The following is a 114,383-nucleotide window of genomic DNA, read 5'->3' as shown; positions in this document are numbered from 1 at the left end:
GCTGCAACTCGAGAATCAAGTATTTTCTGATTTATATTTTTAGCAGCTTCAGAGCATAAGATTTTTTTTTTTGACAATAAAAATTGGTGGTTTAAAAAATAGGCCCCAACGAATTGTAATGAATACATATTCATGAGGATAATTTGGAAGTGAAATACTTTGCACACTGTATAGATGTTTGAGATTCACTTGCTACATAATGAAAAAAAAGATACTGCAAATACATTTTCACAGTGAGATTTGCATGTTTTTTTCCTCAAAAATATTGCCACATTTGAGCAAATTTTCAGCTCCACCTAGAATTCATTAATCTAAGTCAATGTGTTTCTATAGCTGGAATAACATCACTATGTGTTGTCCTTACTATAATAAACCATATGCAGTGTGTGCTAATTAACATGCACTTTTATTTGTTGCCGCCTCAGAATACTACTAAAAACACACTAGTAATCTTAAAAACATCTAAACTAGTGTAGTAATAATTCAAGAAGGCCCGGCACTGCCTGAAGTCAAATGCAGTTTACTGCTACACCAATACATTTGGGAACATATTTATTATGTGGTGTAAAAACACCACATCACCATTTTTTGCCGTAAAAAAAATGGCGTTAATTTTTTCATTCATTTTTTTTTTTTTTTATAAGAGTAACTTCTGCTGGAAGTAGTGTACAGTAACTGTGGTAAATCTAGCAGTCACATGGCATAAACTAAAACAAACCTTAATAAATTTGCCATTTTCTTGTACACAGCTTTTTACACCATTTTTTTGGCAAATTTTATTTTACAAAATTCTGTGTACCTGCATTGGTTTTTTTGGGGGGACACTATAAGCTTAAGTCTCAAGAAGATTCACTTGTTCTGCTGTATCTTTTTCTCAGTTGCTTGTCGCTTTATCTCAAAAAACATCACTGTATAAAACCCAAGCTTTTGTTATGCAGAAAGAGAAGACAAAAAAAGGCTTTTCGTGGAGTCTACTGAATCGCCATCATATGGTGACAAAGAAAGCTGTGTTGCATTGAAGTTCTCAGTCGCATAATATTACTGGAAACACCTGCATCCATTAATGCTGTTCAGTCAGACAGCAAGAACAACAGTGGATAGAAGAGTCTGGTTTTAATTTGACTGCTGGACCATGCAGGAACAATATAATAACACAAGGATTCAAGACGGATTATTTTAAAAAAGGAGTTTATTAAAGATCCCTCAATGATCTTGGCCTTTTACAAAAAGTAAAATGAATTTAAAGGGATACTATAATGTCCTTTAAACTTAATTTAGTTAAAGTGGTTGTTTACCTTTCAAAACTTTTTTTCAGTTCAGTTGTTTTCAGACATAACTTCAATTGCTTTCCATGTTTTATTATTGACCGTTTTTCCAAAAGGGTGGTTCACCTTTAAGTTATAGAATGGCTATAAGCAATTTTTTATTATTATTTGCTTACCTATTGTTAATGCTACTTTTTATTACTCCTCTTTCTATTCAGGCCGCTCCTACTCATATTCCAATCTCTTATCCAAATCAATTTCTTACATTAGTTGATACATTTCTCAGTAGCATCTGTGGAATATTAGCAACTAGTGTATCAATTGCCTTTAATGAAACTCAGGGATTCTGCGCAGCAGAAATAAATCAATTTAGAACAGTTTACAGAGTTTGTGACTCCCACAGAGAGTCTTCAGATTATTCAATATTGGATATACAGGCAGTGTACAAATAGAAAGTATTTTTATAAATTCTTTATTTCTGGTGAAATATCTGAAAACAACTCAACTGAAAATGTGTTGTAAAGTGAACTACCACTTTAAACCAGAAAACACGGAAAATTTGCATTTCTCTTACTTATCCAGCAGGACTGATCTATGGCTTATCAGGTCTGTAGCTATGAAAATGAAAACATAAAAGTGATTTGCAAAAATGTTTTTTCAAATGTAGAATATGGTCTGAGGTGAACATCCCCTTTAATAATGTCTACTTGTCTTGAAATCAGATTGTTTACAATATTTCTACAGACATTTTGATTGTCACTACAAATTAATTTGTGTGTAACATCCCTGAGAGCCCTACATGATACAGCAGTATAGCAATGGTTTTCAAGTACTAGCTACTACCAATCCGTCTGAATTCTCTGCTATATGAATAACTCAGTGATTTCCAACCAGTGACTCAGGAGCAACATGCTGCTCACCAACTGATTGGATGTTGCTCCCTGTGGCCTCAAAGCAGGTGCTTATTTTTTAAATTCTGTCTTGGAGGCAAGTTTTGGTTGCATAAAAACCGGAATACTGCCAAATAGGACCTGTCCACATAAGGGTTACCAAATAGCCAATCACAGCCCTTATTTGGCACCCCCAGGAATGTTTTGGATGATTGTGTGGCTCACCGGTAGGAAAAAAAAAAAAGGTTGGGGACACCTAGGCTCAGTCATAAAGAACAAAAACAAAGTGCACACTGCTGCTATTTGAAAGAAAGTAAATGGGGCCATTGTCCTATATTGCAATGCTATAGCTTCAAAGCAACCCTGTTTCTCCCCGTACTAATTTCACCATTTCTTTACAGAGAATATACGTAAGGTAACAATCCATTGTGGTAATACCAGTGTTTTGGAGATTTATAAATACATAAATAAATGATATGTCTTCATTCTTATTCTTTCATTTTCATTCTTGAGACTCACCCAGTTTGACAGCATGTGCTGATCTATGTTATCTATGAGGTTAAACTGTCACAGGTGGGGTTGTTTACTCTTAAAAAAGATGCTTGAGAGGGGATGTAAGAAGACATTATAGGCAAATAGCAGGAGACCCTTTTACCCTTAAAGGAAAGTCATTCTGCACTTGGGGGTGCCAAATGTTAGGCACGCCAAGTGATTGTATTGATTTACCTTCAAACCCCGGGCTGGTGCTCCTATCAGCAGAAAACTGCACCAGCCTGAGGTTATACCAGTGAGCTCCACAGAGTGATCTTCTTCCGTCCTCGTTCTTCGTGCGGCTGCGCAGTAGAACGAAAAAGTCGGCTATTTTGTTCAACTGCGCATGCGTTTGACCCAGGAAATTTGAAAAAAGAAGAAGCCGGAAGAAGATCACTCCGTGGTGCTCACTGGTATAACTCCGAGCCGGTGCAGTTTTCTGCTGATAGGAGCACCGGCCCCGGGTTTCCGGTAAATTAATACAATCACTTGGGGGTGCCTAACATTTGGCACCCCCAAGTGCAGGATGACTTTCCTTCTCCTTTTAAGAGGATCACTGCACCAGTGGCCACCCCTTCAGAGTAGAGGAAAATAATTTTCATTGAAGCAACGTATGTGGTTCTTCACAGAGAGGACAGTGAGGTTGTGTAATGCACTGCCGGATGTTGTTGTTGTGACTGATTCTGTTAATGCTTTTAAGAGGGGCTTGGATGATTTCTTGGATAACCATAATATCCAAGGCTGCAATGAAACTAAAATCTATAGATAGTATAGTATATCGTTTATGAGAGTGTATGGAGGGATCAGAGTATATGTGTGTACGGATGCTGGGTTTCATTTGGAGGGGTTGAACTTGATGGACTTTTCAACACAATTTAACTGTGTAACTATTGTCAGGAACATTGGTATATAAATGACATCTAATTATTCTTGGCTTTCAGTGTACTGAGCTAATAAAAAATGCTCCACTTTGGTGTGACACATTTTTATCAAATTGTGATGTTATTTTGACTTCGGCAGGTCTCTAGAAAATCAACCAGGGCTATGAAGTATTACTGCATTATGTTTAGAAAATGGTAAGGCTTTTTATAGGTTTTAATGAAGGCTTGTTTACAATATGAATACAATACAGCATAATTTGAGCAGTCACAACTTATATAATAATCTCCACAAGAACAAAACTGTCACCATTAAAGGGGTTGTTCGCCTTCCAAACACTTTTTTTCAGTTCAATTGTTTTCAGATTGTTCACCAGAAAGAAAGACTTTTTGCGAATGTTATTTCTGGTGAACTATCAGAAACCAACTGAACTGAAATAGTGTTGGAAGGTGAACAACCCCTTTAAGGGTAAGGCCACACGAGGAGATAGTCTTTTGAGCGACTATGTCCCCGAACTGCCTCAGTGTTTTTCCCCATAGGCTACAATGCAAAGTTGCCTGCGCTAATGCACACGCGGCGATGCGTTTTCTATAGTCGCCCGAAGTTGCCTCAGTGAGTATTTTTTTTTAGTAGTTTTAAGGCATGAAGATCCAATTTACAGAAAGATCTCTTATCTGTAAAACCCCATGTCCCAAGCATTCTGGATAACTGGTCCCATACCTGTAATACTAGAGTCAGTTTGCTTAGAAATGGAATTTAGATTTTCAGCTGCACCAAAAACCTGAAACATAAGCTCATATAACCCTGAAGCAGCTCAAGAACAAATGTCCTGCAATGACCCAGTCAAACTGTGTGTGTGTGTGTGTATGTGTGTATATATATTTATTTATAAATAAATCATCCACAACAGTGTGCAAAGCTGGTAGATGCTAACTCCAATACTAAAAAAAATCAGTTTAGGATTTACTAGTCAGTAATTACATTTTCTGGAAAAATATCTGACTTGTATTTTTATGTTTTTTTCTCTATTTGGTATCAAGCAACATTTTTACCAGCCAGGCCGGTAAAATACATACCAGGTGGCAAACCAAAAATGAAGACCTAACACACAGTTTAACACAGATTTTATTCACAGGTTTAGGCTTACCAAAGCACATGAGCTAACTGCTTTAATTTTATTTTGCATGGTTATACCCATGATCCCTCAGTTGTGGACAGTTTTAGGACAGTTGTGATCCTCTGAATTTTTTCAACATAATACATTCGTACAGACTACAATAGACTTGAAAATATCAACTGAATCCATAAAATGCTTTTCACTTGATTAAAAAAAACAGAAATGTGTTTTGACACATTTAGCATGCATTTTAATAATGCACGTGTGTAAGGGCAGTGAAAAAAAGACAAGGTGGGAAGTACATGACTCACTTTGCACACTGTGCTCAGCACGCCCGATTTTGCACCATTGAGATCACATATAAGTGCACAGTTTATGTCTTAAGCTACCCCCACTTAGAGTGGATACAAACCTAACCAAAACTAAATGTGCAAAATGTGTGGCAAAGAAGGGCAAGAATTCTCATGAGAATGTGATGATAAGCCTTAGGGGAGTATGAGGCCTTCTAGATAAGGGCCACAGGTGCTTTAGCAGCACAGCAAATAGTTGACTTGTTGCATTTATAAAATGTGCACCTCCCCTTGGCAAGACTAACTGAGAATAACAGAAATTCATTGTTTCTACAAGGTCAGCTTACAAAGCTCGTGAGAGCTGGAAAAATTATTTGTGCTTTTGGTTCTTAAAGGCACAGTGAGATTATATATCAAATGGATTGTATATGTACGAATACACAAACAAGGGTGGGACAGTTATATGCCCTGATTGTGCCTATCAATGTGGGAAGAAGGAATTATTATTATTATTATTATTAATAAGAATGTATAAAGTCCTACACTTCTTTATTCCCTAGTTAATGGGTCGAAGGGAATGTATCTAGTTTGGCTTAACAGCATAATTTGTAAAGTGTATCATTCGCCCGGAGGCTGATGACCACTTCTTGCCACACTTCAGTATAGTGTTGGGCAGAGTGTGGATCTTCCTTTTGTCTTCTACTTCAGTAGAGAAAGGATGTTGCAGGGAACCTGGTACATAGGCCCCAGTAAAGGAAAGGCCCCAAGGGTGGTGGGCCCTAGGTGAAATAAGGGTCTACAGGGACCCCATGAATGAGGAGTAGTAGGAAAGGGTAGTTCTCTTTAACAGCACTTTCTAGGAAAGTGAAGCAGTGTTAGGGACTGCCTTAAAAACATACAGGGGTTAATTACCTGTGGGTTGGGCAGCCAATCCTATTCCACGGGAGGATTTTTAGGGTCCATGATCACCTGACCATTCAGCCTGAGCAATGAGTTCTAGCCAGGAGTCAGACGTAGTAGTCCATGTTCTGTGAGATAAGAAGTTAAATGTTGTTTGCATGAAGCCAAGCGGCTAAAATCTTTAAGTTCTGTATTTGAGCCAGTGAGTTGCTGCCTTTAAATTGTCTGATTAGAGACTGAGTTGCCTAGCCAGTGGAAACCTTTTTGTAAAATAGCAGGGGCCCGGTCAGATACGTTGGTGCAAGCCTGGTAATTGCAGATAGATGGCTCAGCTGGATACATTGTTGCGAGTTTACTACTTGCAGAGAGTAGCCAGCAGTTTGCTTCCTTCGCTCAGAAATAGCAGCTGCTCAAAGGGAAACTGGGAAATTTGCCGGGTTGCATTGTGGTTTCCAGCACTCGCGTGTTGTTACCCTGGTTCCGGTTCAGTCCAGTGTAGCTCTTCCCCGCAGTGCTCCCTGCCAACAGGTCCACAGGGGTAACTGTCTGAGTCCTTGTAACAGGCAGATAGAACTAGTGAGCAAGAGCAGCCAGTTTTCCAACTAGGAGGAATAGCAAGGGGGTAGCTTTCCCTTCAGGCAAGACTGGGTTATGTTACATCACTGATCCAATGTTTATGAAGATTCTCATATTTCCAGGTCAAGTAAGTTTTTCTTGAAACATACTCATGAAAAATAGGTATAAATGTCCAGTTGTCTTTGAATTAATTCTTCTAGATTCCCTGATCCAATGGCTGGAGATCCTGAGGTGCATCTATCCATGTGGTACTCTATCTCCACAGGGATGTCACAATGTGCTGGCTCTGAATTTGCTGTGATGTCATCTGACATGTATGTGAATACCTCATGGACTGTGAGCATGGAAACCCTGATTTGAGCTTTAAGAGAATAAAGATTGTTACTTTTTGTTTTCAAGAACCTTCTGGGGTTCAATGCTTTTGTTTAGTCACACAGCACAAGTGAGGTGTAGTTGCACGAACCTCCCCTACACCCTTTCACGTAGAAAAGTCCTATCCTGTGGCTATTTTGTCAACAGTAACCGGTGCCTTGCCTGTTTCCTAGCCTGAAATAGTCTAGCCTAGCCTAGCTAGGGGTCAGGGCCGGAACTAGGGGTAGGCAGAGTAGACACATGCCTAGGGTGCAAAGCTGAGGAGTGCGCACTGAGCCGGCGCCATGACCCGCCAGGTTGCCTAGGGCGCCTGGCCGGGTTGGCCCGGCTCTGCTGGGGGTTACACTACCAAAGTATATGTTTCACACAAAATTCTTTCTACATATTGCCCTCAAAATGTTTCCAGCAGTTTAGAGGGAAGAACAAGTTTAGTTGCATTAAATTCAGCATCACTTTGTGGCAGAGTCAGATTAGGCCAGTTTGTTAGGAGTTTGTTATTCCTGCCACTGGCCTCCCTCTCCAGCTTGGTTGTGGCAAAAAATACGGGTGTGTCAGCACTGTGCTGAAAGTGGGTTGTAGATGGGATCCCTGAGACAGCAGCCCCAGTGGCCCAGACTACTATAGTTGTGAAGAGACACAGCTGGAGAAGCCAGGCAGGAAAGGAGACCACAAACAGGGTGTAGCTATAGGAGGGGTCTGGCTCAAGGGATTAAACTACCTGCCTATTGCAGACTGTAGCTATTGTGCCGGCCTGGCACATGTGGCAGTCGCTGTACCCTGCCCCGGGCTAGAGCTCAGCTAAAGCTTCTACAATAACCGTTATGAGCGCTATTCAACTGCTAGATACGAGAGAAACAAACAATAATCCTATGTCTAGCGCCGCCCATGGGCGTGTCCCAAGGAAGTGGCTGAAAGAAGCGGCATGAGCAGACAAACAAACGCAAGTGCGGATTCATCTAGTTTCCTCGGGACTCGCACTCGCACATGTATAGCACGGTCTTCAGACTGGAAATCCCTGCGCCAAGTCCCCCGCTGCTCCATGGTGCGGCCGCCGCACACCTCCTGAAGAGCCCTCCGCGGCATGAGGAAGCGCTACGTGCTCTTGTTGCTGCTCTACTCGGCGCTGGTGCTGCTGCTCTTCTCGCTGCTCCTACATGATGGGGGAGTCGGCAGACGATGGATGGGGAGCGGAGGGAGCCGGACTGAGCCGCGGCGATGCCCATCTCTAAACCCGTCGCTGTGGGAGACGGAGGAGGAAGTTGAAGCCCAGGGATCTCCGCAGCCCCGCACGCACGTGTATATCCACGCTACCTGGCGCAGCGGCTCGTCCTTCCTAGGGGAGATCTTCAACCAACACCCGCACGTCTTCTATCTGTACGAGCCGGCCTGGCACATGTGGCAGTCGCTGTACCCGGGGGACGCGGAGAGTTTACAAGGGGCGCTGCGGGACCTACTCGGTTCTCTCTTTCGCTGCGACTTCTCGGCGCTCTCACTTTACGCCGGGGGCAACATTAGCACCGCGGGGCTGTTCGGCTGGAAGAGCAACAAAGTGATCTGCAGCGCCCCGTTATGTCCGAGTCCAGGACAAACCTCTAGCGCCGGGGCTGCGCGGGAAAAGGTGGGGCTGGTGGAGCCCAGCGAGTGTGAGAAGCGCTGCCCCGGCCGCCCCCTGCGGGAGCTGGAGAGAGAGTGTCGCCGATACCCGGTGGTGGTGATCAAGGACGTGCGGCTGATGGAACTCTCTGCGCTGCTGCCTCTGCTCCAGGATCCCGGGCTCAATGTGCGGGTGGTACAGCTGTTCCGGGACCCGCGGGCCGTACACAACTCCCGTTTACGTTCCAAGCGCTCTCTATTGCGCGAGAGTCTGCAGGTACTGCGGAGCCAGTTGCGCGGGGCTGATGCAGCCAGCAGAGCCCGACAGCAGCAGCAGCTGCACAGGGGAGGGACTGATTACCTGTTGAACGGGGCCCTGGAGGTCATATGTCAGGCTTGGCTCCGGGATTTGCTGCTGGTCCGGGAACCCGCTCCTGCTTGGCTGCGCCGGAGATACATGAGACTGCGCTATGAGGACTTGATACAACAGCCCGAGGAGCAACTCGACCGCTTGTTGCGCTTTGCGGGACTCAGTGTTATTCCTGAGCTGCACGACTTTGTACTGAACATGACCAGGGGCCCCAGCTACTCCTCAGACCAGCCCTTTGTGGTGTCCGCTCGGGATGCCCGGGCTCTGGTGGCCGCCTGGAGAGAGAGGCTGAGCACCGAGCAGATCCGCCGAGTGGAGGAGGCCTGTGGAGAAGTCATGACTGTCTTGTCCTACACGGATGAGGGGAAGGAGACACATCACTGACCCCCAATGCATTGACTTTACAGCAAAGAGTAGAGCATACCATTGGTATTATTTATTACAGACTCACTTAGTGTAAAAACCAGATACAGGTATAGGATATATTGTCCAAAATGTTCCAGACTTGAGGTTTCCCAGATATGGGATCATTCTGTCATTTGAGTCTGCTAAAAGCATTTTAAGGGGTGGTTCACCTTTGAGATAACTTTTAGTATTATGTACAGAGGAATATTCTGAGACAATATGCAATTGGTTTTCATTTTTTTAAATTTATTTAAGGTTTTTGAGTTATTTATCTTTTTATTCAGCAGCTCTTACTGCATCTCCCAGGCATGGTCCATTGACCAATGGTGGTTGTGGTTCAATAGAACAGGGCTGCCCAAAATGTATATTGGGATCTACCAGTAGACCTTTAGCTGGTGATCAGTAGATCTCAAGTCATTGTCCACAAACAGCTTGTCTAAATCTATTCTTTTTATTCAGAAATTTATACTGTTAAAAGGTACATAAGAAATAGTTGTTTTTTTTTTTAAATATAGTAATATAAATTCTCCAATAAATCAATATAATATTTGAGTAATATCTTCCATGGAACAGAATGCTAACAGTGATATTATGGATGTAGATCATAATGGGACAACATTACTAAAAGTAGTCCTCGCATTAGTAAAGTGTGGGCACTCCTCCAATAGAACATTGCAGAGGGTCGGAAGATATTAGTGTGGGTGTATTAGTAGTTACATGTATGTCTGTGCAGGACTGAAAAGGATCCTTTCTGTTTCTGATCACTGCTGCATGCTCCACATGTACCAACAGTCACAATACTGGTTTGTCATAGCTTGTTTCATTTTGCAGGTGTTGGTTGATTATGAGACGTATAACTTATAGATGTGTGCCTTAAAGGTAGCAATAGACATTAGTTACGATTTTTCCTGTGAAGATCGTTAGTTTTCATTACTAATTGTTAGAGCCGAATTGTTGGATATACAGGTAGAAACAATGGAATTCTACCTGTATCTGACAATTCAGCACTAACTGTGGCCAATGTTCTCGTGCCTTCAAAGGCACCCAATCAAAATTTTCTGGCCAGCCCAGTCGACAAGCCAATATCCAGGATAGCTTGTCTCCCACCATACGCGCACTGAATACCGGACTAAACGCCGCTTTGTACAATATTATTGGTGCGTCTATGACCACCTTTATAGGCCTCCTACAGTTAATGTGCTCCTACTGAAAGCTGCTTTTGATGTACATCACTTGCAGTTTTAGACTATTCTAAAATTGACCGACTAATCAAAAAATTTTTTTTGCATATGTTCAAAAGGGTTTCCATTAGTGGTTGGAGTCCCTTCTAAGTAACCTTAGCAGCTTTCATTTTTACTTGTATATCTCCTCTATTTTGATTAAATTGGAATTCTATGTGGGTAGCCGTTTTATGCACTTTTATAGTCACGGGCATGCCCAATCATCATTACTTCCACTTGTGCCTTTGGCATATACTGTGTCTGATGATCACAGGGTACAACTACTTCGCTGCTGATGCAGAGAGGGCAGGACTAGTCTCTGGAAAGTTGGAACCTGCTGAGTAATGTTGAGGGTTTGCACAGTTCTAGTCAGTAGATATACTGAGTTCAGCCATTTAGTTGAAGTCACAAGGCCACATGTGGCTCTCCAAGGCATTTCTATATATTAATAATTCCTTTTTAAGTCTATCTAAATAAACCCTATTGTAAAGTAAGTATAACTTAAAGGGGTGGTTCACCTTTGAGGTAATTTTTACTATGTTATATAATGGCCAATTCTAAGCAACTTTTCAATTGGTTTTCATTTTTTTTATAGTTATTTGCCTTTTTCTTCTCTTTGCAGCTTTCAAATGGCTGACCCCTTCTAAAAAGCAGATGCTCTGTAAGGCTACAAATGTATTGTTATTGCTAATTTTTATTACTCCTCTTTCATTCAGGTCCACACCAATTCATATGCCAGTCTTTTATTCAAATCAATGCATGGTTGCTAGGGTAAATTGGACCCTAGCTACCAGATAGCTTAAAATGCAAATTGAAGAGCTGCTGAATAAAAAGCTAAATAACTCAAAAATCTTAAATAAAAAAAATGAAAAAACCAAATGCAAATTGTCATAGAATATCACTCTCTACTTAATACTATACTAAAAGTTAATTTAAAGGTGAGCAACCCCTTTAACTGTCATTTGGCCATAACCCGGTCCATCATGCTAGAAGATACTATTTTAAAGTGAGTTGTTGGTTTTTTGTTTTTTTTTTAAAAAAATGCTGTTTCTTACCAAGTCTTTAAGGTGCTACATGAATACATCATTGTTAGGTAAATGTAAGAAAGTTTTGTACCAGTTTTCATAGTCATTTGGCCAAGCAAGAAGATCACTGTTTCACTTAGAACAGGAGTCCCCCAACTGTTTTGTATTTGTTTTTTCTTTTAACCATGAACCACATTCACTTGTAAAAAGAGTTGCGGAGCAACATAAATATGAAAAAGTCCATAGGGGTGCCAAATAAGGGCTTTAATTGGCCATATGGTAGCCCCATATATACTGGCTCTGTTTGACTGTACGCTTAGATTTTATGCAACTAAAACTTTCCTTCAAGCCAGGAATTCAAAAATAAGCACTTGCTTTGAGACTACTGAAACCAACATCCAAGGGGTTACATAGTTAAATCGGGTTGAAAAAAGACAAAGTCCATCAAGTCCAACCCCTCCAAATGAAAACCCAGCATCCATACATACACCCCTCCCTACTTTTAATTAAATTCTATATACCCATACCTATACTAACTATAGAGTTTAGTATCACAATAGCCTTTGATATTATGTCTGTCCAAAAAATCAGCCATTCTTAAAGGCATTAACTAAATCAGCCATCACAACATCACCCGGCAGTGCATTCCACAACCTCACTGTCCTGACTGTGAAGAACCCCCTACGTTGCTTCAAATGAAAGTTCTTTTCTTCTAGTCTAAAGGGGTGACCTCTGGTACGGTGATCCTCTTTATGGGTAAAAAGGTCCCCTGCTATTTGTCTATAATGTCCTCTAATGTACTTGTAAAGTGTAATCATGTCCCCACGCAAGCGCCTTTTTTCCAGAGAAAACAACCCCAACCTTGACAGTCTCCCCTCATAATTTAAGTCTTCCGTCCCTCTAACCAATTTAGTTGCACGTCTCTGCACTCTCTCCAGCTCATTTATATCCCTCTTAAGGACTGGAGTCCAAAACTGAACTGCATACTCCAGATGAGGCCTTACCAGGGACCTATAAAGAGGCATAATTATGTTTTCATCCCTTTCGTTAATGCCCTTTTTTATGCAAGACAGAACTTTATTTGCTTTAGTAGCCACAGAATGACACTGCCCAGAATTAGACAACGTGTTATCTACAAAGACACCTAGATCCTTCTCATTTAAGGAAACTCCCAACAAACTGCCATTTAGTATATAACTTGCATTTATATTATTTTTGCCAAGTTTTGCTGCCCAGTTTCCCACCTTAGACAAATCACTCTGCAAAGTGGCAGCATCCTGCATGGAACCTATAGTTCTGCACAATTTAGTATCATCTGCAAAAATAGAAACAGTACTTTCAATGCCCACCTCCAGGTCATTAATAAACAAGTTGAAAAGCAAGGGACCTAGTACAGAGCCCTGCGGTACTCCACTAACAACACTGGTCCAATTAGAAAATATTCCATTTACCACCACTCTTTGTAGTCTATCTTTTAGCCAGTTCTCTATCCAGGTACAAATACTATGTTCCAGGCCAATGTTCCTTAATTTAACCAGTAACCTTTTGTGTGTGGCACTGTATCAAATGCTTTAGCAAAGTCTAAGTAAATCACATCCACTGCCATCCCAGAATCGAGGTCTCCACTTACCTTCTCATAAAAAGAAATTAAGTTAGTCTGGCAAGATCTATTACACTGGCAGCAAGGTTGGTCACCTTCCAAACATTGTTTTTCTTTTGTTTTAAGAATTTTCACCTTTCACAGTTGTCACTTGTTTTCCCATGTTTTATTTTTGACAGATTTCCCAAAGGTTTAAGTTTTAATGTTTGACTGGCAGCTCTGTAATGCAGGAGCAGATTCTAAACTCTTACCATTTGCTATACTAGTCGATACATTTTTTAGCAACATCTGTGGAATATTGGCGACTATTGTATCAAATCTAACAGGGCCAAACATAATAAATGTATCCACATATGAATGAATGTGGTACAGTTTAAACGTCAATATTTAATGTTATAAAATGGGTTTATTTCTGGTGAACTACCTGAAAACAACTGAACTGAAAAAAGTGTTGCAAGGTGAACAACCCCATTAACTTAAATCACATTCAACTACATACATATGCATATTAATAAGGCTCATTTGGCACATTAACCCATGCTAATATGTTTTACAGAAGATATAATTGAAAAGTAAGTTGTTTCTAATACCTAATTGGTAATTGGCTGTAAAAGGTAGCCAGAAAGCAGATTTCCACCCACAACTTTTTGTTTAATCAAAGGAAACATAATTAGAAACAACTGACCAATAAACATTAATTGCAGATTTTCAATTCAATATTTATTGCAAGAAGCTGAATTTTGCTTATTTTTGTTTTTTTTGGCTCTGATGTTTCAAACTGTGGAGCAGAAATTAATCATTTTCTCATTATGCAAAACTGCAGTATTTGTGTTATAATATTTGAGTTTTGCAGGCACTAAGCTGATTTCTTGTAGGGTAGGGAAAATAGCAACACTGTAACCATAGTGTAAAATAGCAAATGAATATGGCATGGTCTCCTAAGTATAGTGGTATAGCACTAACCAAGGGGTCAGCAACCTTTACTATCATAAGAGCCATTTTGCCCCCTCTTCCACTAAAGAAAAATAGTCTGGAGCCACAAAACATAAAACAGATTATAAACTTTTAAAAGTTTTAACCTTTTTCCAATTTTAACAACAAAATACAACAAACAGAAGTGTGTATGTGTAGGCCTACTTTGAAATAGATTAAACACTGAATAGCCTTATTAAATGCTAGTGTTCTCATCTGTGTAATGTAAATTCTGTTTCTGAAGTTCAATGCTGATCTTCCCTCTATTGTGTCGAGTGTGTGACTGCGGTAAGGACCATGATGAATCATCTTGCTGTGGCTCGGGTTTGCCTGTCCCTTCTGGGACGTCTATACAGCTCTCTCACCTGCTGGTGGCTTCCTGAGTGTGTGACTGCGGTAAGCTAACCATTAACTTACCCCGGTCACACCCTCAATTAGCCCCAGCAGGTGCAAGGGCTGTATAGCCGACCTGATAGGCAAAGCCACAAGACCGAGCCGCAGCAAGCAGGATGAAGAGCCGCATGAGGCTCCGGAGCCTCAGGTTGCCTACCCCTGCACTAACCTTTTCTTGATCTTTCTATATGAATCATCCATGTCATTTCTGTGGATTTACCAAATCTGAATTACTTGTACAATAAAAAGTCTGTTTAAAGAACATTGCTCCATACTGAACCGGTTTTAATGTGCATTCACCCCTTCTTGCCAAGTGCATATTCCTACACACTGGCAGCAAGGTGCTCCTATTGACACCCTATGAATTACATTCTTGTGGTTGGGATCTGCATCCCTTTTAGGTAAAACACAGCACACTTTCAGGTCCCCCATTTACATTCGTAATCCTGGACAGCAGGAAGACCAGTCTGATTGCTTTGCAGCTGTTAATTTTGCAACCAATCAGTGCTCAATGTGACTTGACTTTTAGCAAACATATTTATTTGAACCTACCTAAAAAGTCATAAAATGACCAACTACAGAGGAAGCAGACCCTGTTGCTTTAAGGGGGCCAATGAAATATAGGAGATCCCATGAGGCTCTAATTAATGAGCAATTTCAATATATATTGGTAAAACAGCATAACCCGTATATGCTACAGGCCTTAAAATTAATTTGCCATGAGGCCCAGTAACATTTAGTTACACCACTGACAGGAAATCTTATAATCAGGCTTATAGTAACTAAATAAAATCCCAAACTATTTGCATCTGTTGGAGAAAAATGTGGTCCGTTAGCTGCAAGTGTTTGTTACATTACCTGGAACTTAAGGCACATCCTTCATTCCTGCCAGTAACTTGGTTTAAGAAGGCTTTGTTCTAGTGATGTGTGTGCCAGGCCAAACCCATCGGTCAGACAGGTTTAGGCCTCTAAAGCCATCTGCCAGTATATACGAATAAATGATTTGTTGAGCTCTAGCGCTGGACTCGTGCCCTTGTCTTTACAGGAGAGAGTCTAGACTGAAACCATTTTAATTCGTTAGGTCTTTAAAAACTGGTGAGAAAAGGCCACTATGTTTGATCTCCTAGTCACCATTCTGGGTTGGACCATTTTGCCATAATGTGGTTTTTTTTTTTTTTTGTCCGAAAAAAACTCTGACAGGAAGGCTCATAACATCTTCAAATTGGTCACTGGACCTCTCGCATTGACTTATACATGTACCGGGCAGGTTTAAGTTGGCGAATAGTCAAATTTGAATTATTCCCAGGGTATAAGTTGATAAATTTTGAAATTTTAATTGAAATTCAAATCGAGTTTGGATAATTCACAATTTGAATTTCATAGTTTTGACCTAAAAAAAAAGAAAAATTTTATTTGAATTTCCAATTCGACCCTTAATGAAACAAAGCCATGTGTTGTTTGTAAGTGTGTGGGGGTTAAGTATGCAGGCTAAGGCAGTGTCATTACTATGCATGAATAGTAGGCAATGCAATGGCTAAATGAATACCTACAGCTACAGTTCACTGGTACTTCCACCAGGAAAAGGTCTGAAAAGCTTCCAAACATGTGACATGTTTATACTTGGTCTTGTGTATCAGTGAATAAAGTCTAAGTGGCAATCTACACTTTACCTGAAAGTAATACTTGCTCCTGTAAATGCTTATTATATATAACAGACCCAATTTCAAATGGATTCGTATAGGGTGACCCAGGTCCGGACTGAGAATTAAAATAGCCCCTGGCATTTTAGGTACACAGAGGCCCAATCAGCCCACATAGAGGCCCAAACAGCCCCACCAGCCCACTAAATACTGACTTTCTATGGGACCTTATAGCAACCCTTCTGGTATTTGCCAGAACCCACAGATTGCCAGTCCGGGCCTGGGGTGACTCCCTAACAATGCTATAAGTACCGGTAATGTTCATTTTAAAAGGCACAATTGTTAGTTGCATTAATGAGCCTTGGGGTCTCTTCCCTTTAAACCTAAAGAGACTGAAGTGTCCAATAACAGATCTTCCTTCCTCCGGCAGTCTGTCTATCCTGTTATTAGGCTTATTTTTTTTTCCTTTTAGAAATTAAAGGCATCTCTCCCTTGTTTCAAATCAGCTAATTCATCTAAGGCTGAAGCCCTAGTGAAAAGTCTTTCCTGTAGGAAATCCTTTAATACACAGATGTTGGGTAAGGTTTTATGCACAAGTGTATTTGCTTTCTCAATAGCTGTGATTGGCAATTAGTTTGTCAACTGTTAACGAGCTTTGTGTGGCTAAATGATTCCCAGGGTGGAGTTGGTTACAGTGTTTTTTGTTTTCTTGTTAGAGGAAACATGGTGATGCAGCAGTTAGCATTGCTATCACGAGGACCTAGGGTTTTGGTTATGATTTCAATTATCTTTTTGTAATTGGCTTTCTACTTGAACAGGTTTCCTACGGATATTTGTTTTATTACGGAAGACACTGCTCGCCTTTTTTAAGGCTAGGGCCAGACAGGGCCAAAATCAGCCTCCTGAAATCTGCAGCCCCTACCGCGTGCAATTTTCTCCTTCTTCTTTCACATACGGAACTCTTGTGTTGGCTCCAGCTGAACACACTGGGATTTCAACTCAGAACATCTCACATTTGTTTACTGAATTCCACAGATTGAGTCATGCTGAAGAGAAGAGAAGCAGTGGGGCAGTGGATACTCTGCCTGCAGAGACTCCCTATCTTGTAACTCTAGTCATAAATGTTATAAAACTGTCACAGATATTATTCCCCTGGTAGACTTTTGGCATGCTGAAGCACTCTCCCATCTGAGGCCTCTGCATAAGACCCTTATGCAGCCCTAGCCAAAAATACCGAACAATTCTGTAAGTCTCTGTGCCTGACAATATACATTCCTTCAGCTGACTATCATATAGGGGGTCTGTTTTGCCTTATATTAGCAAAATCTTGTGAGGCAGTAGCATGAAAATGAGCTTGCTGCATTCACTTAAATCCTTGCTTACCAGATGGAGAATCAGTGCTACTATAAATGGCGTTGTTTCATATGTTCTAAGCAGCTTTATCAAGGAGATTGAGGAGGAGGGTGGAGGAAAGTAGGATTTATAGATGACTCAGAGATCTGCCAAGGGTGGGCGAAGGTTTTGACATGAAGGATGAACTATAGTTTTTGGGCAAATCATCACTGAGATCAGCAGGGCCCAATGGGATACAAATCGAATTCTTATGTATGGGTCATTTGTGTTCCATTCAATAGTCACATAAGCAGCCTAAAGCCTGGACAGAACATTTTTGTATATTTGCATTTTTCTGATTTTCTGTTTTATTGCTTATTTTACTACTGTACAAATAATTTCACTGGCACTCAGGTCAAAGTCCAAGCAGGGACAAACCCTTGCTGTGTTTATTTGCGAAAGTGCAAAGTTTTGGAGGTAAACCCCTTTATCAAACATAAAAACCGGTGTGTACATAGGCTATTTAACTCCACCCCTTGTGAGACTGATTAACATAATGGATTTTAACTGTTCAAAGTTGAATGACAAAATTTATTGCAATTGGTCTTATTGATAATGTTCAAAAATCTAATAAGCTTGAAGAAAAAACGAAAGTGCAACAAAACCATATTAAATATGTTGACTCCACATTTGTTATCTCTTTACAGTAATCCAACTGACATAAATAATTTATTAAAGAGATACTGACACCTGAAATTAAACTTTTTTTTACATCTATTATAATATTGGCTTTGCAAGCTACTTCTAACTTTGCCATAAAGTATTTGCATGATGCTTTTACATTACTTGTCTGATCCCCCATGTTCCTGTATGAGGGGGCTGCCATATTTGTGCAGCAGGAGTCTGTTAGCATTAGAAACTGTAACTGACAGGCTGAGATGGGACAGTCAGGTTGGCAAAGTCAGAGTGTCAGAGAGTCAGGCTTAGGAACTTCAACTAACAATTATATACAAAAACAAACCTCTCAGCAAAAAATGATCAACATGACCTATAGGTAACATCTAATGTACATTCATATGCTAAAATTCATTTTTTAGTTTCAGTATCACTTTAAGAACCACAAGTTTTCACCCTCAGGGCTTCTTTAAGGGACTGCCTAAAAAACAACTCATGAGAGTTAAACGCATTACCTCCACTGGCAATCTCTATGCACAAGAATCATTACAGATGATGAAAAAATTTACTGAAAAAGGCTACAATGCTTCCAATTTAATGACTATCCGTGACAAAGAGGGAATACCTTGGTTAGAAAGGCAAGGGGCAATAGAACAAATCGGCATATCCCGTTCATTACATCTTTTGACACTAATGCCAAACCCTGTAGGAATATTATTCTTAAACATTGGGGAATCTTACAGTCTGATGTAAAATATGGGCACTTGTTTAAACAGCCACCAGTTCCTACAGGAGATGCAAGACCATAAGTGATCTGATTAAAAATAAGGAAACAACTACACTGGGACTGTTAACACCCTTTCGTACAAAACTACGGGCACATTCCCTTGTAGGAACTGTGGACACTGTATCTGGGATTTCAGTGACCCATCCACAATCTGGTATTGAAATTGATCTGAAAGGTTTTTACGCCTGTGATAGCAAGGATGTTATTTACTGTGTTTAAATGCCCTTGTGGACTGGCATATGTGGGACAAACCAGCAGATCCATCAAAGTAAGGCTCAATGAGCATAAGTCCACTATACGAAATTATTGCCCTCCCAACCGCAGTAACACAAACCAATCCAAAACATAAGAAAAGGAAACCGTGAAATATTGGAAAGAAACGTTATTGCCGACACATTTCTTTAATCATGGTCATCAGTTTCGTTGATTCGGTGGCAGATTTTAGAAAAGATCACAACAAAGCAAGGTTTTGACAAAAACAAAACTTTACTACAGAGGGAATGCTTCTGGATCTGGAAATTACAGTCCAAACACCCAAAAGGGTTAAACCAAGAATTTAACATGTCTTGTTTTTTGTAACAACTTTTATATATATATTTCTTACAGATAGCCAAGCAACTTGAATATGCTACAGGGACAGATACTGGTCCTATCTTCCTCTCCCCCCTCGTGTAGGGTAAGATTTCTTTATTTAAATAATTTTATGACACTTGTAACATTTGTGATTATTTCCTCTGGTTATATTGTATCGGTTTATATCTGTTAACCAGGCACTTTTTTTGGCTAATTCCGATTGACACTACAGAACATTCAGCAATGCTGGACACATTTTGGACTATTTCTGGTTAACATGGTTTTTATACTTTGGTAACCTAATGGACTCTGTTTGGACATTTTATCTATTTTTTGGAGACTTTGGGGTTTTGTTTCATTGTACTTTAGTTTTTTCTTCAATCTTACAAGATTTTTGAACATTAACAATTAGACCAATTGCAATAAATTTTGTCATTGGACTTTAATTAGCCTCCCAAGGGGTGGAGTTAAATAGCCTATGCACGCACACCGGTTTGTATGCTTGATAAAGTGGTTTACCCCGAAATGTTGCACTTTCGCAAATAAACACAGCAAGGGTTTGTCCCTGCTTGGACTTTGACCTGAGTGTCAGTGAAATTATTTGTACTCATGAATTTGGAGGTTTCCGAAGCTTCTTCACCAGGCACCGGGCATTCATGTTACCGAGAACCAGGGTGTGCAAGCTGGTAATATTATATTATTTTACTAGAGGTCAATTTAAAGTGATACTAAACTAAAAACTACTTTTTAAAATATGAATGTACATTAAAAGTTACTTATAGGTCATGTTGATTTGTGCTGAGAGTTTCGTTTTTGTAATTGTAATTGTTAGTTGAAGTTTCTAAACCTGACTGTTTTGCCAACCTGTCCCATCTCAGCCTGTCAGTTAAAGTTTCTAATACTAACGGACTCCTGCTGCACAAATATGGCAGCCCCCTCATACAGGAACATGGGGCATCAGACAGGTAATGTAAAAGCATTGTGCAAATACTTTATGGCAAAGTTATAAGTAGCTTTCAAAGGCAATATTATGATGGATGTCAAAAAAGAGTTTAATTTCTGGTGTCAGTATCTCTTTAAGGGCATGTTCACCTTTATATTATCTTTTAGTGTATTATAAACAAGACCAATTGAAAAATTGCTAGTGAATTGGTCTAATTTTATTATCAGTGACCATTCTTCTTTTTGCCAGCCTGACCTGAAAATGGTATTGGGTTTGTTATGGGTTTTTAACCTAGACAACCAAAAAGCATTGACTGAGGTTTCCGTTTTATTGCTGATCATTCTTTTTATACCCTCTCCTATTGATCTTTCATTCTGACTTTTAGGCTAATTAAGCCTTAGTAACAATATAGCAGCTTGACTTTTTACCCTGAGAATTGTGTACAAAAAACGTGAACAGTAAAACATGAAATATGACTAATTGCATATTTCCCATCCCTATAAGCCTGTATAAAAGAACCACCCCCAGCTGCTATAAATAGACAAAGCTTAACCGTACATATGTACTGCATCTCTGCTAAGGAATGCATGTTCATTTAGAAAGGCAGTATACAAAGAAAAGGATATTGCTTGTAGTTACTAAATAAACTTGTATTTACCATCTATTTAAGGGTAAATACATGATGAAAGCTAAAGTACACAAACATGCAAAATGAATCTCAAATTGTTTAGACAGTAGAGTCTCACCAGAATAAACGTTACAGTTGGGTGCCAAGCCCCAAACTGTCAGCCAAGGGAAGCAAAACACCATAATAGCAAATGGCCTTGCACTCAACAAAAGACAGCTGTCTTGTGCATGTTATTTCAAAACTTTTCTTTTTGTACTCCTCTACTTCTGGATGTTTGGAGATTTTTGTTGAGTGCAAACCTATTTGTAGTAGACTACATTCACTTCAATCTAACCTAGTGAAAATATTATGCTGCACTAGTACAACTGGTGTGTCTGCTTCAGAAACACTAAAATATAAATATAAACAAGCTGCTGAGTATCCATGGGGGCAGCCATCAAGCACATGACACAGTAGATAACAGATATGTTGTGAAGAATCCCATTGAATAAAATCACGCTCTGGTGAATGGACGTAACTCCGCAAATTCACTAAGATGTGGATTTTACTGAACGTTACCTCTTGCGCCAGACTTGCCTTCACCACCAGGCATAGTGCAGAAGAGTAGATACGGCTTCCTCCAAAAATAGTTGAAAATGTTTCTAAGTCCCATAAAACGCTAGCATTTTTTCCTTTTTCAGGGTGATAGACTGAAAAATAGTGTAAATTTTTTTGGGGGTAACCGGCTTCCCCCCTACATTTTCTAACATATGACACATAAACTATACACTGGGCTCATGTGTAGGGCAATATAACAACTTTATTTTATTAAGGTTCCCTGGCCTTGTGTAGTGTAATGTATTTGCTGCAACATATACGTCCATTGAACTTTAACTTCCCGCCATATGCAAATTAGGCAACGCTAGCGCAACTTCGCTTCACTTAGCGCAGTAACGCTAGCGCAACTTTGCCAGCGTTCGGCGCCCTGGATGCAACTTCGGATTTTAGTGAATTAGAGTTGTCCTGGCAAATCTACGCCTGGCGAAGTGTTGCGCTGTGAGTGAAGCAGTCGCTGGCGAATTGTCAGAGGTTAGTGAATTTGCCCCATTATCTCATGCTACTCATCAATGCTACCAAATTTTGGTACTTTTGGAACTTGAACGTTCCAACTGACCGCATATTATTTTAGATGGAGTACCTGGATATGTTTGCCTAAAAATGTGTTTGGACGCTTTTGGCCAAAAAATGTGTATTTTATATGGAGCTGTTCATCTTAAAAATAATTATTATCAGGATGTTTTATTTGTCTGACCCTAGCAACCAGATTTATCCTGAGATTACATTTTTACTGTTCTGGTACAATTAACTTGTACTCATTGTCACCGCTAATGCAGTTTTACTGGCAGTAAAAATATTTCATCTATCATTAAATGTAGCGCTCAGGAAAAAACATATTTTATCTTGCATGACTCATTTGTAAGTCATAAGAGCAGAATTTCTTCATTCTTTGGAAGAATTTTAGAGACTGCCTTGAGGGGATACATTTCTACATCTGGAAAGACGAATGTTGCCTGCTGGGACACATCTTTCTAATAAAGTTCAGCATCAAAATCATTTAACATGATTATTTGCATTGTTTGAATGTTTTTAAAATGACAACATATAGGATGAAAATGTAAAACAATGGAACATGACCTGGAGACTGAAACAAGAAAGGCAGCAGAAAAAGATGCATAAAATAATGCAAAATAATGCAAAAGATGCATTAAAATAATGATTATTTATAAGTATTAAATTTAGTAATTATAATAAAGTTCAGTCAGAAATCTCTGCACAGATGAAGGTTAGCTTCTCTAAAGAAAGAAAAGAGAAAAGAAAGAGGCAGAGAGATTGGCAGAATGTCCAATGGAAAGTTGGGAGGGAATTCCAGAAAAAAGGTGCAAACTTAGCACAGCCTAGTCAGGAATTGAACAGTAGAAGTCTGCAACAAGTGATCTGAGTATTTGGAGAAAAGTTCAGCGATGTAGAATTGGCTGGCTTTGAAAGCTGTAAGCCATACAAGAGATGTATCACCCTTGTTGCACAATTTATCAAATGAGTTCACTGATGTGCGGTTTACTGAATATGAAATCAGAACAACCTGAGTGTGGATACCACAAGCTGCGTATGCTGAAACACCTTAGAGAAAAATACTGGCTCCCATACAGTATATGGTACAGGTATGGGACCTGTTATCCAGAATGCTCGGGACCTGGTGCTTTCTGGATAACGGATCTTTCTGTAATTTTGATCTTCATAACTTAAATCTACTAGAAAATCATGTAAAGGTTAAATAAATCCAATAAACTGGTTTTGCTTCTAATAAGGATTAATTATATCTTAGTTTGGATCAAGTACAAGCTATTGTTTTATTATTACAGCGAAAAATGAAATCATTTTTAGAAATTTGGATTATTTGGATAAAATGGAGTCTATGGGAGACGGGCATTCCATAATTCTGAGCTTTCCGGATAACCGGTTTCCGGATAACGGATCCGATACCTGTACAGGTATTTCTAATACCTGCACACAAATATTTTTGCTGTGGAGTCCAGTAACGTTTAGTTATGCCACTACAGATGTAGGAAGAGATCAAGTCTGAAGAATCCCTTTTGTATATATCCAAGGGAAGATCCCCAGGAGACTACCTCCAAATCTAATAATCCTTTTTGGAATGAAGGGGACAACCACTGGTACTGTGCCAAACTGGGGCTGTAGTTATCCAGGTGAAAACTCAGTTTTGCTGCATGGCCTGCAGGGAAATCTGATTGCAGAAGCCATAGGCAAATGTCTCAAAGGTAAGTGTTGGGGGAAGTGGTGTGGCTTGGAAGAGATACGGCAGGGGGATTCATTTCAATGTTGGGGGCTCTGTAGCTGGGATAGAAGGCGTTCAAGGTGGCAGCCCCATACACCCCAGTCAGACAATGCTCTAGTACTTGTGTTTTTGCAAGCCATTTCTGTTTTCCCCAAATTGTATTAATGTATCAGATAGTGGACAGAATGCACTTTTAATCAGTAATGCTTCTCTTTACTCTTTATCAGATGCCTAACATGCCTTTATCATTGGACGTATACAAATTAGTATGTGTGCCCCTGAATGCTTTTTCCATAGCCAGCAATTGAGACAATATGTAGCAAAAATAAAATACATTCTCACTCTGAAAAGATGCAAACCAACATCCACTTAGATAAAAAAGCGAAAAAGGACCGCACATGCTCACCGCTCTCCCCTCAGGTCAGGTGCTCAGTCAGACAGTCTCCCCACTGTAAACACGACAAAGACTCGAAAGGCAGACGGCACTTCTGACTAAGGGATAACTCCCGAAACGCATTAGGTTCTTCCAGCAGGAACTCCAATAAACCCCATTTTCAGAAGTGCCGTCTGCCTTTCGAGTCTCCAACATCCACTTATATGCAAACTTAAGTACACATATTAATAAAACTTTGGGTCAAATTCTATGAAGGGTTGAACTTAAAATGAGCATTTTCTAGTTTTTTTTTATGGGCAAAACTGTCAGATTAGACAAATTTGTTCAAATTTGATTTGATTTTTTTTAAAAATTTGAATTTGATTTTCAAGATTTATTATACTCTGGCTCTTTAAGAACTCAAATTCGATTATCCGTCACCTGATATCTGTCAAATTGCTTTTTTAGTCAATGGGAGACGTCCTGGGATCAATTTGAAGTTGTTTGCAGTCTTCCTGACATTTGAGTTTTTTTTCGGAGAAAAAATTTGAATCGTGCTTTTAAAACTTAAATCTTATTCAATTCGATCAAACATGTAACTTACCCTTGTGAATCTGATAGAATGACTATCCTCTCTTCCTAATTGTATGATTTGTGAGAACAAAATGAGTGGTGTTGCTATCTATAGGTATCCATGAAACTTGGCTGATTCTTTAGTTGGTACCCTGAATACCTGAAAGATGTTACAATAATTATACTTGGCAGCTCGAGGATTTAGTAGCAAGTTTGCCCCCTGCTGTTTAGACAGGGTGAGAGTGAAAGTATAGAGCAAAAGAGAGAGAAATAAAATAGGGTGGTAGAGAAGAGGTAAGTAAATGGAGTATAACATAGGGAAAGTAGAGGAGTGCAGGAGACAACAAGATAAAAAAAAAGAACAAAACAGAATAAGGAATGATATGAAGAAGGTATGTGAAAAGTGGAGAACGAAATTAGTGAGAAAATGAGAGCAGAATGGGTATTAAGAAAAATAGAAATGTATGCGGAGAGTAGAGAATAAAAACATATATGGGAGCATTAAAGCAGAAAGTAGTGTTGGTAGTTGTATGTACCGGAACATTATCTTATACAACAATACTCCTTGATAAGGTTCTTAAGTAAAACAGATGCTGTATTCCAAATCCTTCAAATGAGGCTGTACACTGCACAGCTTTATATAGACTACAAGTTTACACTTTAGAGAGGTGACACGCTAAGATTCAGGGAGATTTAATCGCCCAGCGACAAATCGCCTTTTCTTCGGGCGACTAATCTCCCCAAAAAGCCTTCACAATGGCTAAAATGTAAATCGACGGTGGGATGGCACTTGGAGCTCTCTATTTTCCGAAGGCAACTTCGGGCGACTTCGGAAAACCTGTAAGCATCCTATAGGTTGTAACTAACCTCACTTCGGTGAGGACAGCATTTACATCATGGCATAGTAACTGCTAAATTGCAGGATAGGGATAAGGATTAAGCTTGGTCATATTTTGGTCTGAAAGCCTTATGTGTTGAAATAGGTAATGTTTCTGTATTATTTAATATACCTACAAAACTCCCTTCTCATTTGCCTTAGGTTATCTTTATAGGATAAACACATTTGAGAGAATTAATTTGTGGTGTCCATATATGCAGATCTTGCAACTCTCTTATATGAAGAGGATCTTACCCTGTAGGGATTGAACTCTTATTTGCTTTCTCAGCACACTCCCACTGTTTTTCACTGGAGAACCTACAAGGGACATTGTTATATTGAAATGTCATGTTGTTGCATTTCTGTGAGGGCTACTCACCCTGGTAGTCTACTGGGCCGGCCTCGCTGGTCTTCCTCTTCTCTGCCTCTGCTTGATTCAATGGCGCTGGCGTGATGAAAGGCGGCTGTTACAGACGGAAGCAAGAGCCGAGAACAGGGTGCTTAGCATTGGTTCTGAATTTAGGGTGCCGACCGTGACAATTGCATGCTTGTTTTCTCTTCTGTTTTTCAGATATCAGGATCTTAAAGCAAAATTGGACTAATGTTTATTTTGCATTTTCATAACTGCCTTTATGTTTAATATAATATAGTGGTATTGAAAGATACCAGACGAGGAGTGTGCTGTGCCAGTAGTTTATGTTAAAATGTATACATTTAATGCTGATATGCTTACCCATTATAACGCTGCCACCTAGTGACCAAAGCTATAAGGTAGGCTCTGTATTTCCCTGTTTGTAAAACCCTCCTCCTATTCCCTTCCTCATGTGTGATGATGTCAGTTCCTCCCATCATCTTCTTGTGTTCCTGCCTTCCATGAGTGAGGAACTACTCAGAGCTACTCTGAGGTTAGGAAAATGAATATTATTTTTGACCTGCAGCACTTTTACATCCATTGCTACATTTGTCCATCCACCCCAAACAAAGCAGATTGTGGATTCCAAGCAGAGCCGGGCCACAGCGACCAGGCGTCCTAGGCAATCTGGCCAGCCCCGGCTGATTGCGACATGTGCAAGTTGACGCCAAGGAGGTAGGAGAGTGAGGGGACCAGCGGGCCGCCGGCAGGATGGCATATAAATTGCTTCGGATTTCCGAAGTTACCTCACGAGAAAACTTCAGAAATCGAAGCGTTACGTATGCCATCCTGCCGGCAATTCCAATTCTTGCGGGCAGGAAGACATTTCGGGGAAATTAGTCACTGGCAGAAGCGAAGATTTGTCGCTGGGCAACTAATCTCCCCCTCTGCCACCACCCTAAGGGCAGAGACACATGGTGAGATTCGGGGAGATTAGCGCCCAGCGACAAATCTCTTCTTCGGGGTGACTTATCTCCCCAAACTGCCTTCCCGCAGGCTAGAATGTAAATCGCCTGCCGGATGGCACTTTGAATGCTTAATTTTCCTAACTTGCCTCACGAGGAAACTTCGGGTGACTTCGGAAAGCCAAATCGATCCAAGTGCCATCTGGCAGGCGATTTACATTCTAGCTGGCGAGAAGGCAGTTTAGGGAGATTATTAGCCCAAAGAATAAGTGAAAAGGTAGGCTGCCTGGAAGTTGCTTTGCTACTTTTGCCTTTTTTTTGTGCTTCTACATTTGTTTGCATAGTATCTAATTAAAATGTAGACCATTCTGAAATGTAAACTGCTCTTTCAAATTGTGTCAGAAGGGTTGAGCCAATCCTGCTGGGTTGTACCACACTATGAGGTGATTTATCAATGTGCTTTTAAAGACTTTTATGTATGAAATTTATTAGGCACAAAAAATTAATAGAAATAAAATGTAAAACTTTAGCATATAAAAGCTGCAGAGCTCATGTAGAAGTTGATGGGCATTGTCTATGGTAAATTTAAAAGGGAAGTTTTGCAAAAATGAAAATAATATAAGCTTCATCATACTGAAATAAGAAACTTTCTAAATACAATTAATTAAATATTCTGCATCGTTTCTGAAATAATAAAGTTTATGTCCACTGTCCCTCTTTCAGCATCTGTTTCTCTTCATTCTGTTTTAACGCAGGAGTTGGGTGTCACATATTCATTGACAGTTAGATCCGGGGCTTCCTTTCCTACCAGATGTATTACAACAGACTTAAATAAATGATTCCAGTACAAACAAAATAACTGCCTTTTGCACAAATTCTGCATGTATAGAGACATGATGTATGTTGATTTTAATAGAGTGCGCTCTAATACATTCTTTTGAGGAGTGGCGATCATTCCGTACCATCTTTTAGCCAATCTCCATGTGGTTATCTTTATGTTTTTCAAAATAAACAAAAATCTTATTTGTTCCAGCACAAAGAAAGTAGTTAACAGGCTTTATTTTCGATACAGAGAAAAAAATCCAATTGGAGGTAAGCCAGCTGATTTCAGGAAGAGTTTCTTTTTGCAGGCAGATTCTCCAGATGCTAGGCCCCTTTTCAGCAGAGGTTCCCTGCTCCAGGGCCCACCTGAAGCCACTTCAAAATTTCCTTCTATCAAAGTTCAATACAAAAGAAGGTAAAACTGCCAAAGGGGTTAGAGTTTAGGGAGAAAAACAGTAGGTGTTCCTCTATTTCCCGACCAGCCAGTAGTTGTCACTACAGACACACGTTTCAAATGATGGGAGCACACCAACACACAATTTACAAGCAAGACAGATGGGGGAGAAGTTTAAAAAAAACTTTTGGCTATCGCACTGGAATTAGAAGCTGTTTGGCAGGCCCTATTGGCTTTCAAAAACTATTTAAAAAAATGCAATGTTTTAATTCAGTGTTACCACAGCTTACTACATAAACCGCCAGGGAGGCACAAGAAGGAAAGATCTTATTCTGAGGGCCCGAAAATATTTTTCCTGGGTGGTGGCAAACCTCTCCGGGCTATCAGCCATTCATATAGGAGGCATAGAGAACTAATGGACCGACTTTTGGAGCAGAGAAAATTTTTTACAAGATGAATGGGGTCTTCATCTGAAGGTGTTTCACCAGGTCTGCAGGCTCTGTGGGATACCTGAAAACCCGAGATCTTATGGCCTCAAAATTCATTACCAAAGTTCCAAAGTTTTTCGTCTGGTCATTTGGCCAAGGAGAATTGGCATCAGATGCTCTGACGCAAACTTTCTCACTAGCTTATGCTTTCCCTCCTTTTTCTCTGGTTCCAAAAGTGATAGAGACTCAGATTGCAAAGGTGTACACTGATACTAATTGCTCCAGCCTGAGCGCAGAAAACATGGTTCTTAGACCTGTTGGAATTGGCAGTGGTTACCCCTGTGGTCGGTACCAAATCACAAGGGCCGGTTCTTTACACAGATCCATTTTCATTCCAGTTACATGGTTGGAAACTGAAAGGGACATCCTATCCCCTTTAGGGGTATCTGCAGCAGTAGTGTATACTCTTTTGCTTAGTAGGAAATGCATTACAAATAAAATATATCAAAGGATATGGTCTACTTTCAGAAGATGGTGTTCTAAGCAGAATATTCGCCTGGAAAGTGCATCAGTCCTTAACATTTTGGACTAAATCTAGCCCCAAATACATTGAAGGTGCAAATTGCTGCTTTGGGTGCCTTTAAATGTGAGCCATTTGCAGAAATCTTTTTAATTAAAAGATCTTAGGCCAATGATTTAGATGCCTTTCTCCCAAATGGAATTAGGATTTGTCCTAAAAGCTCTTTCAAGTCCACCCTTGGCCTCTCTCACTCACTTATCAGTTAACAGCAGTTGCCTCTGTACATCATATTGGGGAACTGCAAGCTCTTTCCTGTAAGAAGCCTCATTTGCAGATTCTTTCTAGAGAAAGAATTTTGAGGCCTGATCCTTCATTTGTCCCAAATGTGAAAACATTCTTTCATAAAAACTTTGTTTTCATTTTTTTTCTCAGAGTTAAAGGTTCAAAGGGAGAAGGAGCAACATTCCTTTGATGTGAAAAGGTGGCCTTCTCGTATATCTAGCTAGACTTAAGCAATTCTGTGTCACAGACTCAGTTTTTATTACCCACTATGGGGAAAGGAAAGGTAAGGCAGCCTCAAAAGCTATCCTATTACGGTGGTTTAAGGAAGCAATAACCATGGCATACCAGTTGGAGAACAAACAGGTACCTGAAGGCATTAAAGGGCATGTAAAGGCAAAAAAAACCCAACTTTTTACTTTCTTTAATGAAAAATAAACCAATTTTTACTTTCTTTAATGAAAAATAAACCTATCTCCAATATACTTTAATAAAAAAAAATGTGTACAGTTTTTATAAGAAACCTGACTGTATGCAGTGGAATTCTCCCTTCATTTACTGCTGTGCATAGGAATTGTCAGATGGTCCCTAACTGCTGAGCAGGGAAACAATCATACTTATGAACAGCAGCGGGAGCCCTAACCTTACTTCCCAGCCATGCAGAACTCAAGCAGCTTTGTTTATGACGATCCCTAAGCAGCCCAGACCACATTCAGCATGTGCACAGTCTTAGTCTTGCAAAGATGTTTAACAAAGTTACAAGATGGTGACCCCCTGTAGCCAGCTTTGAAAGCATAAATTATTTGTTTGATTAGGCTTGTGGTGCAGTAAGTTCATGTTTATATTTAGTATACAAAATACAGCATTTCTAGCCTTATTCTATTTTAGACTTTACATGCCCTTTAAAGCTCACTCCACCAGGGGGCAGTGGCATCTTGGGCAGAGATTGCAGGGGTCTCTTTGAACCAAATTTGTCGTACGGCTTGTGGCCAAGTTATCCTACATTTGTCAAGCACTACACGCTGGATATGGCGGTACCCCAGGAGACCGTTTTTTGCTCTACCTGTGCTTAAAACCTAATAATTACTTGTTTGGAAGACTTACAAGTATACATATTTATAAAGTGCTGTAAAAAGCAGCTCACAAATACATTTTCTGGCACTGCTTTCTAAACACCAAGCACTGTGTAAAGTACATTTTATTTGTATAGCTAATAAGAGTAAAATATCAAAATAATTTACTATAAAATTGAAACCATGTGTGTTTTGGTTGCTGGGACCCTAGCCTTTTTAGTTACAGATTGAAAAAGGCATAATATAAATGCTGTTTTTTTAAAAATGGGGCAGTGGGCTTGTGTGTTGTTATTTAAAAATAAAATTGAAGTTGTGACTTCCGGGAGGCGGGCCTAGGAGACGGCCGCATTTTAGCGAGCTCCGGCGCAGAATCAGCCTCCGTGATCGCTATAACGGGGTACATACCTCATACGAGCCCCGCATATCCTCCCATGAGCTGACCATACGCTGCACTGTTTATTCGGCGGCGAATCGCCATTAGATCCCCGGAAGCCACAGGCGCATTGACTGGCTGAGGCGAAGGCGGATAGCGCCGCCATCTTGCGGACACACTACAGTGATACGCACTCAAGGAGAGGAGAAAGCGCACTGGTCCTACGCAACACAGCACAATCCGGGTGAGACCCAGCCATACTTGTATAGCTTATTTGTGAAGCTTCAGCTTAATCCTGGAACGAGCCTTTCTCACGACCTACCAGTGAGGCAGCCATTTGCTGACATTATAAGACTTATAGTAATTCTCTCTCCTTCAGTAAGTGCCCACAGTGTTGGAACCTTACCAGTCCGTTTGGTTACTGCAGTACAGATCTCCATCTTAACAATAGCTGCCTCTCAACAAAACAGCCAATTGAGACATAGCTCCACTTACAGCTAAAGTACTTATCACTTGATAGAAGTGCTGCTGGCCATTTCTATCAGCATGCACATTTCGGATTTAAATTAACTATGTGACATTTTATGGTTTCACACTGGGTCCTTGAATAAGATATCATCGGAGTACGTCCACCTTCTCCCTATTCTTCCGCATTTGGCCACATACGATTCAGTCAATATGCACAAATATCTGTCCAGTAATTCTCCTTCCAAACAGGGAGATCAATCATCGAAAAATTCAAGTAAAGATCACCCCAGGGAGAAAAAATATGACAAGCGTAAAACGATGAAGAAAACACCGGAGTCTCCTTGCTTTGATTCAGGTGAATGGCATGATCCAGCATTGGACAATTCTTCGCAATCTGCTGTGGATTTACAGCGCACTACGACATCGGTGACACCTACACCTGCATTGTCGGCAGCAGATCTCACGGCCATTTTAGGGCCTTTACTGGATCAAAAACTGGCTTCACTGGATGTAAAATTGAATGAAGTGCTGGAACAGGTATCCACACAAACATATCGAATGCAAGAAGCTGAGCAACGCATCTCAAACACAGAAGAGGAGTTAGAACAAGCCAAAAAACAGCTAGAGCGTCAGGAACGTGAAATTCTGATTCTCTCTGAGAAGGTGGATGATTTGGAGAATAGAAGCCGGCGTAATAACTTAAGGCTGATCGGTATACCCGAAACAATCAAAGGTAACCAGCTGGAGCGATTTCTAACTGTACAATTGCCGGAAGCTCTGAGACTTGAGGGAACAGCTCCTATTGTAATTGAACGGTTTCATCGAATTGGCCAGAAACTGCAGCAAAGGAGAACCGCCCCAGACCAGTGATAATCAGGTTTCTAAATTATACTGATAAAATGAAGATCCTAGGGGCATACCGAAAGCAGGAGAACTTTATTTGTCATCAGATGAAAATTCTCATCTTTCAAGATTTCTCTGCATTGGTAGCATCAAGGCGTAGGGCGTTCGCCCCTGTGTGCAAAATGCTGCATAATTCAGGCCGTAAATTCTCCATGCTATACCCTGCAAAATTGAGGGTCCTGGCCGACAATGGGCCAATGTTTTTCGAAAAACCAGAGGATGTGGCAACTCATTTTGACTTTCAGTGAAGGGACTTGGTCTTCCCTCAGTTGGGTAATCTGGTACTTATTATTCTCTCTTATTTTCCATGAATGTATAATTGTGCAATAACTACAGTGCTGGTAGTTGTAAGTAGAGGGCTAATAGTTAATGAAACAGTCTCCTCATTAGCCAGGAGACCCAGTGTGATAGTTCTGTTTCTATGACTAAGTTAAGATTCTTTTTCATTGTTGGGTTTTTACTCCTTTTGTCGTCTGTTTTAAAAGTTCACAGTTTTAAAGTTTGGAAGAGGCACAGAGATAAGACAGAGTGGTACAGTTCACCCCAACCCCTTACCATATCCCTTTTTTACGGGCTCCGCAGCTCAGAGGGACAGCGGGACCCGTTAGCAATAGTAGCAATGTACCTGAGGTGGTATTCCAAATCTACCCGACCTCCCTAATGGCTACCCATCGAAAAATACTTAACCCTGCGGATACACAAACTCAGACCCTTGACACTACCCTTAAGGTTCTTTCTTGGAACGTAAAAGGTCTAAACACCCCTTTGAAACGTAAAAAAATCCTCCAATACTTGAAACCACTCCGGGCGCATATTGTGTGCCTTCAAGAAACTCATTGGAATTCCGCACAGTCCTCTGCCCTTAAAGATACTTGGATTGCGGAATGTATAACTGCCTCATATAAGAATAAAATTGAAGTTGTTCTGTAAAAAAAAATAGAAAAATCACTCACTGCAGATTTTATTAGCCTGCTCTGTTGTACGGTATTATGATAGCTAGCAAAGTCATACAAGGCCTATATGAGCATGCTGCCTGTTGAATACATCTATACAGCAACCTGTAGGTCATGTGACTGCTATAGGACAATGATTTTAATACCTCCAGTGAAGAAGGAGATAATAAAAACCCTATAATAGCAAGTCCATTACTATCCATGGGACATCCTTAGGCACCTAAGACATATGATAAAATGTATTCAAGCATATTGGGCATTAACATGTTAACTTGACACTTACACAAGTTGGATATTTTACGTTCCCATTTCTCTTACCACCAACTTCCTGTTATGGAAATATACACACCAGAAATAGTTTCCCCCTGTTGTCTAAGGCCCACACGTCTTCAGTTTCATTTCATTACAAATATAGTGACTGATAAATATTCCCCTTACTATTAAAACAGCTATTATTTTATTATATATTTTGTTATTGTTGCCTCTGTAAGTATATTTTATAATAATTCAGTGGTTTTAAAAATGTAAAAAATATAGCATGTCTGATTTTTTTTATAACTGCAAAACTTTTATACACGGTATACAGTGGAGTCTCTTGCGTTGTCTCTAATGGCTGGAATGGAGCAAAGTTAGGAAGAACCAGGATATAACCTATTATCAGCTTGTCCCAGAACACAGAATTGGTATACATGTATAAAACACAGATTGAAGGGGAATGGTCAGTGCTAGAGAGATGCTCCCATATTGGGTTGGATTTTTAATAATTTATTTTCTTCTCAAACATATAAATGTTTAACATATAAAGTACTTTCTCTGCTGACTTATTTCAAGGGGTGGAAAATGGGCTCCGCATTAGGGAATGTCTGACCGATTAAGGACAAAGAAATTCACAAGAGCATCTTCAGACTAAAAAATGCCAGTTCTGGTGCTAACAGGGGTTTCCCATTCTCACGAAAGAGAAAAGGCAGGGCAGTATCCCTTCCAGCTGAAATATGGCAGTGGATAATACACACCTGTTGTCTCATCAGCCTTAGGCACTGCAAACCACTGGATCATTTGCCTCTAAAGCAACATGAAGTCTGTTGGAGATCACAGCACAAGGGTGTATTTATTAACATTAGAAACAAATATCACCAGTGATGTTACCAATAGTAGCCAATTAAATCTTTGTTTTTGTTTTCTGACTTGTAAGTGACTGTTCAAATCTAACAAATTTTCTAATTCTGGGCAGTTGCATTCTGTGGCTACTAAAGCAAATAGTTCTGTCTTGCATAAAAAATGGAATTAACTCATGGGAGGAAAACATAATTATGCCTCTTTATAGGTCCCTGGTAAGGCCTCATCTGGAGTTTGCAGTGCAGTTTTGGACTCCAGTCCTTAAGAGGGATATGAATGAGCTGGAGAGAGTGCAGAGACATGCAACTAAATTGGTTAGAGGGATGGAAGACAAATTATGAGGGTAGCCTCTGGAAAAAAGGTACTTGCGAGGGGACATGATTACACTTTACAAGTACATTAGAGGACATTATAGACAAATAGCAGGGGACCTTTTTAACCATAAAGTGGATCACCGTACCAGAGGCCACCCCTTTAGACTAGAAGAAAAGAACTTTCATTTGAAGCAACGTAGGTGGTTCTTCACAGTCAGGACAGTGAGGTTGTGGAATGCACTGCCGGGTGATGTTGTGATGGCTGATTCAGTTAAAACCTTTAAGAATGGCTTGGATGATTTTTTTGGACAGACATAAAGGCTATTGTGATACTAAGCTCACATGACTGGGGCAGCTGGGAAACTGACAATATGTCTAGCCCCATGTCAGATTTCAAAACTGAATATAAAAAAATCTGTTTGCTCTTTTGAGAAATGGATTGCTGCTGGAGCAGCACTATTAACTGATGTGTTATGGAAAAAGCATGTTTTCTCGTGACAGTATCCCTTTAAATTGTAGTGGCACTAAACTGTAAAACAGCCAATTTTAGTTGCATGCCTTAAACAGAAAAACATCCACACACTGGTCTGATTTTTCCCAATTTTGGACATGGCCCAGATACTGAATAGTCATTGCTTGTATTCAGAATTAATCAGTGGGCTGCTCTTTACTTTTCAGAAAATGGTAAGCTGAATTGACAATTTCCTTTAGAAAAACTAATATTATTACATTGTAAACTGCACATTTTATACAGACCGTGTACTATTTGGCAACAATACATTGCTATGTGTTAACTTCCTCTTGCTATTTTTGAGCTTTAAGCTTATTTTGCCTTATTTGTCCCTAATATCTGATTGGAGATTATTGCTGGTGAAACAATCTTATTGGCTTTGTTGAAAGAACATTTACTATTCGTTTCAATCAATGGAAAATACTTTTTCTAAATATAACCAATTAAATTTCTGTACCGTTTCTGCACTAATCAAGATGTAGCCCCCTCTCACTAACCTGTCTCTACATACAGCACTGAGTCAGTTATCTTGAATTTTTCCTATAATGGGCTTTCACTCCAAATAAAACAGACAAGGTAGTATTGTAAAAATAATTTTTCTGAATTCCTCTTGATAAAGGCTTTATGCTGAAACAACAGGATAATAAATTTTGCTGGCCAGTGTATCTGCTTCCTTGTATTCTTGCTTGCCTGCATTGCAGTTGGATGGTATGTATTCAAATATTACTTTTTCTGTAAAGACAACATTTTTGTCCACTGTGGTCAGGGCCCCCCATTAAAAAATATTGGTGGCTAGGACCCCACATGGGGAAAAAATGGTGGCCAGGGCCCCCCCACATTATAAGAAAATTGGTGGCCAGGGCCCCCTTTAAATGTCCATGTAAAAGAACTTGCCCCCCCCAGAAGTTTAAAACAATTTGGTGCCCAGGGCCCCACCACACAACAGGGACCAAAAAGTGTTACCTTTAGGGGGGCCCTGCCATGTTACACTTACTTCATTAGCATAACCCACCTAATGTAAGTGAGCTGCCAACTACAGAAGGGAGGAGGGAAGCACAGGTGGCTGAATCTTCTTCCAGTGACAGCATTTTCTTCCCTTATTGGTCACAGAATTTCAAGTCCTGGTAAAGCTGCATGGTGATTGGATGAGCTGGAGGAGAAGTTCAAACCTCAGCTATCCAATCCCTGAGCAGCTCAACCGGGACTTAAACTCAGTGACCAATAAGGGGAAGTAATGGACAGAAGATACCTCCCCTTGTGCTCCCGCCCTGCCTTCCCAAAGTCAGAAGCTCTCAGAAAGCAGGGGGGCCCGGCTAATCAAGACAGTGTGGTGTGGCTGGGCCCCCCTTACCCTCGGGCCCCCCTACAACTCTCCCCCCTGTCCCCCCCTGATGGCTGCCCTGCTCCCAGTGGGCGCCCAAGTACTGAATTAAACCAATGTAAGGAGCCTGATCTAGATATGAGCACTACTAGAGGGGAACAGCAGGTTATTTGTGTTATATAACTTTTTATTCAGAAGCTCTCCAGTATGCTGTTTCAGCAATCTGGTTGCTAGGGTCCAAATTTTCCTAGAACCGTGTGGTATTTTGAAAAAGAGACTGGGATATGAATAGGAGAGTGACTGAATAGAAAGGTGATTATTAAAAAGTAGCAATAACAAGTTTGTAGAGCATTTGTTTTTTAGTTGTTTTTTTAGGAGTAAGAATAAAAAGGTATATCATTAAAAAACTAAAATAAATAATGAAGACCAATTGAAAAGTTGCCTAGAATTAACCATTCTATAACATACTAAAAGTTAATTTAAAGGTGAACCATTCTTTTAAGACTTTTTGTGCATTAAAGGAGACATACAGCATAAGTACCCCCTCCCAATCTTGTATGCACTATTGAATAATATATGGTGCTAGTTTTACTCTGGGATAAAGATTAATATTATCTTTAAAAAAGGCCCCTTTATTGGAATTCCCCATAGATCTTCTTCAATCACTGTTCCTGTTTCAAATGAGGGTGAGTGTGTCCTAATGGTCTCTGCCAGAAACACAGTAGCAAATGGATAGCCAATCCCAGCCCTGCAGTCACACAAGCTATCAGGTCAGCACACAGTACAGTGTGCTGCTGGCTTTCCTACACAGCCTGGGAAAGGAGGCAGGAGGCAAGATTAGTAGTCTTTAAGATTATAATGCACTGGCACATTCATCTTTTTTACACAATATGTCTACTTTAAGCTCCAAATAAATTGCCTTACCTTTTTAAACAAAACAGACATTGTTTGTCTATATACTGTAATATATTGAAACTGGCCATCTAGGTTAAATGCATCCCTGGTCTGGCAATTCCTACTCTCAACTTTCATCTGATTCATTAAAAGTTATATTACTTCATTAAACATTAACCCCAGATTAAGAGTAGTTCACCTTTATATTAACTTTTAGTATCTTAAAGATTTTTCTTATTCTTAAATAGCCCTTCAATTTGCCTTAATCATTAATCATTTTTTAAATCTTTGCAGCCTTTTTTTGCCCTTTTTAGCTTTCAGGTGTGGGGGTCATTGACTTTGCACGGCTACAATGTTATTTATACTTTTAACATCTGCAGTGTATTGAAGCTGGTCATCTGAGTCAATGCATCCCTGGTCTGGCCAGTCCTACTCTCAACTTTAATATGATTCATTAAAAATGATATTACTTCATTAACTCTAGATTATCTATAGTAGCTAGCAAGTGGTTTTTATCCCAAATGTCAACTGTATTGATGTGCGATCCCAACAATATATCTTTGTACTATTGGTATCAGTGGGTTTGTCCGTTGGACATGTTCCAGTATTCCATTAGCTGGAGCAGTATGTGGCCAGTGCTTCTCTTCCTGCTCCTCTAAATGGTTGGGCTGCTAGCCAACAACTAAAGGGTGGAAAGGTAGCTGTTTGTTGTAGGTATGCACTTATGTGGGCTGCGGGTCAGTCACATCAGAGGCATATCAGTCACTTTATTGCTACCACAAGCCTAAATGACTGACCCTCACACTTTACGTCCCTGGATATGACGTTTTCCCGCATTTTAAGTCTCTTTTTTACAGTCCCACCATTCTTAATGCAATTCCCTCATTTTACGTTTTGTTTTCCTGGATTTTACATAGTTTTTTTTAGCTCTGTCCCATGCTAACCGCTATATTTTTGGATAAAAAACCCCTTACTTAGTGATTTATGGCTCCTGAAACTTTCCCTCACATGCGCATACCTCCCAACATTTTGGAAGTAAAAAGAGGGACAAAAAATCTGACCACGCCCCTTTCTGTGGCCACACCTCATAATTACCATGTTCATTTACAAAATTTGGCAGGTTAAGAAAGTTTGAAAATATTTCTCCTTATCTAAACTGTTTTTTTTGTGCCTCAAAATTGTTACAACGTATCTTATTTGTACTGGCAGTTCTGTGCTCTCTGCTAAAAGCCAATTAAGTTAGAAACTTTGTTTCTGTTTCTGGCTGTTCAGTGCAGAGAAAATAGGGACTTTCCAGTACAAATGAGGGACTGCGGGTTGAGCTGTCAAAAGAGGGACTGTCCCTCTGAAAAAGGGACAGTTGGGAGGTAGTCACGTTTATATCCAGCAGATGAGTGAAGCAGGAAGAGAAAGCCTGGCTACAGCAGCAGCAGTGAGAGGAAATGTGACTCTCCAGGAGAAAGTGGTGAGCCCTAGTGGAGAAGGAAGGCCGTGGAAATGTGACCCTACAGGCAAAAGTGGCAAGCTGTTAAGCAGGGAAGGAGAAAGCTGTGCGTGTGGAGCAGGAGGGGGATTGTATGCATTGCTGGAGCAGAAGGGGAGCACAGCACTACATGTGTTTTAGATCAAATGATGACTTCTGACCTTATTTCCTTTGTATACTTCACACATAAGGCTCATTAACACATTTCCCTGATTTTAAGTTTCCCCTGAAATATGTAAAATGGGGGTTGTACTGTAAGTGCGCCGCCCACAGCTGCCACGTTTTCCCTGATTTCATAGTAAAATCCTAGGCTACAAGAGACGACGCGGGTTTATGTGTGACTTGGCAGGTCCTAGTGTGTGCGACTTCCGTACAAACTGACCAGTGAACACTGGTGCCATCCCTCCGGCTGCATGCACTGCTCTCTGGGAGAGATGAGGGCGCACTCAGCTACACAGAGCTGAAGGAGGGGCCGCCTGCCCTGGGGTTTAGGAGGAGGAGCCGGAGCAGTGCTCCTGCCCACAGTTTGTCCTGGGAGGAAGGGTGTTTCCTTATGTAACTTGTTCCGTAGTGGCTGATTGTTTGGGAAGTTGTGCCGCAGTTCCAGTCGGGGAGATACTTGCGCACCCCTTCTCTTGGTGTCACCCGCTGCCCTTCATGTAAGCAGAGAAGCAGCAGGGAGCGCCGTGGGAAGAATCCATTACCTGAAACCGGGGCCGCATAGGGTAAGACACCTCGGAAGCACTTCTGCAATCACTGCTCCTTCCACCACTCCCTAACTAGCTTCCCCTCTACCCGCAGTCTATCCGTCTCTTTCCTTGCTACTATTGCTCCTTTGCTCGTGACAAACGCAGAAAGGCTAAACTGCTGCTCTTCAGCTGTTGCACTACAACTCCCAGAATCCTTGAGGGCTGGGGAGCTAGTGAGCTTGCTTCTGAGCAGCTGCTGTTCCTGTAAGCATTTCATGTATAACTGCTTCTGAAATATTATATACTAGTGAGAAAGGGCCACTTAAGAAAAGTGCAGTTGTCACAGTCTGGACGAGGATTTGGAGGGGGGAGGCGACCCCCTCCTTAGAGAAGCATTATTTACATGACTGGATATGCAGCTAGACATGGCTGGCTTCCATTATCTATGTTTTGCCAGTGGTAGGCTCATTTTATTACAGTGCCAGTAGTTTCCTCTCTCCAGTTTGAGGCCTTTTCTACTGTCCCTTGTAACACAGCTAGAGAAGTGACACCCACAGCTGCAGGGAGGGAGCTACTTCCTTCTTTTTTTTATGGCAAGTTTTCTTTCGAGAGTATTACAATGCAAACAACAACCCCTATAAAGCAGAGACTGGCATTAGTTACACTGCAAATGTTGGGGAACTACATGTTAGATCAATGCTCTTATACTCCAATTAGGCTATGGTTTACGGGGAGATCACCCCCTGCAGCCTCTTGACAGGCGATTATTGTGAGAAAATGTGGTGTTGAGTGTTTCCAACAATAAGTACCTGTCAAGCAAGCATACTGGTGCTTTCAGGTGACTACAGAAGCCAATGGTTTTTTAATGTTTTGCCTCCTGCCCACTACAAAATGCTCTGAGGACAAAAAGTTCAAAATCTCCCCATGTGCCTTTGCCCATAAACCACAGCATGTTATTGGGGATGATTGGCTGACTGGCCTAGGTACAAAGAAGAAGGACAGGCACTAGCAGAGACCAGTCTTCAAGGCAGGCTTGTCACAACATAAAGTAGTTTATTGTAGAATTCAAGGATACAACCTCACCGCCTTACATGTTTCATATCTCTCAGATACTTAATCTGGCCAAATTGGGCTGATCATAATGTAGGAATATGGGGGATGCCTTAGTCGAAGGCTAATGTCCCCTTTCTTGTGGATTTTTCATACCTGCCCAATTATACATCTTCCTATATTTCAACCAGATAGCAAGCAGGCAGTCCCAAGTGCCACATACATGGAATAAGTTTCCAACTTGACCCAATCCGGTTGACATTTGCTCCAGGTTGCAAAACAAGCCGATCTTTTTTTAATCTTTGCAGTCTTCTTCTCTTTTTAGCTTTCAAATGGGAGTCATTGACTTTGCAAGGCTACAATGTTATTTATACTTTTAATTACATTAAATGGGTTGTTCACCTTTACGTTAACTTTTTGTATGATTTAGAGAGTGATATTCTGAGGCAATTTGCAAATAGTTTTAATTATTTATGGGTGTTCAGTTGTTTAGCTTTTTATTCAGCATCTCTCATGTTTGCAATTTCTGCAATGTGGTTGCTAGGGTCCACTTTACCCTAGCAACCATGCATGTATTTGAAAAAGAGCTGGAATGTATGTATAGGAGAGACCCTGAATAGAAAGACGAGTAATAAAAAGTAGCAATAACAATACATTTGTAGCCTTCCATAGAATTTGTTTTTAGATGGGGTCAGTGACTCCCCATTTGAAAGCTGGAAAGCATCAGAAGCAGGTACATTTTAAGATGTTGTAACGTGTTAGCCATTGAAAAAATGCAGAAAATGTAAAGTGTGATGATACCTTTTATTGGCTAACTGAATAAGTAAAAATTGCAAGCTTTTGGAGCACCCAGGCCCCTTCGTCAGGTATTTTGCTTGACAAAGGGGCCTGGGTGCTCTGAAAGCTTACAATTTTTACTTAGTTAGCCAATAAAGATGTCCTCAAATTTGAATGTGATATTTATCACACCTCAGTCTAATTCGACTATTCTCCACCTAAAACCTGCCAAGTTCATGTAGAAGTCAATGGCAGAGCTCCCTTGAACTATTTGAAGATCGTAGTGATGAGCCAAATTTTTGCTAAGTTTTTCTTCTAAAATGATGCCCCATAGAAATTGATTCACATTACTCTAAAATTCGACCTTTGATAAATAACCCCCGTCATGTTTATTTAAAAGTAAACTTATGCTAGGCTCCTAACTCCTCCTCCACTGTATTTGTATACCTACTCAAGTATATGAATGTGCATGTGCCAAATATAGCTGTTATTTGTTTGTGGTACTAGGTTTATGTAGTTTGCACTGAAAACTTTGCACTGATTATTTTACTTATAACAATAATCCAGTTTAATATGCCAGAGTCTTGTTCCTTTCTAAATTAATATTATAACAGTTGCACCTTTCTATTTATCTATACCTTTTTAAACAATAGAGTCTTTCTGGTTATTTCTGGGGTCCCCAGTGAGTCGGCAGCCAAAAAACCGTTTCATCTCTCCCTGAGGAAAGATGATTTTTATGTATTTAAAAAAAACTCTAAAATATGACACACAATACCTTTATAGACAAGGGGTTACACAGACAAGTAATATATTATATTAGGCTGACAGTGGGTATATGCATACTGTTTATTTAAAGAGTTAATAACTTAAGACTGTGTTGTGAAGAATAACAACATGTTCACACAGGTTTTCACACTAGTGCTCGACTCTTCACAAGGATGTCTCATCAAGACAAACCATGAAGGGTGTTTGCAAACTGATGCTTTTATGCAAAATAGTTTGAACCGGTGCAATCTTTGCAGTGATAATCTATTGTAGGTGCCTAAACATTTGTTTTCAAATAGTGCATCACAAATAATGTTTTTTTTAATTTATCTAATTTAAGTGCATTATTTAAAAAAATTAATTCTTCTGCTCCTATTCTTCTCTATAGCAGCTCAATAACTCAAGCCCCCAACTTATTTAAAATGTAATAGGCAGCAGCAGCAGATGCTTTAGCCCCATGTGAGCATCCTTCACATTCTTTACAAAAACTTTGTAGCAGCATCTGTCACAATTTGGTACATTAGCTGATAAGATTTTTGTTACATTCGTTTCTGCTGAGCAAATTATTAATTTGTATTAAATGTAACCATTCTAGAAGACTGGTGTCCTGACTTGGATAGCAGTGTTTAGGAAACATAAGGGGGTGGGGTGGAGGGAATAAAAATAATTATTTTTTAAAACTTGAAATTGTGGTGGAAAAAGACCTTTATTTTTGCACTACAGTAAAAAAAAAAAAAAAAAAAAGTGCGATAATCGTGATGCTTTTATTTGCTAAGTGTATACAATTATTTTTGCCTGTCCCTGAGAAAAGGTCACATGTTACTGAATCTGGGAACACTGTATAAACCACTTTTTGCTGTTTTATGAAAGAATCACAGCATTTTGTTTATTTACTGGGTGGTTCACCTTTGAGTTAAAGGGATTCTGTCTTGATTTTTACGGTGTCGTTTTTATTTATAAATTATACTGTTTACACTGCAAATAATCCACTCTACCATGTAAAATTTCATTCCTGAACCAGCAAGTGTATTTTTTTAAAATTTATAATATTGGTGTGTAGGTAGCTATCTCGGGTCATTTTACCTGGTCATGTGATTTCAGAAAGAGCCAGCACTTTAGGATGGAACTGCTTTCTGGCAGGCTGTTGTTTCTCCAACTCAATGTAACTGAATGTGTCTCAGTGGGACTTGGCTTTTTACATGGTGATTTGGGCCCTAGCAACTGTAAACTGTAGAAAATAACACAAAAACCACAAATAAAAAAATGAAAACTCAGTGCAAATTGTCTCCGAATATTACTCTTTACATCATACTAAAAGTTAACTCAAAGGTGAACAACCCCTTTAACACATTTTAGTGCTTCCTTTACAGTTGTAATATATCAGTACATTATTTATATAAACTGTGTAGTGTGTTAGGTACCAGGCATGCTCCATTACATGGCATCACAATGCTAACAGCTTTTTGTGCTAAACACGATTGCTAGCTTTCTGCCAAAAAAGCAATAGCTACCCTGCACCTCAAACTGTTCCCAAGATACATGTATTTCTTGTGTGGAATAACCAGTTGTAGCATGTCTAAAAATTTTTTTATGTGCCCTAAATCTGTGCTAGGAATGAGCCCTTATCCTCATCACTCACAACTAAGTTAAGGATATTCAGGGGATTGTCCAGAGAGATAGTCTACTGGATATTAGTGTTATTTTGATACTATGTGTGGTTGGGCACTCATCTATAGTAATAAGTCAAATCAACTGGACTTGCTAGTTAGGGCCGGGGGGGGGGAACGGAGCAGGAAGAGGGAACTATGGAGGGTAGGGGTTTTTTTTATTGGCAAGAGGGTTTAGTTCTCCTCCTTTAAACAGTGTTTTGGGCACCATGGCATGTAGTCGGCACTAATTTCTTTTTCTCTGTGAGAGCAAATATAATCTTTTGTGTTCTGTTTATGTAGAAAGGTGGATGGGTCTGATTTATGGTTGCCACCTTTTCAATTCTGTGAATCTGGGCATGGGTGGGCCAGTGATATCGGGCGTGGAACTGATGACGTAGAGATTAGCTATTGGCTGATTGCCATGCCATTAATTTCAATGTCCTGTCCGGATTTCCCAGGCAGTTTTTACCCGTACAGCCCTTCCAAAAACTGGGCTGTCCGGGTGAAAACTGGACATGTGGCAACCCTTGTCTGATTATTGATTATATACTAAATATGTTATCACAAAATTTTATCTGAGCATACCAATTTATTGTGTGCTTTGTCCTCAAAATCTGTTTATGCAAGAATAGCAAAAAAATAATTAAGAAAATGAGACTTTCAAATAAAATCAACTTTACTGTGAAGAATCCTTTTAAACGTGTTTTTTTAGCACGTAGCCACAGACTACAGTTCATGGAGCTGTAATGATGGCTTGCAGAACTGTGACGGAGGATTACAGACAGTGGCGTAACTACCAGGGGAGCAGGGGGTGCGATTGGACCAGGGCCTGCACCCCCCCAGGCCCCCCGGCAATTCACACGGAGGGTTGTGGGGGGTCCCGGCTGCACAGCCCGCACCTGGGCCCGCCCCTACCTAGTTACGTTACTGATTATAGACCTGCTTCCTAGTACAATGTCAAAAATAAATTCTGTGGTCTCACACATCCTAATGGGAGGAGGAACCTGACTTTGCACTTATATGGGAGAACAAAAAGATACTTCTCTAAAACTTTTTTTTTATTTTTTTTATCATTTTCAAAGATAGAACTAGTGTTATAGAAACTGTGTTGCATATATAGACAGAAGATGCTGTAGGATCTTGCACATCTCATTATATTTTTGTAATTTCTGCCATTAGCCTTTCAATTAAAAAATAAAGCAGGCTGCGAAATGAGGAAGACTGATAAGCCTGTTGTCCATGAGTCCATGTGCAGGACCATTTGCTGACCATTCTAAGCAACTACGGCACCATTGGATCCAATCACATAGTCTTGTTCGTGACTGGCTCATATGTTAAAAACTGAAAAATGGGGTAGCAGTTCCCATCCACCATGATTGTTTCATGTCTGATGATTCAGTAGTTAAAGGATAAGTAAATCTTTAAAACAAGTGAATGTAAAATTGGTGAGAGTGCTATTCTAAGCACTTTTGTAATTTACATGCATTATTTATTTTATTATGCCAAGATATTAAAGGGATACTGTCCGTTAATAGTGCTGCTCCAGCATAATTCTGCATTAAAATCTGTTTTTCAAAAGAGCAGAACAGATTTTTTTTTTTATATTTAAAGGAGAAGGAAAGGCAACACTTATGCACTACCTCCCTCTGAAGTTCTTATAAAGATGCCCTTAATTGCTTCATTTATAGTTCACCTATGTGAATATAAAAGCAGAAAATAATGCATCATGTTCAGCTCTTCTTCGGTAAAATGCCGCCGCCATCTTGATAAAGGAGTACACGTTTTCTTTTCTTCTTCCTCTGTATTGTGCATGCGTGAAAAAAAAACTCCTCCTGGCCCCCGGAGCGCTTCATAAATGACATTGTGCTCAGTACTAGCAGTCAGACCGCTCCAGATTTGCATGCACTGAATTTGCATGCACGTTATCATAGAAAGAAGGAAAGCTGTACCTCTGAAACATGCGCAATAGGATATCATTTGGCCCAGCGTGACTCAAGGCTGCCTCGGGCAGCAGGGAGGAAGCTGGCTGAAAAATCAGTGATGTCACTGTAGTCCTAGGCTGCATTCTCATCAGAACACCCTTTTCTACTACTAGACACCAGGGACACAGCATTAACTCCGTTCTGTAAGTGATTCGTCTAACAGACTTGTAATACAGCTTCACTTATGTTTTAGCTTTCGTTCTCCTTTAAAGCAACAGTAACACCACAAATTTTTAAGTATACATATAGCATACATTTTCACAATGCATCAAACCATGTAAAATAATGTAAGTTAGAAGAAATAGTTTTTATTTTAATACCTTTTGGGTCAAAAATGTCTGTATTACCTGGAAAACTGTGCTCAGTCCTCCCCCTTTGCAACTTCCTCTCCAAGACTTTCCATTATCTGATTGTAGAGCCACCAGCTCTTTTTGCTTAAAGGGATACTGTCATGGGAAAAAATGTTTTTTTCAAAACGCATCAGTTAATAGTGCTGCTCCAGCAGAATTCAGCACTGAAATCCGTTTCTCAAAAGAGCAAACAGATGTGTGTTGCCTCTGATATGGGAGTGCCACCTGCTGGTCAGTTCCTGACCAGACTGACCACCAAGTATTCAAAGGAAGTTGTGAGGAGAAAAAAAGCGGAATTGCCCTGATGTTCTTCTGCTTCGAACAGATTTGAGAATTTATATTCTATCTAATGTATGTGGAAGTATTCAGTTCTTTACCACACTGCTTAGGTGCTTGTCTGTATATCGAAACCAACCTGTGCTGCAGTGAGCAGCCTCATTTTGTTTTTACCACAGTTGAAACCAATACTCTGTTTTCCACAAGTGTTTTCTTTTAAGATCTGTTTTTAAATGTTGCTAATAGTGATTTTTTTAGGGACTTCATGGTAAACAAGGCTGGTATTTGCAAGTTTAGGAATGTGTCAAAAAAACTGTCTTCTATTTAAAAAAGGACCCGGAGGGGTCCGAAACGTTGCCCCTTTGTGATGTATACTTTGGGCTTCAAATAAATCACTGTTTGGACACAATTGCAACTAACAGGTGTGCATCCGAATTTCTTTTGTCATTTACCCATTGACCCTTATGCGAGGGAAGGGTCTTCCGGATAAGCACCCTACACTTACAACAAGTGTGTTGGGATCAGGTTGAGCTCTCCATGTTCGTACATTCTATTTAAAAAAAGTGAATTTTGATCGAAGCTCGTAGATGTAATTAGCGTGTATAATTTTATATATGTGTGTGTTCCTGTTAAATGCAAAGTGAATCTGCTGTGTATATGAATTTATGGCAGTATCAATATCTCATGTTTCTGGTCGTTAAAAATACCCTTAATCACTTGACTCCTTCTACAACAAGTAATCATTTTTATTTGATTTAAGATACCTTAAGGGCATGAACACACATGCGGTTTTCTGCGAGAAAACATGGTACGGTTTTTCAAAAAGCCGACCTGCCGCGTATATAAGCTAACCTAGTATGCCATTGCCTAAGCTTGAAACCACTTAGTGTAATTACGCAGCGGTTGGCTTTTTTAAAAACCGTGCTGCATTTCTGCATCTTGGTCATCTTGCAGTTCAAAAACAAGACTACAGTCATAACAAGGCATTCTCCCATGTTCCATGTACTAAAAATAGTATTATGCATTCAAAAGGCAAGGAAATGATTAAAGTTACAAGGTCACCTTATTTCTACTGGAGCATCAAAAATAGCCACATTTTCCATGTATCCATTTATCAACGGTATGCTAAAGTGTAGCTGAAAATAAATGTCTAATTATGGACAGAGGTCCAAGACGGAGATGAAATAAGTCTGTAAGACAGAGCTGTGATTAGGGGAACAAAAAATGCATGTTAATGTGTCACGAAAATGAATGTAATAATAATGTAATTTCAGTTGGTTGAATGAGTATTTTATTGGCTTATATCTTCTTTGTGTCAATTCTCATAGGAACCCAACGATGACCACCCAAGTGACATTGGAGGATGCTTTGTCCAATGTGGATCTGTTGGAGGAGCTGCCTTTACCAGACCAGCAGCCCTGCATTGAGCCTCCTCCTTCTTCAATACTGTTCCAGGTATTTTCTAGCAAGATACTCTTACCTTTCAGTTTTTGTCTAAATTCTGAGGTTATGAGTAATTAGGACTAATTTACCTCCAGGTAAATAACTATTTGTTAGAGATTAAAATACAAAAATAAAGCAAACTCTGGAGTTCTTAACTCCATTTTTTGCATTATTGAAACAGACAAATAGCTACCTAATTTATACATTTAGCACCTTTTGAGCATTTTGTTGATTGATCAGTTTACAGCTCTGTGGTAACATAACAAAACACCAGAAATCATATCCGGTAGATTTCCATGTTCATTTGATCATTTAGTGTCTTGGGTCCGGCAATTTGCGAGAAAATGGGGTGACGAGCATTTTAGAGAAATTCCACAAGGGCAGCCAAAAATGAAGTTAAAAATATAATGTTTATTGTAGATTCATTAAAAAAGGAGCAACATCTCCACTGGCCCTACGCAAAACGGAGTAGAGCCAGTGGAGATATTGTTCCTTTTTCTTTTTTTTTTGCCCGACACCCCCTTTTCTGGCCCCTGTTGCTGGCTTGTCCGCTCCTTTAGCTGAGGGTCTGGTGCACCTGGACCACCTGTTTTATGTGGTGATTGATCAATAAAATCTATATCCTATATTCTTTGCCTCTTCTCTTTTTGGTGGTTTAATGTTAATGGGTCAGGCAATTACCGCTTAAATCTCTATAAAGCAACTGCAACGCATTGGAAGGCCCATTTATCAATGGTCGAATTTCTAAATCATGTGAATGAATTCACATTTTTCATGTGAATATAGTCACAATTCGACTCAGAGGTTATTTAAGAAAAACTTAGAATGTTTAATATTTGATTGGTTCCGACTCAAAAATTCTAATCATATTTAATTCTTATTCTATTCATACAAATCTAATGTCAGGAAGGCTGATAAATCTCACCTTCAAATTTACAATCGAATAGGAGGATTGAAATTGGAATGTGGAAATTTTGACACTCGAAAAATTCGAATTCGTAAATACTATTCGACTCTTGAGTTGCCACTTATTGTCCACCCATGCAACAGGCCTGAAATTGCTATATGTGCCTTAGTAAAGCAGTATTCATTTCTGGCAGTCTGTTTATTTTCATTGTTATGACGACTTGTATACTTACACCTATTGCTATTCTAGAGAAATGGGGGTTTTGTAACTAAGACTTGCATAATTGCATATAAAGCCCAAAACATATTTTTCATAATTCTGTACCATTACGCTGGGTTGCATCACTTGGACTTGAACATAGTGCATACATGGTCGTTTTATGGCATCACTGAAAGGGACATGGCCTTTTAATGCACAGAGTAGATTGGAAGACTAGAACCTTTGTTGCATGTGTGTTGTATTCATGATAAAATGTACAGTATCCCTATGCACTCAAATAAATTGTGCTTGGTATAATTTGGGGGACCAAAATATAATGTCTGCTCTTCTTTCTTCAACTTTTCAGCCTAATTTTAATACTAACTTTGAAGACCGAAATGCATTTGTTACAGGGATTGCTAGATATATTGAACAAGCTACTGTACATTCTGGCATGGTAAGTAATGATTGCACTGTAAATCTCTAGTTCTATTATAATTTTGTGCTGCTTCCAGTTTCACTTTTTTCATCCCTGCTATTTAGAGGCTACCATGAAACTTTAAGCTTGGCAGACTATATTATCTGTGTTCAATATATAAGATATATGGTATATGTTTGCTTACATACAAGCAGTAATTGCACAAAACAGTTATATTTTGCTGATACAGTATCTCCTTTTACATTTCTGCTGCTGACCATAAGATGGCAATGCAGTACCAGGGGATATTTAGGGGCACATTTACTTAGCTCGAGTGAAGGAATAGGATAAAAAATACTTTGAATTTCGAAGTATTTTTTTTGGCTACTTCGACCATCGAATTGGCTACTTCGACTACGACTTTGAATCGAACGATTCGAACTAAAAATCGTTTGACTATTCGAACATTCGATAGTCGAAGTACTGTGTCTTTAAAAAAAACTTTGACCACCTACTTCGCCACCTAAAACCTACCGAGCATCGATGTTAGCCTATGGGGAAGGTCCCCATAGGCTTTCTAGCCAATTTGTGATAGAAGGATATCGTTTGATTGATGGATTAAAATCCTTCGAATCATTCGATTAGAAGGATTTAATCGGTTGATCAAACGATTTTTCCTTTGATCGTAGGAAATGCGGTAAATTTTACTTCGACCCATAGTAAATGTGCCCCTTAGTGTTTACAAGCTTTAACAGTGTTAAATCCTTTATAAAATTTACAACCGTAATATAACTTTTCCATTAAAGCTTTGTTGGCAACTGGTGTCCCATGGGCAGTTTAGAACTGGAACACAATTATGGCCACTAAACAAAAGGTTGCACCGCTAATATAAGGAAAGATATCTAGTATGGCATCGGTTCAAATGGGTTTAGTAATTCCACAGTACTCTAAACTACCAACACAAAGCTGGGTCTGGGTTGCTTACATTTGCTGGTGCTTCATTTTACAAGGGATTTGTCAGCAATTTGGGATTTGGTGTTTTGTGAGTTAGTTTTATTATACAGCATTTCTAAAACACCAATTGCTCAAATATGCGTAGGAATTGAATAAAATTCAGTGGTACATAAAATGTGATGGGATACTGCATTCTTAAGGTGGCCATACACAGGCCGATAAAAGCTGCCGACAGACCAAGTCGGCAGCTTATTGGCCCGTGTATGGGGGCCCCCGACGGGCTTCCCCGATCGAGATCTGGCCGAAAGTCGGCCAGATCTCGATCGGATGGGATTAAAAATCCCGTCGGATCGCGGGCGCATCTGTTCGTTGATGCGGTCCCGCGATCCGACCACCCGTTTGTGAATGCTAGGATCCGATCGTTGGGCCCTAGGGCCCACGATCGGATCTGCCCGATATTGCCCACCTCAAGGTGGGCATATCGGAGGGAGTCGCCAAACGAGCGGATCTATCCATGTATGGCCACCTTTAGCTTTCTAAAAGGTTAGAGGAAGGCAATTTGACTCTGCTCATCAATTTTAGCTATATTGTAATATAGAATATTATTGTACATAAAATGCATAATTTGTTTTTCCATTGATAAGAGTCTTGTGACTTTCATATTTGACTTTTTTTTATCTGCCACACAGAATGAAATGCTTGAAGAAGGGCAGGAGTATGCTATCATGCTATATACATGGAGAAGCTGTTCAAGAGCTATACCACAGGTACTGGACCATTCTGATCTGGGGGAGGGTGTATCTGCTGCTAGATCTCTAGTGTCAGTCTGAACTGTAATCATGCAGCTTTTTGTATTCTTGAGCTGTGATATTTGAAGAATTGCTATCAAACATTATTGGCAGTCAGTTCCTATGTTTAATAACACATATTTACACTTCAAATTATTTTTTTTTAGAAAACCTGAGGTATTGTGATCAAATGACAGAAAGACCTCTTATCCGAAAAACCCTAGGTCCCAAGCATTGTTCATAAGAGGTCCCATACTTGTATAAATAAAGCTGAAGTATACTGGGTTTCATTTCTCTGTCTCAAGGTACCTTGGATCCAAATAAATAATTGAAAGAGAGAGCATACCAAAATGACATAGTGAGTGATACTGACATCCTTTCTGGCAATATATACAGACCTTAGATCCCCGGACGCACAAGCATTGCCTCCACTGCTTTCATCCTGCGTTGTTTTGTTTTTTTGCAGGCTGAGAAAAGTGGATCCACTCTGTTGTCCAGCTCCATTTATCTGCACTTAAATGTATAGCTTCAGCTTGTGTGCAGACATACTGAGCAGCCTGAAAACATGAAAGCAGGCTATAGCTGACAGGGGAAGGAAAATAAATGAAGAGTTAAAGAAAGTGTTAAAAAGAGAGTATTGACTGTGAGCGAAACAGGGTTGTAGACACGGAAAAAATGGTGAGGCATAAAAGGGAAGGGAACTAGCAAATAATAAAAAAGATTAAAGGGGTAATTTTGCATAAAGTGCAAAAAACAGGCACAAGTTGTCGCTTTTTTTTATTTTTTTTATTTGCACCACTGCTTTCTGTTTTGAAGACCAGAAACCTGTGTTAGCCCCATTCAATAAACCCTTATGTTCAGCATTGCTATATTCATGATGGGGTAATGAATGTAGCTGCCTTACATTGTGTTCCCTACCTTGCATATCATTCAGGTAGGCACGTTAGAAGCAGCACCTTTCCTATGGCAGCTGGGAAAGACAGGGCTGGCCTGCGGCTGCCGATCATGTGCTCTGTAGCTTGCACTGGATTTGTTTTATCTAGTATAAGGGACAAAGTGAAGCCAGACTTGGGATAGAAGTGCTTTCTGCGTGAGTGATAAGAGTAAACTTTAAGAAATGTGAAAAATGTTTTCTTCATTTCTCTTGTATTGTAACTGTTGTTTTGCTTCTAATATTGGCAGGTTAAATGCAATGAGCAGCCTAACCGTGTGGAAATCTATGAAAAAACTGTGGATGTATTGGAGCCTGAGGTTACTAAGCTGATGAACTTCATGTACTTTCAGGTAATTAATCTTGGTTCTATGATATGTGAAATTTATAACAACCCCAGTTACTTTGCACCTTCTCACAAATATTTCCTGCACTGAAATGAATCCATTGTATTTGTTAAGAGACGTAGCATTTTTAGCTTTTTTTTGTGCATGGAACTTTTCTTGTTTCTTTTTTTGCAAAAATGTAGAGACAATATATGACCAGTTGCAATCCAAAGTCTATATAGAATGATAGTTCATATTCTGAGTTTCTCACTAGAAAAGCTTTTTTTTTTTTGTTTTTGTTTTTCAAGCTAAAATGTTGGATATTGTTACAATATTCTTTAACACCATTTTATTTTGCATACAGGTCACAGAGTAGTAGCTGCCATACACTGTAACCATAAAAGCTTTGAATGATCTGTGCATGTAGAATGCTTTGCTCTCCTGCATTTTCTAATGTATTTTTAACCAGTTATCTCTCACTCTGGACTATTCGGATCATTGACCCTAGCAATCATACAGTGGTAAAAAAACTTGGCAATACATCAAAAGTTCCTTTGAAAAAAAAGACATACAAAATTCACCAAATTGTGCTAATTGTTTTTCCAAAATGCTTTGTGTAACTCAACAGAGAAATGCCACAGAACGGTTCTGTGCAGAGGTAAAACGCCTGTGTCATGCTGAGCGACGGAAGGACTTTGTATCTGAAGCTTACCTGATGACACTTGGCAAATTTATCAATATGTTTGCTGTCTTGGATGAGCTTAAAAACATGAAGTGTAGTGTTAAAAATGACCACTCTGCATACAAGAGGTAAGGGCTTTATTTTAAAAAAAATGCTAATACAGTTTTATAGAAATATGGTTATAAGGAACCTTTGTTTATTGGCTGTATAAACAACATATTTGGTGTGTGGATTTCTTGTAAAGTGCCCTTTGTTGTTCATTTCAAGATTTATTTTGTAAGCAAAGCTAGCTACTGTATCGAAAAGATGCAAACAGGTGCTATATATACACATACACATCAAATTGGTTGCTTGTTCCTTTCTAAAAAAAAAAAAATATAGGATTGTTCATACCTTTTTATTTTTCCTTTGGTTTGTAATAACCCCACAATTCAGGAAGGCTGACACCAAACAGAAGAACATTTCTTTTCGTGCTGAACCAGCATTGCAATCTGACAGTTAACCTTTAGATGATATAAATCCTATAATCATTACTCCACATCCTACCTGCTGTATCAGGAACATTCTAATCTTTCGTATTTTGTAGTACTTCGATGAGTATAACTAAAGCTGGCCATACATTAAAAGATCCATTTGTTCGTCGTGGTCAATGTTCTAACTCAATAAAATTTTCAAGTCTTCCTGATGAACATCAACTAGATATTGGTCAGACAGGCCCCTCCCAAGGAGGACATACACAGGCCAATAAGCTGCCATCTCGTTCCGGAGAGGATGAGTAGGTAGCTTTTATCAGCCCATATGGCCAACCAAATTCTCATCCCATAAAAAATAAACAAAAAAAACAAAACATTATTTTAAACTGAAGACAGATTAGAGTAGTAAATGCAGTATTCTTACCATGTATTATTCAGTTTTATAAGTGACCTGTAAACACAATAATCTGTGCTGATCTTTTATCGATTCTTTAGTGGTAAAGTGATGATTCTAAGTATTCATCTTTTTCTCTTTTATTTCATGTTGTAATACAGAGCAGCTCAGTTTCTACGAAAAATGGCTGACCCACAATCAATCCAGGAATCTCAGAACCTGTCTATGTTTCTGGCCAATCACAATAAGATCACTCAGGTATGGATACCTTGTTGCACAGATATGGATACCCTGTGGCAAGTTTCATTGATGTACGAAATGTATAGTCTTCCCTTCAGTGACATTAAGTAAGATCAGAGGCCCATTGTTTTATAATATTTATAAAGTTTCTTCTGTAGTTGTGTGTAACCAATGAATACTATAAAGAGCTAAGAATAAAAAATAGTTCTTGTTAGTTGAGTAGAATTCCAAACATTTTTAACCGAACATCAGAAGGATACTTCTGACTCATTACAAAAAAGTGTTTTTTTTTTTATATACACCTGCAAATACTGTCTATAGTAAATTGGGGTAGCACTGAACAGAAAACATATTTTATATTAATTGTGAGAAAGTTATACCCACTTTTTCTAGAAAGATAATGGAGTATATTTCATTCTCCTTGTGTGCCTATCTACTACCTTTAGGCTGTGTTTATAGTAGAAAATGAGTGTCTTTTTTACATTTCTAATTATTATTATTACTATCCAGCTCTGTGACCTGGGGAAATAAGAAAAAACATGTGAATAATTATTTGGGCTTTTTTTTCTACTTTTGTTTACCTCATGCTCTGGGGCATAGCTTCCAGAGACTGGAGAAATAAGAAAACTTCTGTCTTTCCTTGTGTGGTTATGATGCGTTGTGTTTCTGTTATCTTCTGGTGTGCTTATGATTATAGCCGGTTATTTTTTTATAGTCTTTGCAGCAACAGCTAGAAGTTATTCCCGGCTATGAAGAGCTCCTTGCTGACATAGTTAATCTGTGTGTTGACTACTATGAAAATAAAATGTATCTGACTCCTGGGGAGAAACACATGCTTCTAAAAGTAAGCGCACAAACAGACTTGCTTCCTATGATGAATGTGTGTACACTAAGGGGCTTTTGAAGGAAGTTTTATTATTTGGTGTGATGAAATAATACAGAATCATTTGGTCAGTGATCACCTGTCAGTAAATTGTGGAAGCCCAGTTTTATGAGCATATAGGAATGTTTGTCTTTAAAACCATCTTATTGTGTAATGATGCACTGTAATAGCTATGATTCTTTGTTTAAAGGCAATAAATTGCCCAGCCACGCTTCATATAAAAAAAAAGGAAAACTTAGAAATGTCCAGGTTTTGTAATCCAGGAATTAATTTAGGACAGATTTGGCCTACTTTCATCTGTTGATTATTCTTCAGAATCTTATAACTGTATTTATGGGGTAGTACAATAAAAGGTTTAAAGCTTGCCAATTGTAATATAGCATCTACCAGGGGGGTTTTGTTGTGTTACCCTAACACAAGTTTATTTTGATTCTAGGTAATGGGCTTTGGGCTGTATCTTATGGATGGCAGCGTGAGCAACATTTACAAACTGGACGCCAAAAAGAGAATTAACTTGAATAAAATAGACAAGTTCTTTAAGGTAATTATAATGGTCTATCAGGGGGGTTTGACATAAAACACACCCAATTGAGGGCTTTAGGTGGGTTCTCAAAAATTCCTGAATAAGCATATTTCTACCAATGAATTGTCTTTCTTAGCTTTGACAACTATGTACCATAGTACCATATGTGTTTCTTACATAGGCTATTTATATCAAAGCTTATTTTTCTTTGAAATTGATTTATTTGAACAGACAACGATAACACAACTTGCTTGTGTACCAAGAGTGGTTGTGTTCCAAGCACCCCACTGTCATCCTAGCCGCTAACCTGAAAGCGATGGTTGTTTTTTTCTTAGTCTCAGCAATGCCATCCTGTCTTACTTTCATTTGCATAACACATTTATACTAAATAAATGTAATGACAGCCAAATTTTACTGAAATGATTGACCCTCATAACCGTGTGCACTGTATCGTTGCAATTTGGCCTTGTGTGAATTGATAAACTGCCCTGATCTGATTAATCGGCCCACAGTAGTATAAGCTTTTAAAGGTATAGTTTTTGGTCAAAATCTGCCAAAATCATCCAGGTTCCTTCTTGTCTGGTTGATTGCATAGTGAAAAACCTGTGACCTCTGCATACTTTATTTGCAAGTGGTATTTTCTATAACACAACTTTTTTGCTTTTAGGTTTTTAAAGGGATACTGTCATGGGAAAACATGTTTTTTTCAAAACGCATCAGTTAATAGTGCTGCTCCAGCAGAATTCTGCACTGAAATCAATTTTTTAAAAGAGCAAACAGATTTTGTTATATTCAATTTTGAAATCTGACATGGGGCTAGACATGTTGTCAATTTCCCAGCTGCCCCAATCATGTGACTTGTACTCTGATAACTTCAATTGCTCTTTACTGCTGTACTGCAAGTTGGAGTGATATCAACCCCCCCCCCCCAGCAGCCTAACAACAGAACAATAGGAAGGTAACAAGGCTAAAGTGCAGGCACAAGTCACATGACCGGGCAGCTGGGAAACTGACAAAATGTCTAGCCCCATGTCAGATTTCAAAATTGAATATAAAAAAATCTGTTTGCTCTTTTGAGAAATGGATTTCAGTGCAGAATTCTGCTGGAGGAGCACTATTAACTGATGTGTTTTGGGAAAAAACATGTTTTTCCATGACAGTATCCCTTTAACTTATGTTATTAGTTTCTGTGACAGCTTTGATAATGAAGTTTAGATGCCTTGGGTAATATTTACAGCACTTGCAGTAATAAGTATCACTCTCTTAATGCTAACAATACCTTTTATCACCCTTCTGAGCACAGCAACTACAAGTGGTCCCTTTGTTTGGTGACATGCAAATTGAACTTGCAAGATATATTAAAACAAGTGCACATTATGAAGAAAATAAATCCAGGTAAGAATTAAATTAAGATACATTATTATAGATTTTAAAGAGCTTCAGAATTGACCAGTTTTGTAATTCTAGAGATCCAAATGAAATCTTAAGTGCTCCAGCCACACTCCTGTTAATTTTCCTATAATTCCATGAATAAGCGGATTTTAGCAAACACATGCAACTGTTATCTTTTCAGCGCTCACCAAGTAAATAAATAACTTTATTTGCCCTAAACCCTCCGCTTGAAACAATCACTCTGTGTATTTTAATAATGTGGGTCACTCACCGCTTCTGTTGAGTGGTCTGGGTCCAGTACCCCGAACCCGCAGCAGGAAGAGACATCAATCACCAGTATTGGTATGTAAGCTCCATGAAGTACAATGAAAGCATCACAAATTACTTGCTCTTTAAAGTAACAAATCATACAGTTGACATTTTTTCGACTTGAAATGCCCCCCCCCAGAAACATGGATGTAATGTTTTTGTTTTCTTCTGAAACAGATGGACCTGTACCTCATCGAGCAGCAGTCCACAATATAATATATGTGAGCAGATGATTCAGATTAGAGAAGACCACATGCGCTTTATTTCTGAGTTGGCTCGCTATAGCAATAGTGAGGTAAGTGTAGTCTTCATGTCCCTTGCATTAATACAAATTTTTTTTACAGATTTTTGAATTCAGTGCTGTTCTGGTCATATAGGGAGAGAAAGGGAAATTGATATAAGGAAAATTACATTGCATGATTTTGGACTTTATCTCCCGTCTTTTCTGTTTTAGGTGGTGACTGGATCAGGACGCCAAGAAGCCCAGAAGACCGATGCAGAGTACCGAAAACTCTTTGAATTGTCTTTGCAAGGGCTTCAGCTGTTGTCTCAGTGGAGTGCACATGTAATGGAAGTGGTATGTACTAAAATGAATGTTTGAACAAAGGTACTTGCTTTTGAGAGCTTCATTGTCAAAATCCTTAGGAACTTGTATGGACTGCATCAATTGGATAGATTAAGTTCCTTGGATTGATAAGCCTCCTCACTGGTACTCCTAATATGTATATCTTTTGCTCCCAAAGAGACCACGCAAATCATCATTTTGATTTAGGGTATGCAGGGACTAATGAGATTGTATGCTTGTTATATAGCTTTATTTTCATTTTTGTTAAACAGTACTCCTGGAAGCTTGTTCATCCAACCGATAAATACTCCAATAAAGACTGCCCAGACAATGCAGAAGAATATGAACGTGCTACAAGATACAACTATACCAGTGAGGAGAAATTTGCTTTGGTTGAGGTATGATAATTTGTCTATATTAACTCACCTGAACACACTAGTGCTTTCTGTTGCTTTTTTGTTTTTTTATTGATGGGTAATAAGGTTTAGCATCTCTTTTACTTCACAGGTCATTGCCATGATTAAAGGTCTACAAGTCCTCATGGGCAGAATGGAAAGTGTATTTAATCATGCTATTCGCCATACTATCTATGCAGAGCTGCAGGATTTTGCCCAGGTCACACTAAGAGAGCCACTGAGACAAGCTATTAAGAAGAAGAAAAACGTAATCCAAAGGTGGGAATTGTTAAATGTTTGCAAGATCAACATTCTGAGTAGCACTCTTTGCCTTTAGATCACTATTTATGCTTGCTTTCATTCATATTTAATTGTACTGCAGCATGTTAGTTGTACAATGTAAATGTATGTATGTATTAAAAAAAATAAGTAAAAAATCAAGAATATATAAAACTGATAATGGGTTTGCATTCTGTAGTGTGCTCCAGGCTATCAGAAAGACTGTTTGTGACTGGGGATCTGGGTGTGAACCATTCAATGACCCTGCTTTAAGGGGTGAAAAAGACCCAAAGACTGGATTTGATATTAAAGTTCCTCGACGTACTGTTGGACCATCGAGCACCCAGGTATTTCCCCCTGAATCCTAGTAAAATGCTAAAAGTGCTATTTTGATTATGTGAAATGCTAGTATAGTTAGTTATAACCAGATCAGGCCATACCCCTGCTTTGTCCACTAGTAACATCAGTATACAATACAGGCAATACAGTATTAGTATACAATACAGGCAAATAAAACTTTAATATTTCAAAGTCTTTATTAAGAAATAACTTAACCGAAACTCAGCTTGTGCTCCTCTTCAGAAAAGGCGATCAAAATCCATCGTGCGGCGCTCAATTTCTCCTCCCTGCCTATAGGAGAAATAGTGCCGCACGATGGATCTTTGCACTGTCGCCTTTTCTGAAGAGGAGCGGAATCTGAGTTTCGTTGAGTTATTTCTTAATAAAGGCTTTGCGATTTTAAATTTTAACTTGTCTTGGTGTGTTTTTTTTTTTTTTTTCCAATGTATTCTAAGGAATTTTTTTTTTTTTTTTTTTAAATTGTTGTTGCTGGTCCTTTAAAGGACCAGTAACATCAAAAAATTTAATTGTTTTAAAGTAATAAAAATATAATGCAGTGTTGCCCTGCACTAGTAAAACTGCTGTTTGCTTCAGAAACACTACTATTGTTTATATACCGTATATACTCGTGTATAAGCCGACCCGCGTATAAGCCGAGGTACCTAATTTTACCTAGGAAAACTGGGAACCTGTATTGACTCGTGTATAAGCCTATACTACACTTTTGCCTGCACAGCTACATTTTACTAAAAGCTGCTCCCCCCTCCCCCTGCAAAAAAGTAGCCACACTGTCTTCTCAGTGCTGAGCTCAGCCTCAGCTCTTTCTTCCTAGTGTCAAAAGCACTGCTCTGCAGCAGAACAGCTTCCTTCCCCTCTCTCTCTCCTACACCCCTCTGTGAGCCTGTGTGAGCGCAGAAGAAGTCAGAGAAGAGAAGGTTTACCATGTGGTCGTGGTGGGTGGCAGCAGGCAGTCTCTCCCTCTCTCAGAGTCTCCCCACACAAAGCAGGCACATAGTTGGAGTCCGACTCCAGCCAGCAAAGCCACGGGGGAAGGGGCGTGCATAATTGTCCCGACGTCCACACTCTGTCTCTCCCCACCCAGTCACTAAACTTTATTGTCACTACGAGCAGCACAAACTGACACTGGGGGCAGGACGGAAATCTGATGGAGTGCAGAGAGCTCGGCTGTTATTGTGACAGGCAGGTATGTGAGGCAATAGATCAACTTCCACTCACCAACCCTCCGCCTCCTCCAGATCTCCGTCCCTCCCGGCAATCAGCGCCCCCCAACCCCTGTCTCTGATGTGTGGGGAGAGAGCAGGAAGTACCCGAACTCAAAACCCGGAAGTAGCAAGATGCCGCTGCCCATGCCGGATCCAACAACAAGAACAGCCGGCACGGGTCTGTGGGACATCTTTGCTACTATGCGCAGGCACAGGAAATAGTGACTGTCCCGCGGGACAGTTGGGAGGTATGCGCGGCTTGTCTGATACTGGGCACTGGGAACGAGCACGCAGCAGCAGGGGAGAGATTCGCGTATAAGCCGAGGTAGACTTTTTCAGCACATTTTCAGTGCTGAAAAACTCGGCTTATACGCGAGTATATACGGTAAATAAGCTGCTGTGTAGCCATGGGGGCAGCTATTCAAATGAGAAAAGGCTCAAGTTACACAGCAGATAGCAGATAACATTAAGTTCTACAGAGCTGATCTGTTATCCATTTTTTATCCTGTGCCATATAGCCGTTTTTCAATTTCTGCCATTGCTACTCAGCAGCTTGTTTATACGAACTATAGTATTGTTTCTGAAGCAAACACAGCAGTTTTACCAGTGCAGGGCAACACTACATTATATTTTCATTACTTTAAAACACTTTCAGTTTTTGGTGTTACTGTTCCTTTAATAAGGTGGAGTAGTGAATACTTTTCCAAGTACTGAACATGTGATTTAAGCATTAACTAAATCCTAAAACATATTCCATACAAAGCTTATTCATTGATATGCATGTGCCCAATTTTCTTTCTCTTATTTAAATGTGTCTAAATTAAAAATGCAATGGATGACCTCATTACATTTTGGTTAATTCCTAGTAGATAATCGAGGGGGAGGGAATGGAACTGATTTAATTGCCTGAATAATAGAAGACTGAATCTAATTTATCAAATCGATTACCACCAATGTTTTCTTTCTCTTTCCTTCCTTGTGTTTGCGATTCCTCTGGCTTTGCCTGAGCAGTCTTCTGCAGCCTTCAGTGTTTTGCTCTGTTAAGGAATATAATCCTCTGGTAACTATACTAAACCATATAGTCATCATTAATATCATATTTAGCTCTGAAATTATAATATATATATATATATATATATATATATATATATATATATATATATATATATATATATATATATATATATATATATATATATATATATATATATATACATTTTTATTTTTTTAATATATACTATTCAACCGCAACATAACTCTGTATAAACTGGTAAGGCAAATTTATGTAAAGGGGTTTAATTCAGTTTACTAATGGAGAATGGAAATTATGCATTGGGATTTCTAATTTATAAGCCATTCTGCTGTATTCAGGAATGTTGTGTGCCCTCTTGCTTTTATGAACCACAGCCCTTGGCCTGCTGGGAGCTGTAGGTTATAGGTAGTTAAAGGCCAGATTTGTCATACCCTACTTAATGCATTGTTTAACAAAGTATTACTGTGTAGCTGTGCACCACAGTTTATAATCTACACAAAACGGCAAAATATCATGTGAAATAGGTGTGACGTTGACTTTCTAACCTACTAACTGATGCCTTCTTTTCTGCTTTTCTTTTTTACCAATGCTTCCCCAAAACTTATCCTTTACCACATTTTTTTCTTTTTATCTCACTCTTTGCTCTACACTTCTTGCTATTCTCCATTCCCCACTGGTTTTCAGCTCTTCCTGATGCGCACAATGGCGGAGTCATTAAACTCTGCTGAGTTGTTCAAACAGCTCAAGTCTCTGGGGATGGAAAAGCTGTTGCATATGGTAAAAAAGTTTCTGAGGCAGTCCTACACTTATCCAGCTCTTTTAGACTTTGGTGGTAAGACGATTTTTACTTCTATATGCTTGTCTTCTCAAGATCAAACAGACCCTCTAGTGAAAGAGGTTGGTTGTGTTTGCAAAATATACTCCTAAATTCCACTCTGGGTTGACCCTACTGTTTTAATGTGTTTTATAAAGAGAAGTCCAGTCTGCTGTGGTCCAGCTGTTGAACAGCAGCCGTAAAATTTATAGGAACTGTAATTCAACAACAGACTGACTGGCAAGTAGACTTCTCTTTCATATGTATGACTTGTACTTTCAGAATTGAAGGTAGCTGAACTTTTGTAACCTATTTGAAAAGCCCAACCATTTCTGTAGGCTTGTCTGATTATTATTCAACTGTATTGTTGACAGTGTGTCTAATTTATTTTCTTTTCATGTACATTCCCTGGTTTGAATGCTTCTCCCTTTTAATAACACAGCTTTATATGGTGAGAACCATGCTAGAATCCCTCATTGCTGACAAAAGTGGTTCCAAGAAAACTCTGAGAAGTAGCCTAGAGGGGCCCACCATTTTGGACATAGAAAAATTTCACCGAGAATCTTTCTTCTACACACATTTGCTTAATTTCAGTGGTAAGACTATGATGTGTGATCGATGTGCTGCTGGTATGTCTTCACAACGCATCTAACCACTTTCTAAGGCAGTTTGTTCTATGCATCATCCCTAAGAGGAATCATGAACAAACCTATCTAACAATAAAACTTGTGACTTCAGATTCTAACATTGTTTTTAAACACATCTGTAAAAGTGAATGTACTTTAAAGTAATAAAAATATAATGCAGCGTTGCCCTGCACTGGTAAAACTGCTTTGTTTGCTTCAGAAACACTACCATTGTTTATATAAATAAGCTGCTGTGTAGCAAAGGGGTCAGCCACTCAAAGGAGAAAATGCTCAGGTTACACAGCAGATACTAGATAAGCTCTGTAAAACATAATCGTGTTATCTGTTATCCACTATTTAACCTGTGCCATATAGCCTTTTTTCAATTTCCACCATTGTGCTATCCACTATTTTCCAAGTGCACGACAACAGTACATGATATTTTCATTACTTTAAAACACTTTCATTTTTTGGTGTTACTGTTCCTTTACATTTCCTCTAGTCTCATGGCTGTTGGTGGATTTCCTAAATAGGTATGGGCCTGTTTTTACATGCACTTCTCAAGTGATATCACCCATATATGAACCAGAAACCATGCTCCCCAGAGAGCTGTGGAAAAACGACCATGTTCTGCTCTACACAATATACATGATATCTTAATAAGGGTCAAATAGGATATATAACACAAATATGTGTGATATGCCCTTTTGATAGGTAGGTTCCTCAGCAACCGAGGTTTTATAACACACAAAATGGTAAGGAATTTTCTTTGGAAGAAAGTCACCCTACTAGACTTGGCCTAGGCGACTTTGTTATTAAACAAAGTTATTAAAAAACACACACACACACACACACACACACACACACACACACACACGTACTCCTGCTTTGTTTACATCAGTGCTAGCATATCTGAAACCACTACTGTTGTGCTGCAGACAACTAACCCAGAGTCTTAATTATTTTTGTACTTGTTTGCTGTTCTGGGTGTGAAATGTACAGAACTGTCTGTGTAAACCGACTGAGGTAATAAATAGTATCACAATAATGGACTGCATTACCATATTGAACGTTAACAAATTTGGTACTCTCTGTGTTACTATATGACTCCACTCTGTTTCAACATTTTATTTCTTGGAACAGTTAGTACTGTTGGTTATTTAAGTGACAATATTTGCTATAACAGGTAAAGAAGATGGAGGAGAATATTCCCCTGTACTGCCATCCAAATAAATACTGCCATTCTATAATGTAGCATGCTTAGGAACTGAGGGTTTCTGGATAATGCATCTCTCCTTAATTTAAATCACCATACCTTAAGTTTACCAAAACATAAAAGCATTTAAACAGCAAATACCCCACTAGGATTGTTTTGGCACTGATATAAATCTATGCATCTTAATTACCATCAAGTGCATGGTATAGTTTTATTATAACAGAAGCAACATTAACACATACAATTCAAATAATTTGCTTAAAATGGCACTATAGGAGATGGCCTTCCTGTGATTCTAAACTTTCCCCTGGTAAAAGGTGCCATACATGTATTACATCATAAGGGAATAAGACAAAAATAAGGGATAAAGGAGTCACCTAGATATGCCATTTATTTGCCACTTACAGCTTTATTATTAGTATGAGTTAAGTTTATCAAATGGTTTCCTACTTAATTAAAACAATTTGCTTAAAACAGTATGTTCAGCACAAACCCTATTCAGTGTCCTCATTTTGAACAAAGGATGTAGTGCCCCTTTTATAATGGTTTTGCTTAATAATATAGTACAGCTGTACTGAAACATAAAAATTAATTCCTTTAGGCTATGAAAATAAACACAGTAGATTGATTGGTGTCATTTGCATTAGTATACCCTGTTTGGGAAAAGACTTGGCATATCAGATCATAAATTCTGGCATATATTCTCTTGAGCTAAATTACAAAGCATATTTAAAAACTTGTATTACTATGTGCTTTCATAATCTGTCAAGCTAAATTTTCAAATGCCAACAAGGCTTTGCATTCCTGATCCCACACAAGAGTGACAGCTGTTGTGCAAACTTTGCACAACATAATGCATTTGGAATTACACCCACCCACTACAGTGCCTTGACCTTCATATTCTCAACATATGCCTTCAAATGGGAACTGTGGCTCATTTCCAAGCTGCTTTCTTTGTTTGCTTTTTGTTTGTGTTCTAAATAATTGAAAATATCTGAAATTATATTCGTTATTTACAGCATGAAGCTGTTCATTAATGCCAGATAGTCAAATATATTGATCATGACTAGTCCATGAGCCCAAGCTAGAAGACAGATTTCTGTTAAATTACAGCCTTTTGTATTGTATCATGAAAATTAGAAGAAGAAAAAAAGTTCACTGGAGGATAATGCACTTCCTCTGCTGCAGTTTAGCACACTGCATGAAGCTAAATTGGAGCTCCATCTATCAGCATGTTCCCTTTTTTAAGACAGCCCCAGCTCAGAAATATTCAGTTTCTTTTGTTTGGGGGTAAGAACACAAATGCTGCCCATATTTAATGACACTTCATTCTTAGATTGAGACATTTTTAGAAAATATAGTATTTCCACTATAGAGATTAAAATAGAATGGACTGTGCTTCATTAAAAGAGATTCTGTTATGCCTTTTATGGTGTAGTTTTTATTTCTAAATTACACTGTTTACACTGCAAATAATTCACTGACAGGCTATTGTTTCTCAATGTAACTGAAAGTGTCGCAGTGGGCATGGATTTTTACTATTGAGTTCTGTTCTTATACCTACCAGGGAGCTGTTATCTGGTTACCTTCCCTTTGTTCTGCGGGGGGGGGGGGTTGATGTTACTCCACCTTGCAGTTTAGCAGTAAAGAGTGACTGAAGTTTATCGGAGCACAAGTCACATGACTGTGTGCAACTGGGAAACTGGCAATACGTCTAGCCCCATGTCCAATTTCAAAATTAAATAAAATTAAATAAAACCGTACATATACTGTAAAGTGGCCCACTGATCCCGACCTATATCGATGGACCATAATTATTGGTCAGGATCAGTGGGCTGCCATTTATGTAATGTAATTTGGATTTCAGTAGTAGAACAATATACCAAATTTCACAACCAATCATATAATAAAAAGTAGGCATTTAGATCAGTTAAAGGAAGTCGCCAAAAGCAGAAACAACGGCAATAGTACATTTACTTTGACTTGATACAGGGTTTTGTTCCCTGAAACGTATGCTTTGGCTGAAAAAATACTGATAATGTACCTATAATTGTACAAAAAATAAGTTTTGTAATATATTATTGGTAAGTGTCCAGCCAGCTTAATAAATCATAGACAAACATAATCTTATATAATCACAGGGGCAGCCATTCAGTCTGAAAAAGGAGAAAGGGCAGTGGTTACATACCTGACAGCAGAAAAGCTCTGTAGAATACAAAGGGGATAGACCTCTGGAATTATTGTGTGGAAGAACTGAATCGTAGTATTCCATTTTTTGATGTTACTGTTAATGTGTTGTTATGGGGATACAGTGTGTTAATATAAATAGAGCACCTGTTACAATATTAATTGCATTTCGGTGCCCACACTAGCTCTCTGATGTCTAACACTACAATCGATCTTTTATTACACTTGAAGAAACCTTACAGCAGTGCTGTGACTTGTCCCAGCTATGGTTCAGGGAGTTTTTCTTGGAGTTAACAATGGGCCGCAGAATCCAGTTTCCTATTGAGATGTCAATGCCGTGGATTCTGACAGACCATATCCTGGAGACCAAGGAGGCATCTATGATGGAGTAAGGCTTTCCAAAATTATTTTTATTTTATTTTCCTACACTTATTTTCAGATCGTTCGCCGGAAACAGACTTTTTTTTTCAATAACTTTCTATTTGTGACTGTTCGCAGCTCTGGGAGAGAGATCACCGACTCTTTCACTGTTCTAAATTGATACATTTAGTGGATACATTTCTTATCTTTGTCCCTGCAGAGCAGAATCCCTGGGTTTCTAAAGGCAGCTGTTAGAATTGACACAATAGTTGCTAGTATTCCATAGACGCTGCTGAGAAGTGTAGAAATAGTAACCATTCAGAATCTCCTGGATTTCAGAGTTGCCAGACTGAAACACCAGAAGCAGGAAAATGACATTATCTAAAGATTAGACTAGAGAATAAAGATTAAAAATCTTTTGTGATGTACACAATGTTGTAATGTTTTTAAATACTGCCTTTCCTAAAGCCCTGCAATCTGATTGCATCTTCACTTAATGGAGTGAGGGAGTTGATTTATAAATGACCAAAAGATTTTTTAATGAAGATCATCTCAGTTTCTCTTGCTGCTTACAAAGGCTTATCCACATATGTTAATACAGAACACAGTTGGCAATTCAATCAATTTCAGCCAAGTTGTTGAGTGTGTCGGACTCATGACCATTTGGAATGTCTGATGTTCAATCATTTTAGACTACGCACCAAACAGGCTGTCCTTTTGGGGGATTCCTGTATAGGTGTGTGTGTGTAGGTCATTGTTCTTCTCAGGATTTGTTATTTAGTACAACATATGTGATTCTTTGCATTTTGTCTGTTTCAGGTATGTCCTATACTCTCTGGATCTCTATAATGACAGCGCACATTATGCACTTACAAAGTTCAAAAAGCAGTTTCTTTATGATGAAATTGAAGCTGAGGTAACTTGGAGTTTTGTGCCATGTGTTCAGATTTCTTAGGGTAAATACAGCCTCTTTTTCGACATAACCTCATTCGGTTGGGCTTATGTAGAAAAGCTGCGTAAACTTCCAAAAACAAATGTAAATGTGTGCTTTTCCAAGTGATTGAGAGAAAAGCAACCCCATACTTACCTTGTTTTGCTTTGAAGTAATGGATTCTGGGAAAGTAGAGGGAATTCAGCTTCACAATGGAACAAAGAGAGGGAGGGTTTGCCAGGGTATGGAAATGGTTCTTATTAGTAACATGACTGTAAAATCAGGTATGTCTGGTAAAAAAACAAATTTTTTTGAAAGTTCAAATAGTGTTTATGCACCTTTTGTGCATAAGGCAACTGAATGAGCTCAAGTCAAAATGGGGGGGGGGGAGTATATTTCTCTTTAATTGGCTGTTAAATATGCCCTTTTGACACATTGTTCATCCTGAGCCTGTAAAATTTCTTATGTGCATTTTTGCAATTATTAATGTGTGCTTCAATAGTGCAAAGACACCATATCTATCAAGAATAGTTCTTGGTGCTTCCTAGCTTCTAGAAATGATTGGACTATATCAAAGCATTACACGGGGTTGCTTAGCTAGGGATGTTAAACTTTCATTTGTTCCACTTCAACCCTTGAACTACACCTTTCAGCATCCTCAGCCACATACTATCTGGCCATCCTTAAGTAAAAAAGCTGCCAGCTGACTCCTTTCCTATATATTTATTGATTTATATCCTGCTTACTTTTCTCAGGTAAACTTGTGCTTCGACCAGTTTGTCTACAAGTTAGCGGACCAAATATTTGCCCACTACAAAGTTGTAGCTGGCGGGTAAGAATTTAAACTGCATGGTGAAAGGATTTAGTTGTGTTGGAAATTCTCTTTTTGGGATATAATTACATTTTTTTTCACTTGCAGCCTTCTTCTAGACAAGCGGCTTAGAGCAGACTGTAAGAATCAGGGAGCAAATATTTCCCAGCCGACATCCAATCGCTATGACACTTTGCTGAAGCAGAGGCATGTACAGGTGAGCAAGAAGTCCCTCACAAGCATATAGAGGCATAGTGTATGTGAATCTTTATTTATGAAAGTATACAGTTGTTTTTATATTGTACTGCAGTTGGTTATATACCTGCGGTGTTGATATTCACAGGTTGCCGGTAGGAATTGCAGATGGTAATATGGTTTTGGTTCTGGGCTTCAAGTTGGTTTCTCTGCCCTGCAAGCTTGGTTGACTGTTTCTGGCATATAATGACCATTTTTGGTTTTATGGTGGCCAGCAGATAGCAGGTCAGGTTGTGGATATAGCATTTTGTGAGTTGGATTGCGTAGCAATTCCAAGTGGGCAAAAATGCGAGTTGCTGCTTTAGATGCAAGTCACAAGTTTGTTGTTTAGGTGTGAGTCTACCAATTAGGCCCGCACAGATCTGTCTTCTATGTTTCCTTCCATTTGTATTAAATATTAGCTTAGTGCTTATAAATAACGAGAGACATCTCTTTCTTCATTAAACTTGTATTTTTGCTTTGAATACAGAGCTGAAGGAAGAGTCACTTTAAAGATGATTTGACTCAATTGCAACTCACATACAGTACAATGAGAGTCAAGGAAATAACAGCCCCAAAATGTGTAAAGCAACCTCACACAAACCTATTGGTTATATAGCCAGGGAATACTGTGGTGTACCATGCATTGTTGCATCACTCTTGTGATGGTACAGTGAACTGGCCGGCTTGCAATTCCTATGCAAAACAAAGCAGTTGCATATAGAACCAATAAGGGTGCGCAGCATTGCTGTTATTGAAATACTGACACTTCCATTGTTGCTCTGCATTTTTTGTCCACACAGTAAATGCCAAATAGGATGGTTTCTGGTGCTTTGGCATCCTATATTTATTTACATCTAGACAGATGCCACCAGTTTTTTTAAAAACCCTCCCTGTTGCCCAATGTGTTAGTCATCTGAAAGTGAAGCAGTTTCCACTTTGAAACATAGCAGTTCATGTCAAGCGATTGCGACAAATACTGTGTGTTTTTGCATTTACCAGTATTGTATTATTTACATTCTTTGGTATCCTATTCAGTGTGCATTGTGGTTTAGTGGTTAGGTTTTCTGTTTTGCAGTGCTGGGATCTTTAATCCGATTGGGTTTGTGTGGGTTTCCTCTCGGTACTCCCGTTTCCTCCCACACTTGGTAGTTTAAATGGCTCTTGGTGACGCTGACAATAGCCCTTCTTGCTCAAAAAGAAGAAAGGTGCAGAGAAACATTTTCATAGTTTTGTAGGGTTCTGAGCTGCACTATGAAACTCGTTATCAGAATGCACAGTTTGATGAGCAAATGTAAAAAGTATAAAGTTTAATGCCATTTTTTATCTTTTACCACAGCTTCTAGGGCGATCAATTGACCTGAATCGCTTAATTACGCAGAGAATTTCGGCTGCTCTCTACAGATCACTGGAGCTGGCCATTGGGCGATTTGAAAGTGAAGATCTGACCTCAATAGTTGTAAGTAGTTTAGAAGTACAACACTTGTGAACTACCCCTTTAAGTACAAATTAGTAGTGCAAATTCATTGTCAAGATATTTTGTAGTTTAGGAATCCCGTTCCTTTAAAATGGCTTTGCTTCATTGTGCTGTAGTGAATGTTAAAATCCTTACTGTTTACAGAGCTGTCAGTGGTCACAGCAAAATGAATGACCCTTTTCCTTTTGACTGTTCTCAAGACGTAGTAGGCCTGTGCCACATGGGGTGGTTCAAGTGCAGCTGCTTTCTTCAGAAAACTGTGGTGGGCACAGTTACTTAAAGCAATAGTAACGACAAAAAAGTGTTTTCAAGTAATGAAAATATAATGTACTGTTGTGCTGCACGAGTACAACTGGTGTGTTTGCTTCAGAAACTCTACAATAGTTTTTATAAACAAGCCATGGGGGCAGCAAATGTAAAGCTGAAAATGGAGCAAAGGCACAGGATACACAGCAGATAACAGATAAGCTCTGTAATATACAAAGGGATTCATCAGAACTTATCTGTTATCTACTGTGTATCCTGTGCTTGAATGGCTGCCCCCATGGCAACACAGCAGCTTGTTTATATAACCTATATTTTTTTTTCTAAAGCAAACACACCCATTTTGCCAGTTGAGGGCAACACTACATTATACTGTTATTCCTTTAAAACACTTTCATTTTTTCGTGTTACTGTTCCTGTAATTGAAAGCATCCTGGATGATGCTGAATGGCAGCAGCAGACAAATTGACTGTATGCTACCAACCTTAGTTTAATCTGTGTATAGTGATTTTTTTGTCTGTTTGTTTAAGATTCAGTGTTTTAAATATTATCATCTCCCACATTTTATCGATACCCCCTTTCATGTTCTGAACAACAGAATAAAGGTTTGATGAATCCTTTCTATTGTTTGCTTATGCTTCTTAGGAGCTGGACGGTCTAATTGAAATAAATCGAATGACGCACAAGCTGTTGAGCAAGTTCTTGACCTTGGACAGTTTTGATGCTATGTTCCGTGAGGCCAATCATAATGTGTCTGCTCCTTACGGCAGAATCACCCTCCACGTCTTCTGGGAGCTTAACTATGACTTTCTTCCAAATTACTGCTACAATGGATCCACTTACAGGTAATACAGGAGTTTGTTGCAGTTTTCCCCTCTGAATTTAGTCATTCAGAACATATATTATTTATTGCATTGGTGGCTTATGTAAAATTACATGGCCAGGTGTGCCAGTGCCAATTAAACGGTTGTTTGCCTTATGACAAATTTTAGAAAAAAATGTATAATATTGCTTCTTCAATTTTGATGTTGCCAGTTCACATTTAAGTGAAGTTTTCCAATGTTATTGTTAATTTGTATGTTCTTAACCACTGTTTAACTAGTCTACATTTTTTCAAATTCATAAATGATACCACTATTGCTTTTTGTCAGTTTGCAGTTTTAAATGTAGTTGTTGTTGTTACATTATATTGCATTTCATTTTGTTCAGGCTCTCTACTGCTCATTTTCCATTCTGTCATTCAAACCACCACTTGGTTACTAGAGTAAGTGAAACCCTAGCAAATAGAAACTTTTTAGTATTTCCCAAGGCTCCCTTGCTGCTATCTACACTTGTGCTTGCACAGTATAATGAAATTAAAAAGTTTCAAATTATGCACACCTTCAAGTCTGAAAAAAACACATTGGAGTTTTGGGTAACACATTAAGATGGATGGGCTTAGTCAGAGAGATCACAGCTTTCTTGAACAGGAGCCCTGATGAAGGATAAAAAGTATGCCATTTACTACACTGGAGGTAGAGTTTCCACCTGGAGGGTATTTTACTCCTTGTCTTTTAAATAATGGAAAAAAAACCCACAAAAGAATTGCACTAAAAATGTATTTTAAGATGACCTATACCTTTAAATGTACAAAGCATTTTCATCAGATGGCATAATCATTTGTAGAAAGCAATATTAGAAATGAAATGTAGGAAGCACGCACTTTTCTTTTTCTTATCACTGTTTGCTGAAATAAACTGGTAAGCAGCAGATGGCAGGCAGAGCCCCAAACACTTTCAGTTTTCAAGGTTAAAATGTTCTGCAAAGAACAGGACTCTCCAAGGCTGAAAATATAACACAATAAATGGTTTCTAAAGCCTTGCCTAGCCTTTTATCTGTGAAGTATGCATTTATCCAGTAATCAGCACGGGTGATACAAATGCAATTTGTAAGAAATTATTTTAATTCTTCCAATGTCCATGCTATAATACGAGACCATTTTGCTTCTGTTATCCTTTTTCTTTATGGCTTTTTCAAACCATGACAATATGTCATATTTCACTAATAATATTGGATACGTATAATGCAAATGTAATGGACATACTTTCTGCCTATAGTTTAATTAAAAACATAGTTTGCTTTAATTATTTCAAAAAGGTAGAAAAGTGAAATTTAAAGAGTTTTTATTTCATACTTGGGTTTTTAAAGCAGTTTTTTTTTTTTTTTTTTTACAATTATCTCCTTGCCTTTATAAACTGGAGGCACAGGCAGCGTCAGGCTTATTATACAAAGCATCATTTTGTGATTCAAGGTACAGGGATGGGTGAGTCGGAAGTGAAAACAAAACAATGAACCCTTAGTACTTTACTTTTTTTTAATTAAAAGAATATGTTTAGTGCATTTTCAGTACAAATGCTATCAATTTGGCTCACACTAAAAATGTATGTGCACACACATTTTGTGCCATATGTCATTATAAAACATTATATCACTGCAGACTTAATGCATTTCCAGTGCTGGCCCCATGAATTATTCTTCTTTCTTTCTTTTGCTAATGTTCAACATCCTCTTAGTTTTCATACTCATCTGCTCCAGAGTTTTCCAGGCTAATGTCCCATCCATGCACACCAATCCCATTCTAAGGCATTCAGTACACAGTGGAAGGGGTTACAGAATAAGATGGGAGCTATTTAGCACTAATCATGTCACACACCTTTATTGTTGTAGGCTGACCAGCTTTAAAGGCAGTTTACAGTAGTTGGGGTTATTTAACATAACATACGGCTGTAAAACTAGAAGCAAAATGGGCAAATGTTGCCATCCAAAGTATTTGTATGGTTCCCAGCATGCTCCATCAAAGGCTGCATTTTACTTAATACTTTTGGGTCCACAAACATCTAGTTGGGAGTAGGACGGGGATGATACACTGTTCCAAAGATTGCTACATGTAAAGATAGCGGACAGTATATTTTCCAGCTTCTATAGGTAACGGCTTGCATATTTTTTCTTCCCTAGGTTTGTTCGTACGGTGATGCCTTTTTCTCAAGAGTTCCAGCGGGACAAGCAGCCAAATGCTCAACCTCAGTACTTATTTGGTTCCAAGGTGAGTCCATCCACATAATTACCATTGAGTTAAAAAAATGACTATACTAGGAGAGACATTTTGGATGTTATATATACATGCTTGTACAGTTCAGCTGGAAATTTACCAGTCCAGTATTTGCGGTCCACTTCAAAAAGAAACATTTGGACCTGAGACCTTAACCTCAGAAAATGCATATTTTTGACAGTGTTCATTAATTATTGTCACTAGCCCTTTAATGCTTGGAAGTACCATGATGACTGCAGATGTAATGTTGTAAATCCAGTGTGGTATTTAGACAACTCATTTTTTGCCGATTGGGGGGATTATGATGCTTGTTTGAAAAAAAAAAAAAGGGATGCACTGATAATGCTCCATAATTCTTGGTCCATTAGCCAGCTTCATTTCTTTGAAGTACAAGCTTCTATTGGAGCAAACTATTTTCCTTGTATAATACTCTGCTGCCTTGGGCATGAGTTTCCCTTTGGCTCTCTGTGTTCTTCGAAACTTGGTACGTAATATGTACCTAAATACACAGGGCATGTGTATATGTTTATAAATGCGTGCTTGTCTGTAGACTTAAGATTTTCTTTTCTAAAGATTAACAGAAATCTAAATTAATCTGATTTTATCTGAGTGAGCTTTAGATACTGGTGTACAGGCTGGAGCTTTGATTTGGAACCAGAGATTATCTGTGCTCCAGCTCACAGAAAGGATAAATCCTCAGGAGACAATATTCATACAGTGCCTATGTTGTTGGTCTGTGAAAAGGCGAGATATGTACAGTGACAACATTGTTACGGCCCCCGTCACCATTAAAAAGGCATCAGTGCACAGAGCAAACATTGGCAAGCCCTCGTATTTAACAAATGAAATCTATTAGGATGTAGTTCCTCGGTGGGAGATCAGATATTCAGGTCTATTCGTTTTTGCTGAGCATATTATTAATTTTCATTTGACTGTAAATCCGATGCAAGTGCTTTGAATCAGGAGCAATCTCATGTTGAAGACTGCAAATCCCAAATGCAGGATTTAGTCTGCTGCAACTTTGGTTCAAATAGACTGCTGGGACATGGTCGCTGCAGTTGTACCCACGTTCTACCGAAGCCATTGTATATGTGTGCCACGCTGTGGATTCAAGGACTCCCATTGGCTCTACTGTGTTCAGAATGCACTGCAAACCTCACGTAGATGTTGGTGCATTGCTTGGTAAACCAAAATGGGGGAAAAATCACACTTAAAGGATCCCTGTTAATACAAGCAGGTGTTACCTTTTGTAATTTCTATTATATTCTGATAATTTGTATTATATTACATTACAGGTATGGGATTGGTTATCCGGAATCCCGTTATCCAGAAAGTTCCAAATTATACACTCTCTTTTATCCAAATAATCCAAATTTTAAAAAATTATTTCCTTTTTCTCTTTAATAATAAAACAGTACCTTGTACATGAGCCAAACTAAGGTATAATTAATCCTTATTGAAAGCAGAACCAGTCCATTGGGTTTATTTCATGTTTTTTATGACTTTGTAGTAGATTTAAGGTACGAGGATCCATATTACAGAAAGATCTGTTATTCAAAAATCCCCAAGTCTTGCACATTCTGGATAATAGGTCCGATACCTGTATAATTCTATAAAATGATATATTATTATTTTGATTGTATTATAAATACGGTTACATGCTGTCATCTTCATCTGGCTAAAAGATATTACATACTTGAAATTCATACCTGTAAGATACCGGTGAGATGACTAAAGCCATTCTTTACCATATTTTTAGCTCTACATGGTGGTGATTAAATAAGTTTTAACCCTGAGTGCCTGACTGATTTTGGCCTTGTCATTATGTTGTATGAGGAAAGGCTATATTTGTAAATTAATTAGACCACGTGTTGTCTGCCAGAATATGAGGCGGCTAAATGTTACATGTAAGATACATTCATTTCATTGCACAGTTTGTTGCTTTACTAAACCACTGACCTAAAGTAACAAGAAAAAGATACACAGAGCAACTGCAAATGTCTCAGTTCATTTCTGGAGGATGTGCAGTGAATTCCTCTTGATCAGTGCAATTTAAACTATTCCTTTTATCTGAATTCAAATGGTGTTTGGGGTTGGTATTTAGCTGGCCCTCATCTAGGCAGGTATCTTCCCTCTTGTTGTCGTCTCCGAGTGCTACAGGTTCAGCTTCCTCGTATTCCTCCATCATCACACCATCATTTTTTGTCCAAGCTTCTTTCTTGCTGGTCTCATTGGTTACTGCATTTTCCTCTCTGGCTCTTTCTTGTCGTTTCCGCCACCATATATGCAAGCAGCCGTAGATCATGATGCAGGCTATGATCAGAAGAAGGATGCTGCTGGTCAGCCAGATACCTAAGGCTAAGTCCTTTTTCTTGCTGTTGACTACAGCTTGATCCTGGCCTAATGTTTGAAAGATCCTGCATTGGTCGCTAGAGGGAATGGCTGACTGGCAAGTCACGCAGATTATGTATGTAGTGAGAGGAGTGAGGTTCTCTATGATAAAGGAGGTCCTGCTGGTGGGAACCCTTTCCTCCTTCTGGAAGTTCTTCTTTGAGTACTCAGACATCATTGTGTTCCAGTTAGACTGGTACATGACACTGTAGAAGCTGTCGGCACAACTTGAGATAGACGGCCAGATGACCATTGCGGTGTTACCTGTGATGTTCTGCACAGAAATTCCCATTGTCTTCAAAAGACTTATCTGGAGTGTAATATAACTTTCTGCTTCAGTGTTAGGATCTTTCTCTTTAAATGTGAATCCGCTTCTGCAAGAGAAACCATTACATAATGCAATGTTAGTATCATGGCTGGAACACAATAAGGATGAAGAATTGTCTGGCAATCTATTTCATATTACTCAGAATCCGTTTATTGATTCGGCCAAATCATATCCTGTAACATTATTGAGTTTGGCAACTCAGTAGAGAATGTTTTTCCATAATTGTTGCCAGTGGCAAATAGTTTTTATTGCAGTGATATTATGCGGATACCAATGCGGTGTGCTGTATCCCCAGGATTTCTTATCAAAGTGGTGCATGGTTTTTTTTTTCTGAAGGACCACAATAGAAAAATTGTGCTTCCTACAAGGAAGTACTTGTGCCGGCAACGTTATTTTCTTATTTTTCTGGTACAGGCTACAAGAGAACCTAAGTAGAGCTCCCTGATACCTGTACAAACATTTACGGTATATTTGATTCTTGTATAAGGATTATAACACAATAGAAAGCCCATGGGAGGGGTTAAGAAGCTTTTAGCAAGACATTGAGGCAATGGTTGTCTAATACGGCAAGTTTTGGAGAAATTAAGCAAAAGGAAACCAAATCTGCTTTCCGATTTGAGTTTTTGGGTCGATCCTATTCATCTGAATTTAGATTTTTTAAATAAATTTAAATTAGTTGAATTTCAAGTCTATGGGACTTTTAAAAACTCTAAACCTGTCATGTATAGGTGCTCAATAATCCTGATAAACTGTCTGAGTATGAGATGTCTTACATGAAGGTGTCAAATGCCATCTAACCACCCTTTCAACCAGGGTTGGACTGGGGGGGGGGCTGGGCCTATCGGGCCACTTCCAGGTCATACTCTCATATTCTTGAAAAAATTTTCATAGAATATTCAGTGCGTGTATGGTGGGAGAGAAGCCGACTGATATCTGCAGAAGGCTTGGATATTGGTTGGAACGTTGATCGGCCCAGGCAATCTGGCACCTGAACATCTGCCACTGGAAAGTGTTGAATTGTCGGATACAGGAAGAATTCCATTGTTTCTACTTGTACCAGTAAACCCCCGATTCTCTAAAGAATCGTTAATGAAAGAATGGTAACAACAGTGAGGCAGCAAAATGCGATGGGTGTTGATTCACTCTGCATCCCCAGGCAGCAACTGGCGACGCTAATTTGTGGGGATGTAGAGCATTTTGGATAATGGCTCCCATACCTGTACTGTTTTTATTACTACAGGAAAAAGGGAATCATTTTTAAAAATGAGAATTATTAGCTTATAATGGAGTCTATGTTCGATAGCCTTCCTGTAATTTGGAGCTCTCTGGGAAACAGATTTCCGGTTAAGGGATCCCATACTTGTATGTACATACTTCAGTCCCACCATTGTTATCCTGAGAAATCCGTGCTGTGCATAACATAAATTGCCAGATAGAGATATCCCCTATGTGCCCCTGATGTGAGAGGAATTATCCGTGCTACAAAACTAATCCATAGCAGCTGCTCCAGCTGTCCTATTTTCTTTTCTGTCTGATCACCCAAAATTGTTACACACCCATCTTTTTTTCCCAGCTCAGTCACTTGCATGATGACTTTCTGTCATCCCGCCTGTAGCCGAGCTTAAGCAAACGCAACTTTCTAATGTAAAGTGCACAGCTGGTTGCTGAGGATTTGGGGATTTATGTGTGGAATATTGCATAGTTTGGTAGTAACACATGCTTTGTGCAGCAAGTTAATATCAATTTCCCTTTTATGTTGAGCATTAGTAAAAGCAAGTGGTTTGTTGCTTCTCATGGCCTGTGAAAGCAGAATAAAAAATTACACTATATATAAGCAATAACATGTCCTAATTTGGACATATATCATTTTCCAACATGGATTTGTATTATTTGCTAGGTTATGTGATGTGATTCTGTATTCTAGCCTGACACATGCACATTAAAATAAACACCCCAAAGATTCAGCTCTGACATAGCCTGAATTCTCCCACAATTCCTACATTATTTAGATTCTATGTTTGTAATGGGTTGCCGCTGGAATCCTGCTGTAGCTGCCAAAGGCAAAGTTTTATGGGAGACAGCTGCAGAGTCTGCTTACAGCACATCCAAATAAGAATGAATGGGAAAATGCTTTATGGCAGAATGTGCATGGCCAGTATCCTAATTGTGTTAACCCTTTTCCATATACAGTTTAATTATTTTCATCTAAATACAGTCACATTTATAGATGTGTGCTGCTAAATGCAAGACCCGCTTATTCTGCCTGTCTATAACGCCTTTCAACTGAGTTTTACTCATTTCTATGATGATGAGCTGTTCACCATGTAACATGGCATAACTAAATGAGTGTAAGCAAATTGTGTAACTGCTTCTAAATTTCACTACTGTAAATAGGTCAAATATTAATATATGGGGGAATATACAGTTAAACTGGGGCAATCTCTGCATTTTACTAGACAGCGGTCTCTTATACAAATAGATCATCAGTTGCCCAGATGACTGTACAGGTATCCGGAAACCCGTTAACCAGAAAGCACCGAATTAGGGAAAGGGCGTCCTGTAGACTCCATTTTATCCAAATAGTCTAAACTTTAAAAAATGTTTTCCTTTTCCTCTGTAATAATAAAACAGTACCTTGTACTTGATCCAAACTAAGATATAATTAATAAATACTTTAAACAGAACCAGCCCATTTATTTAATGTTTACATGATTCTCTAGTAGACTTCAACCGTTTTCAAAAAAAAAAAAAACCCTACCCCAACCCCACATAGACCTCCCCCCCAGCATAGCTGCCCCCCGGGGAAATGCCCCTAACTTTATACTTACCCCTCAGCGCAGAGTCAGGCATAGTAATTCCACACAGCCATCTTCCGGGTCTTCGTGTCTTCTTCCTGCGCTTCTGCAATTTTCGTGAGTTTGACGCAAACTGGCAAATTGCTCCAATTGCGCCAGTCTCCCACTCAGCTTACCGAAGACGCAGAAGATGGCTGCGTGGAACGCCAATGCCTGACTTTGCCCCAAGGTTAAGTATAAAGTTAGGTGCATTTCCCCGGGGGGCAGCTATGCTGGGGGGGAGGAGGCAGGGGGGTGTACTTGGGTTGGGGGGTAGGATTTTTTTTGAAAACGGTTGAATTCTCCTTTAAAGTATGAAGATCCAAATTATGGAAAGATACTTTAACCAGGAAAGCCCTGAGCATCCTGGATAACAGGTCCCATACCTGTAATAGGCTGACCTATTTGGTGAATTACTGGTGTCAGGGCAGTTTGGACAATTACCTTTCTCTACCTCCCTAGTATAGAGACCCCTGGGGGGGATCTCCTCAATAGAATTAACGATAACTTTATCATATAAATCTAAATTAATTGGGAAAAATAACTTCTATATAAAGAGGTCATCAAACTACTTAATGGAATAGATTATTTTTGTTGATAATGGCAATAATCAGTCTTGCTTTACTTAAATGTGTTATTTAAATGCTATCAGCTAGTGACCCCAGCAACTGAGCGCAGGACTGCGAGTCTAAAGCGAAACAATTATTTTATTGACTTTATTGTCATTATTTTCAGGCCTGGTCCTGTTCGTCTTCTAGTCTGGCATCCAAACTATTGACATTTGCTGAATGTAGCAACCAGATAACTATTTCATTCATTCACCAATAGCTTCAGAACAAAGAGTTAAACCAAATCCACAAGATTAAAAAAAAAAAAAAAAAAAAAAAATACTGCACATTTTATTAGAATACCCTAAAACAATCCTTTGCTTAAGGTACATTTTAATGTTTATTTTCCCATTTGTAGTGTTTAGAGGGGGCACCACTTTGGAAATTCTGCCCACAGGTATTTATAAAATTGAAGTCTATGCTTTTGGAGATATGTGCAGCTAGTTTGATCAGGACTACACCCAGATCTCTAAATTGCTCTAAATGATAGAAAGACCCGTGGAAGACACCGGGTCTCAAGCATTCTGGATTATATTATATGGTAAAATAACTTAAGTAATAGCTGTAGAAAATGTTCCCACTGAGGTATACAGATCTGTTTCTATTGCTTAGAGAAGGAAAATGATTACCTACCTCTCACAGTGCCAATAGTACAAGCCCAGCTGGAAAATGAAGGTTTATGAAATGTGTCTGTGCTTTGCGCCTGTGGGTTACCCCTTCTGCATTCTTCAATTGATCGCCTTTGTTTCTCACTCTTTCAGCAGTTCTTCAGCGGCACTGGGAATGGAAATGGCTGAATTGACATATTACGTACATATTCTCTGAATGCCGTTACCTTGGCTTTTAAAAGACATAAAAAAAAAGATGATTTCTAGCCCTCCCTCTCTTCAGCCCCACTCCTTATCTCTCACTGTATTGCCTGTTGTCTCCTCCTTTGCAGAATGGACTCAAGTCTAAATGAGTCCTCTCTGTTAGAGATTACCAGCATGTTTCTCTCCGAGCATCAGAGACTCTGAAACTGACACTGGCATTAGGACGGTCAGATTGTCTTTCCACACTCCCAAAACATTCACAGCAGTCAGTTTAACATTCCTGCAATAATAAGATTTGCTCACACATATATATGATTCCATGTGTCGTTATAATTCCATTTTCAGTCTCACTGGATAGACGTTGGTCAATTTACTGCTGGACTTACTTGAGTAGTTGCCTGCAGTTGTAACCAGCAAATAATGGATTACCCTTTTATTCACTATTAACATGTTACAAATTAGTTTTGATGAGAAGTCGACAATAAATCTCTTTTTATAATATGCTTATTTATTTTTGCTCCTATCAGGGCATTAGTACCCATAACATTTTTTGCATACCTTATGCAGCTGGCTAAACTCAAAGTAAGCAGCATCATCATCTAATAATTTATGTTGGAATGTTTATTAGTAGATGCAGCCGATGAGCAGATGTGTGCTCTTTGTGCCTGTGCAGGGTCACTGGAGCTCAGTGCTGCTTTGGCTTTACTTATCCTTGTCCAATTCCCAGCCTTTGACTGGGCAATTCTAATAAGGCAGAACTAGGAAGAGAAGATGCTGTTTCTGCTGGTGGACCCTTATCATTGACCAATTACCAATACAAAACCACTTTTTGCAAAACATTGTGCTCCGTTTTTTAAAAATTAAATGAAATGGAGGTATTGCTAAACATTTAGTCGATTGTTTATTAACCGGGTACAATGTATAACTTCCTGATAAATTATGTGTGAATGCGTTGATTCTTGGAGTTATCTTGCTTTTACAAAAACAATAACTGATTTTTTGAGGAGATGAATATCTGGGCAATCAATAGCCAAGAGACAATTGGTCACATATCGTACGATTGTTCACACGCAAATTGCAAAGTTGTGCTGAACTGCTTATTGAGTACTTTTTGGGGCATATTTAATATGCTGTGCAAAGCGAAATTCGCCAAAAAATGCTGTAAAAAGCTGTGTAAAATGAATGACAAGTTTTCAAGATGTGTGTAATTTTACACAATGCAAACGGCAGATTTGATGGCGTTATTTTACATACATGGAAGCCACATAAGACAAAACTAGTAAAATATTTTACGCCATTTTTTACACAACGATGTGTGGTATATGATGCCGCTGTTTTTAACACCACATAATAAATACACCCCTTTATGTGTAAGTCAGCTTGTGATCTTCCACACACCAATTGGAGGCATTGAATTTTCTTTCCAAACAGTCGGATATCTGATGGGATTGGAGGGTGGGCTGTTGAAACCCTCCACTCTCTGGTCCAACACACTTTAATATTTAGGGGCATTTAACCCAAAACAACGTATTTGCTGGATCATATTGCTCTATGCACCCCATAATAAGATTTACTTGATCTTCCCATTTGTGAACATAGGGCGACTTACAGCTGGTCATCTCTTCACTCATACAATCCTCTTGGGCCATTGGGCAAATGTTTGGGCTTGAATTATTAGTGCCAATGTTATTGGTGGGGCTTTTCAGGGTAACCCAATATTTATCTTTGAACTCAAATAGCAGGGCAGTGTTTTTTTTTTTTTTTATTGAAAATTATTCAGACACAGTAGAGAAGATGCAATTACAGTTTTACATTTTAGTTGACAAATATGTGGTTGAAATCTCTGATGCTGATCTCATGATTACAGCTGTGTATTATGTGCTGTCATGAGTAGAGATGTGTGGGTTCATTGAGGTTAGGGTGCAGCTGCATTAATGTGTGTGTATGCCCAGAAGATATAAGCTGTAGTTTTGACCTAATAATAGGGTAGAAATAGGATTTCTTATCTTGAAATATATTGTGTTCCATCTGTTACAGTGTGTTGCATTGCAGACCTTTTAAATACTTTATTTTGAACATATTTTTAAAGCACCGTCTTGTTCCTCTACAGCTTTTAAATTTGGCATACAGCAGCATTTTTAGCTACTACAGGCACTTTGTGGGCCCCCCACACTTCAAAGTGATCTGCCGACTTCTGGGGTATCAAGGGATTGCAGTAGTCATGGAGGAGCTACTGAAGGTTGTCAAGAGTCTGGTGAGTGCCATTGATCATCAATTTAGAATATAACATTGAGAAACATGGTGTTTGCTTAAGTAGATATCTGAATGAACGTCTGAATGCAATAAAGGTAAAATATTGGGGAAAATATTTTGTGTAAATGTTCTGCATCCTAGGACCCTGAGCTATGCGGCAAGCTGATACAGTTCATAACATAAAATCACTAGGAATGGCCAAGTCATTAAACACCCTTCCCAGTAATTGTAGTCGCACTTGAAATATGTACTGGCCTGGGTACTCTGTCCTGATAACTGTAACTGACACATTTTTCTTATTTCTCAGTTGTCTCCTGTGCTATTTCTAGGTAGGCTAATGCTCAGCACAGAAAGCAAATGTTTTGTACTGTACATGTGCTCACCCAGGGTCAGTGAAACATGGTATAGTTTTATTTTCTCCTAAACCATTTAAGCCCATTATACTTTTTTATTTTGATAACATCTTCCCTAAAATAATTAATTATAATTAATTATAAATATAGCAATCTGTGGGAAAAGCAGTACCTGAAACACATGTAGCAGTGACAGGCAGACTTCTGCTCAGAAATGTTTGTATGCTGTATCTCTATTTGTTGCTATTTTTCTTTTAGCTACAAGGTACAGTTCTTCAGTATGTGAAAACCTTAATGGAAGTTATGCCCACGATCTGCCGCCTTCCAAGACATGAGTATGGCTCTCCAGGTTAGCTCTCCTTTCACTCATTTTATTTTTAGTATTGTTGATGTTATTTTTATTGCATATCTTAACAATTGCACTGCCATTTTTTGGCTGTGGTTTTTATTTTCAAATCCATGTCGTCATAGGACCTATGTATGTTCCATGTGCAGATCTTTAGGATCAGCTTTGTGTACAGGAAATCTACCTTAAAAGCCATCACATTTTCATCACTTGTCGTCAGACTTAAGGTGGCCATAGACATAAAGATTTTTAAGCAATTAGATTTCAACTGTCATACAGAGATCTCTTCCCCTGATACACCCACCCTACGGCCCACCATCGGATCACAAAGAGGGGATTATGGGATGTCAGATTGAAGACTGAATCAACGAACCGATGAGGTCCTCGATCCTATGGGATTTTTAAACCTGCCTGATCAACATCTGGCCAACTTTTGGCCAGATATCGATCTGGAAAGCTTGTCAGAGGGACCCATACTCTGCCAATAAGATGCTGGTTTAATCTGTCGGCAACCAAAGATCTGATTGTTTGCTATTGGCAGCATCACCAATGATGTGTGCCTCTAGTGTTTTACACAGCATGATAAATAGGCCCCTTAAAGAACCTCTAAATATGCATGTACTTCTGTGTAACATGGCTACAGAACCATAGAATTCTTATTCCTGGTGATTCCTAGTTAAATAAAATTTTATTCCTGGTGATTCCTAGTTAAATAAAGGTCAGCAACCTGATTTTTAGTGGAGACAAGTATAAAGGAGAGTAAGCACATTGGTATTGTTCTTTCCATTTGGCCAAAAACATTGGCAGCGCAGCTATAAACAGAAATCATGTATACTGTGGACATATAGAACACAGTGAGGCTCATTTATAAAGACTGGGCAAATTTCCCCCAGGCAGTAACTCATGGCAACCAATCAAATTCTTGCATCCATTGTTGAACCAGTCGCTGGCTGAAAAAAGGCAGTCACTGATTGGTTGCTCTAGGATACTGCCAATGGGCAAATTGGCCTGTGTTTATAAATGAACCCCAGTGTTTATAAATGAACACTCCTTTTATTGCTGATTTCCTGCCAACATTCTATGGATAAAATCTGCACAAAGGAATGGTTAAATATAAAAATAAAAACTGGGTAAATAGAATGTTATAATAGGCTGTGCAAAATAAAAAAATCTTTCTTATATAGTTAGCCAAAAATGTTATCTGTAAAAGCTGGAGTTAGCAGATGTCTAACAGAATAGAACAATACTTCCTGCTTTTCAGCTCGCTCTAAGTTAGTCAGTGACTTGAAGGGGGGCCACATGGGACATAACTATTCAGTGAGTTTGCAATTGATCCTCTGCATTCAGCTCAGATTCAAAAGCAACAATTATGACCCATGTGCCCCCCCCCTCAAGTCACTGATTGGTTACTGCCTGGTAACCAATCAGTGGGAACCAAGAGAGCTGCAAAGCAGGAAGTAGTTTTCTGGCTATTCTGTTACACATCCAGTCACTCCAGCCTTTATACATTACATTTTTGACTAACTATATTAGAAACATTTTTTATTTTGCACAGCCTACTTACCCAGTTTTTATTTTTACACTGAACTGTTCCTTTAAGGATAACAAAAAATCAACTTTTAGTATAAAGGGTGTACAAGAAAGAGTGTATTAAGCAAGTCTGTTATTTCAAAGTGTTTTCCCTAGTAGGACAAGTAAGCACCCTGAATAATGGACCATACTTCCCCCCCCCTTCATGCAGATAACATAAAGCAAAGCTTAGCCAAAACCAGTTGAAATCCAGAGGTGTGGGCTGAGCTGTGGGTGCATATAGAGAATAATAAAGCAAATCTGATACTTTGTAAAACTGTCTATGCAGATCTGCAAGGCAAACATACACAGCTATTTGCTCCCAGTGTCCTGTATACAGATGGACTCATTGTTTATAAGAACAATGCTAATGTTGCATAATAAAGTAGAATCCTAGGCTATTTGATAAACATCTGCTTCTCTGTTATATTTGGGGTGGCAGAATTTGGGTCGTTATGCAGGTTTTAATAAGGAGCAGTGAGACACTTCTAATGTGTCATCTGTTAGCAGAGATTTTCTGAAAGGATTTGGAAAAAGTAGATAGGGCAAAAGTCCTAATCCCTTCTATTAATCCTTCACATGTTTCTGAATATATTTTGTACTGGCGTTGTTCTTGCTACGCAGCCTAAAACATGCCCTGCTTTGCTGCAGTTAAAGTACTCTTCTTATTTTATGCCTTATACTCTTTAAAGGAGAACTAAAGCTTAACTAAAGAAGTAGGCTAGAAATGTTGTACATTATATTTTGGGCTTTTATAGGCAACCACAGCCCTTTAGCTGTAAAGATCTGTGTCTCCAAAGATGCCCCAGTAGCTCCCCATCTTCTTTTCTGCTGATTCACTGCACATGCTCTGTGCTGCTGTCACCTACTGAGCTTAGGGACCCACTCACAATATACAGTACACATAGAATATAAATGTCACAATATAAGGCTGATTAGTAATTAATACAGATAATTAATACATGACAGCACAGCATCTTGCAACTAGCATCATAATTTAATAATCAGCCTTGTAGTATCAGCTTATATCACAGTGTTGCAGACACTTTCCAAGTTGGTGACCCCCTGTGACAAGGTTGAAGTCCTGGATCATTGCTGCTATTGACAAGCTGAAACTTTAGGCTGGTGCAATAAGTTCAGTATATAAAATATGGCATTTTTAGCCATATTAATTTTTAGAGTTTAGTTCTTTAACCAGAGGTGAGCAGTGTCTGTAGTAGCACATGATCCTGGAAATTCCTTTCTCTTCCTATCTGCATAGTAATAAATGTCTAATTTTCCTATTTTATGGGAAAAGCATTTGGCAAATGTCTGTTTAAATTATGTGTTTTTCTTTTATACCTGCTGATCTGTATGTGCCCCTGAAGCCCCCCAGCAGCCAAACTATAAGCTCATTCTAGTTTTATTCCCACTGACTTTTGCATCTTTGTACCTAAAATATGTTCCTGGATATGTCTGGTTCTTTTCTAAAACACACATATCATATATGTAGTTGAATTCTGTAACTTTGCCCACCGGTTTACATTAAATCTGCTTTAGACAAGGAACCAATGAGAAGTGATCTGCTGTCATTAGTGCCGTGCCATCCATAAGTAGCTAATAAACTTGGCATCAATACTTAATAGAGAAGCCGCAACAGCCCATTACAATTTGCTCATAACCTGTGTAGAGAAATCCCATAACATTCATTCAGTACCATAAAAGATTTGAATTTTAGACTCCTGTTTATTTCAAATGGGGAAGGGGCTAAGGATGTGATGAAAAGTAAAGAGTGTGTTGTGAGAGTCCATCCGCTGGATTATTACGATGCAAGTCTGCATGTGTTATATCCACTCTAATTGTTTTTTTGCTACATATTTATTTCTAGGTATACTGGAATTTTTCCATCACCAGCTGAAAGACATAGTGGAATATGCAGAACTAAAAACTGTGTGTTTCCAGAGCCTGAGGGAAGTGGGCAATACTCTCCTCTTCTGCCTCCTCATCGAACAGAGCTTAGTAAGTAAATTAAATTAATGGGTAATCATGTATCCAAACAGTGTTTTTGCCTTAGCCCGAGATTGAATTCTTTTTTCACAGTACAATTTCTCCATTCACATATGCCAAACGTCTGCTCTCACAGCGAGTAAGCACGGCCAGCACAATTATCTGACTAGATGAAACAACTAACATTGATAACATGATGACACTAGCATGATATTTGTAGATGAAGATTCCTTAGTTCTACAGCTTTCCCAGATATGTCAGATTGTCCATCTTAGACCATAGACATAGCATAGAGGAGCCAGTGCGGACTGTACAGATATTACCTCAGACAACCTGTCGCTATAGTGTAATTAGCAAGATAATTGTGTTGCCTTCAAGGAACAGTTCAGTGTAAAAATAAAAACTGGGTAAATACTGTAAATAGGCTGTGCAAAATAAAAAAAAAAAATGTTTCAAATTTAGTTAGCCAGATATGTACTCTATAAAGGCTGGAGTGACTGGATGTCTAATATAATATCCAGAACACTACTTCCTGCTTTTCAGCTCTTTAACTCTGAGTTAGTCAGTGACTTTAAGGGGGCCCACATATGGCATAACTGTTCAGTGAGTTTGCAATTAATCCTTAGCTTTCAGCTCAGATTCAAAAGTAACAGTTATGACTCATGTGCCCCCTCTCAAGTCACTGATTGGTTACTGCTTTGTCACTTGGGTAACCAGTCAGTGGAAACCAAGAGAGCTGAAAAGCAAGAAGTAGTGTTCTGGCTATTATGTTAGACATCCAGTCACTCCAGCCTTTTATACATTACATTTTTGCCTAACTAACTAGATTAGAAACATGTTTTATTTTGCACAGCTGATCCATTTACCCAATTTTTAGTTTTATACTGAACAATTCCTTTAAGGGCTCTGTTCTTCCCCCCCCCCCCTAAAAACTGAGCATGTGCCCTGCAAGGTTTTTCATATGAATAGGCTAACAGTGATTGAATGTTGTGCTCAGCCTATTAAGTACAGCATTGCTCTTCTTTTGTTGCATTCCAGAATTCATAAATGGCATCATGCTGCAGGGGTTTGTAAGAAAAGCTCTTAATGAGTTATGATTCATGGACTAAAGGGTCAGACAGATTCAGATGCTAATTGCAGTCCTCTGTTGTGCCAATGTAACGTGGCAACACAGTATCCCACTATATAGCTGTTTTCCCCTCTGTCTGCTAGATTGTTTGTGTGCGTGCGTGCGCGCCAAAGTATTCTATTCTGTAGCACTTTTGAATCTAAATAACAAATTCGATTACACTCAGCCAGTTTAAACAGGTATGGGATCTATTATCCAGAAGAATCGGGTTCTGTGGTCTTCCTTAATAAAGGAGTTTTCTGTCATTTGGAGCACCATTGCTTATTAAAGGGAAACTATTGCAAAAATGTAAATTTAATATAAGCTTCATCATACTGAAATAAGAAACGTTATCAAGTTTATCTTCATTATCCCTCTCTCAGCATCTGTTTCTCCTATTTCTGTCTTCATACAGGAGTTGGGTGTCAGATGAATGATCCAGTATATCTTATGGGGGGCCATTGCATAGACGATGTATTGGAGGTTACTGTATTAAAACCACCAGACCTCATGTCTCTCTACATGCAGAATTTGTGCAAAAGGCAGCTTTTTGTTAGATTTTATTTCTACTGGAATCAGTTATTTGAGTGAGCTCTAATTCATCTGCTAGGAAAGGAAGCCCTGCCTTTATGAGATATATTGGATATAACTGTCAATGACTGTCTGACACCCAACTCCTGCAAGTAGACAGAATGAAGAGAAAGAGATGCTGACAGAGGAATAGTGAAGATAAACGTGATTATTTCAGAAAAGTTGCAGAATTTTTAATTGATTGTATTTAGAAAGTTTTTCGTTATGATGATCAATTTTAATTTTTGCGATAGTTCCCCCCCCTTTAAATATAATAAAAATAATACAAGTACCCCATCTCCAAATCTATTGTATGGTCTGTGATAACCGTATAATGTTGAGTCACCATGGATTCCTTTTTCTCTTTTGTTTTTTTAGTCCCTGGAGGAAGTCTGTGACCTGCTTCATGCAGCTCCCTTTCAGAATATACTCCCAAGGGTGCATGTAAAGGGTAAGTGTCCTAATTGTATGCCGGTTTAATCCAACCTCAAAAGTAACAGTGGATTAATAGCCTCCTACATATATTAAACATTATCTGTACTAGTGGCAGATTCCAGCCATTGTTATTTCTATGGGGAAAAATCTGAGCAACCAAACTGCTGGACTAGCTTCTGTTTTCAATAGGAATAGGGAAGCACAGAGCATGTGGCACATTGGAGTCATTCATCCCCCAGTCTTGTGCATCATGTACATTACAGACCAGAAGTTGGTTTGCAGAAAAAAAGAGGATTATGTGACACTTTTGGCATTTCTTTGCTTAAAGGGGTTGTTCACCTTCCAAACACTTTTTTCAATTCAGTTGTTTTTAGATTGTTCCCCAGAAATAAAGACTTTTTCAATTACTTCCCACTATTTATTTTTTACTGTTTTTCCAAAATCTAAGTTTATAGTTGAATGTTCCCGTGTCTGGTGTTTGAGTCTGGCAGCTCAGTAATTCAGGGGCAGACTCTAAACTGTTACAATTTTGCAACATTTAGTTGATACATTTCTCAGCAGCATCTCTGGAGTATTAGCAACTATTGTATCCGTTCTAACAGCTGCCTGTAATGAAACCCAGAGATTCTGCTCAGCAGGGACAAAGATAAGAAATGTATCAACTAAATGTATCCATTTAGAACAGTTTACAGGGTCGGCGACCTCCCCTCCCAGGGCTGCTTGAGAAGGTGAAAAAAGACACTAGACACTTCAATATTAGAAAAACAGTCCCTTATAGAAAATAGAAAGTCATTGGAAAAAGTCGTTATTTCTGGTGATCTATCTGAAAACATCTAGTTGTTTGACGGTGAACCACCCCTTTAACTGGCAGTGAGTTTCCTCACCTCTCTAGCCCATTGGGGGGAATACACAATCTGCTCTTTATTACCTAGTTCAATATGTCTGTTATATAACATAGTCATAGTCATATTTATTGTCATCTCTGCATATAAAAAGAAATGCATACATAATGAGACCAAATTACAATGTCCCTGTCCTTCCCCAGACCACCTACATACAGTATTGAACACACTCCCAAACAAACAATCAGTGTAATCTTTCATGCCAAGAATATATAAAATACCCATTAATTTTCATTGCCCTCCACTTAAACTGTGTTTTTAACACCCCTATAATAACATATTAAACTGTTTTTGTATTATTTATCTATCCTCTTCACTCAGTTTTTAACTCCATTTGCAGTTACCATTCCTCTCCCACTATAGTAATGGCACACTGTTTATAAACCTCTTTTATCCATGTACGAAAAAAAGTACAGTTCTCCCAATTTATATAGCTTGTTACAGGACACCACTGTCCCATATTTCTGTTTATTCAGAGCTGCTTGCTGTCAGTCACTGTAGTTTTTGCTTTATGAACAGCTGGGGATACATAGTACCGTAATGTAATTTATATTGTTACGGTTTATAAGGTTAGAGGGAACTTTTTAGTGTAAAATCAAACAGGCAATTGTTCTGTTACATGTATATTTCTCTCTTTGCAGAAGGTGAACGCTTGGAAGCAAAGATGAAGAGACTGGAATCCAAGTATGCACCTCTGCACCTAGTTCCACTCATAGAGAGACTGGGAACTCCCCAGGTATTTACATTCAGCAACACTGGGACCAGACTGATATTTAAAGGAATTGTTCAGTTTAAAAATAAAAACTGGGTAAATAGGCTGTGCAAAATAAAAAATGTTTCTAATCTAGTTACTTAGCCAAAAATATAATGTATAAAGACTGTCTAATATAATAACCAGAACCCAACTTCCTGCTTTTAAGCTCGCTTGGTTTCCACTGATTGGTTACCAGACAGTAACCAATTGTATAATTGAGGGGGGGGGGGAGGTGGGTCATAACTGTTGCTTTTGAATCTGAGCTGCATGCTAAGGACCAATTGCAAACTCCGAGTTAGAGAGCTGAAAAGCAGGAAGTAGTGTTCTGGCTATTATGTTAGACATCCAGTCACTCCAGCCTTTATACATTACATTTTTGACTAACTATATTAGAAACATTTTTTATTTTGCACAGCCTGTCTATTTACCCTGTTTTAATTTTTACACTGAACTGTTCCTTTTAAGTCTGGTAATGGCTTCTTCCACTGGGTGCCATCATTATTTATACAGTGCCAGACAGTTACACAGCACTTTGCCTTAGTAGGGTTCTTACAATACTTTTAACAAATGAGTTACAGAATAATAGAATTTGCGTGGCCCTGCCCACAGGAGCCTACGATCTAAAGGACAGGGTTTATGGCACACAGAATAGATTTATCTGAGGATCTCAGCCTTCCTCATTTTGCAATCCTCTGTCCAGCATGTAAGCTCTCTTCTCTTTGCTATTGAGTATTATGACTAGCAGGAGGAAGCAGTTAACCGTGCATGATTATAATTTGCTTAACCAAAGAGAAAATAATTGCAGTAATGGTTCAGTTGTGCCCTTGTATTTTGCATTAAACTGTAAGTTCTCTGTAAGGTCTAAAGGACCGATATCAGCAGCTTTAATCTGCCTGTGTGTGGCCACCTTTAAAGTTGCAGCAGTGATCGTCTTTGAAATAAATGAACTTACCACCCAGGGAGAAATGCCTCATGTGATCATTGTTCATGGAATGTGTGTCCTCTCACGCTAAGCAAAGATAACACAACAAAATTCATGCTTTCTAGTTCATTTTTAGAGTCAGATAAGTCTATTATTGAAACACGGATATCTATTTTTTGCTCACAGCAAATTGCTATAGCAAGGGAAGGGGATCTTTTGACCAAGGAGCGCCTTTGTTGTGGCCTTTCCATGTTTGAAGTTATCCTGACCAGAGTACAGACATTCTTGGATGATGCTATATGGCGCGGCCCTCTCCCCAGCAACGGTGTGATGCACGTGGATGAGTGTGTGGAGTTTCATCGGCTTTGGAGTGCCATGCAGTTTGTCTACTGTATCCCAGTGGGAACGCATGAGTTCACTGTAGAGTAAGTCATCCCATTGTTCAGACCAACATTTATGTTACCTTGCCTTGTTTCATTAGTAGTATGGTATGTCATGCATTCTTTTAGATTTGCTCATTATTGTTCCATCCAATGCAATGTGAATAAGACAACAGAATGTTATTGCAGTGTGTTTGCTGTAGCATCTTTTATCTCCTCTCTAAACAAATACTATTCTGTTGTGCTCAGTGAAGTCTTATATAATACATATTTCTGAATTGCCCCCCCAAAAGTCCTATCATACAGAGCCATTTTGCCTCAAGGCAAGGTTACTTTACTAGAGGCGGCAGAAGTCTTGACACCCCCATTTGCAGCCAACAATTTTTTGGGTCCTATAAAAGTCACACGTCTTTCAATAGGCCTTCTGAGCAGGTCTGTCAATAGTTCTGAGTAATAAAAAGTAGCAATACTAATACAATTTGTAGCTTTAAAGAGCATTTTTTTTAAAACGGGCTCAGTGACCCCCTTTTGAAAGCTAAAGAGTCAGTAGATGAAATAATTCATAAACTATAAATAATAAGTAATGACCAATTGAAAAGTTGCTTAGTCATTCTATACCATACTAAAAGTTAACCTGAAGGGGAACCACCTCTTTTAAAAGAACTGTTTGATCCCACATTTATGCTAAACCTACATTGGAAGTATAGCATAATAAACTGTATGGGCTGAAAATGCTGCTCCTAAAGAATTGTGTTAATGTAATTGCTTGTTGTGTTGTTTGATGTATTGCAGGCAGTGCTTTGGTGATGGACTGAACTGGGCCGGGTGCTTGATCATTGCACTTCTGAGACAGCACCGTCAGTTTGATGTCCTAGATTTCTGCTATCACCTTCTCAAGGTCCAGAAACATGATGGCAAAGATGAAGTTATCAAGAATGTGGTATGTATTCAGATATGCCCTTGCCCAATGGGTTTTCTGCAGGCATTCAGTATGATCCTGGCATCCAATGATCAGACAAGCTTCAGAGACGTCACCACATGAGTATATCTTTAGGTGTATGGCCACCTTTAGTTCCCTGCAGTCTGTGTGCCATTTTAATGTATCCATTTCTTTCCCGCAGCCCTTGAAAAAAATGGTTGAGCGGATCCGCAAGTTCCAGATACTAAATGATGAAATCTTTGGCATCTTAGACAAGTACTTGAAGTCAGGAGAAGGAGAGAATACCCCTGTAGAGCATGTTCGATGCTTCCAGCCACCCATTCACCAGTCTCTGGCCAGCAACTAAGCATGCCTCCATCCTTGGGATACCTACACCGTACGTCTCTCTTGTATACTCAATGCATTCTATTTTTGCTACAAGACATTCCGAAAGAAAATGTTGATTTTTCTCGTATGGCGCGGTTTTAAAATTGTCCTCGCCCCGTACTTTTCTGGATCCAAGCAAATAAGTGACGGTGTTGCAGCCATATTGGGACCATGTACAAAGCTCATAGCATTTAGTCAGAACATAGCTAAAAGCATTAATGCCAATGTAAAACTGTACAACACTACTGTTTGCACAGGGCTAAACCATGAATTTCTTTTTATAAATCAATTTTACACTTAAGATTAATATTCTATTGCAAGGATTCCATTCCTGGTGGTTGTAAGGAGACAAAACCATCCATAAGGAATTGATTTCACATAAGCAATGATTAACTTCTTTCCTGCAATGCTGAACATGCAATAAACCTTTCTGATAACTTCATACCTTCCTGTCTCTATTCACTTCAGTTGAATCACATTTCCTTTTCTCACAACAGCTCAAGTGATGTTTTTTGCCTCTTTACATAGTCTACGTTTTCCAAAATCGCCTGAATTTTTTCTTGTGAGGCGGCTTTGTAAAACAAAGCAATACGAATGACATCCCACAGGCGAGTCCCATTCTTGGTGGTGGGAAGGCATTATGGGTAGATTAGTCGCCTGCAATAGCGAAGATTTATATCTTGGTAACTAATCTCCCCGTGTGCCACCAACCTAAGGAGAGCAGAGCAGTCAGAGGAGCAATTCAAGACGCCACTGATCACTCTGAAGATCCACAAGTGATGTGGAAGAAGCTAGCCATAGGACAACTATTACCAAGAGGCGCCACAAAGCTGGGCATTATGGAAGAATGGTTGCAATTCAATGTGTTTTATGGCAACATAAACAGTTAGGTCCATAAATCTTTGAACAGACAACCAAAATTTTGGTTCTGTACATTACCACAATGAGTTTTTAATGTAACAACTCAGATGCAGTTGAACTGCAGACTTTCAGCTTTAATTCAGTGGGTTGAACAAAAAGATTGCATAAAAAATGTGAGGAACTAAAGCCTCACATTTTTAGTGGTGGTTGTTTTTTTTTTTTTTGTTTTTTAAAACAATCACTTCACTGAGGATCAATTGCAAACTCACTGAACAGTTATGTCCCATGTGGCCCCCCTTAAAGTCACTGACTAACTGTGAAAAGCAGGAAGTAGTGTTCTGTTAGACATCCAGTCACACCAGCCTTTACAGATGACATTTTTGGCTAACTAAATATATAGATTTTTTTTTTATTTTGCACATACTATTTAGCCAGTTTATATTTTTACACTGAACTGTTCCCTTAAGTCAGTGAACCCCAACCAGTAGCTCGCGAGCAACATGTTGCTCACCAACCCTTAGGATGTTGCTCCCAGTGGCCCCAAAGCAGGTGAATATTTTAGAATTCCAGGCTTGAGAGGCAAGTTTTGGTTGCATAAAAACCAAGTGTACTGCCAAACAGAGTCTACTGTAGGCTACCAGTCCAAATAGGGGACACCAAATAGCCAAACACAGCCTTTTTGTTGCACCCCAGGAAGTTTTTGCATGCCTGTGTTGCTCCCCAACTCTTTTTTTATTTCTGAATGTGGCTCACAGGTAGAAAAGGTTGGGGACCCCTGCTTTAAGGGGCAGATTTATCAAGGGTTGAATTCTGAAGTGTTAAATGACTTCGAAAATCGACCATCAAATTAAAATACTTCGAATATCGAAGTCGAAGTATTTTTCACTGAATTTGGCCATCGAACGATCGAAGTACAATCGAACGATTTTATCGTACGATCGAACGATTTTTACTTTAAAAACGTAGAAAAATGCTGTAGAAGGTCCCCATAGGCTAACATAGCACTTTGGCAGGTTTAATTTGGCAAAGTATTGAAGTCGAAGTTTTTTTAAAGAGACAGTACTTCAATTATCGAATATTCTAACTATTTTTACTTCGAATTGAAGTTGTAGTATCCTATTCGATGGTCGAATTATCCAAAAAATTTCTTCGAATTTCGATTTTTTTTTTACTTCAAAAATTCCCTCGAATTCACTTCGACCCTTGATAAATCTGCCCCTTAGTGTTTGTATAGAACCCTATTTATTGGAGAGGCAGAGTTTTATTTTTGATGTACACAAGGTGCAGCTGTTTCAGCTTTTATACTGCTTAACTGTCACTGATTGTACATTTACAATCTGTTTATAAAAGGCTCAGCCTGTCTTAGATTCTTTATGATCTGCAGTTGTTCTGGGTCATGCTGTACTGACCTGGATTTTAAAGGCATTTAAACAGAAGAAATGTGTAGCCCCATCACTAGGTGACAAGCAGCATGTGAGATACAATGGCTTGTGGGGTGCCATGTCTTATCTTTACTGCGTCACATGTTTGTTTTTGTCTTGGTTGTGATTTTATTGCATTTTTAGTTCTGCAATGTCCTTGGTTGACTGATCTTCCCACAAAACAGGCACAGTGGTAGTAAAAATGTCAGTCTCACTGTTCAAGAATTTTTTATTTTATTGAAATCAACATTCTTTTTGATCCCTAGTTTTTGTCTACATTGTTATATTAATCCAATGCATAACTGGCTACAGAACAGTTTCTTCTGGCATTCATATTTATATTTTATCATCTAATGTATAAAGGGGGATGTAAATAGTGCAACATTTGCAGCTGCTAGTTTAGGAGTAGAAGGGGCCTAGTTACTAGTGGCAAAATTGTCCCATTTCGCCATGAATTTCGCAAATTTCCCGCAATTAGTGAAACATAGATTATCCCACCAGCGACAATTCACCAGCGTCAATGGGCGTCCGGCTAAATGGGCACCGGCGGCGGAAAATCTTTGACGCCGGCAAATTTTTTGCGCCTGGCGAATAAATTCATCCATCACTACTAGTTACGAAGATTTCAATCTCTATTTTACTCACAAATCTCTAAAAACCGTTTTTTTTTTAAAATGTAACTTATTTAAAACCTTGAGCACATTAAGTATTTTCTTTTTGTTTGTGCTTTTTAGATTCAGGTCTTTTAATAACTGACATGGCATTTGCGGTTTTAGAGAAGTGGAGTTTATTTGTGGATTTTTACTATACAAATCCCAGGCAGTGCATTTTGGGGTCTCTACACAACACATTGTTTGGTACGCCTATGAAATTGGCTGGTTAGAGGAACCCTGGCATTTGTACTTCTGTTTAATCTTTGTGGGGGATGCTGTAAAGTGCAATTTTTTGGTTTAAAAAAAAAAAAAAAAAAAATAGAATGTCATTTTAGCATAGCTTTTCAATTTTTTTGGGGTCGAAAGATATGTTCTTTTCATACATGGTTGTATGGGGTAAACTTAGAGAAGGAAAGGTTAAAATTAAGTAATCCTTATCAGAATGGTCCACTTAAATATACCAGTAAACCCTCAAATTAATGCTGCTCTGAGTCCTCTGTCATAAGAAACACCACATTTCTTTCCTTCTATTGTGTACACATGGGCTTCTGTATCAGACTTCCTGTTTTCATCTTAAACCTCCTTGCCCCGGGCGTGAGCATGCTCAGTTTGTTCCTGTCCCCCCCCCCCCCGCTGTAATCTGAGCCCAGAGCTATAAGTGAGCAGGTAGATACTCAGGCAGAAAGTGAGGTCACACACCAAGCTAATACTGCAGCTGCTATCCTAAACAAACAGAGCGCATCTAGAGCTTTTGACTCAGGTAAGGTGAAACATTCTACTGAATAATATAGAATTCTAGCTTGCACTATTGCAGCTAATATATTGGCAATAAACTGCCTCCGTAGCTTTCCTTCTCCTTTAAAGGGTAATGATTGCGAAAATGAAAGCTTCATCATACTGAAATAAGAAACTTTCTAAATACAATCAATTAATATATTCTGCATCATTTCTGAAATAATTGAGTTTATCTTCACTATTCTTCTCTCAGCATCTGTTTCTCTTCATTCTGTCTTCCAATATATCTTATGGGGGGGGGGGGCGGGCTTCCTTTCCGACCAGATGAATTAGAGCTCACTCAAATAACTAATTCCAGTACAAACAAAATCTAACAAAATAACTGCTTTTGCACAAATTCTGCATGTAGAGAGACAGGATTTCTGGTGATTTTAATAGTGAGCTCTAATACATTAGGCAAAAGGAGCCCCCCTATAAGATATATTGGATCTAACTGCCACTGATTATCTGACACCCAACTGCTGAATGAAGAGAGAATAAAGAGAAACAGATGCTGAGAGGGGGCTAGATAAACTTGATTATTTCAGAATTTGTAATTGATTACGGTAGTTTCTTTCAGCATAGATTAATTTAATTTTCACGATAGTTCCCCTTTAAAATGTATAAAGTAGGCAGATTTCTAGAACGGTGCTTTAAACAGTTTGGTACTGGGAGTTTTTTCATTTCTACACATCTGGATTCTCCATAACAAGATACAGCTTTGGCACTGGGGCACTTGGAATTCATTGGGGGTATACAGAAGGGGACGGTCACTTTTCCCTAGGCAATATGCATATAAAGTGTGTAGGGATTTAGCGGTTTAGTAGGAAATACTTTTATCTTGATTACAGAAGAAAAACAACAATGACTCACTCAAGGAAGTCCCAAGGTGTTATGGGGGTGAGAAGCAGAGCACTTTCCCCAGTGGAAGCCTTGATCTAAGCCCCAGTAATACCTTGTATTTGTAAGCACTGATTATCCATGTAATCGCTTTAGCAGTAGTACCCACCAAATATTTGTAATTAGTCCAAATAATTAGTTTACCGAGGCAACAGATCCGCACTTGGCAATCCTTTAGCTGCTGCCCCTAAGGTCTGATGTTCAGTGGATTGGAGCTAAATTCCAGCAGCAGGTTTCTGAGGAAAAAAAATGGACTCAAGGCCAAGTTATATTGTACCCACACTGGAAATTAACTGAATTAAAACAGATCTATGGTCGGATATAAGCATCTTATTTATTGTTTTATGAGCAATTCAAAAGTTCAGTGCATTTTTTTAGCATTTAAATAAGGGTTCGATCTCACATGCTTACAATTAGCAGAAATGCAAAATCGGAGATAATTTTCATTAAAGGGATACTGTTATGGGAAAAATTGTTTTTTTTTTTCCCAAACGCATCAGTTAATAGTGCTGCTCCAGCAGAATTCTGCACTGAAACCAGTTTCTCAAAAGAGCAAACAGATTTTTATACATTTAATTTTGAAATCTGACATGGTGGTAGATATCTTGCCTGTTTCCCAAGTGCCCCAAGTCATGTGACTTGTGCTCAGATAAACTTCAGCTACTCTTTACTGCTGTACTGCAAGTTGGAGTGATATCACCCCTCCCTCCCCCGATCAGTAGAACAATGGGAGGGTAACCAGATAACAGCTCCCTGGTAGATAAAAGAAAAGCACTCAATAGTAAAAAATCAATGTCCCACTGTGACACATTCAGTTACATTGAGTAGGCGAAACAATAGCCTGTCAGAAAGCAGTTCCATCCTAAAGTGCTGGCTCTTTCTGAAAGCACATGACCAGGCAAAATGACCTGAGATGGCTGCCTACACACCAATATTACAACTGAAAAAATACACTTGCTGGGTTATGAATTAAATGTTATATGGTAAAGAGAATTATTTGCAGTGTACACTGTAAAAATTACACTATAAAAATCATGACAGAATCCCTTTAAAGGGATACTGTCATGGGAAAACTTTTTTTTTTTTCAAAACGCATCAGTTAATATTGCTGCTCCAGCAGAATTCTTCACTGAAATCCATTTCTCAAAAGAGCAAACAGATTTGTTATATTCAATTTTGAAATCTGACATGGGGCTACACATAGTCAATTTCCCAGCTGCCCCCAGTCATGTGACTTGTGATAAACTTCAATCACTCTTTACTGCAAGTTGGAGTAATATCACCCCCTCCCAGCAGCCTAACAATAGAACAATGGGAAGGTAACAAGATAGCAGCTGCCTGGTCTGGTAGATCTAGGAACAACAATCAATAGTAAAAGCCCCACTGAGACTGATTCAGTTACAGTTACAAGTAGGAGAAATAACATCCTGCCAGAAAGTAATTCCATCCTCAAGTGCAGGCACAAGTCACAAGACTGGGGCAGCTGGGAAACGAACAATATGTCTAGCCCCATGTCAGATTTCAAAATTTAATATAAAAAAATCTGTTTGGATTTCGGTGCAGAATTCTGCTGGAGCAGCCCTATTAATTGATGCGTTTTGGAAAAAACATGTTTTCCCATGACAGTATCCCTTTAACTTAAGTCGCTTTAAGGCAAACTAAAATCCCCATTTACTGGACTAGGTCCAAACTAATCAAACTTAAAATAATGAACTGCAAAAGAAATCTTAAAAGTAAAACTTTCAGGTGCGTTTAATGGGGTTCTCCACTGGTGCCTCATGGTACAGTACTCGTGGTTCTACGTTTAGCGCCACCACAATACTCTCCTGCTCTGATAACGCCCATTATGTTATTAAAAAATAAGACGCCGAGACAAAGCACAGATATCGCTGGTTAATCAATTTGTTGATTGTTATAAAAACAACACTGTCCAAGATTTTGCACTTTGTGCTCCCTGCAGCCACAATACACAAGCAGTTCCTCACCGATTGTTTAAATATGGTTGAGTTTGAATCAATGCAATAATAATAATAATAAAAAAAAAGATCCAGGCTGAAGTCATTCAGCAACACTTAAAAAGGCAAAGAGAGTCAATTGCAGATGCCATACTGGTCCCCAGATGGGGAGATAGAGTTACCACTAAAACGATGCCAGAGTCCCATTCCTCCTGGAAGCTAAAGTGTCAGTCATATGAAGCTCACTGTCACTGAGCTCGCTCTCTTCGTCACCGTTTAAATGCTCGTAGATATTGTTAGAAAGGCTTCCGTTTAAAGTGCGCTCGTCCTTCCTCAGAGAAAAAGGCAAGTTTGAAAGGGTGAAAACAATGTCTTTAAAAGCATGTAATAAAAAGATCCCGATGATAATGGTTAAGAAGCCACTGAAGGTGCCAATCATATCATTAGCAGACATGTGCTGCCACTCCTTGAACAAGATGGCAGAGCAGGTCAGAACGGAGGTGGTAAAGAAGACATAGTAAATGGGAGTCACAATAGAAGTGTTAAATATATCTAAGGCTCTGTTGAGATAATTTATCTGAGTGCTGACACACACAATAAGGCTGAGCAGCAGAATCCACGACAGAGGGTTTCTAAGAACAGGCTCTCCAGAAAAGAGTCCCTTTATAGCAATTCCTAAACCTTTAACACAGGACACTGAGAGGGCTCCGATAACTGAGCAGATGGAGATGTAAACCAGAATATTGGACTGGCCGTGGCGAGGTCCCACCACAAATATCAGGATAAGGGAGGCGATAACCACCGCTGTTGCGAAAAGTAAAAAACCTAAAGGAAGAGAAAATAAATGAGATTGTAAAGATGCTACAAAGATCTGCCAACGTCATAGAGTAGGGCTCCAGCCATTTTGTTATACAGCTTGGGACACACCCAATAAGAGTACAATTTTTTTTTAGTTGGGTGCAGTGAGGGTGTTACCCTATAATCATATATAAATAGAATCATATTGGGTGTCATCAGTTGTAAACATTAAATGGGTTACATTATTATGGTTTTATTATACAGAGAAAAATACAGTGAAGGATTTGTTTTTGTCACCTTAACACCTTAACATGGGTAGACATTTACTTCTCTATGCTATTCTGTTTGACCTGTGGCCATTCACATGTATGACAAGTTCAGAGAAAACTAATTGTTTTTTTTTTAAATTTCTCTATTAACTTGTATATATTTTTGCATTAGAGCAGCCATACTGCTTGGCTAAACAAACACTTTCTCTGCAACCACAGCAACTGGGTTAAGTACCGTATAACCACTACAAGATGTTGTTATGGTACTACATTGTTATAGTGAAGTAGCCAATGCACATAAAGGACAAGTAAACCCTGAAACACTACAGGGTGCCAAAGCCCATATCTGGAATGATTTTGAATCTAGTGTCCCCCGCAGAACCCACAGATACCAGGAAATAAATTATTCTGTGGTGAAAAGTTCTAAAGTTTTATGCAATTCCTGAAGAAATAATAAGCAGCAGTCCTTGGCACATGATCTGTTGCTGATGTGACCGTGCAGTTAAAACCTAGCATACCTATAAATGCTTAGTAGCTCATATAAAGCCAACATGGAAGTAAAACAGTCACAGAGGCTAAAGATGCAAAGGATAATACCTGGATCTGCTAGTTTGATGGACATTTCATTTAGAGAGCCAATCTCTTCTTCCTGGGGAGCATGAATAACCATAACCGTTGATCCCACTATGCTCAGTAAACATCCAATTTTACCGTGAAGGTTGAGCTTTTCGTTCAAGAAGTATGAAGAAAGTATGGCACTGTAATGAAGAGTTTAGTGACAATGAAGTATATTGGGTGCTGTCTCCAACATGGAGCAATAAACCCACCTACTAAATAGTGGCATCATATTCTAATGCTATAGTGCACATATTCTAATTAATGCTCCAATTACATTATAAGCAACATACAGTGGTGTGAAAAACTATTTGCCCCCTTCCTGATTTCTTATTCTTTTGCATGTTTGTCACACTTAAATGTTTCTGCTCATCAAAAACCGTTAACTATTAGTCAAAGATAACATAATTGAACACAAAATGCAGTTTTTAAATGAAGGTTTACGTTATTAAGGGAGAAAAACAACTCCAAATCTACATGGGCCTGTGTGAAAAAGTGATTGCCCCCCTTGTTAAAAAATAACTTAACTGTGGTTTATCACACCTGAGTTCAATTTCAAAGGTTATAAAGCCATTTCTAAAGCTTTGGGACTCCAGCGAACCACAGTGAGAGCCATTATCCACAAATGGCAAAAACATGGAACAGTGGTGAACCTTCCCAGGAGTGGCCGGCCGACCAAAATTACCCCAAGAGCGCAGAGACAACTCATCCGAGAGGCCACAAAAGATGCCAGGACAACATCTAAAGAACTGCAGGCCTCACTTGCCTCAATTAAGGTCAGTGTTCACGACTCCACCATAAGAAAGAGACTGGGCAAAAACGGCCTGCATGGCAGATTTCCAAGGCGCAAACCACTTTTAAGCAAAAAGAACATTAAGGCTCGTCTCAATTTTGCTAAAAAACATCTCAATGATTGCCAAGACTTTTGGGAAAATACCTTGTGGACCGACGAGACAAAAGTTGAACTTTTTGGAAGGTGCGCGTCCCGTTACATCTGGCGTAAAAGTAACACAGCATTTCAGAAAAAGAACATCATACCAACAGTAAAATATGGTGGTGGTAGTGTGATGGTCTGGGGTTGTTTTGCTGCTTCAGGACCTGGAAGACTTGCTGTGATAGATGGAACCATGAATTCTACTGTCTACCAAAAAATCCTGAAGGAGAATGTCCGGCCATCTGTTCGTCAACTCAAGCTGAAGCGATCTTGGGTGCTGCAGCAGGACAATGACCCAAAACACACCAGCAAATCCACCTCTGAATGGCTGAAGAAAAACAAAATGAAGACTTTGGAGTGGCCTAGTCAAAGTCCTGACCTGAATCCTATTGAGATGTTGTGGCATGACCTTAAAAAGGCGGTTCATGCTAGAAAACCCTCAAATAAAGCTGAATTACAACAATTCTGCAAAGATGAGTGGGCCAAAATTCCTCCAGAGCGCTGTAAAAGACTCGTTGCAAGTTATCGCAAACGCTTGATTGCAGTTATTGCTGCTAAGGGTGGCCCAACCAGTTATTAGGTTCAGGGGGCAATTACTTTTTCACACAGATTTCTTTTCTCCCTAAATAATAAAAACCCTCATTTAAAAACTGCATTTTGTGTTTACTTATGTTATCTTTGACTAATAGTTAAATGAGTTTGATGATCAGAAACATTTTGTGTGACAAACATGCAAAAGAATAAGAAATCAGGAAGGGGGCAAATAGTTTTTCACACCACTGTAGTAAGATTTTATCAGAACGCCTCAAACTGGGAAACATCTCTGCAAACAACACAGTTCCACAAAACAGTCTGGCCTATTTCGCCAACTCACAGCAACTAAAGTGCAAAAATGCAGTTCACGTGCTCAATATATCCCAAACTTTCTAATTTCAGATACTTCATAGCCATATTTAATGGAGGGAACATTGATCTGTATATGTGGCTAGGGACAAACAGAATTCTATTAAATAACAGGTGGTATCTACAGATAAACTGGCCTTCTAATGAAATAGGCTATACTGGAGGGTTAATAGCTTGAATCTCAAAAGCAAAAAAGACCCCCTTTCTGCCATGAGCTCATTCAGATGGGCTTATTAAAGGTGCATAAACACTGAACGAAAAATAAATAACATTTAAATAACTTTTTCTGCACATTCTATTGCAAACCAAAACATAAAGAACAATTTATCAAATTTGTGTTATTCCTTTACTGAAAGTGAAGGAGAGAATATTAGGCTCAGGGCCGGATTTACCTTTTGTGCTCCCCTAGGCACAGCTGCTGTGGCGCCCCCCCCAGATCCATGGCTCGCTCTCTCCACTCTTACAAATGAGAACTGCACGACCGCGGCCCGTGTGACGTTGCGCCGGTGTGTGCGCATGCGCGGCACAGTTGCGCGATGTCATTACGCGCGCTAAAGGAATAAGTTGTTTTGCGCTCCTTTTCCTTTTGGGGCACAGTTATATAGATGTTAGGGGTGCCTGCTTGCCGCCCCTAAACATCTTGCCACCCTAGGCACGGGCCTAGGGGGCCTCTCCCTAAATCCGGCCCTGCTTAGGCTGTTCTTCTTTACAAACTCAAACATTCCCTGAATAAACTGAAAAATGTTTCAAGATTTTGCTTTCCTTTGAATCACAGAACTAATATTTAGTTGTATAATCAGTGTTTCTGAGAACTGCTGCACATCTGTGTTACATGGAGTCCACCAACTTCTGACACTTGTTACATTCCACAATTCTACTGCACTTCTTGCTTTTGCCTCAGAAACAGCATTTTCAATGTCACCCACAAGTTTTCTATTGGATTAAGGTCCAGGGATTGGGCTGGTCACTCCATAACATCAATCTTGTTGGTCTGGAACCAAGATGTTTCTCGTTTACTGGTGTGTTTGGGGTTGTTGTCTTATTCAAACACACATTTCAAGGTCATTTCCGCTTTGGCATAAGACAACATGACCTCAAGTATTTTGATGTATTGAAACTGATCCATGATCCCTGGTATGTGGTAAACAGACCCAACACCATAGTATGAGAATCACCCCCATGTCTGCGGCCTCTAACCAAAAATAACAATCTTGCTTTCATTCCTCCACAAAGTGTTGTGCCATTTCTCTTTTCTTTAGCAAATTGGAAACTTCAGCACACGCCTTCCCCCCCCCCCCCAAAATGGGACTTTGCAGGGGCTTCTTGACGATAGCTTGGCTTCACATAGGCGTCTTCTAATTGTAACAGTACTCACAGGTAACTTTACACCTTCTTTGATCTTCCTGAAGCTGATTATTGGCTGAATCTTTGCCATTTTGTCTATTCTATACATTTGAATGGTCTATTTCTGTTTTCTTCCACATCTTTCAGGTTTTGGTTGCCAATATAAAGCATTGGAGGTCATTTTAGCTGAGCAGCCTATCGTTTTATATGCCTTTTTCTATGTTTTTCCCTCTCCAATCAACTTTTTAATCAAAGTAAACTGTTCTTCTGAGCAATGTCTGGAATGGTCGCTTTTCAGAGAGAAATGCACTATAACCAGCATGTACAACATTTGCTGCCTTCCTTTCTTAAATAAGGGCCGGAATTGACACCTGTTTTTTCGCAGAATGAATGACCTCACTAATTGAACTCCACACTGCTATTATTTAGAACAAGCCTCAATTAATGATTCAGTTACACAGAATCAGCAGCATGTCATGACTGTTGGTTTTCTGTTACTCTACTACACCTACTAGTAAATTATTTACCATGTAGCAAAAACATTTAGATTTATTTTCGGCAATTCATATAATGTCTATGTGCCGTTTTTACATAAGTCCAACTGAATGTGAAAAAGTGGGGTATATTTTCCAGTCAAATGTGCAAATCAAACACAGGCAGGACATTCAGTGTTTATCTATAAGGTATCCACAGAAAGTATGTTTTCAGCTCAATCATCAGCTGTCAATCATCTTATAAATTGGGGAATAGCACAAGATCATTGTTTCTGACTTTTCAATTTGCAAGCTTAAGATGTTCTGGGACACATGAATATATGATTTTCCAAGATAAACTAAACGTTACCTCTGGAAATGCACTATAGTGAGCACAGAATGTAATGCTTTGAAAATCAGCTGGCAGGGAAAGGCTTCATGTAGTAAGGCTTGCCATGCAAATGGGCACCTATAGCTCAGATAATTTTCCTAAGGTATTGCCTTGTGTAATAGCCAAATGCTCCCCTTCCTTTATTATAGTCATAGTTATTATACAGAGGCTAAGTTATAACTAACTACTACCACTCCCAAGCTCTGCACTAACGAACTAACACCCAATGGCCACACAGAAGTGTACAAGTATATAAGTGAAGTGCATATTTTAAGCACAATATCAAGCATTATAGTGTATGTAAGTGTATGCAAGTACCTGACTAGCACACTTAGAGCTCCTAAAGGTGTCACTAGAGTAGCCGGTGCAAAGGCATATGCAGCAAAATTAGCAACTTCACCTGCTCCCACTGAAAGAAAATAATAGAGATTAGTCACACAGCAAATATAGCACAGGGTTTTCAACAACATATAAGATCCACTATCCTACACATGTAGCAATACCTCCATTGTTGCCCTTTTTTTCTAAGCCTTTATATAGAGGGTTTGGAGAAGGAGGTGCTTTGGGCAACTGAATAAGTTAATTATGGGGACTCTGAAGTGTCATAGAGCGGTTAGTGACATGAAGCAGCAGTAGAAACCTTATAAGTAAGAGTTTTTTTGTACACAGTCTGTTCATGGGCTCCTTAGACTTATTTCTTTTAGCCAGTCTGGCTCTTGAATGTGTTATGCCAAATAATAATGAGTTGCAAGATGTTGGCTTGAATATTAATACATTGCATTATGTTCTTCCAAACTGACCAGTTACAAAGTTAATCAAACTAGATGCATCTAAAACTTTATATATTATTAAAGGATCAGTACCACCAAAAAAATGAAAGCCTATAAAAGTAACTAAAATACAATGTCCAGTTGCCCAACACTGGCAAAACTGGTGTTTGCTGCAGAAAAACGATATTTCATATAAACAAACTACTATGTAGCCATGGGGGCAGCAATTTAGTTGGAAAAAGACAAAAAGGCACAGTATCTAGAAGAATCCCTACCACTTCAGTAGAACTGAAGAAGCCCCTCTAAGGGGCAGATTTATCAAGGGCCGAAGTCAATTCGAGGGAATTTCGAAGTAAAAAATATTCGACCATTCGATAATCGAAAGTACTGTCGCTTTAAAAAAAACTTTTAAGTTTTTTAAAAGTCGAAGTAAAATCGTTTGATCGATCGCTAAAATCGTTTGAATCGTTCGAATCGAAGTATTTTAATTCGATGGTCGAATTTCGAAGTATTGCCCCTAAGTGTTCAGTTACCTTTGACTTAATTCTACTAAATACTGTATATCGTTACCTGGATAAATGAGAATCTTCATTGACACAAGAAAAGGCTCAGGATAACATAGCAGATAACAGATAGCTCTGTAGATGTTTCTGTTGTCTACTATGTAACCTGAGCCTTCTTTTTTCAGACTGAATGGCTGCCCCCATGGCTACATAGCTGTTTGTTTATATAAACTATAGTAGTGTTGCTGAAGCAAATGCACCAGTTTTGCCAGTGTAGGACAATAGTACATGTAGTTTTTGGTGTTACTACAGTTACATTTTTCTGTTAGAGGTTCAATGCATTAGTTTTATATAAACTTACTTGAGAGAAGCCCTGCCCACCACAGCCATTCTTTGAGATATGCATGGCCACCCTGTCCTGTATGTGAAAATCAAAAGGTAGAAATCTAGATTAAAGATTAGATTTAGAATCAACTACAAAATATTATTTTAGTAACTCAAATTTAATTGGCCAACATTTAAGTCCATTAACAAGATGTTTGTTAAAGGGATCCTGTCATCGGAAAACATGTTTTTTTCAAAATGCATCAGTTAATAGTGCTACTCCATTGAATTCAATTTAGGTCGCACTCACTTGTCTGCAACTTTGTTCCCGGGTGCACTTTTCCCACGTGTCCTTCCACACGAATACAATATTTGTTAGGAATTCAAACGGGCAGCACTCCGATTAAAATAAAAGCCTTTATTTTTCACATGCAGGGCAACAGCAGAGCAACGTTTCGAGCCATGTGGCTCGAAACGTTGCTCTGCTGTTGCCCTGCATGTGAAAAATAAAGGCTTTTATTTTAATCGGAGTGCTGCCCGTTTGAATTCCTAACAAATAGTGCTACTCCAGCAGAATTCTGCACTGATATCCATTTCTCAAAAGAGCAAATAGATTTTTTTATATTCAATTTTGAAATCTGACATGGGGCTAGACATTTTGTCAATTTCCCAGCTGCCCCTGGTCATGTGACTTGTGCCTGCAGTTTAGGAGAGAAATGCTTTCTGGCAGGCTGCTGTTTTTCCTTCTCAATGTAACTGAATGAGTCTCAGTGGGACATGGGTTTTTACTATTGAGTGTTGTCCTTAGATCTACCAGGCAGCTGTTATCTTGTGTTAGGGAGCTGTTATCTGGTTACCTTCCCATTGTTCTTTTGTTTGGCTGCTGGGGGGGGGTGATATCACTCCAACTTGCAGTACAGCAGTAAAGAGTGATTGAAGTTTATCAGAGCACAAGTCACATGACTTGGGGCAGCTGGGAAATTGACAAAATGTCTAGCCCCATGTCAGATTTCAAAATTGGATATAAAAAAATCTGTTTGCTCTTTTGAAAAATGGATTTCAGTGCAGAATTCTGCTGGAACAGCACTATTAACGGATTCATTTTGAAATTTTTTTTTCCCCGTGACAGTATCCCTTTAAGAGCATTGTTTCATCATGCAAGGGCAAGTAAAAGCCTCTAGATATACTTTAACATATATTGAGCCTCCATTTCCTATGCCTGCTTGAAGTCTATATTTCTCTACAAATATATAAAGAGCACATTAATTCTACACTATTATACAGCTTTCACTACATTCTCTGAAATGCTTTATACCCATAAAACAAGATCTAATCAAATATACTACAGGTATGGGATCCGTTATTTGGAAATATTTCGGAAAGGCCGTCTCCCATAGACTCCATTTTATCCAAATAATACAAAATTTAAAAAAAACATTTTTTTCTCTGTAATAATAAAACAGTACCTTGTACTTGATACCAACTAAGATATAATTAATCCTTATTGGAGGCCAAGTCAGCCTATTTGATTTATTTAATGTCTAGCAGACTTAGGGTAATGACACACGGGCAGATTCGGGGAGATTAGTCGTCCCGACGACAAATTGCCTCTTCTTCGGGGCGACAATCTCCCCGAACTGCCTTCCCGCCGGCTATAATGAAAAATTGCCAGCAGTATGGCACTCGTGTGGCTTCGTTTTCTGAGGACGCCTGAAGTTGCCTCACAAGGAAACTTTGGGTGACTCCAGAAAACGAAGTGTCGCGAGTGCCATGCCGCTGCCAATTTTCCATGATTGGGTCCAGTACAATGGAGAAACATGGAGGTACAAACCCTACCCAGGGCCACAATTGGGAAAATGACGTACCTGCTCTCATAGAGCCACTCCGAGCTAAGCGCAGAAGGCCCTTCTTTTTCAGGATGAAACTCCCCCCAATGAAGAGGCTGGAGCTGATGGCCAGCACAAGACCTATGTAGAAATCATACTTTCCTCGATCTTGGCTCATGTCGAAAGCCTTTAATTCTCCCAGCCCAACCACATTGATAATTGTGCCAGAGATCTAGTGGCATTGATATTAGTGCAGAGCAGCTGCCCGTGTAGGTCCCACATTTATTCCTGCAAAGAAAGACATTATATTACATGTTGTAGCAGGCACCAAATAATTAGGATGCTAAACCAAAGCCAAAGACATTCCCAGCATATTATGGAGATTTATTTGTACGTTTAAATATATTTGATATTTGAGAAAGGCCTCGGAGGAGGAGTCACGCATACAATAATACATTTATATATATAGAAGGTCCCCTAGGACATTCAAATTCACCAGAGTGTGCTCCTACCAGCAGGTACATCTATGCACACAACATATATATCCAGAGCAGCTAAATATGTTGCAAGTATGCCAGTTCATTTGTATTTTGTTTTTTTTGTTTTTTTAAGAAACACATTAGTGTTAAACAGTTACTGACTAATGAAGCAGGCTAATTTCATGTGTTACACGGAGTCTATTACTATACACAGAGGAAAACCATCCTTACAAAATGTACAATTTTAAAAGGATTATGATTAAAGCACAAATTGAATTAGAGAGTGCTGGCTCATTTCATTTGGGGATTGAAGCACTTTGGAAACAATTTACAGTCACAGCAGGGAATAAGCAAGAGAAAAAATGTATTTTTATGCTGCACCAAATTAAACTGATCTGTACCAAATATATTTGACAAAGACATGAGTGTATGGAGAATTATTTGTATGTTTAAATGTGTGCACACATATAATTACAATGAAAAGAGATAGCATTTCTTCTATAGCTCAACGGCAGTACTTCAATCAGTGAAATTATGGTTAGAAGAGTGTAGAGTGAGAAAAATACACAATCAGCTTCTTTGAACACTAGGCTTAAAGGAGAAGGAAAGGTTAAAATGAAGTAAGCTTTATCAGAAATGTCTATATAAATACACCAGTAAGCTCTCAAATTAATGCTGCTCTGAGTCCTCTGTCAAAAGAAAGACAACATTTCATTCCTTCTATTGTGGACACATGACTTCTGTATCAGACTTCCTGTTTTCAGGATAAACCTCCAGAGCTAGGGCTTGAGCATGCTCAGTTTGCTCCTCCCTCTTTCCCTTTTTTCTCCTTCCTCCTCCCCTCCCTCCTGTAATGTGAGTCCAGAGCTATTAGGGAGCAGGGAGAAACTCAGGCAGGAAGTGATGTCACACCAAGCTAATCAGCAGCTGCTATCCTAAACAAACAGAGACTCAAGTATGGTAAAGCATTCTGCAGAATGAATATAGTGTTATAGCTTGCACTATTGTGGTTAATCTATTGGCAATAAACTGCTTCGGTAGCTTTCCTTCTCCTTTAAGTGAAAAAGAAAATTCAAGTTCAAAAACACCGTCCCAATGCAGGCGTGATGTATGGACAGTCCCACAACAGAGATATTACATGTCAGTAAGTGGATCTCTGAAGGTGTGCCACATTACTAATGCAACAGGTATGCAGTGTCCTATGCAAGGTATTTAGAGTGGTTGGCTGTGCATGATCATTTGTATTTTACCATTCTGTTTGCCAATTACTGATGCCCCTGTATTTGTAGCTTAAACATGGGAAGCAGAGGACATACAGTCACAGATGGATACACAGGGGGCCTCACCAGTCCAAATACGCAATGTTGCTTCAAGATGAGGTAAATGGAATTGAAAGCATTAGAAACAGACCATAAATACTGGATACAAGATGCAAAGGTCATCAGTCCAGTATTTGCACAACATTTACACCTGTGTTCCATACCACACTGTATAAAAAACACAGACACAATCATTCTAATTCATAGGGAGATGCTTTCCGAGATTTACAATATATTTTATTTTAAGCTTTTAAATTATTTTCCAGTTTATAGCTCTTTCTGGAAAGCTTTCAAAAGCAGAAAAGTGTAACCCCAATAGAGAAGCAGCACAGAGGAAACTTCACTGAGATGTGTTTACAACACCTGGGGCAAACGTCATGCTGCATACCATCCCTTGTGGCTGATTTCCAAAGGGACTGTCATAGTACAAGGTACTTTTGTGATTATAATGTTATATACCTTTAAAGATGATAAACTACACATTGCTCAGACGCTGTAAGTTACTAAATGTTGATAGAAAAGAGCAGAGGTGATCTCAAACCCCTATTCTATTAGTGGTTGATAACTGGTGTTCCTAAAGGTTTTTGATCATACAAGTAATCAAATTAAGGCTCTCAGAGTGACTGTTTAATAAAACTGTCATACTAGTAGACAATAAATATAATATAGACCTAATAAAACGTGGGGGTTTACAAGTTTGGACACCACCAGCAGACCTTGAGCTGTTACTACTTGTTAGTCCATACATTAATAAAGTCTGGTGACCCCTATACTAAAACAAAGACAACATTTTTCCACTGCCTAAAGATAAAGTCCCAATATGATAGAACCCCAGCAGTGTCATGGCATCTCACTATTCTTGAATTTATCACAGGCATCTGTTTATATGCAAGATGTCTAGTTCCACAAGAATAACTAAACTTGCTGCTTAGCTCAGGGAGAAGTGAGCAGTAGCATTAACTGTCAAACACTGACTCAGCTGCTTTTATTTCACTAAAAGCTGATGGAGTCACTATTGACTGACCCAGCTAAACTGGTTTAATGACTACAGTGTGTATATTGAAACACACTGAAACATACAGAGTGGTGGAAGTTTCTGATCTCAGTTTGTAAAAAGGATAAGAATGGTCCAAATGGCTCAATATGTTAAATTGAAATCAAACAGTTCTATAGTTTAGACCATCTGTAGCAAAAACAAAGGAACAGGTGTACCAACCAGAATCAAGTTTTGTTCTTAAGAAGCAAAGTATCAAACAGAACCAGGGTCAGTTCTTCACTTCACACATTCCCAATGCCAAGGAGAAACTGTTTAAATTAGGGATGCACCGAATCCAGTATTCGGTTCGGGATTCAACCTTTTTCAGCAGGATTCAGCAGAATCCTTCTGCCCGGTGAACCGAAACCTAATTTGCATATGTAAATTAGGGGTGGGGAGGGAAATTGCATCATTTGTTGACACAAAACAAGGAAGTAAAAAATGTTTTCCCCTTCCCACCCCTAATTTGCATATGCAAATTAGGATTCTGGGTTGTGGCCAAATCCAAAATAGTGCAACTGTCCGAATATGTCTGTATATGGTTAAGCATATTACATCCGAGTCATTCTTTAAGAGCACTGTGCACTTAAAATAAACATTTCTTTAAATTGAGTATTTTATTTTAGTAGATTATTTTAACAACCAGAGGTAATCCTGATACTGGGGTGGTAATCTATCTGAAGTTTGCTGTAAATTATATAAAAATCTACAGAACAATCAAAAAAAAAAAAAAAGAAGAAATAAAGATATATACAGGGTATAATACACCAACAAAACACTGTACCTTCAAGTCTGTATTCAGCCATTTGGAGTTAAACCTCGATTGTGCATCTAAGCCAAAATATTCAGCAGACATCCTGTTCAAAGTTAATAGCCTGTGAAGTACAAATAAAAAGAAAGAAGGATATGTTTTAGTGATTTCTATACATAGTAAATACACTACATGCTGAAAAGTTTCTGGGAAACCTGCGTCTCATTCTAAAACCAGGGCTACATACGAACATTAGCTTTGCAGGAAGCACAAAATTGTCAGTGATATCACTATACCAATAAGTGTTGCTTTCACCATATATTGCAACAAACATCTTTGTTATAATAAAACAGGAAATTTCCATAACTGCTGCATTTAACAGCGCTAAGTAACCCTATACAAACAAAAAGATTTTGAACCCTTTAGATTAAAAGTATCCGAAAATGTCGATTTATACATGGAGTTGCAAAAGTATTCAGATCCTTGGCCCGTTCTCTGATTTCACCTGATAAATCCCACACCGACATACAGATTTCTGTGATAGTTGGATTTCAAAGCGCCGACACTTAAAATTCTGGTTTTAACATTAAATAATTTTATATTCTAGGTCTTAAAAGGGGACCCGTCACCCAAAACAATTATTCAAAATCCTATTTTATCATGTTTGTCAAGCAAAATGAACTTTAATTACACTGGAAAAATGATTTGAATCTTTGTTTCCTTCCATCTGGGAATTTATAATTATAGCAAGCAGGCAGGAGCCATTTTGTGGGACAGTTATTAATTCAAGCCTAAGACTAAAGGTGGCCATAGAGGCACAGATAATATCGTACGAAACGAATTTTCGTCCGATATTCGTTGCGTGTATGGTGGAAAAAGAGCAGACCGATATCGGCAGAAGACTTGGATATCGGTCGGCTCGTCGATCGGGCTGGACGGAAAATTTTGATCGGGTGCCTTTGAAGGGACCCAAACATCATTTGTTAGTGCTGAATCGTCAGATACAGGTAGAATTCTATTGTTTCTTCCCGTTTATCTACCTTTATATCTGACGATTCAGCTCTACACGTGTGTATTGAAACGAACGATCTTTCTTGGAAAGATCTTTTCCAAGAAAGATCGTAATTGTTACGTCTATGGCCACAAGAGGAGGGGCAGGCGATATTTGATTGACAGCTGACATTTTTAAATGAGTTTACAACAGCTATGAACGCTTTAATAAAAAAAAAAAGAATTTGGATTTTATGTTTAATTTGAAAAGGACTTTTATAATACATCTTTTTATGTCTGGGTGGCATGTCCACCTGAATATTTTGTAGAGCCACTTTTTTTGCAGCAACTGTATGTTGGGATGGGAATATGTGCCCCTATTTTGCAAGGGGCAGTGATAGGAGCGTTTGTGCCATTACACACATCCCCCCACACAGTGTCACAGGGATCAATTACACATTGTCAGCCGTGGGAAATGCCTACACACGTGTGGAAGTGGAGAAGGGAGCTGATAACAACAGATAGGATTGCTACAGTCAGGGAGAAGCCCATCGTTCCCCGAGGGTACTTCCGGGCAGAGAGAAGTGAGAAGTCAAGTCATAAGTAGAAGTATATCCCAGCAAGGACGCGTGACTGACACTGTACAAGCCACAGACAAGCGCAATACGTTTCTGTAAGCAACAGCTCATACCTGCGCACCACACCACACTCCCGATTTTCTTCACACCATCCCCAGTCCTGGAGCGCTGTTTAAACGTCCCACAGCGCCCTTAACATTAGCTTCCTGACAGACAACTAATCCCGACGTCACAAGTCTCATCACGCGAGAGTGTGACTACATACATAGAAGCATAGAAGCGCGCTGACGGCCAAAGCCAGGCGCATAACTCGTGTTTTAGTCAGGGATTGTGCCCGCCCTCTGCCATCGGAGCCTCAGTTTCTAAACTGACATAAATATGATTTTTTTAAGTCCCGCACAACTACTTGCCACCAGTCCCGCCATCAGAAATCACGGGCCCTACACAACTGTGCCCACCACCACAGGCCAGTGTCGGACTGGGAGTGGGACACCAGGGGCCCACCCAAAAACTTTGGTGGAAGACACAAAATAGATTGCGCTAAATATGCGAGAGTCAAATGATTCCAGTGCTTTGTTGATATATCTGAACTGAATTAGAATGCTGCAACCCAGTAC

The 114,383-nt window shown here is 39.0% G+C and overlaps 4 protein-coding genes across 6 annotated transcripts; 2 read left to right on the top strand and 2 right to left on the bottom strand.

Annotated features, from left to right (window-relative positions):
- Nucleotides 1–7,427: 7,427 nt before the first annotated feature.
- chst7.S (carbohydrate (N-acetylglucosamine 6-O) sulfotransferase 7 S homeolog) lies at nt 7,428–10,587 on the top strand. Its single transcript, XM_018249817.2, has one exon. It carries the CDS (start codon nt 7,902–7,904, stop codon nt 9,165–9,167), a length of 1,266 nt encoding a protein of 421 aa, XP_018105306.1. The 5' UTR covers nt 7,428–7,901; the 3' UTR covers nt 9,168–10,587.
- Nucleotides 10,588–39,162: 28,575 nt separating this feature from the next.
- On the top strand, nt 39,163–93,341 carry LOC108709728 (cytoplasmic FMR1-interacting protein 1). Of its 3 annotated transcripts, none has more exons than XM_018249813.2 (31): nt 39,163–39,526; nt 47,668–47,794; nt 49,255–49,344; nt 50,949–51,026; nt 52,230–52,331; nt 52,933–53,114; nt 54,015–54,111; nt 54,809–54,937; nt 55,413–55,517; nt 56,803–56,894; nt 57,378–57,495; nt 57,655–57,777; nt 58,038–58,163; nt 58,273–58,439; nt 58,639–58,786; nt 61,719–61,866; nt 66,109–66,265; nt 67,057–67,153; nt 67,924–68,000; nt 68,088–68,196; nt 69,553–69,672; nt 70,600–70,799; nt 72,949–73,036; nt 82,126–82,269; nt 82,880–82,970; nt 86,404–86,534; nt 88,579–88,651; nt 90,179–90,273; nt 91,400–91,638; nt 92,386–92,533; nt 92,715–93,341. In XM_018249813.2, exons 2-31 carry the CDS (start codon nt 47,678–47,680, stop codon nt 92,877–92,879), a joined length of 3,756 nt encoding a protein of 1,251 aa, XP_018105302.1. In that variant the 5' UTR covers nt 39,163–39,526; nt 47,668–47,677; the 3' UTR covers nt 92,880–93,341. The 3 variants fall into 3 exon arrangements, with proteins under 3 accessions (XP_018105302.1, XP_018105300.1, XP_018105303.1); XM_018249811.2 differs by lacking the exon at nt 61,719–61,866 and adding an exon at nt 62,291–62,444 and having other exon boundaries at nt 39,166–39,526; XM_018249814.2 differs by lacking the exons at nt 39,163–39,526; nt 47,668–47,794; nt 49,255–49,344; ... (10 more) ...; nt 58,273–58,439; nt 58,639–58,786 and adding an exon at nt 62,291–62,444 and having other exon boundaries at nt 61,747–61,866.
- Nucleotides 74,806–80,071, bottom strand: LOC108709729 (fibronectin type III domain-containing protein 9). Its single transcript, XM_041584233.1, has 2 exons — nt 79,837–80,071; nt 74,806–75,807 (listed from the first exon to the last, which is right to left on the bottom strand). The coding sequence occupies exon 2, from the start codon at nt 75,723–75,725 to the stop codon at nt 75,045–75,047; it is 681 nt and encodes a 226-aa protein (XP_041440167.1). The 5' UTR covers nt 75,726–75,807; nt 79,837–80,071; the 3' UTR covers nt 74,806–75,044.
- A 4,130-nt stretch (nt 93,342–97,471) lies between the features above and the next one.
- Nucleotides 97,472–113,909, bottom strand: nipa2.S (NIPA magnesium transporter 2 S homeolog). The gene is given in 7 exon segments (NM_001092542.1): nt 97,472–100,288; nt 101,128–101,288; nt 105,509–105,599; nt 106,825–106,881; nt 108,653–108,901; nt 112,232–112,322; nt 113,880–113,909. Coding segments are annotated over 5 exon segments (1,089 nt in total). The 5' UTR covers nt 108,792–108,901; nt 112,232–112,322; nt 113,880–113,909; the 3' UTR covers nt 97,472–99,647.
- Between the last annotated feature and the right edge of the window lie 474 nt (nt 113,910–114,383).

This window comes from Xenopus laevis, chromosome 2S, assembly GCF_017654675.1.
Source record: "Xenopus laevis strain J_2021 chromosome 2S, Xenopus_laevis_v10.1, whole genome shotgun sequence".
Taxonomy (NCBI): Eukaryota; Metazoa; Chordata; class Amphibia; order Anura; family Pipidae; genus Xenopus; species Xenopus laevis.
Note: the sequence above shows the minus strand (reverse complement) of the source record. Positions and strands in the feature narration are given on the sequence as shown.

Bases quoted from the DNA above. Each gene is read 5' to 3' on its own strand.
- LOC108709729 (XM_041584233.1), bottom strand. From the start codon at position 75,725: ATGGGAATTTCTGTGCAGAACATCACAGGTAACACCGCAATGGTCATC.
- LOC108709728 (XM_018249811.2), top strand. From the start codon at position 47,678: ATGACCACCCAAGTGACATTGGAGGATGCTTTGTCCAATGTGGATCTG. The intron at 58,440-58,638 runs GTGGGAATTGTT...TGCATTCTGTAG, and splicing joins AAGAAAAACGTAATCCAAAG to TGTGCTCCAGGCTATCAGAA. The intron at 69,673-70,599 runs GTAAGTAGTTTA...TATGCTTCTTAG, and splicing joins AAGATCTGACCTCAATAGTT to GAGCTGGACGGTCTAATTGA.
- chst7.S (XM_018249817.2), top strand. From the start codon at position 7,902: ATGAGGAAGCGCTACGTGCTCTTGTTGCTGCTCTACTCGGCGCTGGTG.